General features: G+C 31.2%; 9 protein-coding genes and 1 pseudogene across 13 annotated transcripts; 6 read left to right on the forward strand and 4 right to left on the reverse strand.

Annotated features, from left to right (window-relative positions):
- The first annotated feature begins 17,659 nt into the window (after positions 1-17,659).
- LOC130797568 (NAC domain-containing protein 100-like) lies at positions 17,660-19,916 on the forward strand. Its single transcript, XM_057660189.1, has 3 exons — positions 17,660-18,279; positions 18,430-18,707; positions 18,973-19,916. Exons 1-3 carry the CDS (start codon positions 18,093-18,095, stop codon positions 19,579-19,581), a joined length of 1,074 nt encoding a protein of 357 aa, XP_057516172.1. The 5' UTR covers positions 17,660-18,092; the 3' UTR covers positions 19,582-19,916.
- Positions 19,917-37,936: 18,020 nt separating this feature from the next.
- LOC130797569 (uncharacterized) lies at positions 37,937-61,041 on the forward strand. Its single transcript, XM_057660190.1, has 20 exons — positions 37,937-38,205; positions 38,300-38,369; positions 39,162-39,204; positions 43,060-43,137; positions 43,232-43,313; positions 43,397-43,479; positions 43,780-43,837; positions 45,463-45,573; positions 45,920-45,977; positions 46,128-46,224; positions 47,572-47,607; positions 53,156-53,292; positions 54,799-54,869; positions 54,962-55,015; positions 55,491-55,633; positions 56,465-56,593; positions 57,201-57,431; positions 57,562-57,621; positions 57,970-58,230; positions 60,552-61,041. Exons 1-20 carry the CDS (start codon positions 38,007-38,009, stop codon positions 60,675-60,677), a joined length of 2,127 nt encoding a protein of 708 aa, XP_057516173.1. The 5' UTR covers positions 37,937-38,006; the 3' UTR covers positions 60,678-61,041.
- A 401-nt stretch (positions 61,042-61,442) lies between these two features.
- On the forward strand, positions 61,443-67,399 carry LOC130797571 (ribulose-phosphate 3-epimerase, chloroplastic-like). 3 transcript variants are annotated; one of them, XR_009038893.1, is made up of 10 exons: positions 61,452-61,783; positions 63,719-63,833; positions 63,958-64,098; positions 64,352-64,465; positions 64,950-65,028; positions 65,349-65,458; positions 65,556-65,612; positions 66,071-66,140; positions 66,221-66,331; positions 67,194-67,399. XR_009038893.1 is itself a non-coding variant. In XM_057660192.1 (10 exons), the coding sequence occupies exons 1-9, from the start codon at positions 61,662-61,664 to the stop codon at positions 66,253-66,255; spliced, it is 843 nt and encodes a 280-aa protein (XP_057516175.1). In that variant the 5' UTR covers positions 61,452-61,661; the 3' UTR covers positions 66,256-66,303; positions 67,194-67,399. The 3 variants fall into 3 exon arrangements, 2 of the variants coding, with proteins under 2 accessions (XP_057516174.1, XP_057516175.1); XM_057660192.1 differs by having other exon boundaries at positions 66,221-66,303; XM_057660191.1 differs by having other exon boundaries at positions 61,443-61,783; positions 66,221-67,399.
- A 1,573-nt stretch (positions 67,400-68,972) lies between these two features.
- On the forward strand, positions 68,973-69,515 carry LOC130798741 (basic endochitinase-like). The gene has a single exon (XM_057661841.1). The coding sequence runs from the start codon at positions 68,973-68,975 to the stop codon at positions 69,477-69,479; it is 507 nt and encodes a 168-aa protein (XP_057517824.1). The 3' UTR covers positions 69,480-69,515.
- A 2,602-nt stretch (positions 69,516-72,117) lies between these two features.
- On the forward strand, positions 72,118-83,404 carry LOC130797480 (two-component response regulator-like APRR1). 2 transcript variants are annotated; one of them, XM_057660076.1, is made up of 6 exons: positions 72,118-72,699; positions 76,328-76,489; positions 76,570-76,703; positions 76,918-77,079; positions 79,114-79,198; positions 81,950-83,404. In XM_057660076.1, exons 1-6 carry the CDS (start codon positions 72,555-72,557, stop codon positions 82,879-82,881), a joined length of 1,620 nt encoding a protein of 539 aa, XP_057516059.1. In that variant the 5' UTR covers positions 72,118-72,554; the 3' UTR covers positions 82,882-83,404. The 2 variants fall into 2 exon arrangements, with proteins under 2 accessions (XP_057516059.1, XP_057516060.1); XM_057660077.1 differs by lacking the exon at positions 72,118-72,699 and adding an exon at positions 76,123-76,199.
- Positions 83,405-84,127: 723 nt separating this feature from the next.
- Positions 84,128-85,880, reverse strand: LOC130798282 (vesicle transport v-SNARE 13-like; annotated as a pseudogene).
- Positions 85,881-94,146: 8,266 nt separating this feature from the next.
- Positions 94,147-103,035, reverse strand: LOC130797986 (uncharacterized). 2 transcript variants are annotated; one of them, XM_057660803.1, is made up of 7 exons: positions 102,838-103,035; positions 102,602-102,679; positions 97,403-97,441; positions 96,772-97,320; positions 96,567-96,659; positions 95,001-95,180; positions 94,147-94,509 (listed from the first exon to the last, which is right to left on the reverse strand). In XM_057660803.1, the coding sequence occupies exons 1-7, from the start codon at positions 102,928-102,930 to the stop codon at positions 94,384-94,386; spliced, it is 1,158 nt and encodes a 385-aa protein (XP_057516786.1). In that variant the 5' UTR covers positions 102,931-103,035; the 3' UTR covers positions 94,147-94,383. The 2 variants fall into 2 exon arrangements, with proteins under 2 accessions (XP_057516786.1, XP_057516787.1); XM_057660804.1 differs by having other exon boundaries at positions 96,772-97,314; positions 102,838-103,028.
- Positions 103,036-104,831: 1,796 nt separating this feature from the next.
- LOC130797962 (probable xyloglucan 6-xylosyltransferase 3) lies at positions 104,832-106,640 on the reverse strand. The gene has a single exon (XM_057660768.1). It carries the CDS (start codon positions 106,501-106,503, stop codon positions 104,995-104,997), a length of 1,509 nt encoding a protein of 502 aa, XP_057516751.1. The 5' UTR covers positions 106,504-106,640; the 3' UTR covers positions 104,832-104,994.
- Positions 106,641-117,771: 11,131 nt separating this feature from the next.
- LOC130798343 (probable receptor-like protein kinase At5g61350) lies at positions 117,772-122,209 on the forward strand. The gene is made up of 2 exons (XM_057661281.1): positions 117,772-119,194; positions 120,406-122,209. Exons 1-2 carry the CDS (start codon positions 118,095-118,097, stop codon positions 121,916-121,918), a joined length of 2,613 nt encoding a protein of 870 aa, XP_057517264.1. The 5' UTR covers positions 117,772-118,094; the 3' UTR covers positions 121,919-122,209.
- An 11,424-nt stretch (positions 122,210-133,633) lies between these two features.
- Positions 133,634-135,460, reverse strand: LOC130798638 (uncharacterized). The gene has a single exon (XM_057661708.1). It carries the CDS (start codon positions 135,111-135,113, stop codon positions 133,938-133,940), a length of 1,176 nt encoding a protein of 391 aa, XP_057517691.1. The 5' UTR covers positions 135,114-135,460; the 3' UTR covers positions 133,634-133,937.
- Between the last annotated feature and the right edge of the window lie 2,158 nt (positions 135,461-137,618).

The raw sequence follows: 137,618 nt of genomic DNA on the forward strand, positions 1-137,618 counted from the left end.
TATTTCAATTAACGCTTAAAATTTTTTAGGTTCTTTGAAGTTTTTATGACAAATTCATAACTTATTAAATTAAGCCCTTAATTAGGAAAACTGGCTGAAATATGCTAATTTTCCTTGATCTGTTCAAGACTTCACCTGTTTTTTAATTTTGGTTTTATTTATTTTTAACTTATTAAATTAAGCCCTTAATTAGGAACGCTTAAAAGCCTGTTTTTCTTTTAATTTTGTTTTTTTTTTATTTTTAATAAATTGTTAATTTTCCTTGATCTGTTCAAGACTTCGCCTGTTTTCCTATAATGGAAAGCTGATAGTTGATACCAACCAGCTCATCTTATTCTTATATATCATAGAATTAAACATAAATATATTTAATTACGAAAAATAAGTTGATGAGAATGAATGATACGTAAATAATTTTTCTAAGTTTACTTTTTAGATTTTGATGATTTAATGTTAAACTTAATATTAGCCCTCAATAGTAAGGACTAAGGATGTATTCAAGCAAGTTAAACCATAATAAATTATCCTTCGTTTTCATGCTCAAATATATACTTTTTCTATCTTATTGAAATTGCATTATTTACTTAATTATATTAGAGGTTTTAGGCTTAAATGATGCTATTTTAATAGCACGTAGGGAGTAATCTTTATATGCATTGAATCATATGAAAATTGCTAAGAAATGATTATATTTCTTAATATCTACATGGAGTAATTTGAACAAGTATTCTAGAGAGAATCAAGTTTATCTTAGTTGCTTTTCAAAAAAAAAAAAAGTTTATTTTCTTTGGAGTAAGTACCATTTTTTTCACGTATAGCTCTGAATTTGATTCTTCAATAATTTTTTTTTTCTCATACTACCTAGTAAAAAAAAATTATTTCTAAATGCAAAATCACAGTAAGTAATGTATATTTTAATATGATCTTACTTTTTATTTTTTCAAAATATGCTACTTTTTGTCTATGTAGCGGTCTAGAGTCGTCTTGAAAAATTTAAAGGTCCTGTGCAAAATTTTTATTTTGCGCCTTATTAATAGTAAATATATTTATTTTATTAATAAACTTAATATAGTTCTTTTTTTATTAACTTTTTCATATATGGGAGAAAGAGAAGGTCCTCTGCAATCAATCACCTCGCAGTCTCGCACCCTCTCAAACACGCCTTTGTAGCAGTCAACATGACCATCCTTCTTTATCCTATTCAAAATACTACCTTAATATGATTTGTCTTACATTAAGAAATTTCACCATCTTACTCAACATAAAAACCGCACCGTTATTGATAAATTTTTTTATTCTAAAATTTTTAAAAGAATTAATTATATATAATATGGTGTCAACATTTTTGTCTTTTCTTGTTATCATAAGTCATGAAATCAAAATTGGATTTAGATAAATATTATGTAACACTATTAATAGTATCAGTATACTATGTCAATTTTGTTTTTGTGGGAAAACAACAAGACAATCATTTTCCTTATAGTTTTTTTTATATCAAAAAATTATTTTCCTTATAATTTTTTTATATCAAAAAATTATTTTCCTAGGAGCTGCTTCGAAATAACCCAGGAAAGGAAATTTTTTAATAAAATTTGAAAGACAGCACCTGCAGATAATACAAATTGATTAAATTAATTTTATTTTAATTCTTATATTCTTAATTTCTTAATTTTTTGTCAGCGCCCACACTTGGATGAGTACTAGGCATGAAAAGGATGCATAATTAAATTAAGTTAACTACGATTTATAATAATTACGATTTTTAATTGACCATTAGAGTTCAGAAATAGCCCACAAGAGCGCGTCATAACCTCATTAAATTGAAGAAATTTAATTAGTAGTAAGTTTTAAAATTTAATTATCTAGTAAAAAAGTGTTACTTTTTTACAGGGCGCTAGCTTTACTAAATTGTTATTAATCAAATTATTACTATTCACTTTTTATAAATAAATTAATTTTATCTAACTATGATAATACATATAGGAGTGAAAATAAATATTTGATGTTAATTTGTCATTAACAATAATAATTAAATATATACCATAAAACTACAATTTTGAAAGATAAAATTTTAGATTGCACTGGTGTGATATCTAGGGAATGTTTGGTTTCGGGTAAATGTTTTTTTCTAGAAAAATAGTTTTCTCAAAATTTATTGTTTATTTGATAAGCGATTTAAAATGAATCATATTTTTTGTGCAAAATATTTTCCTTTTGATGGATTAATCAGGCGACTAATAATTAAAAATAGGTGTCTAGTTTTTGGTCCATAATATCTCTCTTCATTTCATTCTTTATTAAAACATCATCCGTGAGAGAAGAAAAAGATTTAGAAGCACCAAATACCATTAACGACATAACAAAATAATCTATAGTATTCAATCACCGTAATTTAACGGTTGGAGGTAGTTTTCAATTTTCATACCGTTAAGTTTTCGCTTCATTATAACGGTGTTAATTAAATTTATAGATGTTTAGAATAATTTCATGTATTATATGGGCAAGCCTATCTACCTTTCATTGATTTGACCCACATACTTGTTTGAAAGATCAAAACCAAGAAATAGGCGTATAGAGTAATTCTAATATGTAAGAGTCAATCGCAAAGTTATATTGATTAAGTCAAGGCTAATTACTGTTTATTAATACAATAATAAAAATGACGACTTAATTAAAAAATAATGAAATAAATCAGAATTCTCTTGACTTCACGTAAATTTTATAAAATCAAAGCTGATCAATGTAATTACATGAATATTTTCCATAAACAATATTGTTGTGCACATCATGCCATAAAACATAATTGCGTAACTACAAAGTACATCCATATTTTGGACATTTATGTTATCAGGACTTAGAATCAGTCTAAACCTAATCAGGTTTAGATTTTAGGTGTTCGAAAGTGTAATGATATTTTATTTATGGCCCGTTTGTAGGTCGTATTAGATGGTAGTAATGAGAATAAAAACAAGCGTAATTTTAGTTGAAAAATCTCATAGCTATCTTGATGGTCATGTTTGTCTAACTTCAGTCATTTAATTTTCTTCAAAAAATTCATTTCAATCCATTACCATTGGGACATGTGGTATTAGGTGATAATGGAAATTTGTAAACGTAAAAACTTTTTTGTGATCAAAGTTTCATCATCATGGGAATGACATGAAATTTTTGATGAAATTTTACACTATAAATTATTCTCATCACTACCAATTACTACCATTAACCAAACAGGCTACTAGGCTTTCTAGGGATTATATATAAACTGCTAATAAACGTGACTAAGACATTATTAGTATTATACCACGTTAAACCTCTATGTATGATATATCTCTATTTTGCGTATATTTGTTTGTTGCATTTATTTGGTCATAAGAATGGCAAATAGGCAATAATTTGGGGTTATATTTGGTGCGTCAATTGTTATAATTCATCAAAATGAAATGAGTGACGTTTGTATAGTTGACTAATTACATAATTAGGGAAACAACTTGTATACAACCTTATTATCTCGTTTAGGGAAAAGCTTTTGTACGTACAACTGTACAAATACTCTTTAAGAGACTAATTCAACAACTCAACTCAAGATCAGTAATAAAGTACTTCTATTTGGATACTAATTGTTTATACTTTTAGAGTTTTTGTAATGTTAAAATTTTTAATTATGAATAAGATATTGAAAATTAAAAATATTTTTTACATATTTATTTTTAAAAAAACAACTGAATGAACAAGATACTTAAAAATAAAATTAAGTATATAAAGCTTGTACGTGTTTAAAGTAATAGGATTATTATTTTAATACAACAACTCACAACAATGCACAACATTTAAAGTTATCTCTAAGGAAATTTACTACTTTAGTTTGTTTCCCTAAATTTACTACTTTGCGGGTTTACACACAAAAAACTAAGAATTAAGGTTATAGGGTTTGCACTCAAAGGGTAGTTAATTGGGTATATCTCTCATTGAATGTTATCTCGCTTATCGAATGTTAGCCTGCTCATCAAATGTGAATACTATTCCGCTCATCAAATGCTATGATCAATCAACGTCAAGGAATGGTGAAAGATGGCAAAAAATATATTAGCAAAGGAGATTGGGACTAAGAAGACCTTCAACTTGAGAAAAATAGAAAAACAGAATATACCGTAGACAATACAAAGACAAGTCAAGACAATACAAGTATAATTTTAGACTAATAACAAACTCAAAAAATATAAAACAACCGTAAAGACACAAATAATAAGTATTCCTATGACACAAAAAATTACTATAGTTCTAAAATAAGAAATTTAATGTGTCCAACTAATTTTATGTCTAATAAAATTCACAAACAGGTGCAACAGGGTGATATTATCATATCCCCAAATTTTATGTCCAACTAATTTAATGAGAAAAACATTTGAAAATTAGGAGAGTACTATTTTCAGTTGATATTAATAGTGAAGAGTTTTAATAAGTGAGTTACCTCATCTCTTCCATATTTAAAATTTCAAATTGTCCAGACTCCTTTATTAAATTCTTAGATCAAATAAATGATAGGTTAAAGGAAAAAAAGAAAAATAGAGTGGTTATTTTAGTACAAGATAAATTAAAGGAAGGAAACACCTAAAGATAAGAGCAAGAAGAATTAAACTCAAACATTAAAGGGAGACAAAATCTAATTCTTAATATTTTATGATATTATGAGTTCAATAAATAGGGTTAAGTTGCACTAAATGTTGTACTTTGACTGCCGCCCACCTACGTTTATATAGGGTTTGGTAAAGAGCGTGTATGAAGTTATGATTAGTTGAACAAATGAACATAACAATAATGTTATTTTATGAATACATGTAGTAGTATTATATACAGTAAGGTTTATGTCCAAATTTATATTTTTTTTTTTTGAGAGAAAACATAGAGTAATTGATTGCTTCACATTATTGTTTAGATTAGACTTTATTACAATATACTTCTATAATAATAATTGTTGCTCGTATTTTTTTTTTTAATTTGCAATATTGAGTAGATAACAAATTTTAGATTTAATAATTTTTATTACACTATATAAAGGAATGTTTAATTGCAACGGACACTTAGCCATGGACAAAAAGTTGATCGCAACTTTTTAAAACTAATGATGTACTAAATGAACTTTAAATTAAAATTGAACTAAATCAACTTTAAATTAAATAAAATTATTAACTTGATAAAAGAATGGAAGTTTTATATTAAAATTAATTTAGGTTTAGAGTATGTTTATTTTAAATTCCTAATAATTCAACCAAAAGAATAAAAATTTACGGATTAAATTATTAAGGTCCTAACTTGATAATTAATCAAAAGTACAAAAGTTTGAAATTAATAAGATTCATTTTTGCAATACTAGGAGTACTCCAACTTTCCAAATTAATTTGGTTGTAGTATTCTTTGACAATCTATCTAATATTGTCTCATCCTAAAATACGTAGCTTGATTATGGATAGTACTTTTATGATCTTTTTCATGATCGAATCAATCATCTTTTCAATATCAATTTAAATTAGTAAAACTTTCAATTTGACATACCAAAAGAGACCTAACTTTTTGTCTGAGTCATATCTTATGATGACATCTAGCTTCATAAAAACATTTAAATTAATAACAGCTCATAAAGTTCTCAAAGTATGTCTGTTTTGATGCCAATATAATTGATATTATATACATGAACTTGCATGAATTTCTTAAAAGAAACAACTAAACAAAAGCAGATTACAAGACCAAGAGCGTTAGTAGAGTGTTTTGATGAGTTTTTAATACTATAATATAATTTAAAAAGTGCAAAAAACTCAAAAATTTGATGAGATTCACTTAATAAATACTACGTCCTCCTAAGTGGGGTAATTTCTCAAATTGATCAATCAAAAAATGAAGTTTAAATTTTGAAGAGGAAAAGTATTCACATCTTCTTATTTTGTTCAAAAGATCACATTCGTAAGTAGAGAAAGGATGAGGTATAGTCTAAGACTAGATAGGCAATGGATTGATCAAATATCATAGAATAGTTTTCATTTGAGGCTACACTTTGGGCATTATTACTATTGATCATGGTATATATAGTCTATTTATTTACCAAATATATACAAAACATAAAACTTAAAACTAAAATTGATACCAAAAATCTTTAAGATACTTCAAGTGAAAGGCCAAAGCTATAATTAAATTGTAAGTGAAAAAACTCTAGAAGTCAAAATCTTAAGAACAAAATAATTAAATTATTTGGTGTATAATCTTTGGTTTATCCATAAAAATGTAATCTTTCAAATGATTAATCGAGATTAGTGGGGACCTTATGTGATGCTCACTCATCCACGTAGCTTCATAAAGATTATTCTTTAAATTAAGTAAATCATAAATAATATTCTCTTTCCCTAATAATTAGGCCTATACTTTTTCAATTCATGAATTTACTAAATTTTTATTTTTTGACATGACTTACACTATTTTTTCAATTATTATTCTCACATTCAATTTATCTTTTCATATCATCCGCATATTTCTCCTACTTTTCTATTATATATGTTCTTTTAATTATTTTTATTTACATTTGTTGATTTTTATTCTATTTGTATTTAAAGCTATTTTTTTGAGACAGAGAAATATGTCCGATATGTTTAAATTATCTCATCATTAATTATGTTTAATAAAAAGCAACGATATTAATTCGTACTTTGTAGAAGAATCTTACATGTGGACATGGAAACCAAACTAGTTTCACATTACTTTTTCTAATTTTTTTTTCTTTGTTTAATGTAAATGACATTTGAAATAATGGATGGGATTAGTTGAAATCGTTGTTTCCCGGAAGGCAACATTGATAGTTTTGTTACATTTTGATTTATCTTTGTTTTTTTCAAAAGGAAAACCTTTGCTTTGATATAATCTGTGGATTAACTTGGTTTTTTTTCTTTGATTTATCCATTAAATGGAGAACACTACGTACTCCAAAGAAAGCTAGTGATTTTGGCATCAAGGATATATAAGTGTCATAGGGGTTTGATGGATACATGGAAGATACATAAAAGAATAAGAGTGGTGATCTTTCCAACTAGCTAGAGATTTTCATTCGGTTTATCGGATTGATTTTGAAATAGGTCAACATAAGATTAACTAAAATGCCTAAATACATATTCATTTGTTAGCTGGTTGCTCAAGAAAGGCTCTAAAATTGTTATATATATATATATATATATATATATATATATATATATATATATATATATATATATATATATATATATATATATATATATATATATATATATATATATATATATATATATATATATATATGAGACAATTTCATTTTGAGACAGATTTAATACGAAGATTGAATGACTCAATATACAAATTATAAGAACATAAATTTTTTGTTTTGAAATCATCTAAATGAAAAGAGTCTTTCACAAAAGTAGCTGAAAACTAAAATTATATTATATAATTATAATTAATATAATCTCAACCTAATCTCGTGGGTTCCTAGCCAATGGCAGTGTGCCACGATGGTGTCCCCATCAAGACTGCATGTTGGTACAGATGAGACATGTCCCACATCTTAGCCAACTCAGCTTAATTATCCTCAATTATAGTCAAATTAATATTTAAGCTAAAAAGTTAGATTAGACTAAACCTAAGCAATTATGTCATATTGATCGACTAAAATAATATGGGGAAACGTGGCTAACAAAATGCTCTATGATTGGTTAAAATGGTATTTTCACATTCCTAATTAGGGAGGATCTAGATTCTAGCTTTTGACTAATTCATTTTTATTATAATAATCTCTTTAATCAATGACAAATGGTGTTAATTAAAAGAACTAATTTATAGTTTTTGAGTTTTCCTAGACGATTGAAACTCCTACAAAGAATTTTATTTTAGCTAACTTAGGATTGACAAACGTTGAGTAAAATTTTTTTTCGTTTTCTAGAAATGGTATATATAAAAAAAAAATTGTTTACAATTAAATCTTTTTATAGACATTGTTATGGTAAATTCAATAATTAGAAGAGATAAAAACAAATTAACATTTAATACCGTTTCTTCTAGATTGGGAAGTTTAATAATAATATCATTTGTACCAAAAAGGTGTAAATTTTTTATAATAAGCTCCAATGCATAATATTTAATGGTTTACTTTAATCTTGAATTGACAAGCTAAGTTTTCCTAAATAGTATAATATCCATGCATCACCACATAAGAATTAACAATAAAATTATTGAGTTAGGATGGATCATGTAATTTTGTTAGATAATATGTAGTTTTGGTAGATAGTTTATAATTGAGTGTCATTTATATATGTGCAAGGTTTTTTTTTTTTTTTTTTTTCAATCCAATGATATTAATTTGTTGTATTGGTTGTAATAAGTACAATAACAAAATCCTTCAATTTAATCTCCTTTATGGGATCAATGAAATGATTAAAATCAATAACAAGAAGATTCTGAAGGATGAGATATTGCTATTTAAACGGAGAGTATTTATACGATTTAATTTGAAAATTTTTTATGAAATAGTATGCAGTTCACACCTTTTTCTCAACTCATACCACTATAGAGTACATTGATGAACTAAAGGTTCCAATAGAAACTTCCTCAAACTCCTATGTTCTACTCTAAAACACACTCTATTCTCTTTATTTGCTTTACTCAAAAGAACTATAACTCACTCTCTTCTTAGACTTGCTCAAAGTCTTCCAATCAATAAACTCTTATTAATTCCTTTATAAGCATTAATAAATTTTACATAAATCCTTGTACCCCATTTTAATCCATATACAATGATATTTCAATATGAAAATAATTTTACACGTTGCACTATAAAAAAAAATAGCGACATATATTATAATTTGATGTAATTGTTTAAAAATTGCGACGAAGTTGCATCGAAATAAAAAATCTTTGGTCATTCCAAATTTAAAAGTCGTGATAGACTGGTGACAATCTAAGAGTCTGTTGCCCTATTTTGAATTTGCAACGTAGTAATGACAGACTTAGTTTGTCGCCAGCCCATCACGCGTGCTATCACCAAAATGCAGCCGATGAATTTGGGTGGTTGCCATTTCTATTACGAACTTGTGATGGAATGCATTTTAGCAATAATCAAAATAACGTTGAATTATTTTCTGTCTCAAATTCGCCGCTAAATCCATTAAACATATTTAGTAAACCCGTTTACCATTGGTTTTGTTCCATCTAGAGTTATATAGGACCTCATCCTACATATCAAACTACTAATTACGATAATATGAAATAATAAATAAAGCTTATATAGACAATGGAGATTAATACTAAATTATATATATACATATATATATATATATATATATATATATATATATATATATATATATATATATATAATTTTTAATTGAAAGGATCTCAATGACATCCCACCCACTTGTTTGTATTCTTTGGTTAAACTTGGAACGAATGACATAAAGACCCATAATGCAAATTAGAGTATCCTAACAAAATCATGAATCCAAGTTTATCCAAATGTTGACAAAAGGGGAAAGTGAAGTCCATATAAGATGGGCAATGGAATAGTAATACCAATAAGGCAATACTATGTTGCTTTCTAAAAGATGGCTTCTCCCCCTCCTTTTCTTCTCTAATAATACAACAAACTTTAATTCATACACCAACCTAAGTAGCATAATCCATAATCTATAATAATAGTGTCAAATATAAGCTCCTAACCCATGCCAAAAATCAAGAATAATTTTGGATTCATTCATACACTTATAATTATACATCATCATTCAATGAATCTTTCATGCATATTATATTGTATGAAACCACACAAAGAATAAGACCAACTCTTTGACAGTTAATTTCCTACCACAAAACATTATATTGGTGATTGTTGGATGGAACATTTATCATGTTGGCTAGGCCATTACATATTTCAATGTTAGCTTTTATTTTATTTAGAGGAAAGCTTTTAGACGGCTTTCCATTTTTAGTAATGCTATTATTTACTTTAACCTGAGTCAAAGTTAGTAGAGAGGGACTATATGCATCAAAATGACTGAAAAGATTTATTTCCAACGACTTTGGCTTTTTATCCAAATGGGCTGTATTCAACTACTACTTCTATAACTTTAATATAACCAATCAAAGTTGTTTATAGTTAAAGAATTATTACTCTTTTCGACTCTCTTCTTTTGTACTTAGTAGTATAATCCACTTTGTCACAATTCATCAAACAAATTGACTATCATATTGTTGGTAATTCATAAGTTAAAATATAGTCATATTATATTTTGTTTGAAATGTCTCGATTCAACATTTATAATTTCTAGTTTTTTTTTTATTTTTTGATATGTATAATGAGATATATTAACGATTGAATTTATACATTAAAAAATGTAAAAGGGCAAATAGTGCAAATAAAAAGAACAGAGTAAGTATTTTAGTATTCATATGAGTTTAATATTGTTATTATTAATTTTTTAATACGAATAAGCTTAGAGATTTCTTATAGGTAATTAAGAGAAATAGAAAATTAGTTAATTCTTTCTATAAGTGGTGAGAATTAAAGCTATTGATTATAAAAAAGTTTTTTTTCATAATTTTTCATTTTCATCTATTTATATATTTTACCTTTTCAAAAGATAATGCGTTAAAATAAATTTTGTAAATAAAATATATTAAACATTACTATTAAACCCTCTTAATAAAAAAGAATTTTTTATCATCATTTATTTATTACCAAAAATACACAAACGCCCATAAATTAAATATGCACATTACTTTCAAATTTTCTCCTTTAGAGATTCTATCAAAATTTTGTATATGATAGGGCAATTTCACTACCAGTAGCCACAACACTCAATAGTAAAACCAATTAGGTATATATTCTACTCCTTGGCTCATGACTTCTATGATTAATGTATACTTAAATAATAAAATAATCCCTTTTTTTGGCTTGTTAGGCTATAGTACTGTGATAAAGTCCAACTGTTTTAAAGTAAAATAATACCTCCGTTTGCCAATGTTTTTCTCATTTGGAATATTCCACTTTAAGTTGAGAGAAATTTGATTAATATTTTGGACACATATTTAAAAAATAAAATATATTTATGTGAGATCTTGTTTGATTCGTTTTATTGTATACTTTTTTATTATGTATTTTTTATAATTTTTTATTATGTGTATTTATAGATATTGAAATTTAAAGTTTATTTTGAAAACTATACAAAAAGTAAATGAAAAGAGCAAAAAGAAACAGAAAGAATAATAATTAGTATAAAATATAAAAGATAAAACAGGAGTAATTAACTGTGAGATATATATATTAAAAACATAACGAGTTCTATTAAAAATCAAAATTGAATTCAAAAATTATAGATATAAAGATATTTAAATATCAATAATTAAACATATGGTGAAATAAATATAAAGACGGTAACAATGGACCCAAAAACATTTCTAACATGTTTATGGACAAGCAATTTGGGGAGTGATTAAAAATTTGCACTACTTGTGTCTGTGTAACGTATGGTTAGCCGCTAATGCACGGAAAGATATAGCAAACTTAAACTCTAATGGTTAAAAGAGATGAAGTATGTAAATAAAGGATCACGATTACATATCTATCAATAAAATTAAAAGCCTATTCTTAATTGTTAAGAACTTATAAGGTGGGAACACTCTAGGGTTAGTCACAATTATGACATACTACAAATTCATCACAATAGTTAGTTATTAATAACGACACTACTGAATTTGTATAAGATATCTGATCGTAAAAAGAATTAAATATAAGAGATCAATTCAAATATCAATTTACATTAATTTTACTTTACTTTAATTATTATTATTTTAAAATTTTTAAAAATATATAATATAGATGTAAAACCCCGGCCCCTCGGACCGCTGGTGACTACTCATGGAGACTGTAGATTGGCCTCACAAACCAACACAAGTCTTTTCAGCACACTTTGGTCTCACTCGTGCGCACCCGGGAACAACTTCCAGGAGGTCACCCATCCTAAGATTGCTCCCCACCAAGCACACTTAACTGTAGAGTTCTTAGCAAATGGGCTCTCTAGAAAAAAGATGCACCTTGTTGGTATGTGTAGTCTATCAATCCTTTTTCAAGCTAAATCTAGGATATTACAATAGGTTAATGAAAAAATCCTTTATGATATTATTATATATTTATTTCCAATGTTTGATACATTTTATAATATGAGTAGATTAACAGATTTATTGTGAAATGAATAAATAAGATAGTTAATCTTATACACTTAATGTATAGATTAACGCTCAAGTCTGAAGGCTGATACATTGTATGGTGGATAGGCTTAAGCTTCACTATCAGGCGGATTAATAAATGGACAAAAATATGTACGCTTAGTCTACGGGGAACTAAAAAGATGAAATTACAACTCATAATAAAATTATATAAATTGGAGAGGTAAAGGCGAAGGAGAAGATGTTATTTGTGGCTTTATTACAACTTTGGTCTTCAGTCTTCACTTAACTTAACTTATTGCCAAAGGTCAATTTTTGCTTTATAGCCCACAACGACCTTAACCTTTTTTTTAGTGGGTGAATTAGAATTTTTATTTTTAGAGTGATGTGAACAACTATGAGGAACTTAATCCACAAATTGTAAAAGAATTTTTATCTTTTCAATAAGCAATATACTTTTGGGGTATGCTCATGGTTTGAGTGTGAGTTTTTATCGGATTTTTTTATATATTAATTGACAGCTGATAAGATATTTGGGAAATAATATTGAAGAAAAAAGAAAGGTAGGGAAGGGGAATAAACCAGGGGAAGAAAAAAGATGAGAAGAGAAATGAAAAAAAGTAACTTTTATTTATTTAGGAGGGAAGAAAATGATGAAGGTCAATAAAAATTTTCCTTTTAAATCTTTCTAACTTTTGAGAGATTGAAATCTTAACAAAAATTATTCATCTAATTTTTCCCCTATAAATCTTTTTCCTCTCATTTTTTTATTTAAATAGAAAATCTTTCATCTGCCTAGTTCTCTCTCCTTCATTTCCTTCTATTTGTTTTCATCCAAATATACCCTTAAAATTCTTAATAGAAAAAGATATATTTGATCAGAACTTCTTTTGGGTCAAGACAATGCCCTAATTTGAGCATGATATTTTAATTCCAAGAAAGAAATCAATTTGTCCAGGTCTTTAAAACTAAAGACCTTATTAAGATGTGCATTAAGTTTATAAAGAGCATGAGCATCATCTCTAGTCAAAATCTATGTGGATTGCACTTTCTTTATTGAATGAGCAACATAGTTTAAGCTATGGTGACGGGCGAAGGTTAGATTGTGTTGGATTTTGCATATATTGATACAAAGTCTAAATCAAAATAGATAATAACTTGTCTTGTATGAGACCGTCATACTGTGAAATATCCTCAAAACATAAAACTCATAAGTTAAAAGTTTTTATTATTATTAGGCTATTTAACCCAGATAAGACATATCTTGCGGTGAGAGCATCTCATAGATAAATATAATTAGTTAAGTGTGGTTGACATTGTTTAGTTTCCCAACTGAATTTCTACATTAAAGTGGATAAAAAAGAAGAGGAAAATTGTTAGATTGAAGCTTGAAGTTGACTCACAAAGGATTTGTAACCTTTTTGAAATGAGTAAGGTCTAAATCTCTTAACATTCTTGGATGATTTATTTTGTGTTGAGACTATACCTTACTAAACATGATATTTTAATTCCAAAAAAGAAATTCAATCTTCCGAAGTACTTAATACTTATGATCTTCAAAAAAAAAAAAAAAAAAAAAAAAAACTTATGATCTTATTAAGATGTGCCTTAAATTTATGAATAACATAAACATCATCACCAACCAAAATAATATCATCAATATATAGATTGCAACCATGCACAATTGGACTGATCAATCCTCTTAATGAAGAAATAATCATTCATACATAGGCTGAACCAAGTCTGATCTAAATTGCAAATTAAACTGGACCATACAAAATTTTAGTATTTGGTCTGGTTTACGTCTAACGGTATGGTCTGATTATTTTTCAAAAAAAAAATTACGATTTACTTCAGTATGGTTCCCATTTTTTATTTTTCAGACTAGACCAAATTGCAAATCGTACAATGACCGAAGACCATAATTTTTTGTAAAAATAGGTTGCTTCCATGATATTTCGAGTTGTAGTTATTTTTATATAGTAATATGTACTTGAATGATGTTGATGCAATCAACTAATTAAAAATTATTATATTTGGTGTTTATAGGTGCGATATATATGAATAAACACAAATATTGATTTAGAAAAAATATAAATATAAAAAATCGTAAACCAGACCAGACCAGACCAGACTAGACCACATCGTTGTAGAGCGATTCGATCAAGTATGATTTGATGATTTAAACGATTTGTTTTATTTTTCTGATCGAAATTTTTTGTTTGATCTGATTTTGGTATGAGACCAAACTAAATTGTACCGTGTGGACCCTTATTAAATTTTTGGTGCAAAAGTTTAGTAGTTAATTGGCAAACTACTACCTTGAGGCTTGCATGTGACTAAACTTGCCTTATAACCATGCAAAAGCTCATCCATTAAAAAATGACCAAAACTATGGCCATTTCTTGTGAAAAATTATTTAACTATACAAAGAATAAATGTAAGGGGAAACCTCAACATATACATTAAAGCCTAAAATTCTTGCCAATAATTTTGATGCTCAAATCCCAATATTTTTTTATGAATATAATATGATTGTTCATAATGCTTCACTTAATCAATAAGGAAAATTGACTATATGCCCTTATATCAAGGGAACAAGAGTGACTTTTCAACCCCAAAAAATTCAAATGATCCAGTAAGGAAGCTATAGTCAAGCACTTCCTGAGTACCTTAACAGTAATATCTTCATGTGAATTGTGTGCTTGGACTAAAAGTCAACAATTATACGGTTCAACCCTTTTTATTATATGAGATCGTCTCACTATGAGATGAACCTATATAATTAGTTTATTATTTTTATTAATTACTTTAAAATTGTAAGTAATCGTTTTAAGGTTATAAGTAATCACTCTAAAACTATAAAAAGTAATTATATAAAAATTCTAAGTGAGCATTTATAGACAAAAAATATATATTGGGTCAACCCAATAGAGATGGTCTCATTGTGAGACTGTCTCATTTAAGAAATAAATATTATTATTAATTATTTTAATCCCTCTTGAATTTTAAATGCATAAATCATTAATTAATACTTATCAAATAAAGGAAAAGGCCCTCACAAATAATTAATATAATAAGTATTGTACTACTATTACTTGGAAACATCTATGAAAATGTACAATAGTTCAAGAAGATGATAATTTCATTCTTATTTTTCCAAATTAGTTTAAAGAACCCATTTGAAATTTTAAACATAATTTTGATAATTTTGACCTTTTCACTCTATTTCAATTTTTAATTAAGTAGAAGTATTTTTTTAATTTTTAGTTTTTTATTCTTTTTAGATTTCATGATAATTCTTCCACTAGCTACTCTAAGGAATTTTCTAACCTTACCTTTAATAAAAAAAAATTGATAGACAACTTAATTATTTTCTTTTTTTAAAAGATTATTTTTTGGCATTAAAAATCATTTTAAAATCTAATGGAATAATAGGACTAGGTCCCAATCTCAGCTAGTTGCTAAAGAAGTCGATAATCAACACTAACAGCTTGAAAGCACAGTACTATGCAAGATTTTTTTGAAGTACATCTACATTGAAGAAATCACATGGAAGGCCATATTTATCAATTAACCTTTAATTTTTAGAAATAATTTTAATCATATGTTGTGAAGAGTTCTTATTGTTAATTAATTAATAATAAATAATAGGGATTATGTACGGCAGATAGTTAATATGTGAGATTATTCAAGACGCTTTTTCTTAATTTCTAAACGATGCTACTTTATAGTTAAGAATCAAATTTTATTGCAAATATTACTTTTTCAAGTAAAATCCTTAATGCTATGTTTGGGAATGATGATTTCATTTGAAAATATAAATTTGACTCAAATTTAGTGTTTGGCAAATAAAGAATATTCAAATTTAGATTTGAGTCAAATACACTATGGTTATAAATACGATTAAACAATAAACATTTGAAAATGACTTCTCAAATCTTATCATTCTCAAATTCTTCAATAATAATTTATAATTAAAATCTACAATTTAAAATAAAATGCATGTTTTCAAACGCAACCTAATTTAATTCACACTTAATATTCCTTTTTTTCATCCTACTTTATAATCACAAAAGCTACTTTTATAAATTTTTAACTTTTAAATTTTTTATCACTAAAAGAGCTCATAAAATCTTCAATGAAAATACTTAAAGGGGTTTTTTTACTGATTATCTCATTAAAAATAAATTAAGGTTTGTTTGAATTATCCAATTTTGATGAGAAGAAATATTAGATGATTCTAGCTATTTATAAAGGTAAAACAACCAATAAAAGTACTTTAAAAGCCTTCGCCTTTTTGTCCTTATTCCTGCTGATGTTACCCTTTGTTATAATAAACTTAATCCTAAATTTACTAATTATTCTTTAATTTTTTTATTTTAAGAGAGTACATCAAAAGTCAACATTTTTAGAACTTATTAAATTCTACATCTAGGAATTTCTTTAAAGATTAGTTGGCTCTGGTCACTGGTCAGAAATTACAGAACTCTAATTTAATTAAATTTTTATTTAAATATGTAATTATCATTTAATCAAATATCCTTAATTTAATACTCCCTCCTATTCACCACAAGTGTCCTATTTATTTTTTAGACACTATTTATTTTTTACTCTTAATTTGTATTTTATTACTAATTTATAAGTTAAAACATAATCAAGTGAGATCTTGTTTGATTTGCCTCAATGTAGGATTATTTATATTAATTTTTCATGATTTTTAATCATACACAATTAGAGTTATTAAGAATTAAATAAATACATTAGATAAAGTACATAGAGCAAATGAGACACACTTGTAATGAATAGGAGGAAGTAATAAAAGGAATTAGAATTTGAGAATCAAGGGTCATCCTTATAGGTGAGGGATACCCTTTTCACCAATTTGCAGAAGTGGACCGATAATACAATTTCAAAATAATTGCACCATTATTAATTCAATGTTTATTTATTATTTTTAATTTGTAATTAGTTTTTAATTTATAAGTTAAAACATGTTAAGTGGAATCTTGTTTGATTCATCTCAATACAAAGATTATCAATATCATATTTTTTATAATTTTTTATTATGCATAATTAAAGATATAAAAAATTAAATTAATCATTGGACCGCATGAAAAGTCAAATACTACAAGTATTTTGGAATGGAGGAAGTATATACTAATTTGAAACGTCCTATTTATTTTATAGTTTTGCATATGAAGTCCTATGCAATTAGACACCTTTCACATACCCAAAACCACCTCTATTATTTTAATGGTAGTTCGATTGGAGCTAAAAAAAACTAATTAATTTTCTCTTCTTATCTACAGGGATTAAACTCTAACATATCCCAAAAATTACCTAAAATTTAATTTCACCTTAAAAAAATTTTCACCATCCCTCTTCAAATAAGATAGTTTCCTTGCAACCTACGTCTCTCCTCCTTAGACAACTGGAGTAGTATTTAGGTGCTTATTTTCCCATTCATACAAATTTTCATAGCACCCAATTCATTTCTCCAGTCCATAAAAAATTTCCCACCTTTGTTTTACTTCTTTAGTTCTTTTCTTTCTCTTTTAACTCATCTTCTTCATAAACCTTATATTAGTACTATAAATTCCCATCTCTCATCTAAATTCTATACTTTGGTGTACATAAACATACAATACAAATTAAATTTTAATTTTTCTGAATTATTTCCTCTTTGTTTACTCACCAATTAGAAGAATTTAGAATTCCAAAATACCCTTTTGATTTTTATTGTTTCCTTTGTCAAAAGGCTATCTGTGTATTGGAATTTGTAGGAATTATTGGTTGATCAAACACCCAATTGCTCAAAAAGAGCTAATTTAGAATTTTAATTTTCTGGTTTTTTTGGAGAATAAATGGAAAATATGGATGTTCTTGTTGATGAACAAGAATCAATGGATTTGCCACCTGGTTTTAGATTTCATCCTACTGATGAAGAGTTGATCACTCATTACCTTTCACAAAAGGTTATTGATATCAATTTTTCTGCTAAAGCTATTGGAGAAGTTGATTTGAATAAGTGTGAACCATGGGATTTACCAAGTATGTTATTTTTCATGAAACGAGTTTATAATCGAGTATATAACATATTCCGTACGTGTTATATATTCTATCAGTATTATTTTTTTATTAGTTAGGGGGTGTTTGGGTACGTTTTGCTAATGTTGTTTTTGTTTGTTTTGTTGATTATAGATAGAGCAAAAATGGGAGAAAAAGAATGGTATTTTTTTTGTATAAGGGACAGAAAATATCCAACTGGATTAAGAACAAACAGAGCAACTGAAGAAGGGTATTGGAAAGCTACTGGGAAAGATAAAGAAATTTTTAGGGGAAAATCTCTTGTGGGTATGAAGAAAACCTTAGTTTTCTACAAAGGCAGAGCTCCTAAAGGAGTAAAATCTAATTGGGTTATGCATGAATATAGACTTGAGGGTAAATCATCCCTCCAAAACCTCCCTTCTAATTCAAAAGTAAGAATTTTTTCTTTTTGTTCATCTAATTTTTGTAAATTTGCTAATAGACTTCAAGCTTCAGCTTAAACATACACCAATTTTATCTTTTAAAATGGAATATTTTAAGCAATTTATAAAGTGGGTTTATGTTAAATCCACACTTGGAATAAAAACCACTACCATCAGTTTAATTTTATTTTATTTTATTTAATTTTTTTTTCTGGGTTTGATTCATCATGATTAAGTACTTATAAGAATGATCATTTTGTTTATAATTTTGCAGAATGAATGGGTAATTTGCAGGGTATTCCATAAAAGTGGAGCAGGAAAGAAAATCCAATTTCCTGGTATGACAAGATCAGATTCATTTGGAAATGAATTCAACCCATCAAATAATTTACCACCATTAATGGATTCATCACCTTACAATACAAATTATGGATCCATAAACGTGTCCTGCTTCTCCAACCTCATGGAAACTGCTCAATCAAGCCATTACCCAAACACAAATCAACCCCCTTTTAATGGGTTAATCAACAATTCCTACAATCCCTCAATTCCCCCAAATTTTGTGCATAATAATTCTTATTTTCCTTCATTTGATGGTATCAATTCTTATTACCCATCAGAAACAGGCCAATATTCTGGGAATTACTCGGATCAGAGATTTCTCCAAGCAATTATTGAGAATAATAATGGGGCAAAATTGAAGCAGACAATGAAAACAGAGATGATTAATTACAGTCCATCGGAAGATACTGGTTTAAGCACTGATATCAATGCTGAAGTTATTTCGAATTATGATATGGGTCGGGGCCCGTTTCATGATCCTGATGGACCATCCACTTCTTCTGGCCCAGTAGATTTGGATTCTATTTGGAATAATTATTAATTAAAGAAATTAGCAGCAGAGATTATAGAAGAAATTAGGAGGAAACAAATGAAATTAAAAACACAAAAAAGATTTTATAAGTTTTTATTTATTCATATTAGATATTAGATTTTACCACGTTTATTTGTTGAATGTTTGAATTTCGACATGGATCATTCGTAGCTGGTGGGTCTAACAAGTTTATTATATAGACTGAATCCAATTAAGGAGGCAGATGAAATACAAAATACTTGTATGTATTATAGTAATGGTATAGTAGAGCATAAAATATATTATACAAATGTCTAGTTTTCTATTCTTAGTTTATAATTTATAATATATCTTGATTGATTTTACTCTTTTGAATATAATTTATTAAACTTGATCTGTTGAAGATTAGTGGTATAATGATTCAGATTAGTGCACTTGCAATAACAACAACAATTAATTAAAATACTTTTCTATATGGGTGTTTGGCAAATTTGTAATTGGTTGATTCAATTGTTTTGTTTGACCCGTTGATAGAATTATTTTTTATAAATATATTATGTAAAAATTAATTGTTAATTATTGACTGTTTATCATAAAAAAGTAAATATAAAAACTTAAAATAATAAATAATTTTCTAACATAAAAATCAATATATGTTACTCCCAAAAACTAATTTTATCACTTATAACAGTACTAACTAGTAGACCAACACTTGATGAAAGACCAATGCACAACTACTTGTGCAGGTGGAGGGTCAATTTCTTTGAGTTTCAGACTTACAAATTATTTGATCACGAGGCAGCTCGCTCGGTCATTTACAGTTATAAGAGTGTTTTAACTAGAATCAGTTGTGACTTGTGATTGTATTGATTTTGTTTTTGTTGAATTCCTGATTTGAGAAGCACAATATGAATGCTGTTGTTGAAGTGTATGTTTTAGGCTATGTAATGATATGAGGGTTCCTTTCAGATACTTTACATTTATTACAGCTTTTTTGGGGCTGCAAATTCATATGCTGTTACAATCTCACCAATCTCTTTCTTTCCCCTTTAGTAATTTTCGTCTTTTTGAGTTTGCTATTTTTTTATTGTTATCCACCTCATTAAATTTGTTATATTTTTTATTGTCTAAATTATCGTATTTTTATTCTTTCAACAATTTTCGAGCCTATGGTCTTCGACTATATTCTTTTTATTTTTTTTGATAAAGGTATAATCTATCATCATTCAAATCTTTTTAGACCTTAATTATAACTTAGAAAAATGTGAATCTCGATCTATAAATAAAAACGACTAATCTAAACAAGCAAAATTTTTTTAAAAAAAAATGTAACAAATTAAATAAGAAAAAAATAAAATACATAAATATATAGCTATCAAAGGATAAAGTTTGGTAAAAGGACCACTTCATTCCATGACCTGACTCATGGATTGCAACTCCCTTTTGTCTTTACTCTTGAAATTAATCACAAACTCTCAAATGAAAAAGTCTTAATACGACAATATTTTTATTGGACTAGCACAATGTATATTTATTATTTTAAAATAATTATTTATAAGTTAAAATCTTAAAGTATTTATTTATAATTTTAAAGTGCCTTGTAACAGTATAGTTTTAAAATAATCACTTATAACCTGAAAGTAAATACTAACAATCTTAATTAATATGATCACCTATAATTTTAAAGTAATCAAAAGAAAAATTGACTAATTATATGAACTCGAAAAATCAATCTTGCATTACTAAAACGCCTAGAAATTTCCAAGTGCCACAACTAAAGCGAGTTTGCCAAATTGTACTCATCTATTGGCTAAAGATTAATGATATGACTTTTGATCTTGATCAATATCTCAACCATTAAAATATCTTTGACTAGCATTTATTTATAGTTAAATTGAGTAAATTAAATAATAAAATATACTGCATAATATGTTGTTGACAATTATCAAAATCGCAGTTATTAATACATATAATTGTCAAAATTGAATACTTCTACTGCATAATATCTATAATTTTATTTTTTTAATATCATATGTTTATATATGAGAATGCTAAAAAAAAATTGAATATTGCATGGATTTTTATCTTATTAGGGCATAAAAAAAATTGAATAATAATGGTAGTAATAATAGAAGCGTTACTCTTAACTCTTAGAATTAATTGGGTTCTTATCTCATTGAATCCGTCCATAGTTTTCTCTTATCTTTTCTTTCCTATTTTGGTTAAAAGCGATGGTTAAAAGCTTTATTATCATATAATAAGAGATCAGTATATTACTTCATTAAGGAACTTATTTAATTACGATTTTTGGCCTAAACAATCAATCAATTAAGGTTTACTTTAATAATTCTATGATTTCAATATCTCTTTGATGTGAGATTCATTGCATTTATCCTCCATATTCTTCTGACTTCGTGCTTAAATCAGGCTTCTAATTAAGCTATTATTAACATATAAAACCAAAGTGCCCTAATTAAATCCATCAATTGAATCTTGTAATATGTTTATTATTGGGATTACACGTAGGCCGAGAAATGGGAGATATTAGTGAGAATCGAATTTAAATTTTTTTTGAAAAATGTAATTTATTTTTTTCTCATAATATATGTTAATGTTAGGATAATAAGAATATTGAAGTATATTCTTTGCACTCTTTTTATAAACAGTTGGTAACTTAACTTCAACTGCTGTTTACTTTTTTTTCTCTTTTTGCTCTCCTCTATTTTGCTTACTAGTCTCATTTGCTTTTAGGTACTATTTACATATTACTTTTAATTTGTATTTTATTTTTAATCTATAACTTATACATAGTTAAGTGGGAACTTGTTTGATTCATCTCAATACAAGTATTATTGATATAAATTTTTCATAGTTTTTAATTAGGCACAATAAGAAATATTAAAGATTAAAATATTGTCTCGACAGGTGTGAAAAAACTAATAAGTAAATAAAACTAGTAGGATGAAAAGGAGGGAATATTGAGTATATCTGTATATGGTAGGTTGAGAGGAGAGGGTTAGGGGCGGGGACGACGAGAATCGAATTTAAAACCTTATATAAAAAAGTGATACATGCTCTAATTGATACAACATCCAATTCTCACTGGGTAGCTTCTTTCATTCGTTTAATTCGTTAATTTGTTTTAGCCTAGTTAAAATTTCTTTATTTATTATTCATGTTTTTATAGTAGGAGTCAAATGTTACTTTAAGTCTTTAACATGATTAAGAGATGATTAGGATTAAGTAATGCAATTTTGGCATAACGTGACCTATCAAGGTGGTTTAGAACTCCGTATATGTTCTTGTCTAGAAGCTTGGCTTATGGAGAATTAAGGAAAGGCTAGCTAGCCTTAAAGGTGCGTGCATGTGACGTGGATCTAATCTCTTTCGATAATCATCCATATTCAATCTTATTTAGTAGATCGTGTTGTATTTGAGAATGATAATTTTATTTTAAAGTACAAATCTATGATACAAATATACAATGCAATTCAATTAAAAAATACACATTTTTACGTTATTTCTTAATATGGCATCTCCATGCATGTTAGTTTACTCACTCTGTTTTAGAGTGGTGATTTTATTTGGAATATTTCATACATAAAGAGAAGATTTAACAAGTATGATTTTTTATGGATATAAAGATGTAAAAATATATTCATGTGTGGTCTTATTAGTTATTAAATTTGTATCAATGTATATAATTTTAACACATATTTCTTATATTTTTTTTAAATGTACTTATAAACATTAAAGTAATTCAAATTATACGAAAAATATAATGTCAAGAAATTTAAAATATAATAATACAACTATTTTAAAACAAAGAGATTATATTTTTGATCACGGCCAAATGCGTGTCATATGAATTGATTCTCGACAAATTACATGTGTGTGGTAGTGTGGAACTCACGTTGAACATAAATTCTTGTGAGAGACGATCTCTTTGAGAGACTATTTCTAATTGGGCTAGCCTATTATATATTTTTTAAAATATTATAAGTAGACATTAAGAATGATATAAGTAGACATTTAAAATATTGAATGTAGGCATTAAGAATACGGTAACTAAGCATTAAGGATAATGAAAGTAGTCATTAAGAATACGTAAATGGACATTAATCTTTTAATGGGCTAGGGTTGAGATACGTCTCTCAAAGAGACGATATTTCAAGAGACTATGTGCACGTTCAATGCATGCTGCTCCCCTAAACTCTAAATTGCATGTTGTGCATGGTATACTGATTTCTTTTTCAAAATAATTTCTAATTGTTCTAAATTTGATTTCTTTTTAATATTCAAGATAATTTTAAATTATACTAAATTTGTAATATATTGTAATTGATGAATTAATTTTCAAGAGTAAATTAAATTTAATTAATTTTGTTTTTTTTTTCCTCCAATGATAGTCATTTATAAATTGGAATTTGAATTTATTAAAAATAACTTATTTTCACTAAAAATAATTGTTTTAAGGAACTGGCTAACAGATGACACCCTAGAGACGATTATTCAATTATTTTCACTAAATATAATTAATTTGGTCATTTATAAATCTTTTAAAACTAACTTATTTCCACTAAATGTAATTAATTTAATTATTTATAGATTGAGTTGATGACTTTAAATTAAATTACCGGTCACATACACACACCTAAGTATTTATTGGAGATTTGGAGTACCTCATCATAGCCAAATTTAAACGTGAGAATATTATGAACTAGCCAATTGAACTTGCTATAATATATTCTAATGAGGTAGGGTATAATGTTTAAATTGAATCAACTTAACTACTATTTTTTTATATGTTATAAACTATACGATTTAATATGTATACATTATTAATTAAATAATTCAGACTTTAACCTAGATATGACTAAACTTAGTTAGATTTTCCTTTAATTTTAGTATATTATTGTAATTATAGCGAGAATATAAACCGAAAACTCATTAAGAAAAAATATTATATAAAAAGAAAAATTGAGTCTTATTTCAGTTCGCGAATATAACATTTTAATTACCTATATAAGATATAAGTATGGATTCTTGTTGCACCCTCATCTTGCGCTACTCTTCCCTTAGCCTAGCTTGATAATAACAAAAATACAAATCAAATTAGTATCCCAAGGTAATTGACATTAACAAAAATAAAAATCAAATCAAACTCTACATTGATATAAGAAAAACAAATGTAATTGACAAATTATGGAAGCTTTTGTGAGTTTTAGTCCACTAATATCAGTCAGTGCGAAACTGTTTTGGGGTCAACCAGTTGTTTGCGTGCCATTTTCTTTACATTAAGAAATGTCATAATCGCTATAAATGGTTATGATATGTACGAGGCTACATTTTTGAGAGAAAAATTCATAGGAGTATATCCCAATTTTGATAGTATTACAAAAAAAATATATTAAAAATATATCACAATTCAAAGTTAATCATTATATTAAATTGGTAAAATATAAATTTGTGGAATTTTAACATTAAGTTAGAGATTATTGACAATTGCACAATTATTATATTTATTAATTTATGTTAGAATATGTACTTAATTAGTAAAAAAACATTTTAATTTGCAATTTTTTTTATTTTGAGAATTCATTCCTATTTTTAAAATATAAACTTTTACATTGTAGCAATTTGTTTTAAAAGTCAATCAGCGTAAAATCACCTTGAGTTATGAAATATGCAACATATTCTTTATGGAAGAAAAGATAAAAATATATGCTATTGAACCCCTCTCTCAAATAGATTAATAAAGTCTTTTATGAACTTAGTCCAGATAAAATAGTGTGCAACATTTCATTCAAAAAATAAAATTGAATTATCATCATCTTACCTAGTGTATCCCTCTCAAAGGAACTATGATCAGGATCTATGGGGGGAAGAAAGACGACAACTCATACCCATAAAAGAGAGCGCGACAAAAAATTCCCTTGACTCGAGATAGATCAACAGATGAAACTTCAGGAAAAATAAAATCAAATTGACTTAATTAAATAGAAAATATTAAGATTAATATAGACTATTTAGCGTGGACTTATTATTAATTATAATGTTTTGTTTATTATTGATATGTACTTTTTAGAACAATTTTTTCTTTCATTGCAATTATATATTAATTTTGAAGAAAATAAATTGTCTTTTTAAAAGTTTCCTGATGATAAGCAACGAACTATACATATTATGAACAAATATAGATATAACTCGATAGATTTTGTAATTTGTAAATTGTAACAAGTGAATTCCTAAATAAAACAAACAAGTTACGTATTTCTATACTCATAATTTTTATCTATGGGTATATTCACATAATCAGTATACGAGTATAAATACGTATTATGTGTCAAACGTATCGTATATTACGGAGATAATCTTGGATTAATCTTGCACTTATGTACAAATTAAATATACAAACCCACCCCTACAAGTAACTTGTAGACCTCAAAATCAAATACAACCGCAGATCACATATATACGTGTCTTCTTTTTGATTCAAACCTAGACAAGAATGCTTTTTCATGTTTCTCTTCAAATTTAGGTTATAGGATTTATTGATGGTTAGTTGAAGTTGTTAATTGGCTTCGATGAGTTGAATATATTGACTAAAAAGTCAATTGTTTAAAATAATTGATTAAAGTAGTAAAAACTGTTTGTTGGTTGTTAGATATTTGATTAAAGTAGTAAAACTTTTATGAGTAGTTTTTTATTTTGACTTAAAATATAGACTTTCACATTGTAGCAATTTATCAAATATTTTTTTAAATGTTACACCAATAAAAAAAAGCAAAAACTAAAAGTTAACCAAAAAATCAATAAAAAAGCTAATTGCCAAATATCAATAATGCCCATCTATTTGCTTGGACTTGTTGGTTCTAAATTTTTTTTTATCATTATTTTGCTTACATAATAAAATCATGGACTATTGCTAAGTTTTTTCTTTTTTGAATCTTTTCATTAAAATCATGGACTATATAGACTTTGACTTTCATTGAGACATTACAATAATCTTCTCCTTTTTCTTCTTAATTATTCTCTTTTATTTTTAGTTTTCTCATACAAATTGGTGTTTTGTATTTGTCTCCTATTATCAATACCCTTTGGCTACTTAATCATTGATGCATAATAGATCTTGGTTTGTTTTTTAAGGTATTTAAATATGTGGTAACTCTTCATATCATTGATACCTTAATTTCAATCAATAATGTATTTAATTTTTAATATATTTAAAATATTACAAACTCTTTGAAACAAACAAAACGATAAATATAACAGAATAGGCAAAAAAATAATAATTTTCAAGAGAGAAATAATTAACTTTTACAAGTTGAAATGTTAAATGGAACAATTTTATAGTATAGTAGGATTTTTTGTCTTATACAAAGGATCAATTAAAATGTGCAATATTTTCATCAATCAACGTACAATATTAATCCATTAGCTATTATTCCTCCTCATTTCTTCTCTAATTCATAATTGTAACAATATTTTCTTTCATGTCTTACTTAGGTGTCTTTAAAAAAGTTATTGTCCTAAAATTTTATGCAAACAATTATGATTTGACTTTTTTTCCTTCCTCACCTAAATTTCTAACTTCTCTACTATACTAATATTATGAATGGCATAGAAAATATTTATAGAAGTTTCTAAATTAGTATCCATAATAATAGTTACCTCATCTCAATAAAAAATAATTACCCTTAGATTGCATCAATTGAGTTTAGGTTGTTAATTTTTTTTATAATGTAATGTATAATATAAATATATATACAATAAATAAAGAGAATGATTGAATTATGTAGATAATATTAAAAGATATGTTAACTATGTGAATAATATTAAAAGTAGATGATAGAGTTCATTTGCAACTAAGGAAATGAAGCAAAAATTCATGCAAATTGAGAGACAGAGAGAGTATTGATTTACATAAAATATGGTTATAGTCATCAGCTAGTGTCTTGCTCAAAGTTACCCAATTTAATTACTTTATTTTGGAGTTTATATTATCTTGATATTTTCTTCAATAATTTTCATTTTCCTACAAAAATTTTCAGTTGCTACATAAACTTATGAAATTGAATATGATTATAAGTTTATCTTACACGTAAAAAGATGGAAGGGAAAATCAGTGTATGATGATAGATTAATCAAATTGCAAGTCCTCACCAAACAATGATGCAAGAAAACGTTGAAAATGGAATGAATAGGAGGTTATTCCATACTCCATAACTTATGGTATAGCTAGTAGGCTATCCGTTAAGCCGTTACCTGATTGTGATTGTTTTCATTCCTTTTTAAGACTTTAGTTTCTAATAAAATAATGAGGAAATTTGGGATAAGATATGTATATGTCAAGTTCGAGTTATTTGATTAAAAACTCTATTAATATTAACTTGAAGCATAATAAACGAGTTGGTTCATCACACTAATGTAAGAGTATACCGATATAGGTGGGTGTTCAATACATCCTATAGTATTATCATAAGTAGTTATAGTATATATCATATCCTGGGACCTTAATTATCAGCATAAACTTTTTGAGTTGGTTACTTGACATAGTATCAGAAACCAGCGTGATAAGAGGTCACGGGGTTGAATCGCAATCACCCCACATTCAAAGTGGATATTCAAAACCAGGTACAAGGAGAGGCATGTACTAAATCCACACTTCTGGCCCAAAGTGCTCTTATGTGAGGGTACGTATTAGAGTATATAACATATTCCAAAGTCTCAGCCGTCAACTTAAACTTGTGGTTGAGTTGATTACTTAACGTAAATTTACACCCACAAAAACAATATAATGATTTAATTCATGAATTAGTTTAAGTCATGTGCTCCAACTCTCTAATTTTCATTCTCTCAATTTGATACCTCTACGAAATAACCACACAATACATACTTCTTTTAAGTATTCTTGTATTCGACGCGTAATTGTATCATTCTATGTACTTTTTTTAGCTTTTCTTATTAATTTCCTTTACAACTTGCCTAAACCTAACGGTTTGCTATCCAAGTTGTTAACCGTTTTAGACTTATTTGTTCACGCCTCTTTCTTATCACGTGAAATCCTGTATTTTGGACATTATAATTTTGTGCATGTTGTAATTTTATACTAAACTTAATCATATTTTTCTCAAAAAATAAGGTTGTGATGTTGTACTAAAGTATTACTAACATCATTGTTTTATGATGATGTATGTAATATAAGCGCGTTAAAGTAGACTAATTTTAGAAACTAATAATTATATTCAACTTAATGAATTCAATGTACTTTTTTTTGGATTGTGAGTAGGCTATGAGAAGAGTAGATTTGATCCGGTTAGGACTTTGTCTGAAAAAAACAGCACTTACTCTAATAGAGACAAGATCCGATTCTTTACTACGTACCTTCTTAATAAAGTGATTACATGGTTAAACAAAACTTAAAAGTTTATAGTTCACATTATATTCTTCAATACTACTCGCTCTCTTCTTTTTTTTTCTTTTTATTTTCTTTTTGCACAGTTTTCAAAATAAAATTTTAAACCTTAATATTTCTAATAACGCATCATAAAAAATTATAAAAATATATGATAATAAAATATACATTAAATATTCCATGGATATATTATATCTTCTATGTATCTCTCAAAAATTATAGTCAAATTTTCTCTCTTTAAAATAAAATATTCTAAATGAGAAGAACATTAAAGAATAAAGAGAGTAAAATGCAAACTAATAAAAGAATCTAATCTTATTTTAATTAAAAATGTTATATTTTTATCAGATAAGGCCTGGTGGGTTCAATAATGCTTGTTATTAAGAATAAGATGATGATTGATTAATGAACATTTTATAGTTTAAACTTTACGCAAATTCTTGCAAGAGAAAAGAACATTTCTAATTAGACCGTTTTTTATATGTTTTTTAAAATATTGTAAGTAGACATTAAGAATTATATAAATAGATATTTAAGATATTACAAGTAGGCATTAAGGATATAGTACGTGAACATTAAGGATAATGTAAGTAGGCATTAAGAATGTGGGTATTAATCATATACCTCTGAGAGAGACCGCCTCTGTAAACTTTATACCGTTATTTCATTAATGATTCCTCAATGTATGTTATGAATATTAGGAGGACCTACTCTTATACTCTCAATTTATTTATTGCACTAATTAAACTTTCAAATTTGTTTTCTCATAACTTTTGATCTTTAATATAAAAAATTATATGCTCTCTTTATGTCAATTTACTTGCAACACTTTCTTTTTGTGTGTTATTCAATACATTATTTTTATTTGATATTCTTAAATTATATGACGTATAAATTAATATGGATTATTGAAAATTGCTATTATAACTCTATGTATTAACAGTATGAATCAAGCGAGAAAACAATAAAAAAATTGGCAGACAAATAGTACTTCATTTAAATTATGCAAATCTTGCAAGTAAATAAGAAAATGATAATTTTTTAATTCATTGGTATATATTCAAGGAGTTATACATAAAAAAATATATTAAACATTAGATACACATATTAACACGTAATTTTCATTTGATACATAAATGTGGTGTTACGATCACCCTGTTTATAGTCATGCATGTGAAACTATTTAGTTGGTTTTGATCATTTGATGGAATTATTGTCCTCCAAATATTGTGTTGTGCACTATCATTTTGTTGTTGGTTAATTGTTTTAGTACTTCTTGTTCACTTTGGTTGCTTTCAACATGTATTACAATTATAAAACAAGCAAAGTGTTCATATTTATTTATTGAAATGAACATCTCATGTGTACTCTTAGGAATACATGCATAGCTTTTTTAGATATTGGTTGAACTCCTCATGCAAATGTACGAAATATCATCAATTCAATATCCCACTCGAAAATAAGGTTTGGATGAGAAAATGTGACAAATAATTCATACTCGTACTCTATGCGAAAAGAGGACAAGAGAAATGTAGTAAAATATCATTGTTCTAACAATTACTATTCACTTCCTATAAATTAAACAAACTAAAATAATTTAATTACTATGGTATATATTTTATCAAAGATATATAATTAAATATTATTTTTGAATATTTATATATATATATATATATATATATATATATATATATATATATATATATATATATATATGATGTTGAATATCTTTATTATGTTGAAATATATCTTGATTAACATGAATTGAAACAATATTTGTTGAATATTTGTCAAATTCACACGTGATTTTAGCGAGTAAAAAATCCCAATCAATGGGATTGTGACTCGTGAGTATTAGTATAGATAGATTATGTCAATGTATTTCAAATATTTGCAAAGTTGCAAATTTATTTTTCGAAAAGGATTTATAATATAGGTAGTCTTAAAACTTTAATTTGGCATCAATAATTTATTTTCATAAACTAACTCATAAATTTTTAACCTTCAAACACAAAAAAAAAAAAAAAAAAAAAAAGATTTGCAAACTTCTATCTATGCTACTCTATTTATTCTTAAAACACATTCCAAATGTTTGAACATTTTGTGTATTTGGTTTTCTTCTCAAAAAAAATTCCAAAATTATAAAGTACTACAATTTTACACTATCCTTCAAGAATCAAGAGGCTTGAAATTCACACCCATCCAATAAAAAAATCCAAATTTCACACTATCAATTTCCTTACTAATCTTTTCTATCTTCGGATAGGTACTTGGCCTACTTGGTACCACTAGAGTCAAATAAAACCAATGATATTGACACAGACCTATATTATAATTAGGTCATTATTTTAATTGATTATTTGAAAATTGTAAGTGATCACTTTAATACTCTAACGACCGATTTAGTAAGTAGTAATAAATGGTGGTAATGGGAGTGAAAAACTAGTGTAATTTTAGTTGAAAAATCTTTTTGCTACGTTGATGATCATGCTTCTCCAACTCCAATCCTCTCATTTTCTTCATAAAATTCATTCCAATGTATTACCATTAGAAAATGTAGTATTAGGTGGTAATGGAAATTTATAAATAAAAAAAACTTATTTGTGATCAAAGTTTCATTACCATGGGAATGAAATAAAATTTTTGATGAAATTTTATACTATAATTCATTCCTATTATCACAATTTAGTACCACTAACCAAACGGATTTTTAAATGTAAGTGTGTTACTCTATAAAAATAATTCGGTCTCATTTAAGAATTTGTGTAATATTATAAGTGAAAAATAAAGAAAATACAAAGAATTTGAGGGGTAGATTTTTTGGCCCAAATAAATCCAAGAAATCCAAAAAGAAAAGATAAGATGCAATGCTGGACAATGTCGTTGGGAGGGTGATGTCAGGAAGATGGGCGTAGCCAATAAGAAGAGCAGATTTGACGTCATATTAGGTGTTTTCAAACGGTTATTGATGGGCCTAACGAATGGCACATTGGGCCGTGCTGTGTTTATTGGGCCATGTGCTCAAGAAGACTTTTTATATGTGGCCGATTCTTCGCTGAGTAACTGCCAACGTGGATTGACAAGGACTTTAACACACGCTTTGCTATTGTATTTGTAACTAAGAATATGCTTACGATTGGCTATTTGGGAATATTCTAAAGAATGTAAAGGATACAAATGGTAAACCCTTGATACATTTGGTTGTCCAAATACTAAACGATGGTAATGAGAAAAATTTGTAATGTAAATTTTTAAATAAAGTATTTTATTAGAAAAATCAATTAGAATAATCCAATCTATTTATGATTTTTTCTACAATAATTGCATCTATTGATTAATCATGAATAATCTCAATTTTAAGGGGTATTTTCCTAAAGTAAATCCAGTAACCGAATGACTTGCTATAACAAGTTTTATTTTTTATAAAAAGATAAATTGAAATAAAATGTCGAAAAAAATGGTAAAAAAAACGTTCAAAAAGATTTATGATTTTTTTATTATTTAGAATTTTTTATGTAAATTTTCAAAAATTTTCTATAATTTTAAATTATTTTCAGTTTACTTTTTTAGTGAATTACCTACTATAGCAGGTCATCGGGTTACCCAAGTTTACTTTAAGCAAACACCTCTTAAAGTTGAGATTATTCATGATTAATTAATAGGTGAGATTATTCTTGGTTAATCTATATAATAAAACTTTGAGTATAAAAAAAATAGTAATTTTCCATTACCAGCTTGTATCACATTTTCAAATGTTAATACATTTGAATGAATTTTTTGAAGAAATTAAGATGATTGGAGGATAACATTAACAAGTATGAATATTAAACTTGCTAATAGATTTTCATATCAGAATAGAACAAACTTTTCATTATCATTTCCGTCATTTTATTCTTACTACCCAATAGATCGTTTGTATACGTGGTGCAAAATGCAGCTTTATTACAAGGATAAACGAAAAAGCCCATAATTATTAGTTGGTGTCTAGTGCTTATGGAGAAGAACACACGGAGTATATACTTCCTCCGTTTCATTATACTTGCTACATTTGACTTTTTACGCAATCTAATATGTTATTTTGTTCATTTATATATTAAATTATACACATCTAAAAATTATAAAAAGTTAAAATAATAAAAATATGTGATTAGACGATTCAAACAAGATCCCACTTGACTATATTTTTGCTTACAAATTAGCCGCAATATATAAAATAAGATTGAACGATGAATAATGTCCATAACCGAAATGTAGCAAGTATTTTAGAACGGAGGAAGTATACACTAACATTATTGCTGCCGACTACTCCTTTCGTTTCTTTTTTTTCTTTTTTTTTATTTTTTGCACAATTTTCAAAGCAAATTTTAAACCTCAATATCTCTAAATATATATAATAAAAAATTAATAAAAATACATAATAAAAATTTATACATTAAGACGAATCAAACGAGATCTGACATAGATATATTTTATCTTTTAAACATGTGTCAAAAATATTAATCAAATTTCTCTCCTCTGGAATATATAAAATGAAACGAACATTAGAGAACCGAAAGAGTATTTGTTTAACTGTTTTTATTGGCTTGCTTTGTTAATAGTGACTCTAGAAATGACCCTCCAGATGCGTTCATAACTCATAAGCATGCATTTGATTATCCCAAGAATATGGGAACAGGGTATGACCTATATAATAATAATTCATTCCCTATCTCTGTTAATTTTTCTTCTTAAGCCTAGCTTATTATGAGCCAAAACATAAACTATTATTTATACAAGCGATTATTGTAAAAAATTATTTATACAATTCTCTTAAATAAAGAGATTTTTAGATTAATCGTCCTTGGATGTCTGATTGGGTATTGGTCTTATTTTTTTTATTTTACGTTCAATTTTCGTCCACAAATTTATTTTTTCCCTTTCTTTTAATTACCCCCACTTCCCATCCCATTTCTACTAAAAATACAACAAAAAGTTCTGTGTGTTAATTCATATAGATAAAGGAAGTATTATGTAGTGTTTGAATTTAAGAAATGGGTCTTGACAATCCAAATAAAGTAGAGATTAAAAGAGAATAAGTTACCCACTTAAAAGCTCAAAAAAGTTTCACCGTTAATACTTGAAATTTGCAAAGTCATAATGTTAGAATTATTTTCTTATTTCTTTCTTCTATGTGGCATAATTCACATATAGTTAATACTTTACAGTTTTCAATCTGGCTCAACCAAGAGATTACTCCTATTAATGTTAATTAATGATTAGAGCATAGTATTATCAGTAAATAAATGTATTAGTGATAAATTCAAACAACTTTATCTGTAATTTCATTTCAAATTAATGACTTTATTTTACGCTCATACTAATGTAGTGTAAATCTGTAATTGGGTTGAAATCTTGCAAAATTTGACTTAATTTGATTTTGTGTGACATTGCAACTACTTCAAACAATGCTAGAAATTGTTCAGAGTTTGTCAGTTTCACTAAAAACGGCAAATTTTGAAAGAATATATGAAAAAATTAACGCTTATACTATTATCAACCATATTGAATTTTAGATACTAAATCAACTCGACTATTATTTCTTTATATAATATATCACGTAATTTAATATAAACTACGTTTATTATTAAATAGCCTAACTTATAGTGTACTAAATAGTTTTGAGCCTAAATTCTCTCATTGTGGAGGTAGCTCGTGTATAGGTTTTCTTAGTCAAACATATTGACAATGGATGCACACGTGCATTAAATTACCTAATTTCTCCTACTTATGTCTGCTAAGCACAGTCGAATTACAGAAGTAGCGTAAGACCTGCATTCCCCTGATCTGATTTTCAAACAAGAACCATAATGTTTATTTGTTCTAATAATTTAGCCTTATTTTATTTTGACGTTAAAATTTAAAAAAGTTTAATATAATAAATTAAAGTATCAGATAAAAGTGACATAATTATATCTAAAAATAAAAATTATACAAATTTATTTTGACGGAATAAAATAAAAATTTTGACAAATTAAATGGAATAGGAGAATAGTAGGTAAGTCAGTGAAGGTTTGAATTTCAAAATTAAGCCATGTCATTTGAATAAGTAACTTTTTTTTCGAGAGGAATTTTAGATAAATAACTTAGGTGAGACTAAAATAGGGGATTATGATTGATTTTCATCACAAATATAGACAAACTTTGATATCAAAATCAATAAATATAAATTACATAGTTTGGCAAATTACACGGTTATTAGGGTTTGATGCACACGTGTTCATTGATATAACCAGATAAATAATTTCACAACTACTAGTCTACTACAATTTTGGTTGAAAATGATGTTAATTCTACATTGTAATTAACAAGTCTTGAAATATCATTAATCAATGAAATTTTTTCATTTAAATAATCTTTATTAGAAATCACTGACATTTTTTTTAAAAGCGAAAACTAAATACATTTAAATATTATGTTTATTCAGATCATCTGGTTTGATTTCCACTTCAGCTTCTATATCTATTCTCTTCAACACTTTCCTTAGCCTAACCTATATCAAAAAACTATATGTGTCTTGCAAAATTAAAAATAAATAAAGAATAAATAATCTCCAAACAAAACTTATACTGTATTACATACTATACGTGTGATGCAATCAATAAGATTAATTATGATTGATTTAAAGTTTGATAATTAACATAAGTAGACAAAAATAAATATCATAATCATTAAATTTTAAGGGCATATCAAAAAAGTATAAATTTTAATACATGGTTCAGTAAAGTACACAACTTTAAAATTTCCAATGTACAAGTGTAAATAGAATTAACCAGATAATCTCCTACTAATAATACATTTTTGGTGGAAAATGATGTTACAAAAAATAAACTTTAATAAATTGATGACTAAAACAAAGATATATTATATAACAGCCAAAACCCACTAAAAAAAAGGTCAAAAAAATAGGTAAAAATGGGCTATCATAATCAATAAAAAGAATAGGGCAAGTATATTTCTGTAGCTACATATACCTGGAAAAGGATGGGACGAAGAAACCCAAGTGTCAATACCATAGAATTGGGATTTGGGACCATTGTTTTGTTTAGAAGACCATTGGGATTTTAAGAACAATGCAAAATTCATTGTATTTAACACATATTCATATCAAATATATCGTGAGTCATTAACAATCTGATTAGTATGTATTATGTAATTATGTATGTGTTTCTTTTTCTGAGGTTGCTTTATGGAACTTGATCTTAATTGATTTTATTGGATAGGGATGCTTTTATTTGTGTGAGCAATGGATCTCAACTTCATCAACTTTGCCCTTTGGTGGTGAATGGTGATGTAGTTTAAGACTTATAACTCATTTTTTTGGTCAAAACTCAAAAGCTATACTATGGATGATATAGTGGATTACTCCGGGCATGATGACTCGATATTAACTCGATTTTGTAATTTAATTCGATTTTGACTAGACATAAAATAAATAAAGCTGAAGTTGAATAAAGCTGAAGTTGCAAGCCTATATCATATAATATAAGCTTCACCCTTTATCTTTGTTTGTTTTGTTAGAAACATGCAAATTTGCAGTGTAAGTAGCGTCTCGAATGTATAAAGTACTCCATTGTGTAATTTATCTGCTTATAATTTATCTAACATTTATTCACATACATAAACATTTATTCACATATATACACCTTACAACACTATATAATCTAAAAGTATTCATCAAGTTACCTTTGTGGTTATGCATATGAAGCTACTTATAGTGTAACATCTGCAAAGTTAAAACCAAAAGTCCGATTTTTTATTCATTCACAAAACCCTATTTGTAAGTGTGCTAAATTTTGTCGTATTGTAAAATATTACATCCAATAATTCAGAACATAGTAGTGGTTCAATATGACTCAAAAGAACAAATATGATGATCATCTTTACATTTAAATGATGTGTACTCATCATTGGTGAAGTTGAATTGGACTGTTGCGTGTAGAAAAGATCTTCAATTTCCAATTTCATATGTATTTTGCTGCTTATTTTTATCTTCAACACAACGTGCTCTATGCTTCATCAAATTCATCCCGTTAGGAGCATATTGGAAATTCTAAGGCTTTTCAGTAAAAAAAGAAATTAAAATAAAATTATTCTTGCTTAATTCTGTTTGTGTATATAATATATTTTGAAGTCTCGACCATAGAACAAAGCATTTTTGACATCCAATTGATAAATTGGCCATGCTTTGGACAAAGATAGATTTAGAATATTTCAGAATTCAGATCGTAGCCGATTTGATCAATGTACTGAATGTCTCACCACAATCAATTCCAATATGCTATGTTTTTCCATTACCTATAAGACATACTTTATGCTTCTCAAAAACTCCACTAGATTTGACTTTATGAGTAAAAATCCATATAGACCGACATTCACATTAGGTGGACGGGGCACTAACTCCCACGTCTTATTTTTAATAAGAGCATCATATTCATCATCCATGACCATTTTCCAATTTAGATCACGGAGAACCAATAACCAAAATAACTATCCTACTTAAATTTTCCAGTTTGATAAAATTAAGCCATAAATCACTGACAAAATATCAAAAGAAATGATTTTATGGGAGAATTTCTATTGGGTTAATCCAATATACACTTATTGTCTTAAACTGATCACTTATAATCTTTTATACTTATAGTCTTAAAGTAATTAATCATTTATAGTTATAAAGTAATAGCTTTTTATAGTGATTATTTATAAACTTAAAGTGAATTACTTACATTCTTAAAAGGATCAATTAAAAAATTAAGCTAATTATAAAAGTTCATCTCATGATGATACGGTCTCGATTTTGATGTTCAAAGAAATTGGCCACAACTTCAATTGGGTTGGCCCATTCGAATTGGGCTTTCGAAATATATATTTTGAAGCCCATATCGAGCAACAGTCAACAGTCAATGGTACAAATAACAGTTACTGGTACTACAAAACCCCTCGTTGACGCAACGAATCTAGTTTCGCAGTACACTGAACTTCCACTTCTGAAGCTTCGACAATGGCGGACAAAAACCCTTCTTCTTCTCCTTCTCCCCAATCTACCGCCAATAATTCATCTTCGCCACCAAAAAAACTTTCTGATTCTCAAATTACGTCGTTAATTAAAGCCTATTGGATTCCGGCGACGCTTTTCTCTCTCTTCATGCTCTTTCATCTTGTCTTTATACCGAAGGCTTTCCCCGTTTCTCATTACGACGGTATTCATTTTCTTTCTCCCATACTATTTTTTGTTGGTTATGCTTAGGAATTTTGAATTTTCGGCTGATTAGTTAGAATTTGTGAATTTTGCAGTTCTTGGCGTCAGTAGACGGAGTTCTATTGAAGAAGTAAAAGAAGCTTATGATAATTTTGTTTCCAAGTGGTATGTTTTTCCTTCTTTGTCTCCGGAATTTGAGTGCATGATATGATATCATATGATTGAAGAAAAGTAGTTCCAATTTCTTACATTTGAATTGCATTAATTAGGTTTTCTAAAGTTAGCTTCTTTTTGCTAATTGGTGTTAGAACTTAGAACTCTACTGAGAGTTGTAAAGAGTACATCTTGAATGCCGAATTACTTATTTATTATTGTTAAATTCTGATTGGTTCATTAGTGTGTAAATGTGTTGGGATTGGGGTTGACATTGACAATTAGGCATACTATTCGAGTTTGTTGTATAAATTTAGGTATTGATAAGAATGACAGTCATTACGCTAATTCACTGGTTGACAATTAGGCATACTTAGTTTGTTTCATGAGTCTATGCTATTAATAAATTTCTTAAATTCTGTTGATATTCTAAATATAACATGTGTAATTTAAAATCTGGGCAGTTTTGGCAAACATGAGTTTGGTTGCTATGAAGAATGGACAATATATCCTAATACTATGGCCTAGTTTGATGAAAATTGTTATGCATATTGCATCTCATTGCACATGTTCGTAGATTAATACATGCTAATCTATAAAATAAATGTAGAGGCTAATTATTACTACTAAATACTACTTAAGTATGAGTTATAGATTGGTTTTTCTGGAGGATAGCTATTTGCTTGACTTTGGAATTGCCTAGTTCAATTCATTTTTTGACTGACATTTTTATTTGTTTTTTAGTTTCCATGACCTGCTTCTTTTTAGATATAGATTTTAATTTTTGTATTTTCTATATTTCAGGAATTCAGGTGTTGAACTTCCGACAACTAATAACTTTATTAAGGTGATCTTCTCATTAACTGTCTTGCTTTTATGTCATTCTTTGATTTGTACTTCCACATCTAACTGGTGTATGATAACAATTGAAGTATAGTGGAATTTTGAATGACTACTGTCCTATTATTTTCGACTTCTTGGTGTACTTATCAGAATTTATTAGTGTGGAAAACTGAACTTATATTTGGTTAAATTTAAGAGTATAAGTGGCAGGGAGTGCTCAAATGAACATATTTGAAGCTATTAGTGCTGAATCGAACTTATTGTCGCTTAAGTGAATTCATGAACTAACTTGTGTGGAATTATACTCTTCAATCTAAGCTGGATTTATTTTATTTTTGATGAAAACAAGTTCTCATTAGTCGTCTAGTCAATAGAACATGCATGATATGGAATTCATAAATTGAGTCATTAACAACTTTAAAGGTTGACTTCTCCCTCATTTCTTAAAATCCTTGACACTTTACATTTAGTTATTCCATAAAGAATTTTTTACCCATATGCAATACTTCTCTTTTAGTAAAGTCTATCTTCAACCCTCTCTCTACTTTTAAGTATTTCGTATCCCCTCTTGCTCCTTTGTCACTCATTGTCAGTCCCGAGTCCGATTACATAATTAAAATTTTCCTTTAGTCTTCCCCTACTCTGGGATATGCTACACGTTCTAGACTTGGGTGTAGTGGAATATATGCAAATGTTATTAAACCGTTGCCTGAGAGCAGTGAACCACATTACTCGATTGTGGTGTCAAATGAGCTAGGGCACATAGTTTTTTAACCAATGTTACCTAAAACGAAATTTGATTTGATATGAGAAACGAAAACGAAAATGAGAAACATTAATTTTAGAGTTTCGAAAACGTAGGTACAAAATTATATTACAACAAAAAATAAAATGAGTAAAAAAAAGTAAGAAAAGAAAATGACGAAGAAATAATAATAAGGAAAGAAAATAAGGGCTTTAGTATTAATAATATTATATATTTTTGCGCTTTAGAAAAATCATTTGGGAAATGTAGGTTCAAAAACGTTAATCTAGAGTATCGAAAACAGAGGTTTCGAAACAAGATTCGGTGGGAAGTTTTTGATTCCTAGTAACTATGTTTTGAACATAAAAGGTTATGGAAAACCAAAGGTAATAATATGAGATTGGAGCTTGGGAACATTGGTAGCATGATTGGTAAAGTTGTTTATAAGAGTTGAAGTGGCTTAGTAGGGAAAGACATGACTATAAATTGTTGTGTCGAGGTAGGAGATGGAATTAAGTTGGTGTTATTTTAGATGAATGAACAACTAAGGATGTAGTATAAGTGTGTAGGAAGAATGATAGGATTATAAGATTGTAGTTCATATTTTGCAAAGTGATTTTGAATCTTAAGTGCCTATGCACCACAAATAGTAATTGAGATTCAAAAGTTGATTTGGGGAGGATCTAGATGATTTGAGCATTGCAATGACCGAGTTGTATGTCAGAGGTTATTTGGATGGACACGTAGGTGTTGCCATGCAAGTCATACAAAGCTTTTAGCTATGGAACTAGGACTATGGGAGGAGGGTTTATTTTGGATTTTGTACTCTCATGCAATTTGTTAGTTGCTAGCACATGATTTAGGAAGGGAGATAGTCATTTGTTGACTCTTAGATAAGATTAAATGCATCCCAAATCGATTACTTTTTTACAAGGAAGATAGGTGTAAGTTTATTCCAAGGGAGTTCATGGTCAACTAGCACAAACTTGTTTTGAATATTTGCTTGACTAACTAATTCATTCAACATAATTTAAAGGACAAACAAGATGCTCCACAAGATGTCCCGTACCATCCATTTTCAAGAACAAGGAGACATCCTTTGCTAGTTATAGGAAGATGAGAATGGAGAGACAAAGCAATAGTAATAGAATGTTGGATTATAATGTTGGTCTTTTTTTTTTTTTAAAGAATCATTGTAGAAGACGAGAGTAGCAAAAGCACATATGTTTCGATGAATGAGTGACATACTTTTAGGGATAAAATTCAAAACAAATACATAAGAAAAGGTTAGCATTGCAGATATTGAGGATTACATGAAAAAGAATCGTTCAAGGTTATTTGGGCATATGCAACTACAAAGTATTGATGAACAAGAAGATAGAAATTCGGAATTTGGTTATCCAAAAAGAGAGCAAGGTCGAAGATGACATAGAGGGTAGTAGTGAAAAGGTACATTATTTATATTTGTGGGTTGAGATGATAGAAAATTTAAATGAATGGAGAATGAGCATTTATGTAAACGACCACTAGGACTATTCTATTGATGCATGTAGTCAACTACAATCTTATGAATTTAATATAGTCGAATCCAATCTTATGAAATTAAGGCTTTTGCATTCTTCTTGTTGATGATGCGATTACTTTACATACAAAATTTTGGCCATGTACTAGCCTAGTAGTTTATGAGTACATAAGAGATATCATCATAGTGCAAAAACAAGGCCATGTCTTGTCGTATCAGCTGTATCGTAAAGGTTTTCAAATTTACTGAACCGATATTATCTATATTGTAAAGGTGTGAAATCCCACGTTTTAGGCCGTTTTAAGTGATATTACATGTTTTAGGCCGAAATTTGGCGATATGATAACTGCATCACCCTGTTACCGTATTACAGTATCCGTTACCGTAACTGTTACCGTATTTTTACACCATGGATATCATGATCTCGCCTATAACAAATTATAACCATTTATTTTGGCAACATTTCTTTGATACTACCTCGGTCCCACCTAATTTTAGGGTATTGGGAGAAATGTTTGGATGAGATGAAAAAGTAATTTAAATGCTGAATGGAAATTAAAGAAAGAATGTGGGTTATGGTCAAAAATAGAATGCGGCAAATTTGGTGGAGCAGACTCAAAAGGAAAGTGGGGCAAATTTCTTGGGGTAGAGTGAGTATATATCTTGTCTACATGGTTTCTAAATAATACGTCAATGTTATATCTATGCCTTATTTCATTGCACATATTTTTGTTCTCATATCATACCTTTATTCATAAATTTGCCTTATTTGATAATGCCTTTAGACCAAATAAGGTGAGAAGGTGAGATATTAAGTAACTATAATACATGAGATACATTGAGATCACGACATTACCATGTTGTTGTCTCTTTGTATATATCTTTGTTTGTGTCATTTGTCATATGCATTTGAAATACTTGACTCGATTGAAATTTGGAAATGCCTTTCTTTCATGGTTTTAAAGCAAATTGAGGTTCGGTTGCTGGAATATATCAAATATTTTCCCTGACTGCAAAATTTTTAGAACTTGGATATAAATCTTCTTATGACAACTTTACTTTGCTAATTGCTATCTTTAGAATCAACAATAGCCCACTGCTTTTAGAAAATTTCTCCTTAGATTGGGGGTGTGGGACCTTAGTGTATGCAGCTTTACTTCTTCGGCAACTAGAAGCATAGTACAAAAATACGGTGGTGCACACAATAATTTGCACTATATTTACAAGATTTCTTACTAGAAATAGAAACTTAAGAAGTTATTTTTGAATTCTATTGTCTACACTTATAGAGGCGGCTTAGATTATTTGGCTCATCTTGCTATGCCTTTAATATTTAAATTCCTTATATATAACATCTGTTTACATGGTGACCTATAACTAGTTTTTAATGGTTCTAAAATTCTAAAAAATATAATGAGAAACTAACAATATATCCAGCTAAATTTTTTTGTTGGTCAAAAGGTATTCACTTGCTTGAAACAATACCCTAGATGTTTATGTGCAGAGTGGAATATGAAGTACTAGAATATTGAATTTTTAAACCCCTTTCCCCTCTCACTCTCTAGCTCTCTAAATATGTGTTTTTCTTTCAGATTCGATATGCATATGAGTTGCTGACCGATCCTTTATGGAAGAGAGACTATGATCTATTTGGCATTGATGAGCACCAAGTGAGTATCTCTGTCCAGTATTGTGTATATTTAACCTTTGGATTAAAATATTTGATGCATTTTTCATCGAATCTGATTCTACCTCTGGCTGTAGGGTGTTCTGGAAAACATTTTACAGCTCAATTCTGGAAAGGAATACTCTTCAGTGAACCTTCCTTTGCTAGTTGATCCTGCTGGTTAGTATTGTATCTCTTTTTGCATTCCAATTGTTCTTGAAATTATGTGAGTTTCGAATGCCGACTCCTGTATATGTGTGCAGACTCTCAAGAGGTCGATTTAGATTTCATTTCCGGTGGTGATATCCAGTCAATTGTTGGAGGTCAGAAGCCATGGTTGATTCAGGTCTGTGATTGAATGCGGTTGCCTGGCATGTTAATGACTAATATGATGAGACCAAAATTTCACTGGCATCAGTCTTTTATCCTTCTGTATCGTGTTAACTGAGGGCATTCTATCAAAATGTCTGCATTTTAGTATAAATATATGCAGATTTATTGATATTAATTAGCACCCCAGTGCCCAGTTGATGTTCCTGCCCATGTTGTGTATGGTGATTAGATTATACCCAGTAATCGCTTGTGTATATGTACAAGTGGTGATATCTCATTGTTTTACAACGCCTACTATTTAATTTTTGCTCAGGTATATTCGAACGGAAGCAATCTATGCAAACATTTTTCAAGCAAATGGAAGAAAATTGGTACACTTTCCATCTTAGACTTATACATTAGAATAGGTTCACTTTTCACTTTGATGTTAGTTGAAATTGCTCTGAACAAACGTTGACTAGATTTTGTTATTCAAATACACTTAAGTGGCTCCAACCTAAGTATCTTTTAGGGGTTTGATGTATGTAATCTTACCCTTCTAATAACAAAAAGGTTGTTTCCGATTGGCCTTTAATGACAAACATTATGTGTAACTTCAAAAAAATATGTACACATGATTTAATGAGTCATTTTAGTGTATTCACTTATAATATGGATTCTTAATTGTGTTCTAGACAATTCGCGTTTTGGATGAGATGTTACTTGCCAGTTTTTTCTTTTATGAAAAATTACAATGCGAGCTATCTGCCAGGTGTTTCTTTAACTTCGGCTAGTAAATGGGCATCTTCCTTCTATAAGGAAGATTACTAAATCAAGTTTCTTGATTTCCATGTCAAGTTAGTTAAGGGCTTACTTCGAAGAAACTAATAGCTAGTCCCTATAAGATTGAGGTGTTGACCAAAATGGATTTATTGTAAATTTCAAAGAGGGGTTAGATTCATGGGGCTCATATTATTGAATACTTTCGTTTCTAGGTGAACCATTTTCTCTTGTGGGAAATGATTAAATAAATGCATGATTTCTTACTTGGTTTGTCTTTTGGAGTATGTTAACAACCATGTTCATTAGTGGGACCAGTTTTTTCTGTTCTCTAACAACCCGTTTGGTTATTGGAATAAATAATGGGAATGCTCATGAAATTTTAATGTAATCTAGCAAGGAAACTTACTTAAGAAGGTTTATATGATGCTTACCCTAGTCTAATCTTTCTTTTTTTTGTTCACAAAATTCCTTCCCGCCCATTACTCTTAGGAAAGGGGATTTAGGTGGTAATGAAAAATTCTGAGGAACTACATGCTTAAGGATAAGATCTTCATTACGATGCAATGACATTACGCATTTCGTGAAGATTAAAATTACAATCCATTCTCATTACCACCTTTCAATATCAACAACCTAACATGCGATAAATGCATGGGCATGTTGGCCCATTTTCCACCTCTCCTTTTCCTTATCTTGCTTTCCACCGTGGATTATGCTTAAAAACACCTGATGAGGTAAAGTCTCAATTGCTTTGAAGAGAAAAAGATGATTTCAGAAGATCATAACTTCCTTGAGGCTTTTATGCTATGTAGTCAACACTTATAAACTGTTAAAAATTTAATAACAAATGAATGAATACGCTGGTGTGCATAAAAACACATTCGGATTTTCTCTTCATATACTCATATAGCAAATCATTTTTCTGATTATTATTTTGGTTTCGCAAAGCAGCCAATTTGATGTTACTTCAAATGTTGGTGGTGGTTAATTTGTTTTTTCATGTCTACAATGGCTTTTGTTGCTGAGGAATCATGTCCAGAATAAGTTTCTGCTTTGTTTAACTTTATAAGTTTGAAAGTCATTTTTTGGATGATTGTGTAGCTTTTTCTGTTTTATATGTCTAATATAATTAAAACTACTATCTAATTGTTTGGCATTGATGCAATACATTATTGTTTTCATGCATTTGAAACCGTTAGATTGTTTATCTGTTGACTTGATGTATTATGCGCAGCCACTTTGCTGGGTGAGGTTGCTGATACTGGTGTAGTGGAGCTTGGGAATTCCAAGCTTGCTTATCTCCTTGCAGAAAAGAAAACAACTGGGCAACTTTTCTTCCGAAACGGTAAACATTGATTAATTTAATTGTCATTCATATTTGTTTTATTGGAACGTGTGAGATAGCTGGTGATTCAACTTTAAACTGATGGTGGTTGTGCTTGTGCCTGTGCTTGTGATTAGCTTCTATCCCATTATTTTTGATCATTCTTTTTTATTTTATCCGCCATTAATGTTATGTTCCAGTTTATTTGTTCAATATTGATCTGTTTTATGTTTTTGCATTTTATTAGACTTGTCTAAAGCAATAGTTTCTAGTTCTCCCATTTTAATCTTCAATCATACTTTCTTGAGAACCTCCATATATAATCTATCTCGTGTTTCTTCTGGTGCTTACCTTGTTATGTTTGCAGGCCTTCCTTCTCTGATTGCAGTTCCTCAAGGGTGTAGATCTTCAAACTGTTTTGTTAGGTAATATTTGAGTTCTTATATTTGACAAATATGTGGAGTTGCCTTTTAATTTATAAAGCTTCAATATTTAAGCTCTGTACTCTTCTGTAAGCTTTTTATTCATAGCATATACATTAGGCTGTTGATGTTATGAGTTTTATGATAGTACAGGTATGGTGGCGATCTCTCTGTTGATGCAGTAACAGATTGGTTTTCGATAACGATACTGAAGTTGCCTCGGATTCCTTACTACACAAAGGACTCATTGGTATGCTTATCTTCATAAACATAATATAAAAATGAGGTTGTTCCGTTACATAGTGGCCGCTTTATAACAAAATTTATGATTGACGCACCGCAAAACCCTGTTGCATAACCTGTGATTTATAAGTTGTTATTCTAACTATAAGGCATTATAATTGTCAAGTCAACAATTCACAGTGGTGATGTTTACAAAATGGGTCATGATTCGTGACATCGTGAGGTGCCGTGTCGACGACATCGCAACCGTCCTTGTAAATGCAACGACATTTGCGATTTTTTTCTATGTTTATAAATGTAGAAAAATGTTTGACAATCAGCTAGCTTCTCTTATTAGAGACTTTTTATCATGAAACCACCCTTGTTTCTATTACACTTGTTTCAATTATGATTATTGGTGTATGACTGATTTATGTGTGTTTGTGTTTTTTGTATCAAAGTGTTTGGACATTTAGGATCCAAAATAGGTTTACACACTTTAGTTATATGTTGTATAGCATGAATACATAATTGATGACATGGATAAATATTTTATACTCAGAAGTTTGTAACTTAATTTCTTTTTTGTTATTGAACCCTTCTCCCCAGACCCCAAGGACTTGTTGAGGTGAAAGCCTTTGTTGAAGTTATTGGTGCACAAGACCCATGATATGACATTGGTACATCACTAGGAAAGGTTTGATGTAAAAGTGACATCAAAAGGCTTGCTTAAAAGAAGGATAAAAATTCGACTTGGGCTTTTCGCGGAATAGAAAGTCAAGTTGGCTTTTGCTGATGGCCACTGGAAAGCCGACTCAGCTTTAGGAAGCTTCCCCTAGTTTAGGACTATTTTTGTTGTAAATAATTGTGTGATTATGTACTATAAATAATCACAAATTACATTAATTAGGTATTATATATGCATTCCTAAACTCTCTTTAGCTTAATTAATTCAATCTCTCTATACTCTCTCTTCTTCTCCAAAATCCATAACACCATTGTAACACATTGAAAGCATGCTTAATCAATAGAACATCTAGGCTAATAGTGGACGTCCATTTTGGGTGAACCACTGAAATTGTCTTTTGTTGTTTTATTGTTGTTAGATTTGCACTATTTGTTTATTAAAGAATTAGGGTTTATTTTCTTCTTGTTTTCCCAATTCAATTAGGGTCTCTAATCATTGATCCTTGGTAAAATTGAGTGTCCTAATACTCAAATTTCACACTTAATGGAATTGGGGTTTGGGGTAATGGAATGTAACGTAATAGAAGTTTGTAAGTGTCAATTTTACGATCTACTAGTATATGCTTGTAATGTTATTACACTGATTTGGTGTTTCATCCATCATAACTAGTTTTTTTCTCATTTCCAGGGGCCAAGATTCCTTGCTAAAAGTAGTTATCATAAGGTATGCTTCTCATTTGGATAATTCTCTTTTGTCTTTGAAAAATGTGTGTTACGTGGTGTTACTTTTTTTCATAATGTATAACCACTCATATGTGCTTAATTTTAGCCCTCCTGTGATGAAAGCCATTTTGTTGACTGAAATTTTGTGGATCATATTATTGCCCCAATGCCACTGAAGTGGTTGATTTAATTTTATCCTACCCTCCTTTTTTTCTAACCTGAGTGATCACCACACCATTGGAAGTAGGATGTTATGTAGTAAATACCTTTGTCTTTTTTATTATCATTGAAATTGAATTTATCATGGACTCATGGTTGTTTTTGGACTCAGACATGTGTAATTTATATGGCTTTTTTTTTTAATGACTTTATCATAACTTTTATTGTTTAGTGATGATGCTTGGACTTGTGTATCGATGTCTAGACTTGGTTACAGATCTGATGGTCAGACATGGGATCTTCTTAATTTAAGGACACGTGAATATGTTTTAAAATTGAAACGTGCAATTTAATAATTTAAACCATACGACATGGAAATTTATTTATTATTTTAATGTTTTTTGAAGATTGAGAAAACAATGAAATATAAGTACTCAACTGCTGTGAAATCGTAAAAATGCAAGGTTTCTTTCATAAAACAAATCTTGCTAGCTTTTAAATTGATACAGTTAAAGCTTACATTGACCAACCGCATAGTGCTTTGACCATTCATGCTCTCATTGTCTCTTCCACCGCAACATGCAAATATATCACAGTCAAGTGAGCACAATCTGCACTTCTTATTCTGCAATTCCTTGATTTAGGGTTTTCAAAATCTTAACAAAAACCTTCCTTTCTCTTTAGAAGTGTTCATTTGGATGTTCGGTTGGTTTTATAGTATTAAGTTTGGTTGATTTTGTGTGTGCTTGATCAACATGTCTGTGCTTAATAAACATGTCAGTTTGGTTCGATTTGATGTATTTCTACTCTAGATTGGTGTTTGATTTTCGTTTTTACTTACACTGATTTGTTTTAGTAAAGATTGTTTGGAGAATTTGGGTTAGTGTTGAACAAGGCTTTTGGTACATAACAAGTGTCCGATGACATGCATTAAGTGAAGCTTTTTTAATGTTTAGTGTTGAAAGGAATCTTTTTGTTTTCTTTCATTTAATATTTTTTTTTTCTTTTTTTACCTTTTATTTATTTTTATTTTTATTTTTATTTTTAATTTAATCTTTTTGTTTTTTTGTGTTGATCTCTGTTAGTGATCAGATTGTAACCTTTACCTTAGTAGCTGAATATAGAGTTAGGAAGCAATTATGGTCACCTGAGGTCAAGTCCAAGGAGAGGAGGTCGGGGGGGAGCAACGTAAGCAGGATCTAGAACTAAAAGTGGAGACTTGGAACATAGATACCCTAGAAGCCAACTCGTTCGAGCTGGCCAATGAGCTTTCTAAATATAGGATTCATGTAGCATGTGTTCAAGGGACTAGGTGGAAGGGGCAAAAAGCAAAAGGTATAAAGGGATATAAGTTGTGGTATGCAGGTTTGGACGGCAGACGTAACGGGGTTGGCATCCTAGTGTCTAATGATATCCTAAAGCAACTAGTTGAAGTAAGGAGGTGTAATGACAGGATTATGCTAGTTAGGATACTAGTAGGGGAAGAGATCATATTCATTGTTAATGCGTACGGGCCCCAAGTTGGGCTCGATGAGCAGGTGAAATGCGAGTTCTGGGATAACCTAGGAGAACCTCATGAGAACTATCCCGGAAGATGAGAAAGTTTTCTTAGGAGGAGACTTTAACGGACATATAGGTAGAGATGCAGGTAACTATAACTCGGTACATGGAGGGTTCGGTTTTGGGGTAAGGAATGAGAGTGGGGAGAATTTGCTGGAGTTTGCTTTAGCAAAAGATTTGGTTATAGAAAACTTGATCTTTAGAAAGAAAGATGAGCATCTGACCACATATAAGAGCAACGGGCACGCAACCCAAGTTTACTATTTCTTAGTGCGCAAAGGAGATTGGGCCTCATGCTTGGATTGTAAGGTGGTGTTGGGTACAAAAATGCCCACCCAACACAGGCTTTTAGTATTAGTTTTCAGGATGAGGAAGAAGGTCGAGTCCAGGGGAAAGATCATGTGGGGAAGACTCAAAGGGGATATGATCACAACCTTGTCAAGTAAGATAAGTTTATAGGACTTCCCAAGTTAGTCAGAGGATGCAAATGAAATGTGGTTGAACATAGAAAAAACCATTAGAAAAGTGGCAAAAGAAACCTTGGGGGTGCCGTCGGGTAAACCAAAAGTGTTCAAAGAGTCATGGTGGTGGAACGATGAGGTGGGAAAGAAGATAAAAGATAAAAACAAGAGATTTAAGGAACTTATGGCATGCACGGAAAAGAAGGATATGATTGAAAAGAGAGTGATCTATAAAGAAGCAAAGCGGGCGACAAAGAAAGCAGTATCGGAGGCAAAAAAACGTGGTTATGAGGACTTGTATTGGAAGCTTGATACCAAAGAGGGGGAGAAGCAGATTTTTAAGTTGGCGAGGACTAGGGCCAAACAGCGGCAAGACTTAGAGGCAGTGAGATACATCAAGGTTGAGGGGGGGATAAGTTCTCCTGAGACAAGAGGAGATCAAAACCAGATGGCTCAAGTGCTTCTCCTAGCTACTCAATAAGTCTAGGGGGCCAAAGGAAGTGGATAATCAATTTTTTAACGTCCAAAGACCACTGGAATATGGGTCAACGAGTGATATTACCACAGGAGAAGTACGAGAAGCTCTCAAAAAGACGAGGAGAACAAAGGCAGTCGTGCCAGATGACATCCCGATTAAGGTGTGGAGGGGTTTAGGAGAAGAGGGCATTCGTTGGCTGACTAACCTCTTTAATATTATTTTGAGGACACATAAGATGCCAGAAGAATGAAGGAATAGCACACTAGTACCTCTATTTAAGAACAAAGGCGATGCGCAAGTATGCGACAACTATTGAGGTATCAAACTTCTAAGCCACACAATGAAATTGTGGGAAAGAGTGATAGAGGGGAGAATTAGACAGGAAACGGTGATTGGAGAGAACCAATTCGGTTTTATGTCAGGAAGGTCAACCATTGAGGCAATTCATGTTTTGAGGAGACTGATGGAGAAATATAAGGCGCGAAAGAAGGATCTGCATATGGTGTTCATTGACTTGGAGAAAGTGTATGATAGCATACCACAACGTGTCATCTGGGATAGCCTCAAGGCTAGAGGTATTTCTTCAGTGTACATTGAGGCTATATGGGACATGTATGACAGAGTTTCGACTAACCTTCAAATACCGGTGGGGATAATAGAGCCTTTTCCGGTTAAAGTGGGACTGCACCAGGAATCGGCTCTAAACCCTTTCATTTTTACTGTCATTATGGAAGAGATTTCTAAATCTATTTGGGAGATGGTACCGTGGTGCATGCTATTCGCTCACGATATAGTGCTGGTAGCAGAAACTAGAGAGGAGGTTAGTATAAATTGGATGAGTGGAGGGAAGCTTTAGAAGGTAAAGGGTTACGCATTAGTCGTACGAAGACCGAGTATCTACGCTGTGACTTTAGTGGGACATCACAGGTAGGAGAACCATAGGTGTCCATTGATGAAGCAGTTGTAAAAAGTACGACAAAGTACAAGTATTTGGGATCGATCATTCAAAGGGATGGGGAGATTGACGGAGATGTAAATCATCGTATATAAGCGGGTTGGCTTAAGTGGCGAGCAGCCACCGCGGTGCTATGTGATAGGAAAGTCCCAAGCAAGTTAAAAGGAAAATTTTACCGGGCGGCAATCAGACCTGCCCTACTATATGGTAGCGAATGTTGGCCTGTAAAGAAGATTTTTGAACATAAGATGGAAGTTATAGAAATGCGTATGCTGAGGTGGATGTGTGGTCACACATTGATGGATCGTATTAGCAACCAAGAATTTAGGGACAGACTAGGGGTAGCCCCTATTTCTGGAAAAATGCGCGAAAATAGATTGAGGTGGTTTGGACATGTGCAGATAAAGACTTTCGCAGCCCCTGTGAGGAGGGTAGAAAACATTATAGTGGAGGGTAAGAGGGGTCGAGGAAGACCTAGGAGAACCTGGGATGAGCAAATAAAAGTTGACTTACATGAGTTAAACCTCTCTGAGGGCCTGACTAGGGTTAGGGGTAGTTGGAGGCGCCATATCCATGTTTTAGACTACTGATTGTCCTCTTAGATTACCTTTTGGTGTTCTTGTCATCTTGCTTCTCTCGTTTCTTTTATTATTAGTTTTTGTTCTCTTTTTGTAGTTGGTTCTAATTATTTATTTACTTATATGTATTTTTATTGTTTTATCTTTTATTTATTTATTTATTTGTTTTTTTTATCTTTCCCACTATGTCTCCTGTCTTTCTCGAGCCCGGGGACTCCTTTGGCCGCGCTCTCCTTTATGGGTATGAGTTGCCGCCGTCCTTTCCTCCCCAAACCCTGTCTATAGCTCTTCTATGAGTGGGATACACTGGGTAGGATGATGATGATGATAATCATTTTGGAGTCACATCATGTCATGTTTAGATTCAAAGATGAACAACTTTTCCTCTTTATTGGGTGCGATCTTTGTTTTATCTCCCATGTCCATAATCCATACTTGGGTCATGTCGTGTTGGTACGAGGATGGCCAAGGTGGTATTCAAATGTAAGCACCACATTAATTTGACACTTTCATGTATACATTAAAGAAAAACTGACAGAAAATGCTCCAACCCAGAAAACCAGTCAAACTCGGATCGTAATCCAATCCCATCTATTTTGGTTTTGGCTCGATTTTTGATTTTGGTCAAATCTTTTTAACCCCACGTCACTTTTGAGTCAGCAATTAATTTTTGTGTTTTGGGCCAATATTTCTCACTACTAAAGTCTTAAAAAACGATTTATATCGGTTCTTTATAATAAGAAAATGTAAGTTACGAAAAAATTATATTTTGTAGATTTTTGGGAGAACATTAATGATTAAATTGTTTTAAACCTTATCTATTGTGTCAACTCAAAATCGGTCAAACCAAAATTAGCTTGACTAACTAACTCAATCAAGGACAACCCCATTTGAGACTGTCTGCTTGTACAAGTTTATGTTTTTTTATTTTTATTTTTATTTTTATTTTTATCGAAATAAGGTCACAAGGTCATATATTGCTCTCAAAAATGAAAATAGAAATGGCATATTAAAGTTACTTAACTTTTTGGGTCGTTCAAAATCCTTAGGTCTTGAATCTTTTTGAGAATGACCTTGAAATAAAATACAACTCGAATTCTGATTGACCCTGTTTGGCACGTCTAATTTTTTCAGGAAACTAATGGGTTTATGTCTTTAGTTTATACTCTGTAGCTATCATTTAATGTATAACCAATATAACTCCATACATTTTCTATGTCTATACTTTGATCCTTGTGCGTATTCGTCCTTGAACCTGATGCACTGACTTTGGTGATTTTTCTCATCTTTTATGTCTTACTAACTTATTCATCCTTAGATACTTAAAACTTATAATGCGCTTTGTTTTTAACTCAAAGGTAAAGGTCATGTTCTTCTCAGACACAGGGATGCGTGCAACACCATTTATGCGTCAGCTTGCAAAGAACTATCAGGATTATGCTTCATTTGCATGCGTTCTTTGGAGGGAGGAAGAATATTCCTACTGGTGGTCAGTGTATGTGTTCTTTTCTCCTCAAACCAAGTTTGGGCTAGTTGCTTATTCCTCAAAGTTCAATATGATCTGTATAACATAATTCGCATTTAGCTCAAATTTGCCCAAGAATAGCCCAAAATCGACCATAATTCGCTTTTTTCGATTCGTGATTCGCGAGGAGATTAGCAAATCATATAACAATGAATATGATAGATGCCTATATATTGTGGGGTTTTGCTTCTTAATTACTTTTTTGGTCAGTGTTCAGTTCTAAACGTTGTAGATTTAGAGAGATAGAAGAAAAAAGCTGTTAGGAAAATATACAAGGGGAACTAAAGACAAATGAGCAATAGTTTTCTTATATGCTTGTTTCCCCGCCTTGAAGGTTTTTGTCCATGGCTTTAAGTCCAATATTACGATGGCTGACTTGACGCTAGTAAAATGTAATGGCATAGTGATGTACCATTTCATATCGGAGATGCATATTTTGTTGTCTAGTTGTTCCATGCAGTTTCAACTTGCAGATGCGTGAGGATCTCAGGGTTCAAAGTAGAAATAGAACTTCTGTGTATTTTCTAATTGATTGACTAGGTTGATGGAAAATTGAAGTACTACTATAGAGATGTTATACTTGCTAATGATCTAATCAAACTTACATTCAGCAAAAAATGCTCTCTTACAAACCTTCACCTTAAAGTGTAAGTAACTTTTGCTTGTACAGTTGGTAACTTGGTATTCAAAGTACATATGCACCACTGAAAAGTGCCTATTTAAGTTTTACTGAGATAGAAAACAATGGAAAAAATTACTAATACTTAATAAAGTGTATGTTTATCTTTGGAAAGTTGGTCTTGACAACATTATTATTAGTCTAACTCAAAAGAGCTGATAATAACAAATGTAAACTTGTGTCATTATTCTCAGCATCATGGACTTAGTGTTTGTGATGCATGAATTTCCATTCTTATTTACATACACTCTGTTTCTTTCTTTAGCTTTATATTTTCTAGGCCTAATTTCTTGAAAATTGAATTTCTTAACTATTTCCATGAGGAACTCCTTGAAATTGCTAACCTTAAATGTAAGTTATCCATTACCTAGAGATTGGAAACAAACAAAAAAACCTGATTCTTAAGTACAATCTAAAATATTCCTACATTTCTAAATCATTCTAGAGAATAATGTGAGAATTGTCTACTAATTGACAATCCAAAAATTAGCACTTGATAAAAGTTGGAAAACAGGTAATTCTTATAAAACCTATTGGAAAAGGTGTTTAGTAGACAGAGTAGTTGGGAATGATTGCCATTATTTTACCTAGGGGTGGTTTGTGGAACAATGGCCTATGTAAACGACCTTATGTAACAGAATGACGGAGTATATGAGACATTGCATTGTAGTTCATAAATGTATTGATCTGATGCTGCGGCTGTTTTACCTTTTGTCTGTTAGAGTCTTGTTGTTAACTTGGTCAAAGGTAATTTTCTGTAGGGATCATTGTCCTTGACTTTTTTTTGGTGTTTACAGATATGAAGTGGAATCAGCACCCGCGACTGTATTCTTGAGAGATCCCGGCGCTAAACCATTAGTTTATTATGGTACACATGGATTTTTCTTCTTTTCCATAATCCATAATTATTAGTTTCAGAGCAGCTTCATGGTATACCATCTCTTTATTTCACGTATGCAGGTCCTGTAAACAGCTCATGGTTTATGAATGTCATGGAAGATAATAAATTGCATGGTATTGCTATCTTCATTCTTCAGTGATATAATATTTTTTTCTTTCCTCAAGGTGGCATTTTCTTCTTGAGTACCTAAAAACCTAAGGATTGTGAGTAGCTCATAAACTACTTAGCCATAGTATTCAACATTTTTAAGTAGGTGCTACTGGTGTTGCTAGGAGTTCTATTTTCCTTTGTGACATGTTTCAGTCCAAATCTGTTAGGGTTTTAATCTGTCACTTAGTTTATGTGCCACTCGGTGAAGATTTAAACTGCATAAGATCTAAAAATCGCATGATATATGTCCAATAGCTCTCTGTTGATGTACCTGGTATGCAGACCATCTGCAAGTTTCATGATATATCTGGGTAATTTTTTTTTGATTGCTTTTGTTTATGATATATGCTTTGAATTTGGGAATTGGGATAATTCCAAGAATTTTCTTTTAGGCTGCTGTTTTTAGGTATCTTGATGATGAATCTTTTGTCTTTTTAGAGCTTCCACAGTTGAGGACACTGACATCTTTGGAGTTGGGTTGCGATTCACGTGGCTATTCCCGTGCTGGGACCGGTACTAAGATCTGGTATTGTGTCATCGCTATTGGAAGGCCAAGCCCAGAATTGAACGAAATGCGTGAGGTGAGCTTTGTAATGAATATATATTTCTGTACATTGAAAAGTTTGTAATTACGGATATGATTCTTCTCTGCACATGTAGGGGAAACTGTCCAACTCAGGCTTTATTTCTTTCTTAAGAATTCTTCTCATCTGAACTTTTGACCCTAAAATTGGAGCTTAGCTAAGCTATCTAGACTCATTTGAAGTTTTTGAACTTATCCAAAGTTAACTAATGTGAACTTATTTTCAGTTGTAAATTAAGCTTAGTCCTCCGTTGCCCTTTTGTAAATCATCTTAATTGATTCTTGGAACTTACCTTTTCATGGAATAGAACAAGCCCTTAATATGATCATTCAGATATGGCGACTTCCTAATTATAATACTCAATTTTGTCAACTGAGAGGATGAGATTCACAGCTCCCCCCTCGCCCCTCTCTGCTTTTTTAAGCCCTATTATAGCGGAGCCCCTTGGCATGGTGTTTGTTTTGTCTCAGAAACATTACCGGTGTACCTCGAGCTATTGGAGCTATTACCTTTCTTGTAGTCATCTCATTTTAACCTTTTTTATTAGTTTCAACATCTTCCATGAACCTTAACATGAATCACGATGCTTTTATCCCTTTTCTATCGATATAATTGTGATTTTGTACATATGAAAGATGCCTTTATACCTTTAATTATCGTTGTTACCTGAATCTTATGGGCTCTTGAATAAATTTGTCCGTACCTTTGTGTGTGTTATGGACCCTTAACTCTGGCGAGCTCATCTTTTAAAAAAAATTGAGCAAACATTTTATATTGTTCTCAACTGATTGCTTGTTTATCATATCTTTAATTATCTTGAGGCTTTAGGTTATGCGCAAGATCCAACATACTTTATCAGAGAATTATCAAGATGTACCATATACCAATGAGTTGGCAGCTACTGCATTGAAAGACAAGCGATTAACTTTGACTTGGATGGATGGGGAGGTGCAAAAGGTTAGTATGTTTTTCTCCACCCCTGCTATGGTTGCTGCTTCCACAATTTTTAGGTGGTGAAATCCAGTAATACTTGATATATAATATCAAAACCTTCTGCGTTTAGCTTTTGAAGATGCCACTGCATACACCACCAATGTAACTGTCGGGATTTCTTGAGCATGTGAATTTTATTCATTTTATTTTTGATTCATTGTTTCTCATTTGGGAGGGGTGGGCTGCTGACCATGCAGTAGGTACATTTTACTCTTTCATTTGCATTAGGAGGTTATTGATGTGTTGATCTATTATATCTGATAGGTCTTATGCGATTATGAAAGCGCTATGGTCTATCATTTATAATCCAAGTGATAGCTTATGAGTTACTTTTGTGGGCCAATTCTAGTTTACAATCCTCTGCTACTGGCTAGAACCTAGAGCCTAGAGGGGAACTTTCTGTAGTTTACTATGATGAACAGTGTATATTGCCATCAGAACTTGAAAGTTTTTTCCCTTGTGTAAGAAAAATTGCAAATACCAATTTAGGTTTTTACTACATAATTTTTATGGTCATTGCATGACATGAAAAACAATATAGTAATGATTAACATGATTTTTTTTATCTCAGAACTTGTGCATGTTTTACATTGTTGGCGAGCTTAGCTTGGAAAGTTGTGGTCCAAGAAGAGGTATTGAAGATACGCCACAAGTGGTTATGGCGCGTTACATGAGAAATGATTCCTTTGATGATCTTAGTGAGAAGAAATCCTCCAATAGTTTAATGGACATGCTGAAAGAAGATGTGGATCCTGTATCTCTACTGGTAGCACGGTACAATGGCTCTGCTGAACCATTGCAGGTTCACTTTACTGGTTTAAAATTGTTTAGTTTCATCATTTTTGTTTATCCTGGGACTGTTCTAAGGGCCCCACCAATTTTATTGTGGAAAGTAACTATTTATTTTCTTCATATGTTTGAATATGGCACAGATTATTGAATGGATTTCAAATAATATCAAAGATGGTGACTCTTCAAAACTTCCTTTCTATGTAAGTAACTGATTAAGTCTGCATTAATGTGTATACTGTTGCATGTAGCAAGTTATGGAGAACGGACTCGTGTGTGAATCTGCACAAGTTGGCATCTCTATAAATTTTGATGGTCTTAGAAACATGGGAGTTTCCCCGCACTTCCATGTGATGCAATTGTTTTACTTTGGGCGAGGTTTACCATTTATTTCATCCTGGATTTGTGTCACTTATAACCTTCTCATGTCATGCTTAGTGTTTATAAAAAAAATCCACGTCTTATAATCTATCTTCCAATTTTGATAGCTAATTGAAATAAGTACTTTCCAATCTTTTGGGATTAAGAATTAGAATATTTCATTTTTGCAGAGAACAAGAACACCTGAGCTTGTCTTTGAGAACCCAGATCCTCTCTGGTTTGTTAGTAGGGAGAAGTTAATTTCCACTAGACATGGAGTAAAACATAAACTTTCGAGAGCTATATCTGTTTGTCATGATCTTTCTGGTGATCCAAGGATTGGTTCGATGTTACTTCTTGGAGCATTGATTTCGTTTGGGGGAATCTGGCTTCGTCGCAGTCATGTAACTCCTTTTAAAGACTCTAATGAATCAGAGCAAACCCATGCCAAGGTGAGAGTTCTTTTGGTATGATACCAAAGTTAATGTTCTGATATTACCATATGGTACTTGTTCTAGATCTAATGCTATTTTTGAGCCTCTAGTGATATATATTGTTATGGGAAGAATCACCCTTTGGTGTTTTTATTTAGATATCAAACGGCCATTAGACCAACGCTATTATATGGATTAGAATGTTGGACTTTTAAAAGGATAATAGTAGAAAGATGGGAGTAGCGGAAATACAAATACTTTGATGGACAAATGGACTTACCTTGAGGGAAAAATTCTATACGAATAAATAAGAAAGGGTTTAGGAGTTGCTAATATTGAGGAAAACATGAAATAGAATTTTTTTAAGATGGTTTGGGCATGTGTAAAGACGGGGTATTAGCCAACTGGAAAGAAAAATAGAAAATTGGAGCTCACGAGGTTTAAAAGGAGGACGAAGAATATCTAAAGATGACTTGGGGAACAAGAGTGGAAAAAGATATGAAAGATCTAGACTTACAGATTGATATGGTAGAAAATTGGAATAATAGAGAAGAGTCTATGTGAACGACCATTGACAAAGATATATTGGTTCATGTAGCCAACCCTGATCTTTTGGGATTTCGGCTTAGGCATTGTTGCTGTTGTTGTTACAGTGACTGTAATTTACTTTTCAATAAACTGTAACGTGTGTGCATCCACCTTTAGGTTAAATGGAAATATTCCTATCTGTACAGATAAGAACGTTAGCATCATAAATCAAACTCAACAACCTGATTTGGGAATACAAGTTTCTGTTGTAAGAGTTATGTGGTTCTTGGATTACTGATATAAATCTTCCTTTGAGCTTTGTAAATCAAATGGGTTGTATAGTATAGAGCCAAAAGGTGCATGCAATGAGTACCACAGATAAAGCCAAGCTAAAGCAGCTGGCCACCATTATTGTCAAAGATGTTAAAAAATAAGGGCATTTTAAATTTATACAGGTCCTTTTTGTGTGGAGTTGGCTACCTAAAAAGATTTATCCGAATGTTGGGTTTGGCCCTACCCCTATCTCTAACCATTTCCTTTTGGCTATAATGCACACTTCCTGTAACAATTAAGTGCAGTAACTGTGTCCCAATTGGGCTCCATTAACTCCTTGAAGCTAGGATCAGCTTCCAAGCCCAACTTGGCTTAATTTGAAATTTGCAATGTACGCACACTGCCTATGTCCAATTACAGCCATATTAATTTTATTATGATGACAGAGTTTTGCGTTATAAGTAGTAATTTGATTATCAACGATTTTATTACTTCCTCTGTTTTTAGTTGCAATGTTTGACCAATAAAGCTCTCATATAAAGTGGTTAAACATTGCAGCAAAAACTTTGGAAGAAGCTTTTTAGTGAGTTAGGGCATGTTGCTGGATCTTTAAGGGGTAAGTATTTGATGTGGGCCTTAGATGTAGTCTTGACCAGTGTCCAAGGAGAAATTAAAAGTATACAACAGGTAGGACCATGCCAAAATAGATACGGAGAACTCATCAATGACTAATTGGGAGAAAAGAGAAAGCAAAAGTTAATTTTGGACAATGGGTTATTGATGTAATTAATATGAACATGAGATTTAATATGAAAAAGTGTTTAAAATTTTGCTTAAAAGCTATATCAAGCGTATTGGAGTAGAGAAGAGTTGAGTATTACTGAGCTTGGGCTTGAACTCGATTTTTTCAGATGCCCTCTTAACCTCAGATTGACAGTCCGCCAATCGAGCTCTAGTGGAGCTTTGAGCAGCTAGTTTGGACATCGGAGCTATTATGTTAAATCAAGATATCTAAAATAATGTCTAACTGGTTTTGTGGTGATGGGGAAAGTGCTCACTTTGACTTAAGTTTTAACATCATTACAAGCGCTCTTTACTAAAGTTCTTGTAAATACATCATACTCTCGAGTAAGTTTATTTTTTGAGGAAGTCCCAGAATCAGTTGTGCTACCAAAATCCAACCCCTAGACTTAAAAGCATCTTTTCTGAATCCTATCTAGAACAATACCACTTGGTAAATTAACATCTGATAGACCTGTGATTTTGCATTTGTCATAAAATCTACGCATCCTAAGCGGCTAAGCCTAACATATGAACCACCGATTTTCATTAAATTTTCGGTCGACTGTTTGAAATTATTTACCTGTACTCAAATTATTTACCTTTTCTTACCTGCTATTGTGACTATGTTGCAACAATTTTATAGGTGTGAAGTATCATAGTAATGTGCATTTGGTTTCTCTTTTTATTCCTGAATCCTTTGCCATATCTTTCTTGGTTATGAGTAATTATCTTACGAACTTTCATTCTTTTGACAGAAGGATATCCCAAAAGCGTGGAGAAATCGAAGAAAGCATGCCCGACCTGATGTTCCACCTTCAATTACCGACATGGAACCCAAAAATGCTTATCAAATGGAATTCTCAGATTCGGACGCAGATTAAGAAGCGTTATGTCTTTTGAGATCAATATACTGCAATGAGGATTACTCGGTGTCAACTCTCAAGAGCACAAGCATATGCGAAAGTGAAGATAGTAGGAATATAACTGTTTATAAACATTCAGAAATTTATTTTGGTCCTTCAGCTGCCAAAGAAATGACAAAAAATTTACTTGGAACAGGAGACTAACAAACAGATTAGTAATTTTTGTTTATATATATTTCCTTTAGATAACAGTGGTGTATTTATTTTGAAATTTTAAAAGATATGGTTGATGTAATTTTATTTAATTTGATTAGAGGTGTTTATTTGAGTCAGATTTTGTATTAGTTGTTTTAAATAAGTATAAAATCGGGTTATGTGTTTACATTGGTTTTTACATAAATTAAAATTCATTTTAAAGTCGAATTAAATTTCGGTTATAAGGTTGGGTAAATATAGGATTGTTGACTTTAAATTTGACTTTATCTTGCCTTATTTGAATCATTTTGGTCTATTTTGATATGATTTGGTTTAATTCCAATAACTTTTACATTTATTATAATTTAGAATCATTTATAAATTTTAGCCACATAACTTACTTAGTTCATTAATTATTATAACCGCAAAGTTTATTTTTAGGAGTTATCGTCATTATAAATTAAAAAATACATTAATTGCAACTGTATAATCAAAATTTGATAATCGAACATTTTAATATTTGGCTAAATAGATTTATTAATTCATATAATTTAATTTTAATGGAACGACGAATATTTATTTCAAAATTTCCATGATCACCTGGGCCTTTTTCTTGCTGGCCTCAGTCAGCAACAGAGTACCAACTACCAACCATTTTCCATTTCAAACTCACACGAGTCAACCCCTATCTTTCTCCTTTGGAGTTGTATTTCTCTGATTCGTATTTTCCCCTCCTTTCTCCAAAGTTGGAAGAACAAGAAAACCGTCTTTTGTGTATCAGCAATCAAAAGAGAAGTAATACAGAAAATGAGTTCATCTTCTTTGTGTCAATCAACTCTTCGGTCTCAGATCAATGGGGTTTCTGGGGATTTTACTCTCCGCAACCTTCAGCCATTTTTTTCTAAACCCAATTCTTTAAGTTTTACAAGGTATGGATTCCACATGGGGTTATCTTTTGAGCATATTTACTTCGTGGGTTTTGCTATTTATTATTGACGTAATTATTATTTTGGGGCGGGTAAGTTTACTTTGAATGATAATTAAGATTTGAGAGGATTTTTAGATACCCATCACCTTTTAGTTGAATTACTTTAAAATGGATTGTTGGGGAGAAAATGAATGAATACATTTGGCGATGTTGCTTCTTACTCTGATAGTTACATTAAATGGTATATGTTGTTGATTATCTTCTCTAATAGTTAAATCAAATGGTCATGACTTGAACTGATTATATGATCTGCTCTGATGCATATTTTTTCATTAGTGGATCTTGATTTTTGATGGAGTGATTACTGAGAATTAAGTTAAGAAGAAAAGAAATTTAGAAACTTAGGAATTGAAATCAAGAAGACACAAGATTTGAGAGGTAGGAAAGTTCTTTGATTAATTTATGCAAAGACTAAGCCACCCAAGAAATTTGGAAATTAAGAAATTAATGCAAAGACACAATGGATGAATTCTCACACTAATTTAGCACCAACACTTTTCAAAGAGAATTCCTATCGCTAAAACCCTAAGTTTATATGGCGCAGTCTAAACTATCAAATTACACTTTACAATAGAAATAAAGAGCTAATGCTACTTATAGCCTAATACCAAGAAATAAGACTGAGTTTATTTCTCAAGAGAGCGTGCAGTGGTGCTTGCTCGTCCGAGTTATTGAGCTTGTACACAACGAGACTTGCATAAGAAGAGAGTTAACTCTCCATACAAGCCTGATGAGGTTCCATCCTAAAACAATTGGTAATGGAGTAGTTCATCAAGTTTATATGCTAATCAACCTCTCTAATTTTTCGATGTGGGACACATGTGAGTAAATTTTTTTCAACACGAACACATGCAAAGGGTTTTCAAACAAAGTGTGCTCACCCGAGTTTTAAGAGTGCTTGCTTGAGCAGTCCATGTGCTCTCTCGAGCTTCCAGGATGCTCACACAATGGTCCTGCTGCTCCCAGTAGCTTGCTTGTGTGATTTGGTGCTTGCCTGAGCGTTAGTATGCTCGCCCGAGCATATTACCTGCTGCAGCTCCAAGAGCTCCTGTGCGTGCTGCTCGCCCGAGCTGGGTATTTCTTGCCCAAGTAGTTTGCATCCCAAGTTCCCAACAGGTAGTGCACCATTGAGCAATGCTGCTCGTCCACTCTTTGCATAGCAGCCCACACACATACAATGCTCTTAGCTCATCAACCTTCCCAGAGCCAATGTCAAGCCATGAACAATGCAACTCATCAAACTCCTCCCCACACAATGCATCAACCTAAATTCACATCAACCATAATAACATCCAAGGTATTTGTGTCTATTATTGAAGAAGCAGCAGATGACAGTGATTCTGTGCTCTGACCTTTAAGAAGTGTAGCAAAAAAGTTATAAGGATCTGGTGGTTGAACAATGAAGTATTTGCTGTTGTGCTGAGTATATTGCAATTTTATGCTGATGTTACACTGTATTTTCTCTGCCGCATGTTTCCGATTAATCGGCAAGTTGCTTAATGAGCAAATACAGAAGAGAAAAGCAAAATAATTGTGCAATGTTTTGATGCAATGACATGAATAGCAACTTCCCACCATAAACAACATATGCTTTTCCGGCTATTAGATTATTTTTTTCATGCAATATATTGGCTTCCTTGAAGGTATATGTGTCTATATGAAAATAAATAACTGGTTCCAACGATACCTTATAAGCTTGGACGTATGAAGTTCATTACTGCTGTAAAACACAGATTTCACTTGAATTGTCTGCTCTCAATATCAGATGGACATTTCCGCCATATTTTGTCACTTTCCTCATCACTTATGTCATAGCAATATCTGTGTTGAAACAGTGGAACTATTACTCTTCTAATGTGCAGACTTGCCGTTACAGGAGAAAAGTTCAAACTGTTGTGAAGGCAACATCTCGGGTTGACAAGTTCTCAAAATCTGATATCATAGTTTCTCCTTCTATTCTCTCTGCTAACTTTTCACAGTTAGGTGAGCAGGTACATTATTTATTCTCCATGCAGCTTTGTAGAGCCTTTATCGACCAAATGTTATTATTCTAGCACTTAATACCTTGGGTAATCCTCAGGCAGACCAAAATATTATTACTTTTGATATTTCTAGGTAAAAGCTGTTGAATTGGCTGGTTGTGATTGGATCCATGTTGATGTAATGGACGGTCGTTTCGTTCCAAATATTACTATTGGACCTTTAGTGGTTGATGCCTTGCGGCCTGTGACAGACCTCCCACTTGATGTGCATCTGGTATCCTCTCCTTCTCAAATAGCACATACTTCTTAAGGAAAAAAAGTGCTAGAATGACTCAAATTATCTTCGGTTACCGCCTTATTTTACTTCTAAATCAGTTTATATGGTCACAAGATAGTGGATTATTTTATAATAATCTTTATCGGAATTAGAATGGGAAGACTGAGCATAAGTGGGATAATTCTTATAAAATTTCCTATTTTTAATTTTAGATATTAGATAAATTAGTAAATACTTGAAATATTTGTAGATGATTGTAGAACCAGAGCAGAGAGTCCCAGACTTCATCAAAGCTGGTGCTGATATAGTGAGTGTTCACTGTGAGCAATCATCCACCATTCATTTGCATCGGACTGTTAACCAAGTAAGTAGTTGATGAATTTTTCCGCATCTTAGCTTGTGTATCTTTTAGATATGATTCAATTATTTTGATAATAGCTATGTGCGTTAATCAAGCCCACTAGAAACAAGTTCTTTTTATAAAAGATAGGTTGATACTCGGTTTCTCTTTTTTCGTACCTCCTATATGCCAAAAGGTATAGAAGGCAAATGATTCTCAAGAATTCTGCATGGACATAGCAAAAGCAACGAAGGCATGGCTCATAAAACTATGTTTCATGTAGAAGTGTCTCATGATCCCTGCAAAAGAATAGTACAATTATGACTGTAGCTTCCAATCAAGGGTTTGACCCCAATGACCCTGTACTTTATAGTGAAAATGCTTCAAAAAGTTGTTAGCTTTCATAATCAATGTGGTACTGTCTTAGATGTTTCATGGATCACCATCTTTAATACATTTCTTATTATCTTTCTCTAATAATCACTCAAAATCATGTTTTTTGAATCAGATTAAGAGTCTGGGCGCTAAAGCTGGAGTTGTCTTAAATCCTGCAACCCCGCTAAGTGCGATCGAATACGTGCTTGATGGTAAGTCAGTTTTATCTCGGGTAATTGCAGAAGTTTCAAACTTTACTTTTGATTTGGTGTGCTGGATAAATTTATAAGATGAAGTGAAAATGGTCCACTGTGGCCTGACACGAACAATTAGTAGTTAGTCTCGCGACAATCTTGTTGTCCTCTTATGAAAATATGTTTCTAGCATAGGTTGATCTTCTTACAGCAATACCCATTGTCTTAGCTGTGATTTCAAATTTATTTTTAGTTCCTTTAGTAAAACTGTAAAACACAAATTAAGATTCTTGAGCAGTGCTACTAAACTGATAACTGATGATTTTTTCTATTACCAGTTGTCGATCTAGTCTTAATAATGTCAGTGAACCCTGGGTTTGGTGGACAAAGCTTCATTGAGAGCCAAGTCAATAAAATCTCTGACCTGAGAAGAATGTGTGCAGAAAAGGTAACTGAAGTGTCTTCTTTTTCCAATTGGAGTTAATATTTTGGACTGGTATTTTTATTTTCAATAATCTAAAGCAATTGTGGTAAAATATTGACAGGGAGTGAACCCATGGATTGAGGTTGATGGTGGAGTTGGTCCAGCAAATGCATACAAGGTACTGACTTCTAAAATTTTCATTTTATCCCATATTTCCTATAATCAAGTTGTCGTTTCTTGATGAGGCGGAAGATTTTTTGGTATTTTAGTTTCGGGTTATAATGGATTATAATAATAAGATGCCTCATTTGGGGATGTGCATTTCATTTATTATGTGAATTAGAAAATGATATTTGCTATAAAGGATTAATCAGAAACATTTTTCTTTGTCATATCACAAGGGTAAGATTGCATAGGACAAATCAAAAATGAATTTCGGTCTTCTTACTGTTAAAGCTGTGAATAATACATCTAAGAGACATGGTTGTCGCCTGTCGGCCATTACTAAATAGTTGTTTAACGCCTGTGCTAGACCACCTCTATCTTATCGACTTAAAACATTAGAATCCTATATGTACATCAATGTTATTTGTGTTAAATTTGTGAGAACTTAATGCCTTGTATTTCTTTCTGAAGGTTATTGAGGCTGGTGCCAATGCTTTAGTTGCTGGTTCTGCGGTCTTTGGAGCTAAAGATTATGCTGAAGGCATCTACTATACATTTTTATGTACACTTAGCCTTAAATGCTTTTCACTGGTTTCTAACTTTTAGTTGAATCTTATGCAGCTATCCAAGGGATCAAAACAAGCAAAAGGCCTTAAAATGTTGCGGTTTCAGGTTCTAAGTGTACAATTTTGTTGAAAATCAAGGTAATGAAGTCCATATACTTTTCCACTGGTATGTTCCTTCACTCTCGTCCTTCAAAAATTCTAACATGAGAATTGAGATCTTTGCGGTTGATGAAGTAATTTTCATTCCATTTCTCCATCTCAATGCCATCAAGAGACTTCCACCTAGGGTGGGGTTTGAGAGGTCAGATGTACGTAATGTTACCCTGTGATATGATCAAAGAATTAGATAGAAGTTGACTAACATGTAAGCTTGATGGGCTACTTCTCCTATTACCTATTAGTTTTAAGATAGAACTTCATTAATGATGTGTACATTGAAAATATGGCTGAAAACTTCGCAGATATTTTAGATGCTTTGATTAGCAAGTACCCTGAATTTAATGATCTTGAGTTCTTGACCACTCTCAGCAACAATGTGAAGAAGGTTCTGATCCTTATTATTAAGAAGGGGTTAGTAGAGATTTTCGACAACCTGTATATTTCCACTGCTACATGCTTTGTGAATTAGGTATGAACCATTTTCATCATTTGGGTAGGCTAAATATGGATACTTCTCTAAAAGATATGTAACACCGTCAAGAAACCTATTTGTGCAGCATATGATGATATCGTCCTTCCTTGTTCATCTATGGAATATCTAAATTCAGGGTACTTGCTAATCAAAGCATCTAAAATATCTGCGAAGTTTTCAGCCATATTTTCAATGTACACATCATTAATGAAGTTCTATCTTAAAACTAATAGGTAATAGGATAAGTAGCCCATCAAGTTTACATATTAGTCAACTTCTATTTAATTCTTTGATCATCTCCAACGTTGGACATTAATATACTTTACTGGTCAAATTCTTGAACTTATACTACTCCTATTATCTAATTTTCTTGATATTTTTTTGTCTTTTGTGTCAGATATACACCAGCAGCTGTTTGCAACCAGTTTTAAGACTTGAAGATGACATCCTGTATACAACTCTGTTAACACAAGCCTGATTCTGAATTACATATCTTTGTACATAATTGTTCATTATCTTCTGCACATATGTTTTGAATATTGATCAATCAATTTTATTCATGAAATTTGATCTTGGGTATATATAAAACGATCCCATTTCTTGTAATTTACTTTGTCATCATTTATGTAGGTGGTGAGAATCAAATCTCCATTATAAAAATGAAATCAAAAATCTTTAATCACTCGGTCAGTCCATGATTCCCTCTATATACTATAATTATTAAGGTCTAGTAAAAGGCGAAAGATTGAAATAAATAAGATTAATTAACATTTTAATTCCAAGTATAAGATTGGGATAAACTTATGTCCCAAAATAAGCTTCCGTACGTCCAAGCCTAGCCTCGGGTAAGTCGCTGTCAGTAACAGCGACTTAAGGAAAAAAAAAATAAAATAAAAAGTTGTTAGTAACAATTGATGGAAAAGAATAAGAATGATCTAGAATGGATAAAATGAAGTATAAGAAATGATGGACCTATTTATACAACAACATTACAACGGCTATTTTCACATTCTAACGGCTATTTTTCTAATTAACAACGGCTAGTTTAGTTTTTAAATTTAAAAAAAAAATAAAAATAAAGCTATAAGTCGCTGTTAGTAACAGCGACTTACAACTTTTTATTTATTTATTTTTTTTTCCCTTAAGTCGCTGTTACTAACAGCGACTTATCCGAAGCTAGGCTTGGACGTACGGAAGCTTATTTTGGGACATAAGTTTATCCCAATCTTATACTTGGAATTAAAATGCTAATTAATCTTATTTATTTCAATCTTCCGTAAAAGGCAAGAGTGATCCATGAAATGGGCTTACTTATAATACCGTACTAAAACTTACTATTTATTTTTCTTTCTTAGATTGAAATCTATAAATACTCCCCTAAAAAGATAACTCTATATATTTAGCATCAAAATACCTTCTTTTTTATTTTTTTCCTAAACTATCTACAAACGCGAGCTCAAAGGGACAAATTTTTTTTTCTTATTTTGAAATGTGTAGATAAGACGAAGAGATAAGTCAAATGTGGAGATGAGGATCAAGGAAAATAAATTTATGATCAAAAATAAAATAAAACAAATTTAATATAATAGATTAAAATAGAAAGTGAGATAAATTTGATAGGACATAGAGAGTATAGTGAAGACTAAATTAAAGCTTATAAAAAAGATCGTAAATTTCACTCTTTTATTATATGTTCGACGCAAATCACAACTTAGTATTGTTATGATAAATACTTTATATGGTTAACTCAACCCACAACTTAATATTTGTATAATTAAAAATGCATTTTTTTTTACAGTTTTGTATCGAAGTTCTTTAATTGTTACTTTACGTATGACATATACTCTTTCTTCCTTTGAGATTGCAATAAGAAAACTTTGCACAAAAATTAAAAGATAGTAAAATCATTTAAATTATCACTAATTTTTAAATAAGAAGATTTCACGGTGAAATCATCTCTATTGGGCTGATTCAATATATATTTTTTGTCTTTAAGTGTTATAATGTTAAAATGATCACTTTCAACTTTAAAATATTCACTTTTTATAGTCTTAGAGTGATTACTTACAACCTTAAAACGTGGAGATGATAATTTATAGTTAATCATAATATGAAAATAAAAAAAACTAAAAGTCTTTAACTTTATTGAATTAAAACATACATAAAATACGTACATATGTTGAAAAGTATTTTTGATGACTCAGGTGACGCTGTTTTGGATGGCATAGATTTCGATATTGAGAAAGGATCAACCCATTACTATGGTGTGCTAGCAAAGACACTAAATGAACTTGGCACAAGTTATGGAAGAAAAGTACATCTAAGTGCAGCACCTCAATGCCCTTATCCTGATACACGGCTAGATAGAGCTCTACACACTAATATTTTTGACTATGTTTGGATTCAATTTTACAACAACCGTTGTGAATTTAATGCCCAAAATCCTGAAGAGTTTAAGAAAGCATGGACAAAATGGACCTCCAACATCTCAGCTACCAAGTTCTTTGATGGTTTGCCAGCGTCGCATACTGCTGCTACCAGCGGGTTTGTCCATTCACGCACATTAGTTAGCCACGTTCTTCCTTTTGTTAAGAGTACCCGTAATTTTGGAGGAGTCATGTTGTGGGATAGGTTCCACGATATCCAATCTGGGTACAGTAGACGCATTAAGCATATGCTTTGATGTCATTGACTGCTACTATTTACCAACAACAATATCAAAGCCTTAAATTTAAAAGACTAAATTCTGCTATACTTAATCTACTTCTATTATGTAATTTGATTGTTCTTGTTTGATTGAAGAATGTTACCTCTATATTGTACTAGAATAAAGAGCTTGAGTTGTGTACTAGTAAGTATATGTCTATTTGGTTAGCTTCAATCTTTTGGTAATTTGAAAGATGGAAAAAATCAAGCTTGATTTATTCTACACTATATTTAATGTAAATTATTCAGTGGCAATTTTAGTATGCATGGATTCTGCTAAATTCGCACTAAAGTAAAAGAAATTAAAAGTTAAAAATGTTTTATACATTTTGCAAGTTTTCTAAACATGTAGCATGCACTATGCATCCCCAACCCAATTGCAAAACACATATTATGTTGTTTAATTAAATAGGTTATACTTATTAATTTTAAATTTTTGTTTCATTTTCTGATTTTTAGGATTTACTTAATCTAATTTTTTAGGCATTAATTTTAAACTTTTGTTTATTGTGTATTTACTATGAAAAATAGGAAAATATTATAAATTAAATTTATGTTATGCTTATTAATTTAACTCAGAATGAACTCATTTAATTAAATATATTATTTGACTTGAACCTAACCTATTAAATAAATAGATTAAGTCGGATTGACTTATTTAATTAATTGGGTGATAAGTCTCAATCTAAAGTCACTTATCTCAAGTTACGTTCAGATGAGAAAGAAAATGATTTACATGTACGATGGGATGGAAAATTGATATTACAGTAGGTAGTGAAAATCAAACATTCATCACAAGTGTAGAAAGGAAAACTTCAACCGCTAGAGATGGTTCTCATTTTTGCATATATATCCTTCTTTATCTTCTTACTTAGAATATATATATATATATATATATATATATATATATATATATATATATATATATATATATATATATATATATATATATATGTATATATATATATATATATATATATATATATGTATATGTATATATATATATATATATATATATATATATATATATGTATATATATATATATATATATATATGTATATGTATATATATATATATATATATATATATATATATATATATATATATATATATATATATATATATATATGTATATATATATATATATATATGTATATATATATATATATATGTATATATATATATATATATATATGTATATATATATATATATATGTATATATATATATATATATATATATATATATATATATATATATGTGTGTGTGTGTGTGTGTGTGTGTGTGTGTATATATATATATATATATATATATATATATATGTATATATATATATATATATGTATATATATATATATATATATGTATATATTATATGCAATAATTTACTATTACATATATTATATGCAATAATTTACTATTGGATCTAATTTGATATTCTACATGGTAGGCACGAATTTTTACGAAAGGCCAATGGTAACAAATTTTAAAAAAATTCCACAAAATAACATTGCACTTTTGGAATTTAAGCTGCTGTAACATTAAAACCCAAAAAACATTTAATTTTATGTTATGTTGGAAAATATCCTTTTTACCCTTGTCTTATTTCCTTAAAATATTATATATTTATCTTCGACCAAATTTGGTTCAAATTTGAGTTTACATATCACTTTTAAGAAAAATTGTTGAAGCAAGTGCAAATCCCCTAATTTTGGAGATGACTTTGATCATCTTATTGCATACTATATAGGTTGTATACTAGAGAGTGATGTTACGTGTGCAACGGGTAGAGGTGTTGAGATTTAGATCACTCCATAAAGTGATTAATAGAGATATTTTAATTTGGGCTGGCTTGAACAAGGTAAGAGACGCTTTGAATAAGACAAGAGAGTGCTCATAAAAGGCTTTGGATCAAGGATGCTCAATTGAGACACGAGTTCGCATCATGCAGTGAATGCCCAAGGAAGGTCGTTGGTTCATATACTCATGTGGCTCTTTCAAGCGGTATTGTGTAGGCCCAGCTTTGTGGGTTTTGCTTTGGGAACAAGTACAATTTGTTGTAGGTTTTCTCTAACGTAGTGTAGGGTATAGTTCGGTTAAAAATCGGTTCGGATTTATAATAGTTCGGTTAAAAATCAGTTTGGGTTTACAATAGTTCGATTAAAAATCGATTCGGGTTAAATTTTTTTTAGCCGGATCGAGTTCGATTTCGTGCATGATTCTGGTCGAATCTAACTCGGTTCAACCATTATTAGATTCGGGTAATCTTGATTAGTAGTTATATGTCGATTATAAAAATCAGTCGTAATTTGGGTTTAGATTTTTTCATTTTCGATTGTCAACCTGTTCTGAAGTAACTTCAGTTCGAGTAATATCGGTTCGATAAATTTAAAAAAACACATATTTCGAATCAGATAACTTTCAATTTCAATTTCAATTTTCGGATCGGATCACGATTGAAGAGTTGTTTTGTAGTACATCTCCCTAGTCCCTACTCTTAACCCTACTCCCCCACAACACTCCTCTTCCACGTACCATCCCTGCTTACGTTAGCACTACCCATTTTTTAGAATAAAATCCATGAGTAATTATCTAGAGGCCTAAAAAATTCATGTGCTATTACGATTTTTTTTTCTCTAGGAGCCAGAAAGAGTGTTTCCGCTAAAAGTGTCCTGCTAAAGCAAATATAGCCGATGATTTTATCCACGATCTTAAATCTAAACCGTTCAACTTTGCCGATTCTTAGATAGTATGATTGATATTTTCACCCATCTCTCTCTCTCTCTCTCTCTCTCTCTCTTTCAAAAACTCAGCTCAATTAGGTGATGATGAAAATGGCGTTTTAAATAAAATCTTCATTACCACACTTTCTCTCTCCTCCATTTAAACCAGTTCTGAGGACCTAATGGAGTTCTCTAGTGATATACAACTCTTTAATTAAATTCTTTTTCCGGAACTTCCTTTTTTCATCTTCAATTAATGGCGACAATATGAGGTAAAATTAGGGTTTTTTTTTGTGTTTGAGATAATTTCTGGATTGAAGTGGGAAAAAATGGATACTGATGAAGTGGGACCCAGCAATGGAAAGAGTAACGATCAGTTTATTGATCGGAGTAAAGTCAGAATTTTGCTGTGTGATAATGATTCCAAGAGTTCTCAAGAGGTTTTTTCCCTCCTTTGCAAGTGTTCTTATCAGGGTAATTTTAATCGTTTTCTCTCACTTCAGTTTAATTGGTTGTTTAATTGTACTTTTCATTTAATTTGATGCTCTTTTTGTAAATATCTTGTTATATTTACTGTAGTATGTGAGATATTTCATCTTGATATTTTTAGTATATGAGATATTTTCATCTTGATATTTTTAGTATGTGAGAATTGAGATATTTTCAACTTAATATTTTCCTTTTGACATAGTACAATCTATTTACTTCTGTTTATAGACATCTATTTCAATTGTTGCTGTTGATTAGAGAATTTGTGAAAAAGGTAATGCTCTAAATAAGGAAATATATCAACTTTATTAGGACAGACCAAAGAGGTAATGCTATCAAATTTATTGGGTGATAAAGAGTACACTTAAACTAAATGTTGCGGGTAAAAAATGTATGCTAAACATCCAATTGAAGATTTCTAGTTGTTATAATATTTTAGTTTTCCTCGATTTGATTTGGTTCATGTAGTTTACTTCCAACTGTTGGTTTGGCAATATTGTTGTTGAATAGGGGATGTTAAGAAATTTGGAAACAATATCTGTTTTCTAGCTTAGGAGATGTGATTGCAAAATATTATGGAGGGATTGTTTTTCATTGCATTTAGGATTTTGAGTGATTGAGTCTACGCATATGAAAATAATAGGAATAACTAATCAAGTTTATTTTTGCAGCCACAACTAACACCATTCTAGATTGGCTTGCTAACTAGGAGGTAGTATAAAGCTAATAAGATTTCTTTTCTTCAAAGTCCATTAGCTACAATTCATGAGGAAGTTGTCGGAGCAGCTACTCCATGCTTAGTTCATTTTTTCTTTTAATGATTTTTCTTTTTTAGACTTAATCCTTTTAGCGACCATTGGACTTAATATATTGGTTCATGTAAGCGACTCCATTCTTTTGGGACTAAGGCTTTGGCATTGTTGTTGTTGTGAAGTTTATGTTGCTTAAATAGATGTTGGCAAAAATGCATTTGAGGGATCAAGTTAGGTTTAGAAATTTGTTATATGTTTGTTTATGATTATTGATTTAGTGTGGACCGTTAATAATTCATCATCATCATACACATTATTGTTGATAATCAATGTTGAATATTGAAATTTGAGTTTGTGGAGTCGTGTTTGATTCATAAATGATGTAAATATATAAAAATAAAAGGGTACTTGTGGCTGATTAGCAATTAAAGCTGTTTTGCAATTGTTAATGTAAGTGTGATTGCATGACATTTTTCACTTTGTGTAGGAGAGACATCATTGAATTTTTCTTGAAGTTTTAGTATCATGTGACAACATTATTTTGTGATTCATTTTGCTATATTGGTTGATGTTGAATTCTAGTATGGTGATTTATGATAATGAATCAGATGATTGTGGTGACATATTAGAGGAATTTGATGTTGGCATTGTTAAATATTTGGCAATAATGTAAAGAAGCTAGTGATGTGTGGTACAAAGTCGACAAACATTGTTATGAAAAAGAAAAGGTATATTTAGATTCACGATTAATAGGGTTGTTTGATGGGGTTGATATTGGAATTGTTAGGAATTTGATTAATGGGGTTATGTGATGTTGTTGTCTCTTTGGTTGTGAAATGTGACTTCTATTTTTTAGATTGTTGTTTGAAAGCACATGCAGTATGTTTTATGTGAACTTAGGTTTGCTCAATGATGTAGATGTGATTGACTTGATATAGTCCCATTCAATCATTCAATGTATTTATTCTTTATCACTAAAATGTTCTTGTATATAACCTTTATAACTCTAGTAAATGCATTTTATTGTTTATGTGATGTTTCCATATGTTTTTTTTGCGTAATAATGTGGCATGTAAATAAATGTGCAACAAACTAATTGGACCTTGCTTGCCTATGTGTTAAGGACATGCAATTGCCGCTAGAGGGATTACATTACTAGTAAAAATGTTCTCAAGAAGTGGTGAAACTTCTCTCGTGCGCGAAGGGTGCATTGCCACCAGGGCTTTTTTTTCCTTAATATAATATAAAATATATTTAAAGAGAGCTTTTGCAAATTATATAATAAGCATAATAATAAAGTTAATGCTTTTATAACTAAGAGGTCAAGAGCTCAATTATCTAGCCCTTTATTTTTTACCCCAAGTTTAAGGTCCAAATCTTTGTCTCCTCTAAATGTTTACCAAAATTTCACTACTATTAGCAAGATTTATATTTAATGCGTAGTGTTATTAGATGTAATCTCAGCTTCTTGCATGGCAATTGTAGACACCAAGAATTTTCAGTATTTGGTAGATAAATATCATTCATATATAAATTCTAGTTCAATTTCATCATGGCGTAAGATGGAATTTTATCACATAATCAATACATCTCGAGTTTAGTTAAATTTCTAGGTGAAAGATTACTCTATACGCATAATTAAAGCAATTTAGTTGCAACATTGAAATTTAAATAAATGAAGAATAGAGAAGAAATTATTGAATAAAACTATGAATTATTGAAAGCTTTGAAGGACCCAATGGAGGCGAATCAATAAAATCTGAATAAAATCTGAATAAAATCTGAAGGACTCAAAATGCAGAATACTAAATCCAAGCTAACCTTAAGAGGCTTTTTTAATAAACTCGACTTGATATGAAAACTGAGACCTCTGTTTACACTTAGGGGGTCTCTTTGAAATATAAATATGAGAAAACAAAATAGAATATATTGGGTGTTTTTGCCAAGAATTTGGTTGTTGACCTCTGATGCTAGGAAACTGAATGCACCACCGACTCAGTAAATGCCTTTATCATCATAGATGGACATTGGGATCAAGAGTAGTTCTTGGAAAGATATTTTGTTGTATATCGTTTCTTGTTTCCAAATGTCATGTTGAAAATTTACAAATTTAGATTTAGAGTAGCACTCTATATTTTGTTGTATTTCTTTTCTTTTTTCCAAATGTCTGGTGTGTTGAAAATTTACAATTTAGAATCTAGAATAGAAAGCTTTGTTTTTACTTGCTCTATATTTATTTCTTCTTTGGAATTCCGAAATTGGGATTATAATGTTACCAAACCGCAAATGGAGCATTTTTAGTTCAGAGTTTGAACTTCATTTTCCATAATCGAAAGCTAAGATTTATGATCAAATTGGAGTTTCAAAAGCTTTGCAAAAGAGATGAATTTTTAAAGGGTTTTTAGTGAAATTAAGGAAGACAGCGGAATTTAAAAACTAAAGATAATGTGGAGGAGAATGTGGGAAGAAGGATGTGGGAAGAATTGAGGGGGTGGTTGTGGAGGTTGGAGAGGAGAAGATGATGGAAAGAGTAGGTAGCATACCACAAACTAACAAAATTAAAATGGTTTTTGTTTTCATTTTTTAAAATTTTATAAATGTGGATCAATGATTTCTTGCCACGTTGCCACATTGCTAATAAAGGACACTTTAGCAGCTTGATCGGATGTTGTAGGTTGAGTAATATGAGTATAAGAGACTCAAAGGTTGAGTCATAGACATTATAATATGAAGGTGAGAATTTTAAAATCTCTCTCTCTCGCTCCCCTTCCCCCTCCCCCCCTAAAAGTGGAATCTCTTTTTTAAATTTTCCAATGTTTTTTCAAATCTTGATATTCTTGTTACTGTATTTGTCTTTACAGTGACATCAGTAAGGTCGGCCAGGCAGGTCGTTGATGCACTGAATGCAGAGGGGTCTGACATTGATATTATACTTTCTGAGGTTGATCTTCCTTCAAAAAAGGGTTTAAAATTGTTGAAGTACTTGATGAGAGATAAAGAGTTGCAACGTATTCCTGTTATCAGTATGTTTGCCCGTAATTTATTTGTTTGCGTTAAATATTATAGACTTGATCTATATTTTGATTGCTCCTCTTCTTCGTAGTGATGTCAACTCAAGATGAAGTTTCTCTTGTGGTCAAGTGCTTGAGGCTGGGGGCAGCAGATTATCTTGTGAAGCCTTTGCGAACTAATGAGCTTTTAAACTTGTGGACTCACATGTGGCGTAGGCGGCGAATGGTTAGTTTTAAATATTTTGCATACCAATCTGACTCTTGGTGGCTTGGGTTTACCTACCTTCGACATCCTGCAATCTTTTCCAGATGTGCATGGAAAATGAAAACAAAACTTTCACTTTTTTATGATTTGCTTATGTTGTCTATTCACTCAAATTCAAATGAGAAATATGTTTATAAGAAACCTTAGGTTGTTGGCTTCGTTCTTAAATTGGCAGCTTGGGCTTCCAGAGAAGAATATTGTCAGTTATGACTTCGATCTAGCTCAATCGGATCCTAGTGATGCTAATACAAATAGCACCACACTGTTTTCTGATGACACGGATGATAAGTCCCGGAGAAATGCCAATCCAGAACTGAGCATTGCGGTGCAACAGGAGGTCAGTATTAAAGGAATCTTACATACAGCACTGAGCTTCTTATTCCCAGTGAGAAGCATTTTCACTAATACTCCTCGACCCTCCTTAGGTCATTGTGTGCAAGCTAAATTTATTGATTTATGCTTTCTCTCGTTATTCTAGTTTTTACTTCTCTATATATTTTGTTCCATTTGCTTTAATCGCCTTCCAAAAAATTGTTTTCTGGCATGAGATCTGGATCCATTTGTGCTGATGCTTAGAATTAAATTAGTTTTAAGATATTAATACAAAGTATGAATGAGAATCTATGTTGATTCCGTTTATATTGAATATAGACGATGTATTTGTATTTACTATTACAAGTAAGCAAGAATCATGATAGTTTTGAATTCCTTTTCCTTTAAATGGGAGTGTTGGCTGGGCCTGGGTAGGAACATTCTAGAACATGTATTGTGGGCTCTACTTCTCTATTATAAGAAAAAGATTGTTGCAATATCTGACAAATTTTTTTACAGTATTTTCCTTGCACATTGAGTTATTTTGAATTCTGGGTACATAATTGCCAAGCAAAAATCACTGCAACTCATAAGATGTTTCCCTTTGGAAGTGGCTTCTGTGCAATGTTTCTCCCTGACCTTTGAGACTAGTAGTGAGTGTCATTTGGCCAGTCTAGCTTTTCTCAGTCCTCACAACCCCACTTATGATCCAAAAAGATGTAATCCTCAATTTTACAAAATGGAATTGTTGTTATTGGTATGACGAGTTCAACAAACTCCCTATCAATTACCAAAATACCTCCTGTATTATTTTCAAGTACCGAAACATATGTTGTTTCTTGGTTACACAGATTTAGAAGTAGGTAAAAATAGATTCGATCATGGCTTAGGGTTGGGAGCTTGCTTGTAAACCTGAAAGGGGGGGGGGGGGGGGGGGGGGGTGGTTGTTTTGCGGGATTTGTTTCTAAAGCATTTTCTTGGCGATGAAATGTCTTTGGTTGTTCAAGTTGAAATCCTGTGTCTTGCTAGATTTTACTTGATGTTTAAGTTTTTTTGTTTGAGCAGAATGGATTGGATGCTTTTGGGTGAAATCATACTGTTAGTGCTAGCCTGATCTAGTCCTTCAAACTTGCACATATTTATTCTTTTTGTGGCTGATGTTAATGTGGGATAATTGGGTCTCAGCTATCAAATTTCTTGTTGTAGAAGTCTTGGTGACTAGACCTCCTGAAATACTAATATTGCTAGTTGTTTTCTTTGACCTCTACTCATTTGAGCTTAAAATTATATGACCATATTGGCACCGTCAGAAATTGGTCGTACCTCTTGAACATGAACTGAGAAGTAATGTTGTTAATCTTTTGTTATCCACTTAGGATTATTTACAGCAAACCAAATGTTACTTGAGTTGAACTGGCCAAAACTAAACCAGCTTGACGCCTTAACCCTAATCCCGAATATGATTTTTATTGGATAACTGTTTAGAAACCAAAAGGATGCTCCAATTTCAAGCCCATATGTAGCCATATTTTTTGTGTTTCATGTGTTTCGACTTTCAGTAGTGAGGAGGGTAAAGCAATCCTTTGTACAGTTATAGAAGTAGCACATTTCTCTTATTATATTCTTTTTGAGACGGAAGGAATGGAGATGGATGGTTGGATGCTATGTCTTATTCCTACTGTATTCATTTGACGGGCATAAGAGAACAGGAATCTTTTTGTTTTGCTTGTATGACTATTTTGGCAGATCTTATGATTGTACAAAAACCATATTATTTTTTCAAAAAGTTAGATCTTGATTAATGGTGCAATTTACTGCTCTTGAGTCTTAGTCTTACTGGTCTTTTATGGTATTGTCTGTTAACATTTTACATGATTGTTACACCGTTCTCTGTTAACGTAAATGTAGGAAAATTGTTCTCTTTGTGCAACTTTGTCAAAAGATGGAGTTCTGTTTTATAAAGTGTACATTTGTTATGTTATTGTTATCTTGAAGATCATATCTTGACTATCTTTTTGGAACTTACTGTTTCTCTTTTCTTCTTCCTCCCCTTTCCCAGTGTAACAAAGCCACTTCAGAAGCCGTGCCAGCAAATTCATTCAACTGTCGGTCTGGTGTGCCAGCATTGAGTGATATCCGTACAGGCAAGCTGCTTACTTATGAAATTTATTGCTCCAATTGTTTATTCTATTTTCGTTGATGATACTTTCAGTAAATAGGGAAATTCTAACCCCAAAAGTGAATCACCATAATAAATGAATAAAAATTACATTTGTTAAATTTTAGAATTATTTATAAATTATTGCCACCAAGTTTGATTCATTTATAAATTATAGCTGGAAAGTTCAATGTTCATGAGTTATAGCCATTGTAAATCAAAAAGTGTAACTATTGTAACCATATCACCAGGTTTTGATCATCAGCGTTATAAATGACCTTTGACTATTGCTGATCACCTTTGACCTTCACTCTTAACTATACCCGCTTAACACAAGACTAACCCAGTTACCCCCTCCATTAATTTGAAAACTAATTCACTCACTAACTCCTAATCCACATCTTCCTCCAGATTTGAACATTCTAAACATAAACCATCATCTTCAATCTTCCATTTCAACTCAAAATCCTGTCTGAGTTTTACAACCCGAAATGATTCAAAATTTGCATGTTTCAATTCCCAATTTGCAACGAGGTTAATAAACTAGTTAGACTACTCCAATCAAACCATCAAAACCTTATTTCTCATAACAATCTTGTATTTGATCCAAGAAAATTCTTCCTTTCTAGTTTCTAGTTTCTACAGTCAATTATATTCTACTATTCTGCTATATGCTGAAATGTTGACATGGATTTTCTGGGATTTGGAACTAATAACCATCAACCATTTTTAATTTGCAATTCGACGGTTGTATTCTTGTATTGTATGAGTGGGGATTTGAAAATGTGTGATCATGTTAAATGATAGAAGTATATGCCAAATTCTTGGTTCCATTTCTATTATAATTAATTGGGTTTTAATGGATTATTGTTCAATCTGTTGGTACTATAGTGCCCATGATTCTCTGGTCTGTATATTTGAAATCCCATAATCAAGTTAAAAACTTGCTCGTTAAAGGAGCTTAGTGCTGAGATGCTTGTTGAGCAGTTCCAGATGCTTCATTACATGGGCAAAAACGCCTTTGCTCTTCCCCTGCTCTTAGTGCAAAAATACGGTAACGATTGCAGTTGCAGTAACAAACACGGTAATACGATAACAGGGGTGATGAGGTTATCGTATCGCCAAGTTTCGGTCTAAACCATAAAATATGGTTTGAAACGGCCTAATATGCAGGCTTTTTACACCTTTATGATATGGGTATTACTATTACCGATTCGGTAATTTTGTTTATCTTTACAATACGGCCGATACGATACGATACGATACGATGTGGCCGTTTTTTGGGACTATGCTCCCGCTATTTCAAAATTATAGTGTTATTTAAGCAAATAGGAGTGGATATCAATCAATTAGTAAATATTTTAAATTGGACAACTTTTTATAGAGAGAGAGAGAATTGAATTGGAACAAAGAAAGAAGGAGGAACTTTTCAAACAAAACATATCTTCTATAATGTTTGGTTTGCAGAGAGAGAATGGCTGATGGAAAAAGATGAAGAGGAACAAAGAAACAGTTAGAGGATGGATTAACTTGGCTTAAAGGGGTATAGCTAAGATGGAGGTCAAAGGCAATTAACAAGAGTCAATTGTGATAAACTGAATTTAGCTGGTGAAAAGTTTAGGAAAGTTTAGACTTTAGAGAAGTGTTTAAAATGGTAGTTAATATTAATCATAACATTACGATGTATTTATACTATAAAAGAAATATCTAAAATATTACATAGAATATGAAGATTAGTAGATACATGTAATCTTATTACTTATTATCTATTGATAAATTATTTCAATATAATATCAAAATATTCTTAAGATAATTAATATCTCAATCAAGACTTATCTTGATTGATTCTATCTTATTTGTCTATTATTTTCCCTCCAGATGGACGATCAAATGGTCTAATAATATTGAATAGAAGGCAGTAGCCTTCTAGACTTACTTTGATTAATTTGTTGATCTTATTATCTTATAAGTAGGTCATTTATAACGTCGGTGACCGAATCCGGTGATGGGGTTACAATAGTTGCACTTAATTTATAGTGGCTATGACTCGTAAATATTGAACTTTGCGGCTATAATTCATAAATGATCCGGACGTTGAGGCTATAATTTATAAATATGCTTCTAAATTTTAATATTAAATTTGATATCATTTGTTATTACCTTTGAATGATTATTACTTTTTATTAAAATATAATTTTCATAGGTTATTTGCTATTTTCAGTAAATCTTTCCTATAGTTTGTTTATATAGTATAGACATTATCGATTGAGATATCGTGGAAATTAATCCGACGCTTTAAATTAAACAATTGTGGTGGTTGGCTCCAATACCCAAAAGAATCTCCCGAATAAATACCCTCATGGAAACATGAAATTTTCTGAATTCATTTTGTAAGTCTTGTATAGAGTTGGTCCACACTATTTTAGTGTGCACCAACCTAATAATAGCATGTATTTCTCTATGATTGTACTTTAGTACATTTAAAAGTTGGTGCACACTAAAATAGTGAGGACCAAGTCCATACAAGATTTTTCTCATTTATTTTATTTCATTATTTCTGTTTTTCCTTGCTCAGGAACTGCATTACCATTAAACTTTTACCGTTAAGTTTGAGCTTTTATATTTGCATTTTTCAAAACAATCAGTTTTGATTAGTGCTTTGTCAGAGAGAAAAGTTATGTATCTTTCATTTTTCAAGTGCTTATAGTAATCACATTAAGGGAGTCTTCTTGCGCAGGTCAATTTGCGCCTTTTCCGAAGAAAAGTGAGCTGAAGATTGGTGAATGTTCTGCATTCTTCACTTATGTCAAAGCAAGTACAGTGAAGAGCAATGGCCAAGCAGTTATTGATGTCGGATGTGATGCTACTCAACACCTCAGAACAGTTGATAAAATAGAAACCTGGAATGGACATGTAAACAATGGCAATATAGGATATGAAAATGGAGAAGCATGGGAAAATAACTCGCATGGTAAGGACTTCCCTAGCAGTACAAGTGTACCCGATTCCACTTCCATGGAAAGGACATGCACCCCTCCTGTTACTATGGATTTTATGCCAAATAAATCGAACGATGAAGGCTTATCTGAGGTGCACATGCAGCCAAGAAATGACACGAATTTTGATGTCTCAACTATGGCAGCACATGGTGCCTATCCTTACTTCATGTCAGGTATTATGAACCAGTTTATGATGTCGTCATCGGCACATATGCATCAGAAAGATCATCAGAACCATGGTGCGTCTACTATGATGCCTCACTACAACCATCTTCCTTATTGCGCATCTCATGTGCCTGGGATTACTCCTTTTCCTTACTACCCATCGGGTTTATGGGTTCCACAAGGTCAATCACCAGCTAACAACCAGATGACATCATTTGGCAATTCATCTTCTGGTGAACCTAAATTAAGCAAAGTTGACAGGAGAGAGGCTGCCTTGATGAAATTCAGGCAGAAAAGAAAAGAGAGGTGTTTTGATAAAAAAATTAGATACGTGAATCGCAAAAAACTTGCTGAGAGAAGGCCACGTGTTCGTGGACAGTTTATAAGGAAAGTGAATGGCGTGACTGTTGATCTAAATGGAGATCCATCTGCTGACCTTGATGAGGAAGATGAAGTTGAAGATGAAGATGCTACTAATTCATGTCCTGAAGATGACACTTCCTGACAACATTGTTGAGGAAACCAATTTTTCTGATGGATCACTGCTATTGCTGCCATAATTGTTTATTGCAAATCTGTGTTTAAGCTCCACCATTTTTCTGCTTAATCTACGAGAGATGAATGGCATGGGATTCGTGATTGCTCTCCAGAGCTTCCGAGCTTGTATCGTCGAAGTTGTAAGCATCTCTAATCTGAGCATGGAAAACCCCATCTCTGGCACCTGCTCTCCCACAAAGCTCCCTAGAGAGCTTGCTGTCTAATGCATTCATCTACAATGTAGGAGGGGGTTGGCTAGACTTGTATCTATGGATAATATATAATCTTCATCCACAAAGTGTTGTATGAAAGTTGGACAACCAACTATTGAATGAAAAAATTATTTTTCCTTCCATTATTTTGTTTTCTTTTTCCTATTATTGTAAAGGGGCGCATAGTGATCACTTGTATGATTGTACCTTTTTATGAAAGGTTGTAGACTTTTAATCATTCTTATAATGAAATTTGTGAAATCCATTTCTTCAAACTGATTCTGGGCATTACACTAGACTTTTTAAAGTGTCATATTATAACTTCAAGATTTCTCCATCATAGCTGATTGCTAAAAGGACTGAAACTTGAGGCTTAAGCTTGAGCTTAAAGTGAAATTTGATCGGCTTTACTTCTGTTTAAGTTCAACAAATCAGATTCAAGTATACTCAATTCAATTGGCTAGGGCTTACCCCATTGTCTTGTTCACTTTACTACATTTGTGTTTAGTTTTAGTTGAAGTAGGAGAACAAGACCAAAAAACAAGCAAGTGCAAGGAATGTGTTGATCTTTTTAGTATTTGGTTGACTACTTTAAGTATGGTTCTTTAAATGTTGCTATGATATGCTTGGGGATAAGAGTGCATCATTTTAGGAGAAATAGTAAGCATTTACTCCATGAACACAGAATAAATATCGAGTACGTATGGGTTTATTCTTTCTTATAACGGCTTAAAAATTTAAATGTTACATAGTTCTAATTAAACTATGGTTGAGAGAAAACAGAACTCACAAATATGGGGTTGATGTAACCTTATACACAAAAGAGTATTTTACACTTGACGGACATTACAAAAAAATACATGGTAAACCTTGACAGACCTGGCTATCTATCAAAAACTAGGCCAAAGAATGTGAAGTGCAAAAACATAAATCATAATACTATACATGAGTTGATGAACAAATGATTGGTTACTCCAAGGTCATGGACATGAAGAAGACAATTTAATGGCTCAACTTGAAGTAAAGGATCAAAATAACTGCAAAGACCAAAATTGCGATGATAGACCCAATTATCCATTTATTTCTGTTCATTCTCCTTGACATTCCAGTCAATATTTTCTTGCTTCTACGAATATTCTCATCAACCCCATGCAGCTGGTCACAAAAATAAGCACAACTCTGATTAGCAAACAGAACCATGAAACCCTAAAAAAACGCATCTATATATATCGGTCGCTGAAGAGCTTAGTAGTTCCCAAGAAAATCAAGAAAATCTGCATCGTTCAATTAGAAGGTGAAAAAGAAAGTCTCAAAGAGATTCAACAATGAAAAACAAATGAAAAATATAATGCAAAAGATGAACACAACTGTTTGTGAGGTATCTTGAATACCTCCCCCTCAAATGTAGTTTATTATAATGAATTCAACAATTACAAGTATAATAAACCTCCCTTATCTTGAGAACAATCTCTCAAGACCACAAATACTAAAGCAAAGTAAGAACACTCTCAAGTTTCTAACAATGCAATAGCCCTCTCAACAATATGTGTGTTTTGTGGTGAATGTTACTATGAGTGATGAATCCTATTTATAGGCAAGATATTCATCACTCTTAGTATTCCCTCATAAATCACCATAAACTCACATGTAACATCCCAATTAACAATTTAATTTACCATGACAATAAACATTACAATAAACAATAGAGTAATGCACCACATTATTGCATAGTCACTACAAATTCTGACCAAAAATCTCCTGGACTTCCGCTCGACCGAGCCACTACCTCGCTCGGTCGAGCGAGCTTCCAGTGAAGCTACTGACTTGTTCTGGACATCTTGCTCGACCGAGCCAACACCGCTCGACCGGTCGAGCAATACTTTACTCGATCGAGCGGTTGGTCGAGCCACTCACAGTCTGCTTCTTTATTTGTTGCTTTGACCAAGCAACTCTTATCAATCGTTTCAAACCTTAAATCACCCATATTTGACACATCTTTATTGACCCTCTCTAAAGTACAAGACAAAACATGTTCGATTATATGTTTAAAGTTAACGTCATCATTAAGATTATTGGCACTTGCTTGAACAGAAGGACAGGCAATGCTTACAGTATTATGAGCATGCAAAAGTGATTGACGTTGCTGATGCAAATCTTCAAGTATAGAGACCCCAATAGCTTCAGTTTCCTGCATGGTCATTCTGCTCTGCCGTACCCTGTCAGTGGACTGGTTCAATCGCTCTGTTGACATCAATAATCTCCCTTTTTGATCAGCAGAAGCCTGTTCATTGTATAGCGCAAACAATGAAATGACCGGTAAGATTCATAATCATGTTTGTTTGTTTATAATGAAATACAAGTATTTCACAATCATCACTTGAATAGTTTGCAATACAGTGATACAGATAAGTGGAGATATAAACACTTACCATCAATGCATCAGCCATACCAGACTCCAGCAATTCATCTCAAGCAGCGTGCCTGTCTGTAGTGGACAGTCTTTTGATCTCAGCTTTCAGATTGCTCAAGTCATTTTTGTACTCTCTAAGCATGGCAAGAACCATGGCCTTCACATTTGGCTGCAATGCTCTCGCCTCTTGGTCCATTTTCCGAATCTGGAGTCAAAGATAAGAGCATTAACTTGCTAAAGTTGACTTAAAGTAGTCAAAGAGAAAATAGCAGAAAAGAGGTTATACGATACCAGTGTTTCGGCTTCTTTCAAACCACTTTTGATTTCAGATGCTTTCTGCTTCTTCTGCTCTGCAAAGCGCAAAGCAACACTATATGAATAATTATGCAAAAATAGAGGGCATTACGGCATTACCACACTACAACAGCCAAAGCCTCCACACATTAAAACAATGTCAAATCTTTGATCTCTAAATCTTTATGATGTTTTTCTGCCCTTCAATTCTCTTCTCTCAATTTCCATCCCCTCCCCTTTTTGAATTCAAATGAAGAAAATGGTGTCCCTTACCCTCTCATTCATTTTCTTCCATTTCTTTATACCAAACATAGGAGTAATGAAAGTTTCATCTAGAGAGCCCATCAAGCAACATAATTAAGCTATGCGAGTCTGCAACTAATAAATTTGGACAAGAGGAATAACCAAGCTTTAGTTCAATGACCAAAATAAATGGCAGTGAAAAAAATATAAAAAGGTTCAATAATTAGGAAATACCATCTCCTGGATTGGAAAGGCAAAACTGCAAAAACAGAGTTTCTTTTCCATCAACCTCCATCAAGCCATGTTATGGATTATTTACTTGTGCTCACATGGAAGAATTTTAAAACGTATGACTAAACTTCCCTACTACTAATTGGTTTTGGCCCAACAATAAGTTAATCGCCGCATATCCTTTTTCAGTTCGATCCAGCCAACACACATACAAAATTAGAAAATTTGAAATACATGACAGAAAAAAAAAAATTAAGGTTTGGGGCTGTTCGTAGTTACTAACTGTGAACAGGTCAAAATAGACAAAATAGTTGTTCGCAGTTACTAACTGTGAACAACTATTTGACCTGTTTTGACCTATTCGCAGTTAGTAACTGCGAACAGCATATTGCACAAAAACAGGTCAAAATAGCTGTTTGCAGTTACTAACTGCGAACAACTATATTGTTTTTTATAGCTGTTTGCAGTTATTAACTGTAAACAACTTCAAATCATAGGCTTGAGATTTTCACGCTTACTTTTGAAAATAGTTTGATTTTTAGTTTATTTAATTAATTTTTTTTTAGCCTACAGATTTCAAATTTTCTTCTAAATTATAGTAGCAAAAATCATCAGGTAATGTTAGAAGTTAAGAAATGGGCCGGAGCAACCCAAATAAGGAGTAAGCCATTGAATTCGAAAGATTAAAAAAATAAGATAAATAAACAATTTAATTCCGAATATAAGATTCGGGAAAACTTATGTCCCAAAATAAGCTTCCGTACATCCAAGCCTAGCCTCGGGTAAGTCGCTGTTAGTAACAGCGAATGAGGAGAAAAAAAAAAATTAAAAGGCCCTAAGTCGCTGTTAGTAACAGCGACTTAAGGAGTTGACCAGTCAACCCCTTAAGTCGCTGTTACTAACAGCGACTTATAAAAAAAAAAAAAAAAAATTTTAAATTTTAATAGTACTGAACTTGAAGTAGCTGTATTTTTTTGTTTTTGGAGCAGCTTGTTTTTTAACATTCAAACAATTATTTAATAGCAGATGAACTAACTATATAAACTTGTTATTGTTTGTTTATTTTGTACATGTCCGTTTGAGTAACATACTAACCTGAAATGGATGATAAACAAGCGGTTAAATGTATCAAGTATCATATCATGCCTTCAACCAATTACACTCCCATAAGAATCTTGTATTCATGTCGAACCAATTTCACAACAAGAAAGCTAATATAGAACTTCTCAATTAATCATGTAATCAGAGTGTAGATATAATGTTTTAGGTGCTGGTTTCATATCATTTGTGCATATCCATTTCAAGTCTCAACATACGACTATATCTTATAGCATTGTACATAATTTTACCTGCTGTTTTTCAACACGGAGGGCCATGGTTTTGATACCTCGTAAACAAACCCAACCGTCAATAACTTAGTTATCAAATAGTGGTCTTCTTCAATGGTGAAGGTCTTCCTCTTCAATAACTTAGTCCCACATCGGTGCTCTATTCATGAGCTAATTTTTGATTTCATTTATTTTGATGTGTTCCAGAAAACAATCCCACATCGGAAGATTAATCAAACAATAACAAGTTTATATAGTTAGTTCATCTGCTATTAAATAATTGTTTAAATGTTAAAAAACAAGCTGCTCCAAAAACAAAAAAATACAGCTATTTTAAGTTCAGTACTATTAAAATTTAATTTTTTTTTTTTTTTTTTTTTTTTTTTTTTTTTAATAAGTCGCTGTTACTAACAGCGACTTAGGGCCTTTTAATTTTTTTTTTTTTCTCCTCATTCGCTGTTACTAACAGCAACTTACCCGAGGCTAGGTTTGGATGTACGGAAGCTTATTTTGGGACATAAGTTTTCCCGAATCTTATATTCGGAATTAAATTGTTTATTTATCTTATTTTTTTCGATCTTTCACTGAATTCTTGAATGTCCAGGACGACAATTGGGCTGCTAGTTAATCAAAGAAAAAGAAATTCCAGCTGATACAAATGGAGAAACCGCCCAAGAGAAATGGGTTAGCCTATTGCTGTTATGCAATAGAAGAAATGGTGTCATTAAAAGTCAATTAAAAATATTTTTAGGATTGAAAGACGTTTTGGATAAAGTATAAAAAATAAATAACATATTTGTTCTAACTTGGATGGAGTAGGTAAAGTTCAATTAATATATGATAGATATACCGAACATTTTTTATGTTTGTTCAAACTTTTTAGAGTTTAATTATAAATTAAACCGATAAATTAATAACAAAAGCCTTTTGATTAATATTGAGTCAATTAATTTAATATTTTATTTTATTTCTTTCACAGAAAGGATGTCATTTTTTTCTCAAAAACAAATGACAAAGTATTTGATACATATATAGAAAACACGTAAAATTATAATCAATTATAGTATGGGCAACACTTTTTAAGTATCGGCACTTGTTTTTAGTCACCCAAAATTTTTTTAAAGTTTGTAAAAGCTCTCGTTTATATTATTATTCGTTTTCCAAATTTCATAACTTTGATTATATATTGGTTTACATTGATTAAAGTCTTTGAAAATAAAAAATGTAAATATTATATCTAGTTAATAAAATATAGTATAATTAAAGTTCACAATCCTAAACTTTGAACCATAAAAGAGGTATCTATTTTGGGTCCAAAGCCTAATTATAAATGAGTTTCATAATTTAGTCTAAGAAATTTTATGAACTTGGTTAAATTCAAGTCTAGTTAATAAAATATTTAAGCTCAATTTTAAGTTATGTATTATTCCGTTTTATTAATTATCAATTTAAAGCAGATTTGATTCAGTTTCAAAATCACTATAGAGTCAACAACTATTAATACTAACAATAATCTTAAATGAAGTAAGTTTTCCCAAATTCTCTCTAAGCAGTTTTATTTTCATATTCGTATATCCAATCATTATCTGACTCGAGCAACGGAGAGACTTTACGGGTGCCGCAGTGCCACCTCCGGCTTAGTAATAAGTTTGTTCGTTTTCTTGGTTAATTTGAAGATCTTCAAACACCTTTAACCATATTCAACTACATTCAACCTCAATAAATTGAATTGAACAAGTGGACGCTTCTACTTAGACATACAATAAATGTTACTCTTCTCTCACTAAATACAAATGGTAACTAAGTTTTACATGAAACAATATCCATTTGCGTCTATAGTTAGGTCTCTTTAAAGTTGTTAATTTATTAATTAACTCTAAAAACACCTAAACTTCATAATCCAGATAGAATCCGCAAAATATTAGGTTATGAACAATTAATATTTCTATATAATCAAAATAATCCTTTAAATATTTTTTTGATACTAAACCTAAAATAGAAAACCAAATAATCATTCCAATAACTTATACTTTGATAAATCATACACTTAATCATGATATCTTTGAATACTAAACGTGGTATGGTAGTAGACAATATTAACAATTGAGACAAGTATTAAGGAATTAGCTTGAAAGGACATTAAATTGTATGAGTAAAAGTGTGAGAAAATAAAAAATGAGTAAAAATTAAATAAAATAAAAAAAATAAAAAATTATAATGGTCATCGGAAAAATCACTAGATCCTTAATTAGAAGTTTCAATTCGATCGACTGTTTGGGCGAATAGAGGTGATAAATTTAAAGGGTTTATTTTGGCTGTTTGGGCGAATTTTAGGTGTAATATCTCGAATTAGTTCAATTGAATATTATAAAATATCTTGAAAATATAATTTTGATTTTTTATATACAGGCTATTTTAAATAAGATCGGATCATACTCGATTTTACTTAATCGCATAAATTTTGGATATTTAACCTATTAAAAAAGAGTACGTAGGGCATAGTTTTGGTTAAATCATTCTTTCATTTGATTAAGATTCAACCTAAATTATTAACAATGTCAAAACATTTGTTAAAGTGGATCGTCATCATTCATTCAATTATTCAATATAAATAATCTCATTTGGCCCTTGGCTATGGTGAAGCATCAATAAACCGAAAAATAATGCTAAATTAAATATTACCTTGAAAGATAAAATAAACTAGGAGTACACGTAATATTACCTTGGTTTTTTATGTGATAGATAATTTTTCAATTTGAAAAAAACGTCAAGCGTAAAGTTAACAATAAAACTTCTTTTTTATCTACCACGTAAAAAAGTTAGGTATGTACTAGATATATTAGTATATCCATATAGTGCACAATTTTGAGAATAAATAATAAATTTTGTAATCTAAATTTTTATATTATTGTTTGTTTTAATATTAATCTATAAATTAAAAAATAATATGTAATATTTTTTTAGTTAATCATTGAATTTTATGTGTGTATAATGTACTCCCATGCATGTGATGCTATATTTTGTATTTGTCTAAATTAATTTGATATATATTGATTTTTTTTTATCATGATCAACATATTTTTTTCTCTCTTTTAAGATTATCCAAATAATTTAAACCAAATTACTATAGCAAATTCTCCGAGACATGAAATATATAACAAAGACTAATATGATAAAATTAAAGTATCAAATTGTATGAATAGTAAAATAAATTATACTATGTCATTAATGCAATATTATTCAACGGACAAAATATTTATAATTGTGATTGACTTAAATATTTCACTATTACTACCTAAAATATTTTACTAACACAGTAAATGTAGAATAATGCAATATTAACTAAACAATTTCAATGACATTAAACATTGAATACGTTAGTCTTAATTAAAAGTAATTGATGATCTTAAACTTTTTCATAACTTTATTTATATTAATTTTTAATGACAATTATAAAAATATAACCGTATTCCGCATATCACGCTACGTATTTCGTCGCTAAGATCCACAATTCGTCACCAACGTTCTGTTCATTCAGAAAACTAATTAGAGTGTTGTTTTCGTTTTGTTTTCAATTTTTAAGAATAAAGCGACGACTTGTTATTTCTTTCTGATTTTAGGGTTGTTTTTATTTTGTTTTCAATTTTTATGAAAGTTGGTACCTAGAAAAATAAATGTCTTTCGGACGTAATGATAACCTCGAAATTCGTGTTTGAATTACGTAGGATGATGAAACACATTGTTTAAGCTAAACGTTCGTTTGTTGTTCATGTACGATGGAGTTTGCGATTGAATATTTGTGACTTATCTGGATTGGTAAACATGGATGTTATGTGTATTATAAACATGTTCTAATATGTGGCTTTGGTGTAATTGTTGTTAATTAGGGACTTGATTCATAAGGGGCTAGTGACTTATAGGTGTGTGGGTTGCTTTGAGATTGGGCGAACGTGCCACTAAGATATACGCTTAAAATTATACATTATGTAAGTGGTTATGTTAAGTGATGTTATATTCATTATATTACGTGATGTTGTATATCACTCAAAGGTTAGACATCTTAAATAATTTAAAAGAGTTTAACTTATAACTTGAGGATAAATGCGTTAGTACCTAATAATAGGTTTGTTATAAAGTCATTTGGGTACCCTTATAAGATTGGAATTATATATATTATTTTGTTTCTATAGTCGGGGTTCTAATAGAAGCCACCATGGGGTATGCATACTTTACGTATGACGATCCTGACAGAACAGACAACGTCTTAGGTCGAAGGTGCTTGGGATTAGCTATATAATACTTTAGCGACTCAAACTGGATAGACAACGACATGACTTGAAAATTAGAAGTCAAATATTACATATACGTATTTGAGCCTTGGTATGATAGGATGAACTCATAGCTTGTTACACGACCTTTAGCTTGCTCTTGTATTATGTCTCATATGTGCTATTGTAATTTATTTTTGAAACTTACAATAATGTTGTCATATTGATGATTAATAGTTTGACTACAGGTGGGCAAGGCGTGAGAAATGGACCTTTAGGAATCCATTACTATGTTATACCTGTTCAGTTTTAACGTTTTATTCATTTCGTATAAGTATTTTTTGTTGTTCGGGATTCGGGATTCTTTCAGTTTTGTTTTGTTCAATTGGTTCTCAATATGTAACTCTACATTTTCGCTAACTTTATATTTTCATTGATATTTTATTAGTTTTATTTTTTATCACTAGAATATCAACAATCTTATAACCAGTTTGACTTAAATGTTCAAATTTTTATTCAAAATTTATATTTACTTTGTGAATATCCGATTTGTCTTTAACTTGGACTATTACATTCCCATAAACGAAAAAGAATTAAAATCATCTTTCTCAAATCCACATAAATCACTAAAGTAGATGAAAAGAGAGAAAACCAGTTATGAAAAATGATAAGTTGAAAAATAGCTACGGACTTGCGACGGAATTGAGTTTGGACATACCAAATTCCATCGCTAGTCAGTCAGTCACTTGCTAATTTTTTCTTTTTTTTTTTAAAAGCAGTGTATATTAATTTTGTCTTGTTTGGTCGTTAACTCATTATTTGGTGGAGGAGTCGTCCTTGAAAAATTTGAGTGAAAAATTTGAGTGTTTGTGCAAAATTTTTATTTTGCGTCTTATATATATATATATATATATATATATATATATATATATTATTAATAAACTTAACATATTTCTTTTTTTATTAACTTTTTCATATACGAGAGAAATAGAAAGTCTTATACAATTGATCATCTCGCACGCGCTTAAAAACCCCTATTTGGTGGCTATTTGCTATCGAAGGATTGAGAAGTCATAAATTCTTAAAGATAAGTCATGGTATTATATTTAATAATTTTGTATGAGTATTCATAAATAGGGTCAAATTATAAATGAGCCATTTAGCAAAAAAATGTGGAAATATTATTAATTTAACACAATAATATATCCTAAGCTATTTTTTATTCAAGCCATATGAAAATTCATTGCACCATAGAATTCAAATATTGGGAAAACAATTTAACAAACATGTGATTGATATATATATATATATAGATTACATAAACAAAATACAAAGATAAAGAAAGGAAGCAAAAGAAGGTGGCAACACAACACCAATTTATACTCCTTCAAAGCCTCAACTTTCAAAGATGGAAATTATTTCCTTACTTATTTAATTATAGTCTTAAAAGATGCATATATATTGCATCAATATATTCCTTCCTGCAGAGGGAGTATTATTTTACTGACATTGACCTCCAACAACAGGTTTAGAACACCAATAAGGATCACAACATTGGTAAAGAATCCCATCACAAAAATCAAAAAGCTTTTGGCAACCAAGAGGTTTTTTAAGCTTGAGAACTTCATTTATGTTTTTAGATGTAAGAAGTTTATTATAAACGACAGAAACTGTGTATGGGACCTCAATTTTTCTCCCCAGAATTATGTTGTGTTGCTCATCAACTTCTTGATCAGGAATGGTGATTTCAGATCCAGATGTAGCAAATATCATGTATGATAAGATGCTCAAAATCACCACTACCTTCATCATTTTTGATAATTTTATGTTTTTTGCTTAACTTTTGTTTTATATTTAAAGTTGCATGCTTCATAAATGTTACTCCTATGAGCTATTTATAGTAGTAAGGGAGAGATGGGAATAGACCCTACCCCCTAGGGTTTTTTTTTTTTTTTAAAAAAAAATAGCTAGGTTACGTTTTAGGGGTTACATAATTTGATTTAATTATTGTTAGAGTTGCTCTCTAGATTTTGTCCTTAGTGTGTGGAAGTATAGGGTTCATTTGGTATTTTGGATTGATTTCAAGCAATGGGTATCTGTTTAAAATTGAATTTTATATACACATTGTTTTTTATATGAATTTAAATTTATTTTGAAGTTGGATTAAAGTTAAATTCAATTACAAAGTCAAGTAATAAATATTGTGCTGTCGAGTCTATTTTGAACATCAGTAGACTATAGTAGGAATTAAAAATTAAAAGAAGCTCAATGATAAGTTATTTATTATGCATAATATTTTCAAAAGTAAAAAAAGTGGACAAAGATCAAAGGGAGTAAAAGTTGGACAAATTCTTAAGACATTAAGGATAAAAGATGAAGGCCTGGTGAAGAAATTCTACAAGTGAGCAATTTAAAAAGACAAAGTTGAATGAAATGCATATAAGGAGAGAGTAGAGTAGCCGTCGATTTAGTCGAATGTAAACATCACTGGCGAAGCATTTGCTGCAACTGATGGACTTGATGCCTCTGCTCTGGAGGCAACAGATTTATCTGCTCAGGTGTCAGACTCATCACTTGCTGAAGCAATTGCTGTTCTACTTCCGGGGTTAACTGAATGATCCAACAAAATGCATAAATTAAAATTCTTAAGACCAGTATAGGTCAGACGGATTTCGGGTTGAGTAAGTACAAGTTGCTTCAGGTCGGGTTTGGAATTTCAATTGACCCAATGGATCAAGGATTTAACAATTTTATTTTTATCATTAAATAATTTTTTATAGAAAAGGACTAGTTTACCGATTTTACAAAAAAAAATGTGACTCAAACTATCAAAAATTGACTAAAAGTGCGTCCAGATTAAGAATGATGACATGAAACTGAAAGGTTTAACGAAATTAAGAAAATATGTCAAAACAGTTAGGTTAGGTTTACGGTCGGATTTAACCCAGTTTTAGTTGTATTTTAGGGTGGAGTCATTTTTTACAGGTCAAAATTTTCGGGTTATGATCCACCAAATTGTGGTTGGATTCCGGGTCGATTTCGAGTCTAGTCAAGATTTTAGAGGTCTAAGTAGAAAAGCATCAGTCAAAAATATGACTTACAGGAGGGGGGCGAGGAGGTTGATTTCCAATAGGTTGTCCTGCACCTATCGATGATTGTACAGAAGACTGTATCCCAGCCGTGTTTTCTCGAGAACCAGGTGGCCAAGGGGATCCCCTCCCTACTTGCATATTGCCTGTATTCTGGTTATTAAAATCTAAATTCAAATGTGGTCCTCCTCCCTGTAGAGAAACAATAATTGAAGTGAGAGATCTACAAAACAGAGCAAATTGCAAACGAAGTAGGTGCTGGAATGATTATTAAACATAGAATATGCCTCTATGAATAAAGCCTCCATGGAAGTATTCCACTAAAGATGCATACATAAAAGTACACCACCCCTCAAAAAAAGAAAAATAAAAATGAAACATATAAAGTCCTCTTAGACTCTTAGTGCAAACAACTCGATTAGAACAAAATATACTTCCTGAAGAGCCAGAATATTCATTCATATTCAAGAATGGTAAACTAATTTTCAATTAACAGTTTTGAAATCTTAATTTGATGATGGTTAGCTTGTTATATTATAGGAAGCATTACTGTTCTTTTCCAAAAAGGTCATAATTACAGATTACTAGAAACTCTGAAAGAAAACACAGATTATCATCACAAAAAGCACGAATAAAGGTACTATGTCCTCTGTTCTTATTGGCTTAGAGTCTGCGTTACCTCTTCGCTTCTAAAAATAGTTCAAAAACTCCTTGTTCACAGTCTATATCATACAATGTTTCACTTGTTTTTAAACAATAGAAATATGTCTCCTAAATTCTCTAGATTGTGGTTTGGAGTGGGTAGGGGCTTAATTGGTTTAAGGAAAAAGAAAAAATTGAGGGGGATCATTGTGTGATAATCTATCATGTACTTGTGCACCTTTCACCTCATCAACCCGAAAATGCTTGTTCCTTTCATGATTTGGTAAACATGTTCGACATGTAATAGGTGCTATTGTACCCGGTGTCAAATGATTCGTTAATCTCCGTACGAATTGTGAATTGAAAAAAGCGAATTGTTGTCGGTTTGGGGCTATTTTAGGTCATTTTGAGCGAATCACGAATATAAAAGGCGAATTAGCTAGTAAATTACATTACACTGATCAGAAATATATATCCAGCTTTGTTTTTCCCATGACCCCACAAACTCAGTGAGAAAAGGAGGAAGGGACAAGGTGAAACCATGGAGTATACACCATAGTGCAAACTAGCAAATTTGGTCATAGTAACCGTTGCCAAAAGACTTTTGCGGTCAATGTGGACGGTTTTGTGCGTATCTCTGCCTATATTTTGGTCCACGTAAGCTCAAATCCATTACAATAAGGTGATGCAAGTTACATCTTCCACTATGAGACATTGGAGAACTAGAGATTAAACAAGCCCCAGACGGTACAGCCGAAGATGTTACATAAAAGGTTATGACATAATATTCAGATTGAAATGTAATAAATGAATGCCATCACAGATAATAAAGTAACATAAAAAGAATGTCAACAAAATTAAGCATACCACATGGCAAAACAACTATTATCGCTGGACCAATATTTAGCAAGGTTACCCCATGGCCCTAATTAATACCTGATACATGGGCTGATGAGGTCGCTGATGGGAAAGTGGCGGCTGCACTTGAGGAAATGGTTTCATTCCACCAGGAGGAGGCCTACCACTGGCCTAGAAATGTCAAACAAAAAACAATAAGAATATAGTAGATTCATAAAAGCTTTGAAAGGTACTAAAATATAATAGAATATAAACAAATTTATTGCTTTCAACTAAATCATACATGGAACATAGGTTGACTATGGTGCATTTGAGGGATGCCAGCATTCTGAAAGTTCATATTCACACCCATTGGTGGTTGGTGCTGCATCTGTATTGGAGGCCTGAGAAGCGGAGGTAATTGAGGTTGTAGCAAGTGATGAGAATCAGCAGTTGTTTGCATCGGTGGCTGTGAATGGTCAGGAACAGGTAGCATAGGAGGTTGATGAACAAGAGGCTGCTGTGGTCCAGCATGAATTGGAAGTGCAGGCATATTGGAAACCTGTGAAGACTGTGGATGTGCCATTTGGCTTGCCTGGAAATTAAAGGAAACTCTAGACTGCTCAACAGCTTGTGGCGGTAAGGATTGAGGATGAAATCCCTGCACTGGATTTGATGAAATCGGTTGGGTAGGTTTGTGCTGTTGCTGCTTTGTAACAGTCTCTTGAACCTGTGGTACATTGGCTTGGTCTGGCAAATTAACTTGATTTGGTGTTGACTGAGCCTCATGCAACTTTGTCTGCTGAACAGAAGGTAAAGGTTGGGACGATGCCTGAGGCGGAATGCTCTGAACCTGACGTATGTCTATCATTAATACTAGATCAACTATTAAAATGTGGAAGAGATTACTACTTTCTAATAATATAAAATACTACCGCTTGTGGGGCCTGAACCATGCCGAGCATAATTTGTGCCTGTTGGAAGATGATTTAAGAGAATCAGTAGCCAAAACAAGTTTTATGAAATATCTGCTAAAAGTATATTTTATGCAATTCTTAAAATCGTCAGGTTCCCTTGAGAAATAAAACCCTGCTACTACAAGTCTACAAGTATTATATAGGTGTCAAAAGCAAAAAAAATCATTTCTTATTGAAGCAAGTAACAATGTAGAAAACTAGTCAACTGCGCAAAAATGGAAAGTCACTCAAGAGTTGGAGTTTATACCAACACAAATACAAAACCGGCAGCCACACATTATGAAGACCATACATCATCAGTAGCTTGCTGCAAAGTTTTCTTAAAGCGCCGCGATAAGTGAAACTTCAGAATCCATCCTTGATAAATTCAAATATTTGAAGTTTTTTAGTCTTGAATTATAATAGAACATTAAGAAATGGCTTATCAAATCATGTGCACTTATTATTCATATAATGCTATAGATGATGTTTGATATCAAAAGTTACAAGGGTAACAAAAATACATTTGGCCCTCTAAACCAATTTAGATGGAAGCCAAGGTGAAAACCACTAATGGCGTGGGATAGTGCAATGTTGTACAATACTGAATTTTCAAGCATAAATAATATATAATGTAGAAATGAAACAAGTAATATACACACGTAAAAGGAAAATATTATATCTAACAAGTTATTAGATCACCATATAAATAATTTTTAAAAAAATCTCTCAACACTACAAGGTCAAGAAGCATCACATACCAATATAAAAAGGGATTAGTGCCATATTGGAGTATAGAACTTCTTACAACATAAGATTCGTTTTGCAAATTGGTTTTCATAACTTTGAGTAGAAAAAACAATGCAGAACTTGGCTTACGCATAAGGGTAATTGTAATTTCAAAAAAATAATCTTCTATTTCCTATTTTTCCTAATTTTTATGTCAGAAAAAACAAACTTCATTAATCAGAAAGATAATCGCACATAGTATGGTGAGCGCCTGAGCGGTGACGCAAAATAAACCAAGACAAAAGTAAAGCGTTGCTATCACACACTACATCACACAGCAACGCATTAAGGGATGCCCATGGGAGTAGCTTGAAAGGCCCAAACTGAAGGTAGACAAACTACACATTTCCATAGACAAACAAAAGTAGGTTTCAGATTCAAAAGAAGAGAAATGAATAAGGAGAGAAATTTAAGAACAAAAAAGAAGAGAAGATGAACATATCCGGTGGGTGCGCACATCAAATGGGCTTCTACTGAGGCTAACATCAAAACGTTGGAAGGCGATAGCCGCTCTTTTAAGAAGTCGCCTCGCCTAATCCTATTAAGGTATCCAACCATCACCTGCCCAAGGTGCTCGCCTTAGGCGAGCTAAGTTGGCTTTTTAAAACTAAGCAGCAAGCATTCTTTTGATACTATAAATCACCAGTTAACAGAACCACTTTGTACAGATTGGGAATAAAAACCTTAATTCAAAAGAAGCAATGCGCATCTAGGCGCAAGGCGAAAACGAGAGCTACAATAGGCAAGATGCACACTTGGGCTCAAAAGCTACAATTCTAGAACATATTTTAATGCTTGAAACAATATTCTATCCATATGATAATTTCTTCATACAAATATAGCGCAAAATGACACATAAGGGAATCTAAACCTATATCTACAACAATTGTCTCACTTTTTATCAAACAAGGAAAAATTAAGAAGCAAGAGGAGAAATAAAAAATGATGGATCAAGATGAAAGAAGACAGTCGAAGAAGAGGAAAACTAAAAGACGAAAAAAAGACAAAAATGAAAAGAGACTTTTTTGAAATGAAAAGACTTATATTGAAGAAAAAGAAAGTTGAAATAAAAAATTACTGGAAGAAAAAAGAAGCTAGAAAATTGAAGCCATAGAATGAGAATAAACAAAAATAAAATCCTTACATAAGAAGATAAGATAGAAGAGAGAAAAAAAACAAAAATAAGATACCTAGTGAATAGTGATGGTGGAGGCAGAAGAGAAGTCAGCTAAATTATAGAAATTCTTATTTTTGCTCTTTTCTCTTTTCCCCTTAGAAAAACAATAGCAAATCATGTCTCTTTTACCGACTCTTCAAAGAACACAACTTTTATGTCTAATTACTCAATGATTGATCATCAAACAATGTTTTCTTCCATAAAAAACGAAAGCACATAAAGAGCAAAAGGCACAAAAGCACACAAAACTGTGCACCTTTTGTAAAAAAAAAAAGTGATTTTTCTCGAACCTACCTTTGAGGTGTGCTTATTAAATCTAAAATTGCAGCAAAGATCGTAATGGACTTTCTCTTTATCTCTCTAATATAACCCATTCCTCTTTATTCCAGACTCAAGAAGCTCTACAAGTTGTCACATCATCCGCAAGTCAAACCAATCTCAACTAGCAAATTGTTCCACAATCAATTCTTGATACTCATTGTGTTATTATCCCCTAAAGGAGGTAATGCGAGTGTTTGTATCTCATTAAAAGAAAACCAATTTCTTGGATTTTACACTTCTACCTAGGGCTGGCAAAAGTTAACCCGACCTGAACCTAATATGAAATAAGTGGGTTTGGTTTGAGACTTTTGACCCAATTAATTAAATGGGTCGACCTGACCTGATCTGTTTATTAAATAGGTTAGGTTCAGATCAAAATTTTAAACCTGAAAAAAACCTGTATAACCCATTAAATTAAATGTGTTAATTTCGAGTTAAATCAATAAGTATAAGCTAAACTTAGTTTATTTAATATTTTCTTATTTTTCATAGTAAATACAAAATAAACAACAAAAAATATAAAGTTAAAATTAAATCCTAAAAAATTAGATTTAATCAATGTTAAAAACCTTAAAACAAACCAAAAAATTATAAACGGGTTAAATGGGTCGAAATCAAGTCAACTTGATCTATTGCAGGTCGGGTCAAGGTTGTGATTTTCAACCCAATTAACTAAATGGGTTGGGTTTGGGTCAAGGGATTTCTGACCTGTTTATATATGACCCGAAACCGAAACCGAAACCGAACCCGAACTCGACCCAACCTGATCTGTTTGACAAGCCTACTTCTACCAAAATTTACAAGTGCACACATGGAACACGATTCATCTTGAGGTATTCACTAGTCTTTTTAGTAGTCATATGTGACAACAAAGAACTACCTAGTTACGCAAGATAAAGATAAAAGTACGTACATTTGAAAACTCCTATTTCCTAAGCCCAGCAAAAGAGTTGTATTCGTATAAGATACTTGCTATTGTTGGCAAGTAAGCATTTGTTAATATTTTCATGAAGGCTCCTCATTATTCCTCCAATACTCAAATCACTCTCAATTATTGGTCATCCACATTTTCAGTTTGCATTTAATTTGGAAATCCAGAGATCCTATCACTGGATGCTCATTTCCGTTATTCTTGAGCGAACGATTAAAACAAATGTCGTACATGGGTATTGAACGGTAAAACCTTTCTACTTGCTTTATATTGGGGGAGCTACGGTATGAAAAAAATTATATTTAGATTCTGTTCCACACAAGATTGAATGTTGATATACCACACAGTAAGTCCTTCCATTCCTCTGATAAACATAAAATAATTTTGCCCCATTCTTCAATTAGCCAGATAGTCACTTGTCAAAATTTTTAGTTCACGGCTTCACCAAACATATACCTCTAAAGATTAGAAATTTGATGCACCAATCTTAATAATCTTATTCATTGTACAATCACACAATGTTTCATCACCCCACTACTATTAAGTGGCTACCCCATAGGCTTCATCCTAAGCGGAGTTTGGGAGAGTACTCAATGTTTGTTTCTTATAATGATTCAGTTGAGTTTGAAAAAAGACAATTGATTACTAAGTGTTCAATTTCTCATCATAAATCAATAAGGTATCATGGAATTATACGATGCTCAAGAAAATGATAACACAATCTGCATAAGGTGTATTTTCCACTTACTTGCGCGCACACCTTTTTCCACCGCATCATGAAGATTAAATTATTATAATAGTTATCCTAATTTCCAATGGAAAACCTCTTGTGGGTTTCGGATTACATAAAAACTCTACATAAGGAAATTTATGTATGATTGATTAATTCTACTCATACTTCATAAAGTATATATACATCAATACATAATACATAATTCTACTCATACTTCATAAAGTATATATACATCAATACATAATACTATTTGGTATATCAAAGGTTAGCTAATTTTTCATAAGCAAAGAAAGAAAATAAGCCATAAACTTTTTGAAACAAAATAAAGTCAATGTTGAAGAAAACGTTAAGGGGTTATTTTCATCATTAATAAAAACAACTCTCTCTTCATTTTGCCTCATGTTTTTACTCTCCTAAAAAATCACTCAGTCAGTCCTCTTTGACAAAAACCTATAATCATAGTGACTTCATTGTATCATTAATACATTCGAGAGAAGAACCATTCAATCAAATATAAGTTTCATTGTTTCAATTCATTCAAATAATACACATTCAATCGCAATTTCTTGGATATTCTCTCTGTTCAGAATGTTCCCCTCAGCTTTTCCATATTAATGCTCACCAAGAGATTGGTCCTCCTTGCAATCAAAAAGGAAAACATATCCATGAAAAACCATTTTTAAGTTTTATGAGAACTCCACATATAACCTTCCCATTGATCCTCAATAATCTACCAAAAAGAATTCCGGGTAAGATAACCTAGACTGTAGTTTAACATTCGGGGAGACCAATTCAGCAACCATATATGAGATCACATGATTAAGCATCTTCAAGAAAAACCCATATAACAATAACTACGCACTACCGAAGACATTAACTCATTTAAATGTTCCACATATCATAAAACCTCCAAACAAACAAGGGCCGGATCTTCCTTATGGCCGCCCAGGGCCAGGTCCCTGAAATTTTACTAAGGTTTAAAATTCTTACTCAACAACCCACCCCCCACCCCACCCAGCCACAAACACAACCACACACACACACACAGATTATTTGGTTTTACATTCAAGCTGACTACCCAACATAAATTGTTCAAGATTAGCTACTTAATGAAACGTTGATCCAAATACGTTCCAGAAACTACAAAAGGGTGCACATAGTTCATATTTATGCAAATGAATTGGAAAAATTAACTCAATAGATGATAATTATAGCAAAAAGTCGAACCTGAAAAAGGGCCCTTGTTAAAGGAGGATTCTGAATAAGAATATTTCTGGCTTGCTGCTGGTTCTGCTGGATGAGTGACTGTAAAACAACATAAATTAAGCCAAGATAAGTAAAATTGTAGCAGAAAAATAGCAATGGATGCAGATAATTACAAAAAAGGAGAGTTAATTAACAACAATCAAAAGGAAAAACAAGAACCCAAAAAAGGGGGAAGGAATTGGAAAGAAAGAAAAAACCTTCATTTGAAACATGATATCGTAGAGTTGACTCTTAGACATGGTGGCCATGTTTGCCGACAAAGCGTCGCCGGATATTTGTTTCCCGGCCATTTGCCCAAGCTGTGAGACTTTGGGAGGGAAGAATGACGGCAAAAACAATTGGTTAAGTAAACCCCCGAGGCACTACCTCCGTCCCAAAAATAAGTCTTTCTTCGTAAAATCAACTTTATTTTTATTTTGATTATAAATACACTTTAATTGTTGTATTGATTTGCATTATAATTTTATTCACAAATAAAATTATATTTTTCTCCTTTAGTCTAACATAAAAACATAAATTTGTGTAATTTTATATCTCTAAATCTCTAAATATTTATTAAAGAACACAATAACTAAAAAAACTATGTTATTTTAACTCTTCCTGTATAAAGATTTGAGATTTTAATATTTTGTTTGTTAATGACTTATTAAATAGTCATTGTGCAAAACGAATTTGAAACTAGAGGGTTATTATAAGGATTTACAAAAACTTTGTCTATTGAAATTTCAAAATTTGAAAGTAATCATAAAATTTTCTATATTTAAGTAAAGTTTTAATTTCATTCTCAAACTTCTCCAATTTTCCTATATAAATCTCTTTCATTACTTTTAATCACTTTTCTTGATTTTCACCCTATTTATACTTAAGACTATTTCTTTAGAAAACGAAATACTCCCCATAATCCTTTTTAATTGTGATAGACATGTAGGTTGTAGGCTTGTAGTCATGTCTTTCAACTTAAATTTTGAATTTGTGCATACTATTTGAGGTTGTTCGGCAATGGACATTAATTATTGGTCTTTAACTTCGAGACATCAATGTTTGTGTACGTGATGTATCGATCACCCTCAAACAATGACTTGTGGCATAGCACAAGCACGTGGATCATGTCGGATTGTGTCAAATGATCATTTATCATGTAATATATATCCAATCAATTTTGTACATAAATTCGATAAAAGATTTTGGAACATTCGTTCATTTGCTTCAAAAGATGACCATATTTGAGGTTTAAATTAGAGGTATATTTTAATACTTTTTCATTGAACAAATCGTTGATTTACAATAGTTTTATAGCATTTACATTTACATCTGAAGTAATTGCGTTCTTGAACAATCTTGCCATACTCTATGGTTGAACATATAAAATCTTCAATATGTTTTCATGCCTTAGTCTACTACTACTTATACAACTCTAGCCTTTGCATCTCTTACAATCTAATATTTTCATTTGTATATTGTTTATAGAAGTGTAAAATATTGCATTAAGAAATGCGATAGTGTAAATGTTATTAATATAGCACTATTCATTCATCACTTTTTATTTATGATTAATTTTTAATCTTTAAGTTAAAAAAATACTCAAGTGGGATCTTGTTTGATTCGTCTCAATGTAAAGGTTATTAATATCAAATTTTTATAACTTTTTTGTTATATATAATTAGAGATATTAAGGATTGAATTAGTGTATTAAACTGTTTAAAAAGTCAAACGTTATAAGTATTTTAGAATAGAAAAAATAGCAATACTAGCTAAGAAAAAGTTGACAATTAGAAACTAAATATTAATATGAATCTTATTATTAAATATTTGTTTGTTAATAAGATTTCAATTTATTTTTTTATGGCGTAATAACATTTTCAGGTAAAACTCTCTATAGTAATTTTTTTTTTTTATAATTGGTTGTTGATTGATTGTTATTGTTGGTTGCTGACTATTGACTTTTCAGTTAGTTTATTTGACTAGTTGAAAGTATTGACTATTTTTAGTGATTTTTAAAGATAGCTGAATAACAAAATGTTTAGATAGATATTCGATAAAGTTATGTATTAGTTGTTAATTATTTATTAGATAAAAATAAAACAGCAAGCCAAAAGTCCATTTAGAAAGCTAATCAAAACAACTCTATATTTTTAACTTAAAAGTCAAAAGCATTTTTCAAACATTTTTTTTTTCTTTTATCAATCCACAAACTCAAAGTCAACTACAAAAATCAACTTAAAATAATTTAGCATACACCCCACCACTATCATACCAATACATTTTAGTTGGTTAAGCATAAATACTAGAGATTCTACAATACACCATTGAAAGAACAAGAATGATGAACCAAAACCTATATAACTACTAACTAACTACCTCTTTGTTGAACCAACAACAATATGCCTTCTAATATCAAGTTCATCAACAAACATAAGAGGTTTATGAGTCTCATTCCTAAACCTCTTGATATTAGGATTCAATAAAGAACTATGTTTAAACCCATAAAGCTGAATCACTTGATTATCAGCAAAATTAAAGGCTCTTTCCATACTTTTAAAACATTTCTCAAATGGGTAATCCCTAAAACTATTACAAGTCTTACACCCAACAAAATGAGTAACAAAAGGCCACCTTTCATCACCTAAACCTGGATTATATTTCTCACTTAATTCCTCATAATTATCCACTAAACCCAACCAAAACCCATGTAAATAATAAGAATTTTCAATAAATACCTTATTCATCCATTTATCCTTTTCATATATCAACAAATATATCAATGCTGATTGATCATCTGCCTCAAAAACGGGTCTTCCTTTCAATTTTGATGCTAGAAGTTTCCCTGCCTCGTCCCGGACCCGACCCTTTGGACCCATTGGGGCCCAAGCATCAAGCAAATCTAATGACCATTGACAATTTCTTAGAAAGAAACTTCCTGTGTTGAGTGCAATCCATGATTTTTCCTTGAATAATAAATCTGGGTATCCATGGATTACAAGGTTGAAATCTTGGTATCTACTTAATGGGACTTCAAATACCATATCCGTGAAAAATGCATCACTATCCATCCACCAGATCCATTCAAATTCTGGATGAGATACCATTAATTTTCTAATTAAGGGTAGTTTTGACCAAAACCCTGTCATTACCTTGTCTAAATAGGCCATATTGTACATAATCTCAATCCCATGTAACCTACAATAATCAATCTTGTTTTTTAGCCCTTTTACTAAATAGTGATCCCCAAATGGGTTTTCACATGGGTTTGGTGGTGAACCAGTCACAAGCAAAACCCGGGTTTTCCTACGGATTATAGTAGGAAAACTCGGGTTTTGCTCTAGCCATTTTCGGCGCCGGGTATCCCAGTCTCCGATTTTGGGCCCCAACGTGTAGGTCAAGGTGGAGTCGTACAATATTTCAATTTTATCCACATCATTCACATCTGATGGGTTTTTGTTGGATTCAATGTTGGTTAAATTAACCGGATTAGTGTTGTTTGGTTGGGTTTTATAGTTGAGTCGAAACAGGTTCCTGCTCGACTCGACTATAGAAAGATTGACCGGATTAGTGTCCGTGTCATTGTTAGGAAGGGTTATATGGTCGAGTCGAGACAGGTTCTTGCTCGACTCGACATTAAAAACAATGACCGGACTAGCGTCATTGTTAGGAAGGGCGATATTGTCGATTCGAGACTTGTTCTTGTTGGACACAATATTAGGAAAGATGACCGGATTGGAGCCAATGTTAAGGGCTTGGTGCTGAAATTGTGAGGATGAGCTGGTGAAATTATCAATTCCAATGGTATTTCTGAGAATGATAATGGTTATAAACCCACATAATATGAGGATCTTTATGGTAGTAGGAGTGCTCAAATGACCCATTTAAGGAACAAATATAAATGAATGTTGTAATATGAATGTATGATTTTTTTTCACTTTCAGTAAGAGAAATGAAGTGGGAAGAACGTGGAATATCAGATCTGTCAAGTGAGAAACATTGCTACCTTCCCTTCACCCAATAAGTCTCATGTGATTTAGAAATGAGGCCGACTCAGTTAGAGTATATATCAAAATTAGAATATGTACCAAATTCTCCATAAAAGAACCTTTTGTTCGATTTTCGTTACCTCACTTCTTAAGTCTCATTTGTTTTGAGAATTGAGTTTTGTTTTGGCTAGAGTATGTACCACAGTTTCCAAGCAAGGTAGTCCTCATTTTGATTTTCGTTGCGAACTTTTCTAGCTCTCTCTTTCCCTATGCCTACCCTATAACCCAAATCTCATTTATTTACCAGCTATCTGTCACTCGTAATTTATATTATATTTATAACCCATAAGTTAAAACATAGTCAAACGTAAACTAATTTGATTCATTTATTAATATCAGTTTCTCATAATTATTAATTATAGATAGTTATTTTATTATAAATTAAATTACAACTAGAAAACTATAGTTTATTTTAATTAAATAGTACGGTGAGGAGAGGTAAAAAACTAGATAAAATTTTTTAAAAAAATCTTATTTAAAAATTGATACTTTACTCTCCAATTAAAACAATATCTGAATTTCAATATAGTCAGATTGTATTTTCAATGTGATTGAAGGGCAGAGTATATTTTATTTACGTTTGGCTTCCGCCTCAGGGGTGTATCTAAATCCGGGCTGGTATGGGCCATGATCCGGGTTATGAAAAATAAAGTAGTGTGTTAAACTAATGTTCAGTGTTCGAATCCATGACTTCTATGTGTTTTGACAAAGGCGTTTCCAGCTTATTACACCATGCTAATAAAAGGTATATAATATTGACCCAAATAATAAATTTTTCTAAATTTGCCCCAGTTCCGCCTTCAAGGTTTAGTCTAACTTTGTGAAAAGAATAAAGTCCATAGATTTATTATGTTGGGGCATGTTAAAATGTCGGAAAATTAGAAAAGGATTAAAATATTGCCAGATGCCATAAATCGATGTAAACGAGAAACTAAAAACTAAAAACTAAAAAGGCTGTATCTACGTGTATAAAGTATAGTAGTGGTCTAAACACAATGCAATGAAATAGAGACAGCAGTACAAGATTGTCAAATTAAATTAAATAAACAAAAGTATTATATTAGAGAATCAGGTCTTCTTGCACTTGGAATAAATACTGCCTTTTAATTTTTAGATAAGTTTATAAACTTGAATCAATCTAGTTTTTTTTATCTCTCAAAATACCCTAGGAAAATTCCATACCATCGAATTTTCGTGAAACGCCAGTGGTAATACTTTTGTAAGATTTTTTCACATGTTAGAATCTAGTTTATGTCTTATCTGACTGTCATAGCGTTTTCTGTTTAATTTAATTCATCATTTTGACGTTTTTACCCTTATTAAGTGTTGATTGTTGTCTTTATAATTTTTCCTAAACCATTTTTATGCTCTCAAATGTTTAATTCACCATTTTGACGTTTAATTCATCAAAGCTCTCAAATGTTGTAACAATTTTGTTTTCATTCATATTGTTCTCTTTATAATTTATCCTAGTTAAGTACATATGTTTTAGTGCTTGAAATGCACCTTTTTAACTTTATAATCCTAGTTAAGTATATTAAGTAAACATCATGACTTATGTAATTAGTGCTTAAGACACCTTTCGTCAAAAATGCCAACAACTTGAATGAAAGCAAAATTGCTGTAACATTTGAGATCGTTGATGAATTAAACGGTAAATTTAACCTCAACATGGTGAATTAAACATTTGAGAACATAAAAATAGTTTAAGCCAAATTATAAAGACAACAACCAAAACTTAATAAGAGTAGAAACTTCAAAACGGTGAATTAAATGAAAATTGACAAGAATTTAACGAAAAATATTATGACAATTAAATAAGACATAAACTGAATGTTACCATGTGAAAAAATCTTAAAAAAAATACTACCCCTAACATTTCAAGTTCTATGTTACTACTTACTAGGTAGAATTTCAAGAAAAAAATAATAGTTAATAAGTTTGACTTTTCTCGGAATAAGCAAAATTGCCACATGCATACATGAAGTATGATCCCCTATTTATAAGCAAAACTTATAAATGCAAAAATGGACTGAAATGTTGAACTATGCTTAATTATATGAATCCACAACTTCGGATCCAAGAGGCAAGAGGTATTTGAGGCGCATAAATCTAAAAGATAACTAAAGTTGTTTTTATAGGTGTTAATAATTTTTTTTTAAAAAATAAGGCGTTGTAATCATCTTTAAATTGTATGTAATTTAAAATTAAATCGAAATGAGTATTTGTTTATCTACCTTGTTAATTGCATTGAAAAGAGAAGGTCATCATTGAGATGAAAAATTGTATGAGTTTAGTGATTGTATGTTGTTAATTGTTATTGCTTATGGCAAGAATATTTAAGGATTAAGTATGGACATACAATTTATTTAGTTTATACCTTCTCTTGAGTGCATAAATTGTACGCCAATTGATTTACCTTCGAATATTCATCAGTTAAACATGAGTAGAAACATAAGAGGAATGTATGACACCATCTTGAATAGCACCACTAATGAGATGATCACTGTCAGTCTATATGTAATATGTGCGTCCATAAAACACAAGATTACGAACAAGTAAAGTAGACTTGCCATCACAACAAACTTAGACGGCTATAGAATGGCATACACCCAAACAGTGAAGCAACCCTTTCACCATTTTTACTCACATGTAATATTAGCCATATACCGATACTCTGCCTATGCTGAAGATAGCGATACCGAAGAAAAAGAAGAGCATATACCACTTTGAAAATTTGAAGAGTATCTCTCACTACTACTAAATGGTTTTTGTATGAACATTCTTTGGGCTTATTATAAGTTGATTACTTCCTCTCTTAGTTGTTTGGGCTGCCCATACCCATTTTTTAAAATTCTATCACGTATAGTTGTTGTGCTAAATTGTTGTAAAAATAGAATGATTTTTCGTTTAAAATTCCATGAAATGTACCATGTCATTCTATGGTAATGAAACTTTGTTCATAAAATTTTTTTATTACAATTTTCGAACATCACATAATACCTCATCTCCAAAATGATAATGCTTTAGAATGAATTTTGTGAAGAAAATGAAATAATTGAAATAAAACAAGCATGACCATTGAAGAAATTAATATTGCGGAAGAGTTTTTGGGTCAGTGAATACTGATTTTTTGTATATCATTTGATATGATTTACAACCTACATTTATACACAAGATTAGCTACTAAACTAGGAAAGAATAATTAAAGTAATATTATCATTTATTAGAATATTTGATTTTATTCTACTTTCCTACACTCCCCCTCAAGTTAGGTCGTAGGGTTCCCTGAGACCTAACTTGCATACTGCATCATCAAATGCTTACAGCCTTGGTGAGAATATCTGCTAGCTGATCCTTTGACCGGACAAACGGAAGGCTAATGATCCCCTTTTTGAGTTTTTCCTTGATGAAGTGTCAGTCAATTTCAACATGTTTAGTGCGATCATGTTGAACTGGATTTCCCGAGATGCTAATAGCTGCTTTGTTATCGCATTAAAGGTCACGCCCCTTTCTGTAGGAAGTTTAGTTCCACTAGTAGTTTCCTGATCCACAAGACTTTAGTGACTCCTTTGGCAATTCTCCGAAATTCAGCCTTAGCACTCGAAAGAGCTACTGCCTTTTGTTTCTTGCTTTTCCAAGTGACAAGATTTCCCCCTACCGGAGTAAAATATCCTGAAGTCGATTTTCTATCATCTCTATCACCTGTCCAATCTGCATCTGTGTAGGCTAGGAGATCGAGATTGTCATTTTTTTCCAAAAAGAAGTCCTCTACTGCTAGTACCCTTGAGGTACCTTAGGTATCCGCATCACAACTGTCATGTGTTGTATCTGGGGTATGTGCATGAATCTGCTTACCACACTAATTGCGTAGGCAGTATCGGGTCTTGTGTCTAAGAGGTAAATTAGTTTCCCTACCATCCTCCTATAGCGATCGTTATCTGCCAATTTTTCCCCCTCAATTATTTGAAGTCCGTGATTTGCTGCGATAGGTGTCTCTGCTGGCTTACAATTAAGCATGTTGGTCTCTGCTAGGAGATCTAGGATGTACTTTCAATGACTAATGAAGATCTTCTTCTGTGATCGTAGAACTTCAATGCCAAAAAAGTACTTTAGGTTTCTCAAATCTTTCATCTCAAACTCACAGGATAATTTTCTTTTCAAATCTCGAATCTCCTCTGCATCATTACCAATAATAACCATATCATCTACACATATAATTAAACAAGTGATCTGATCCTTTTTCTTCCTGAGGAACAGAGTGTGATCGGAGTTACTCTGTTTATACCCGAATTTCTTCATAGCTGTAGTGAACCTTCCAAACCATGCCCGGGGAGTCTGTTTTAGACCATACAAAGCCTTTTTGAGTCTGCATCCTTCTTTTGGAGTGTAGTTTTCTGAGAATCCTGGGAGAACTTTCATATAAATCTCCTCTTCGAGTTCACCATGCAAGAAGACATTTTTCACATCAAATTGGTGGAGCGGCCAATCTTTATTTGCTGCTATTGAGAACAGAACCTGAATGGTATAGATCTTAGCCACTAGAAAGAAAGTTTCAGAATAATCTACCCCATATGTCTGAGTGTATCCTTTAGCTACTAGTCGAGCCTTGTAACGTCTAATGGTTTAATCTGCATGATACTTGATCGAGCATACCCATTTGCACCCTATTGTTTTCTTTCCTTTAGGGAGTTGACACTTTTCCCATGTCTCATTTTTCTTGAGGACCGATATTTCTTCCTCCAATGCCTTTTTTCACTTCGGGTCCCTGAAAGCCTCTTCAACATTTTTAGGCACAATGTTAGAGTAAAGAGAAGTATTAAAGGCCATAGTTGTCTGTGAAAGAGTTTTATTACTTTCTCTACTCACTGGATATCTTGATCTTTGTGCCTCAAACTCTGGGTCATATCTCTTTGATTGTATTCCCCTTGTGCTTCTAGGTGGTAACTCATACTTGTTTTGTATCTCAACATTGGGCATATCATTATCAGACAATAGCACAACATTATTTGGCATTGTACCAGACATATCCTCAAAAAATAGTTCAGTTTCAGGTGTTACCTTTGGCTCATTAGGATGCTCATCAGATAGGACTAGAGTGATATGAGGAGAAGATACTATGTGGTCAGTAGCAGTATCGGTGGTGTTACCTACTTGCTCTGGAGGGTCTATCCTTACTGGATATGTCAGTCATCTTAGGTCATCACCAACACTCTCCCCCTGAGTACCAAGCTGGGAAAATAGTAGGATTCTTCAAAGAATTCATTGTCCATGGTGTTATATAGCTTATTATGAACTGGGTCAAAGCACCGATACCCTTTCTGAGTAACCCTATAACCCACAAAGACACATTTGAGAGCACGAGGTTCAAATTTGTTCCTATCCCACTTGGAGAGATGAATATAGACAATCCACCTAAAAACACGAGGAGGTAAAGAGTAGGAGGAAGGAATAGGGGTATGAGTTTGGAGGGTATGTAGAGGGGTTTGGAATTAAGTTCAGAGTTTTTGTGGGAAGACGATTAGTCAAGTAAGTGGCAGTAGCAATGGCTTCTGGCCAAAAATGAGAGGGAACATGTGATTCAAACAGAAGGGTTCGGATTATTTCTAGAAGGATATGATTTTTCCGTTCAGCTACCCCATTTTGTTGGGGGGTATCGGGGCAGGTGATTTGGTGAATTAGGCCATGGTCGGAAATAAATTTTTTCATGTTTAAGTTAACATATTAACCCCATTGTCAGACCGAAGTATTTGCGGTTGAGTTTGAAATTAAGTGAGAATCATATGATAAAATTTGACAAAAACATCAAAGACTTCAGACTTGTGTTTCATAAAATAAACCCAACTAATTCGAGTACAATCATCTACAAACATGATATAGTATGAGAAACCATGTGTATCGCAAGTGGAAGCAGGACCCCAAACATCAGAATGTATTAAAACAAAAGGTTTAATACTATGAGTTAAACTAGGGGTATATGAGTGTTTATGACTTTTGGCTAAAACACACGATTCACAATTCAAGGGTGTATTGCATTAGAAAGAGAAGGAAATAGACGTTTTAAGTACCCTAAGGAAGGATGACCTAGACATCGGTGCCACATCCATAATTGAGGATTAGGAGAACCATGAGCAAGCGAAGTGTGACCTTTTTGAACCGCCTCGTCCACATAGTATAAGCCTCCTTTCTCAGTACCACGCCCAATAATTGTCCCGGTTTGAGCATCCTGTACAATACACCCATCCGAGGTCATGAGAACCGTACAATTAAAGTCTTTAGTCAGCTGACTAACAGATAACAATTTATGAGATAGACTAGGGATTAAAAGACAATTATTTAATGCTATGTTTGAGAACAATGATTTCATTTGAAAATTTGGAATTGGCTCAAATCTATTGTTTGGCAAATTAAAAATTTTTAAATTTGGATTAGAATCAAATTCCATCATTGTTTTCAAAGTAGTTAAAATTAAGGATTTGAAAATGACTACCCAAACCTTGTCATTCTCAAATTCTTCATTTATGATTTCATAATTAAAATTCATAATTTGAAATGAAATACTTGTTTCCAAACACTATATAAGTGAATTGAAGGAGAAATATCAACACTTCCATTTAAAGCTAAAATAAAAAATGTGCTTCAATTTTTTTAGGGGTCTTTTTTCTATACCTAATTAGTAATTGCTACTCTATTTGATAGTTTTATTCTACGGTGTCTTCCTTTATTTTTATTTTTCATTTATGTCATGGAAATGATTTATATATCGTGTGCTACTGCCTATGTGTTTATTCGTGGGTTTATTGACGGCTGAAGATGCCAGAACTGCCGGCCATCTATACCAAATTTTAAGGGACCTGCAACCATTAAGATGGTATAGAAAAGGCCGCACTAATTGTAGATAGGCTTTTTTTAATACTTCTACTTTGGCTTTTCAATCACTAATAATATTTATTTATTTATTTACATAATTGAATTGCAAATTTAGTAAATATTTTGACTCTAAGAGGATTAGTATATAATGATGATTGATGATGTTATTTTCTCTGTTCTTTTGAGTTTAACACAAGAAAATTAGTATATTTTAGTAGTTAAATACCTGTATAATGTATAAATGTGTTAATTTATTAGTGAATATTTAGAATATTTTATTTATCACATTATTAGTAACTTAAATACAATAATTAAGCATATAATTATTTATGAATAAGTAAGATTACTAAGCAAAAACATCCAAGATTGAGTTGATTGTACTTAGCTTGGCAGAAATTAATATGGTCCTTTGAATATAGGGAATGTGTTTTATTGATTAAGATTGGTTAGTTTCATTTTGACATTATGGCCATTTATATATTAAGTATATATTTGTTTCATTATCAATGGATTCTAAAAAAATATAGAATAACAAATTTCAGTGTTTTAATTCCTACAAATTAGAATTAAATGTAGTTATATACCTCCTTGGTTTTATAATACTTCACTTTTTAGCAAAAATAATTTCATTTAAGTCTATGACTTCGCCTTTACTCTTGAATTCTTTTATTTATTCACTTAAATCCATCTCATTACTGGTTATTTTAGTTTTTTTCTCAATAACATTCTCTTTTCTTATTTCACGTGCACAATCAAAATATAACAAGAAATAACATTCTTGTGGAATTTGTCTCACTTTCTTAGCTTTTTAGTCTGTTCCATTAAATTTGTATCTTTTTTATATTTAGCTATGACCTACACCATTTTTTTAATTTTCATACATGCTTTTAATTTATATTTTCATCTTATTCAAAAATTCTTCTCAATTTTCCACAATATATCAATTTATCCACTTTGTTGATTTTGTTAAAATATATAATATATCTTAGGGCATCAACCATCAACTTAAGTTTTTTTTTTGAGTTGGTTCCTTGAGATAATAGCAGAAGACGTGACAAGAAGTCATGGATTTAAATTTCAAACACCTATCATTTAAAGTAGAAAATTCAGCGTTGGATATGAGGAAAGTCTGTGCTTTATCCACACCTTTTTATAATATATTTTGTAAACAATCACTTTAAGTTTTTGGTTGAGTTAAATATTGAAAATTCAAACAATAACTATTTCCCCATCAAATATCTTCATCATCATACCCAATGTATTCTATTCATAGGAATATTATAGTTAGGGTCTTGAGAGATAAAAAATATAATAATCCATACTCATAAAAAGAGAATGTGGCTAAAGAATTCCCACTAAATATCTAATGATCAAATTTAGCCAGACTACCGGATATCATTTCGGGAAACGCGGTTTTACGATCATCCTCTCATATGGCAATGCAAATATCTATATTTATTGCTCTTATTTGCTACCCATCTTAGGTTAAGAAATGTTTGGGTGGGGTTGAACTTGTATATTATATATTTATTTTCCTTAAATTCTGCAAAAATAAAATAGAAAGAAATAAATATAAATGGGGGAGACCACTGAAAAAAAAATCTAATTCAGCTAATCTCAAAAAAAAAAAAAAAAAAAAATCTAATTCTGCATAAAACATTATTTTGCATGTCAATATGGAAGTGGGATGCAACTAATAGAAGTTGACATTTTAATATGGCTTGATTGATACAAATATCCCTATTTCCGTGTCAACAAATCATGAAACTACATCAGCGGCAAGACAACATAAAAAACAATATTTTTCATTATAAGAATTAAATATAATATTGAAAAATACAAAAATAATAAAAAAAAATTCCGGAATATCATTTCAAGCTTTCGTAGACCTTTTCTATTGATTTAATTGAGTTATTGTACAAATATAAATAATAATAGGTGGATATACCTTTGTGAATTTTGTATATTTTTTTAGTTTTAATATTGAATAATGAGAATGGATATATGAATAAGTTTTGTAAATAGTGATCATGAATTTAAATATAAAAGTTATACGATTTAGAGATAGCTTCTTATCGGCATTCTTCGTATGATTTCTGCTCTCTTTGCTAAACAATTTTTCTATAGCAATTAGGGCGATAATATTTTGTATTTATAGAGATACTATGAGAGTTTTTTTAAATGTCTTTTCTGCTTAATTAGTTGTAGGTCACAATTTGTTGGGGTCTTAAAATGACTATATATTATACAGGCTTTAAGCTTATTCGAAATTAAATAAGTTGAAACTTAAATAGATTGGTCTTAAAAATTAAATTGACTATAAAAAGAACTTATTATTTGGATGAGCAATTTATTAAAAACGACAATAAGGTTTTGATCCAAGACAACAATAAATATTAAGGTGAATTTTATCTACTTATATTGTAATTTTAAAAATTATAATATTAGTTCAAAGTTACTTTATTTAGGGGTGAAGCAAAAATCAATAAATTTTTTAAAGGTCTTGTGCATAGGGATGCAAACGGGGCGGAGCGGGGCGGGTATTGGAATTCCCATCCCCATCCCCATCTGTTAATGCAATACACATCTCCGTCCCCATCCCCGCGGCCGGTATAATTTTTTTTCCCGTCCCCGCCTCGATGAGTTTGTACCTAAAACCATCCCCGCCCCACCACCCATCCAAAGTCTCAAACAAACATATAACCAAAGTCTCAAACAAAAATACATGTCTAAAACAAAAGTATTTCAACATCAACTCAAAATCATCCAAAGTAAATCAATTCAGAATAATCTCATCACTATCCAATTTCATTTCGCATTCCCATCCCCATTCCCGCGGGTATCACCTAAAACTCATCCCCATCCCCATCCCCGCGGTGGGTATGAATTTTATACCCGTACCCGCCCCATGACCCATCAAACCGGGACCCATCCCCGCTCCGATGGGACAGGGATGGGGCAAGTCTCCTATTAGACCCCCGCCTGCATCCCTACCTGTGCACATTCATATTTTTCCAAAAAGTTTATATCTTTAAACACTTAACATATATTACATAATTTAATATTGAAACCCTTAATTTTTCAGGATTATATGCAGTCGAATATGTTGAACATGCTCAGAAACTCTTGAGACTCTATTATTTTTCATAATTAATCGTTGATAATCATAAGGAATAATAGTGTTATCACAGTATTTTGTTTCCAACAAATAATAATATTAAACGATCTTCTTCGAATTTTCTGACCTAGCAAAAATAATCATAAATAAGCAAATGCCAAATCATAAATGACATGGTGATAGTGGTTTTGAACCCTACAAAACTTGGCTCACATTCATAACTTGCACAGAGGAAACGGATAGCTTATATTTACGCGCTTTTGAACTTTTATAAGTTAGTTGGTAGTTTAAATACTCCCTTCATGACACTTCTTTATTATCATTTTCTATTTCCGTATATCTTTTTTATTTTACATTATTTCTATAATTAATAATAGACCTGCTATATTATATTTCATAACTGTATTTTCTTTTTAATTTCATCAACATAATTTTAATTTTTTTTCTCATTTATTGCCAAATATTCATATTTTTTTAAAAATACTTTATTTTTTCTTTGATGCTAATTCAAAGTAAAAGAGGAATAGTATATATATATATATATATATATATATATATATATATATATATATATATATATATATATATATATATATATATATATATATATATATATATATATATATATATATATATATATATATATATATATATATATATATATATATATAGGGTCGCGTTCAGGTGCAAACCACAGTTCTATGCAAACCGTAAGAACAAAAAAATGTGTTACCTTTTTAAACAAAATCTGCTACTTTTACACAAAAACTGTGTTACTTTTGTTTTTAAAAAAATCTGGTACTTTTTACCAAAAAACAGTAATTGTCAGAAAAAAATATAAATCTAAAGTAACACGTTTTTCTTGAAAAAGTAACACCTTTTTATATAAAAAGTAACACCTTTTTATGGTTCTCACAATTCTCATATAAGGATGATTTTCACTTGAACTTCTCCATATATATATATATATATATATATATATATATATAGCTAAACATCAAAAACCTTAAGGGTCCCACACAACATAATATAGAACAATTTCTAAGTATGTTTTACTAGGTCTTTTATTTGTCCCCATTTCAGCATATAATATATGTATAACAAGCAAACACTAAAGCCAGGAAACATAATTCTAACATTCATAAAAACTGATAGTACAATGAGGCACGTTCTTCAAGTCCTTTTCCTTATTCTTACACTTAGAGTTGTTGCTACCCACAACTTGTATTTTCTCCTCCTCTACTTGTCTTCCACAATTTCCATTCTGTACACCCATCCATAACTCCATTACATATCAAGATATACCCAAAAACACCAATTTCCCTTTCTTTCCTTTAGTCTAGTCTTTTTTCCATTTAGTTCAACGACCAAAATCATGACTACATGCATTTCGGCCATGTAACAACATCATTCGCATTCAAGTACCTAAAATTTCATCATGTATTCCAAAGGAGAAAAACCCTTTTACATTTTCTTCCTTCTCATGCTCCTTGCATCCACCATTTTAGCACAAGCTCCACCAACACCTAAATACACCCCTAAAGACATAATCCGAATCGCCTGTGGCGCAGAGCAAGACGTCTCAATCCCAGATGGTAGATCATTTAAATCCGACCCATCAACCGTCAGCTTCCTAAGTAGCGACGAGGATGTCAAGGCCACCATTGCAAAACTCCCCCCACCACCAAAATCAGATGTCTCGCCTCTTCGTCTACCACCACCTCCACCATTACCACTCTACAAATCAGCTAGAATCTTCCCTTCAGCAGCATCATACAAATTCCCCATCTCTTCCCCTGGTTTTCACTTGATCAGACTCTACTTTTTCCCCCTTGATCACCCATCATACAATCTCACAAACTCTGTTTTTCGAGTAACAACCGATAATTTTGTACTCCTACATGACTTCACAATCCCCGATCCTACCCAAATCTTTAAGGAATACATCCTTAACATCACTACAAACACCCTTACACTCAAATTCTCTCCCAAGAAAAACTCTTATGCATTCATTAATGCAATCGAAATCATCTCCGTACCTAATGATCTTATCTCCGATACAGCCTCCACAATCCCATCAACAGGCAACATAGAAGGAGTAGCCCTCCATGCCTTAGAAATGTACCTAAGATTGAACATTGGTGGGCCCCTTGTGAGTCCAAAAAATGATACCTTATGGAGGACATGGTACCCTGACGGGAAGTTCAATGCTTTCCCACAAGGAACCGCGAATGCTGGGATCGAACCATCTAAGATAGACTACCCTTCTGGGGGCGCTACAAGGTATATTGCACCTCCATGGGTGTATGCAACAGCAGCTGAAATGGGGGATGCTGATACTATTGATGCTAATTTTAATCTTACTTGGAAAATGCCAGTTGATCCTTCTTATGATTATCTTATTAGGCTTCATTTTTGTGATGTTGTGAGTACTACTTTGAATGATTTGTACTTCAATGTTTATGTTAATGGTATGATGGGTGCTCCAAATGTTGACTTGTCTTCCCTTACTTCAGCTTTAGCTACTGCATATTACAGGTAATTCTATGACTTTTCATGGACTTTCTTTTTTTTTTAGACCATTTGGTTTTATGTATATACTATATAGGTTAATCAACCAGGTGGAGCAAAATAACACAATAATTTTTAAGGTTTCGTTTGTTTTACATCTTTCACAACTTTGGAATCTGTGCATCAACATTTAAACTAAAATATAAATAATGTAATGTAAACTGATATTTGAGGTACTTTCAAATTAAGCAAAATTGTACGGTCATGTACAATTTTAACATGCTTAGAATCACCCATGCGCATCAAAAGTTATAATATCCACATTTTTGTGCCGCTATATAAAGTTGTTGATGTCGTGTTAGTGTATTACTCTAGGAGAATTCACCAAAAAAGGTTGAGAAAAATTAGCAAGAATAATACAATCTTTTGCTTATTTCCCTATAATAATATCAACTTTTCGTTAACCATAAATAATACTACCTAAAATACCCCTAACATGTTAAAAATCAAACTATAGAAGATTATATGACAAAAAATTGGTAAATTACCTAATAAACTACAGTTTGTATTATTCTAGGAAAAAACCCCTTTCAGTTGGTGTTATTCAATCAAAAATTGGTATTATTGTAGGTAAATTAACAAAAGATTGTATTGTTCACGGTAATTTTTCTAAAAAGTTATCTATTAGTGTTTTTGTGTAATATATATATATATATATATATATATATATATATATATATATATATATATATATATATATATATATATATATATATATATATATATATATATATATATATATATATATATATATATATATATATATATATATATATATATATATATATATATCGAGTCAAATATAATCTTCGTTACAATGACTCACTTTGATATGTTTTGCTTCATTTAAGTGATCGCACATGTTCAGATTAAGGGTTTAACATTGGTATTGTTGTGTGATTCAGTGGTGTTAGCTTCTTAGGATCTATAGCAATACTTAGGATGAGAATTAACTCCAACTTTGGCAATTAGTATAGAATTATTTTGTAATGTATGTTGTATTATAATATTTACTTCCAAGAATTAATCGGAATCAATCTGATCTTTGTTATAACTAATAAGGAGTTAGATTGCATACATCTAACCATCCAAACCTGGTTTAGGTAGGAGCCACTTAATAGTATTGGGGTGATGAAATGTTGTTCTATTATGAATCTTGACTCAAACTTCATTGACAGGGACTTCGTAATCAACTCCACAGAAATCACAAATGGACTAATCACAGTCCAAGTAGGGCCAACCCCAAACAGTCCATCAAGCGATCCAAACGCAATTCTTAATGGGGTGGAATTGATCAAAATGAGCAATTCCGCAGGCAGTCTAAGTGGTCTATTTGATGTAAACGGGAACTACATGGGTGCTGCCACAAGAACTAAAACCATGAGAATCTTAGCAGTGGTTGGACTAGTTATAGGTGTGGTGGCTCTACTATTAGTACTAACCATGTTTGTAAGGTGGCACAAACGACCTCAAGATTGGGAGAGAAACAATAGCTTCTCTTCATGGCTTCTTCCCTTAACATCTTCACACACCAGTTTCCTTTCTAGTAAAAGCTCTATGACTTCCTCTAAGAAGAGCACATTTTTTGGGTCTCGAAAAAGCAGCATGTTTCCCTCTACTAATCAAGGTGTAGGGAAATTTTTCGGGTTTAGTGAATTGCAAGATGCTACCAACAATTTTGATGAGAATGCTGTGATTGGAGTGGGTGGATTCGGTAAGGTGTACATGGGACAATTAGATGATGGCACGAAAGTTGCAATTAAGAGAGGCAATCCGCAATCTGAACAAGGTATAAATGAGTTTCAGACGGAGATTCAGATGTTGTCACAACTTAGACACCGGCATCTTGTGTCTCTTATTGGGTATTGTGATGAGCAATCGGAGATGTGTTTAGTGTATGAATACATGTCTAATGGTGTTCTCCGCGAGCATCTTTATGGGGCGAAGCTTAAGACCCCATTGCCGTGGAAACAAAGGCTTGAGATATGTATTGGTGCAGCTCGCGGGTTGCATTATCTTCACACCGGAGCGGCTCATTGTATTATACATCGAGATGTTAAAACAACAAATATTCTCCTAGACGAGAATTTTGTGGCCAAAGTCAGTGACTTTGGCTTGTCTAAAGCGGCTTGTCTAATGGAGCAAACTCATGTGAGCACAGCCGTAAAGGGTAGTTTTGGATACCTTGATCCAGAGTATTTCCGAAGACAACAGCTTACTGAGAAATCGGATGTGTATTCTTTTGGAGTAGTTCTTCTCGAAGTCTTAACAGCACGACCTGCTATTAACCCAGCATTGCCTAGGGATCAAGTGAATTTGGCGGAGTGGGCTATGTCGAACTACAGAAAGGGACTTCTTGAGAAAATAGTCGATCCCAATTTGCAAGGAACGATAAATTCTAGCTCGTTGAAGAAGTACATTGAAGCAGCCGAGAAATGCTTGGCAGAGTACGGTGTTGATAGGCCTTCGATGGGAGATGTGTTGTGGAATTTAGAGTACGCGTTGCAGCTCCAAGACACGAGCTCTAGGACCGATGCACATGAAGATAAGAGCTCGCTGTTGATCCCGTTAGAAACGATACCAATAATGGGTGTAAATGTAGGAGATATTAGTAATGTTCCTACAAGTGATGATCATACAGAAGTTGGTGCATCTGCCTTCTCACAAATTGCAAACTTTCAAGGGAGGTAAAATATGCATTACGTACATGGGATTTATATATCCATGACATGTTAACATTTCATTTCGATCAAAATTGGGTGCATTTATGTATTTCTTAGGTTGACTTTGAAACATAAAGGATGGTATAGAGGAACTTTTTTCTGATATTCAAAGATTGGGATGAATAGCTTACATTTATAGCAACACATTTGTGTAGTGTGAAACTTTTTAATTTGTTTGTAATTTTTTTGTTTTTTGTCATTTTTTTTTAATGTAATTTGGGCAAATCTTCATAGAGTAAAATCATCTCTATTCCTACTCCTTTTCTTGCATTTTGTTTCTACAAGTGTAAATGCTTATGTTAAATAAACATGAAATAATTCACAGGCTATTTTTGTCCTTTTTAATACGGGTTGGTTAAGAAATCTTTATAGAAATAGAATTAATTCTTTCTATAAGTGGTGATAATCGAGCCATATCACAACTTATAAGTTTCTCGACCACTAAGCTGTCTGTTTATTATTATGTTTTTTCATATATATTGTTACTCATAGAATAAATGAACTCAGTAAACGCAGGATACCATACATTAAATCACAAATCATTAGTCTTGCAATCAAAATTTAAGACACCAGATACATTGGATTCTGTTAGAGTATATAACATATCCTGGGGCTTCAACCATAATATTGAGCACCATGTATGAGGAGAACATGTGTTGCATCCACACTTCTATCCCAAAGGGCTCTCGTGTGAGGGGGCGTGTTAGAGTATATAACATATCCTAGGGCTTCAACCATCAGCTTAAGCTTTTGGTTGAGTTGGTTCCTTGACAGATTCTAATGAGACTATAATAAAAGGCTGTAAAATCAATCTTGAATTACATCTGTCCAATCTTTGTATCCTCATTATCATCAAATATAATTAAAAAACAATTGACCGAACATCTCCATCTAGAGGTGTTCATTCGATTCATCGGGTCGATTTCAGATCACGTTTTTTGGGTCGATTTAAAATGGGTTCTTGTGTTGTGTCCATATTGATTTTTATATTGTTTTAAAAAAATCATTTTAAATTCGGATCAAGTCAAATTCGATTACCAAGTCAAATAAATTTTAAATTATCAGCTCTGTTTTAAACACTCCTACCTCCCCTTCCCCCTCCACATGTGTAAGTCACATGCACATCTCCATAAGCCTTCCAAGTAGCAAATAAAGTTGGTGGTTGAGTTGCACAACACTATTGCCATCCGGCCCATCCCTATTTCACTTCAGATAGGCCCATCCCCTACTTTATTGTTTTTGCAAATTCTCATTTAAAAGCGTGAAAAAGCTTTAAATTGGAGTAAATAATCCGGCTCAATTAATTAAAAATATTATTTTTATACATAAAATACCTCATACCCAAAATTGCTCCTAGTTTTGATATCCAAGTCTTCAAGCTCCTTTTGTATACATAGAAGTGCTTATGACCATCTAGTCAATCTTAATTATAACCATATATATTAACGCAAATTTTTATTTAAGACGGTCTCACCGTAAGATAACAAATCGAATTAAAAAGTCCAATTAAATTAAATTAAACATCCATTTTCGCATCTAAAATACTCATTCTAATTATTTATATTTAACAATTACTTTATATCATGTTTAGAAACGATGATTTCATTTGAAAATTTGAAATTGGCTCAAAATTTTTGTTTGGCAGATTAAAAATTTTTAAATTTGGATTTGAATCAAATTCCATCATTGTTATTAAAGTAGTTAAAGTTGAGAATAACTACCTAAACCTTGTTATTCTCAAATTTTTCATTTATAATTTCATAATTAAAATTTATAATTTGAAATTAAATACTTATTTCCAAACACTACATAATTCATTAATTTTTCCTCATTCTCTCAAATCCAATTCCTGATTTTAAAACCTTCAAAATTTGGAGCATATGAGGCAACCCATTATGCGTCTTTGCGGATTTACCTTCTTAATAATATTAGTCTATCCTTGCACTCAAAAAAATTGTTTTAAATTTACATTATAAAATTCAAAAAACTCTCACATATTTTAATTTTACAGTACACAACACTCAAACATCTTACCCTAATATATAAATATTCTTACTTTGATATATTATTATTGATAATAAGATGGGTCATAAATTACCATATTATAGAGTATCCAATGATTTGTCCTTCGGAAAATTGAATAGAAAAAGCCCAAGACTTTAGGGAAATATCGTTAAATATTTGTCTTATCCCAATAAAATATGCAACAAAAATCTCAAAAAAAACTTACATATTAAACTAAAATGTTAAAAAATCCTTAATCAATTACCGTAATTTAAAATATCACAAAAAGGTAATACTATGATATTAAAATAAATAAAATCAAAAAAAGTAAATTAAAATCACAAAACTCTCATCTTATCAATTCTACCATACACGGATAATTTTTTATTGTATATATTATCGTGATTTACTAAGATTTCATTCTAAATATTATGTGTTTGATGGATAGTGAAAATAATAATGTAAAATGACCACTAAAGCCTAATAATTAGGAGGCAATTGCTATTAAATTAGGTTGTACTTATTGTGAATGTTAGCAATTATCGGAAAAAACACGAGGTGCACACACTTCACAAGCTAAAGAGTATATACCATCCCAAAACCATATAACAATGGGAAGAAGGTCTTCAATAACTTATAAAGTGTGCACACCATCTTTAATTTGTCAATGTGGGATAAACTATCCCAACAAAAAGAATGGCATATGGTTTTGGGATGGTATATATCTCATTGGCTTATGAAGTGTGTGCACCTCGTGTCTCGCCGGTAATATGCTGACATTCACAATAAATCCAGCTTAATTTAACATGGTATTCGAGCCGATGGTTCGATCAAAATTAAAAATGGTAGGTCTGAAATGAATGGCGTTCCTACCCTAATTGATTACTCCCACATGCGAACTTGACGGGGGTTCGCATATGAGGGGGGTGTTGGGATGGTTTATCCCAAATCGACAAATTAAAGATGATATGCACACTTTATAAGCTATTGGAGACCTTCTTTCCGTTGTCATATGGTTTTGGGATGGTATATATATCTTTAGCTTATGAAGTGTGTACTGTTTTCCGTTAATATACTGACATTTACAATAAGTCCAACTTAATAATTACACCTTCCAGAAACTCTTAATTTGGTGTTAAATGAAAAGCCAACACCTTTATCCGCTTCCTAATTTTCTAGTAATCAACATATTATCAGTGCTGATTCTGATTAATGTTGCCGACAAATCGTCGGTCTGAAGCTGTTGCTTATCATTGCTAAAATAACCAAATCTCACTTTGAAATTTAGAACGAAGTTAAATCGTGAATTTAAATAAGCAACAGTAAATATTATACGAGTAAATACAATACATATACTTAAATGACCACATCATTATAACATTTTAAAGAAAAAAAATTAAATAAAATAGTAATGCCTGTGAGGTTAAGAAAATATATATTATTAGTAATTTATTCTATAGTTTTCTGTGATTGGTGACCTAGGTTCACCTATGGACTTAACTTATTTTAGCTAAATATTGACTTATTTTTGTAAACCGATATCCAAATATTCACTTTTGTAAATGTTTCAAAAATCGGATAAATTATTTAATTTTTAAAATTAGATATCATATGTTACGTATCGGATAGTTCGGATTGAATATTTTTGCACACCTTTGACTGATGGAATCTTTTTCCACACTTTTTCTTTGCGGCCTTAATTAAATTGTTTTATTTCCCTATAAATACCCTATTTTATTCTCCATGTATTTTCAAGGTTGAGGCCCTTATTATTCAAAAAGAAAATTTTACTTAAACTAAAATAAAAACTCAATACAATTCTAAAATAAAACATTAAAACTTTCTATTGGAGAGAGATAATGAAAGAGGAAGAGAAAAAATAGCATGAGAAGATGAGAGATTTTCACTTTAGTTTTATGTTTTACCATAAATGTAATCAAGAAATTTAATCCTATTATCTTCAATATGCTAATTAAGTAAAACTCCAATCAGGTGCTCTACCTATTATTTTTTTATTCTAATATGATTTTTATATATGAGCTTGAGACCCTTTAATTTTGAAGGCTTTGTGCGGTCAGGCATCTACATACTTTCAAAACCGCTTATGTGAGCTTCCCAAACTTGTTTTATATTGTGCCTCGCCCCTTCTCTATACACCATTAATTGTAATACTTGATGTGCAAATTTTATTTAACCGCAAGCGCACGGTGTACGTGTAGTCGCGGGTCGAACACAAAGAAGTTAGGACAAGAAACTTGCTAATTTCGATTAATTATATTGCTCAAAGAAAAAATGTTTATTTGGTTGTTTAACTATCAAACTACAAATACAATAAAAATATGGATTAAACTATATGATGAAGAGATCTAGGGTGTCGGGAATCCCCTAAAGTCTTGTATGATCAAATTATCATTAGTGTCTATGAAATGTCGGATAAATTACGTGGTTAAACATGATCTTGTTAATCTCAAACTTTCGCTCTATTGATTAACTAATAGATTTAGACCCTACTAATTCAATTCTCACACGCTAGTTTTATTGAAAGAATTAATAAGAATTTAACAAAAATTTACCCTAAAGCAAAGTCGATCCTAATCTCACACGCTAGTTCTATTGACTAGTCCGACTAAGCATGTTTAATTTAGGGTCATTAGAACAATTCAACCACTTTGATCCTAGTTTCATAGACACTTTCAATAATCAAATCATACTTGCTTATAGGTTCAAACCCTAACCCTAGAAAATGGATCTACTCACTAATCATGCTGAAAGCAATAACACAAACCCTAAGATGATACTAGACATGGATGAATATGATAATAATGACAAATTCAAGAGAAGCAATAATTAAATATCAAAGAACACAACAATTAATTCAAAGAACAATAAATGAAGAACAAAACTAATTTTTATTAAAAGAAGATTGATGACAATAATTAAGGTTCACTAATGAACGATTAAAACTAATACAAGAAATTAAAATGCAAAGGAAATTAAAAAACTAAAAGAAACTTAAAATCCTTGTAGGAAGATTAATGGCAAACTTCATGAAGCTAAAACTAAAGGAAGAATTAAAGAGCAAAAACTAGTAAAATTAGTCTAAAAGAGATGGAAGAGGAGAGGAGAAGGACAAGAAGGAACACTAGTTAGTTTTTTAGGGCCTATTTATACTAATAAGGACTTAACCCTAAAAGTTATTTCAAAGATTCAAGTAAAAATGTAGTGCAGCAAAACAATGGCCCAAAGCCGAGTCGCCATTTCTTGTTTGGTTTAGGAATCAGACATATAATATACCATTTCTTACATTAATGCGCTCTTCCTATCAAAAGTTATGGCTAAAAGAGTAGACATTATCAAATTTTACCTCAAAACTTTTGCATTATAAACACTCTTCTACTCTTTTGCTTATTTTCTTTGTAGAACATCTTCACCCGGGCTAAAATCTCCTTAGTGAACTCTGTCATCATTAAAACCATAAAAATTTTGCTTAAAACAATGAAAACCACTAAAAATCAACATGAATAATCAAAATGGGTAATATAGCATAAATCTTCAAAATAAGTACGAAATTACTAGCAACGACCATCATTAAAGAGTATAAAATAATATAAATAAGTATAAATAATTGCCCTTATCAATATTTAAGTTCGTGAGTCTTAAAATTTAATTATCCTTGTGAAACACTAAGTGAGAACTTAGCTGTAATCGCACATTTGTGTTAATCTATTTTGTGTATCAAGCACTTCATTCCTCCATGTTCCTAAACAATTATATGCTCTGAGTTAACATAAAATATAATGCTTATTAATATGTTATATGGAGATTTGTTAAAAGTACATTATTTTTGTGACTAAATAAAAACACAAAAAAATTATTTTAAAATATATTATTTTGAAATTAGTTTATATTTTTGTACGTGTTTCTTAGGTTTTTAAAATAAGTTCACAAAAACTACTTTTTGTGCATTTGTGATTTTAGAAATTAAAAGGTCAAAATTAATCATTTTTTTCAAAAATCTTAAAAAAAAAAAAAATCAAAAAAACGATTCTCCTATTTAGTGAAAAGAAGTTTGGGGTGATGGCTCTATTATTCCATGTATAATTAAGCATGGACAAATAATGGGCCTCTTTAAAGTCAGTTGAGCATGTGTCAAAACTCAAGAACGCAGACATTTTATATGCCGATTAGCTACATTTTTTTGTTTTTTCAGAACATTATACCTGGCTCTACTTCATCGGAATGTTTGTCAATATGAACAGGGATTTATAGGCTTTTCTTATGGACCAAAGCAAAACACATCACTTTTCCATCTCATTCCATTAACAACATTATTATTCAGATTATCAGGTCGTTGTGTCGATTTAAAATTGGATCTTACACACTACAAAAAAACAGCAAATCTTTCGACGTGGCGAAACGGTCAGAATTTAGTCGGTATAGAGCTATACCGACTAATTTCCGACTAACTCCATCCCGTCGGCTCAGAATGGTCGGAAATTGTGGTTGGTCGGTGTAGTAGTCGGAATTCCTACTAAAAAGCTGGTGGTAGGAAGCTAGTCGGAGTTACGACCAAATGAGCTGGTAGGCGTTTTGTCGAAAATTTCCGACTAATCACCTACTAAGTATCAGTCGCTATATTCCGGCACGATTTTGGTCTGAAATTGGTCGGAATATAAGAAAATCAAAACTCTATTTATTTTTTAGAAAATTGGATATTAAAATATTCATATAATTTGCCGACTAACTTCCGACTAATAAATAGTAGGAATTTAGTTGGAAAAGTCAATCCTCAAAATCAACTTAATCTTTCCAGAAAAAGGCGACTGTGGATTCCGACTAAATTGCTATTATATATTAGTCGGCAAATGGTCGGAAAAGTCAAACATGAATTTTACTGTATTAAACCAAGAAAAGGCGGCTAGTTTTTCCGATTAAATTCCTACTATTATTAGTTTGGAAAATAGTCGAAAAATATTATTATTAAAATAATTAATCTGGTCAAATGTGGTCAATGATTGACCACATTTAACCAGAATTATTATTTTATCGATAAAATAAATTATTGATCAAACAAAACAATAAAACGATAAAAATAAGCTCGAACACGGACGAAACAAAATTTATATACAAATTAACAAAAACATAAGTATCTGCCAAATAAATTATACAATTTCAAATTGTTCCGAACACAATTCAACTTTAAGAAACTTAAAAACAATGGTTTAGGATGGTGGAGGCGGATCAGGTTATTGAAAAGCCGGGTTTAGCTGGAATAGCGTGCGCACAAAGGATAGCAAATGGTTCACCTCTTTCCTCGTTTTGCGTTGCACCTCCACAAGGGTCATATGCTATTCCCTAGAAATGGCATTATTGAGGCGATCATCTATTTGATTCAAGACATCCTGAAGATGATCCAGCCTCTCGTTAACCATTTGGGCCAGAGGAGAAGAGGCTTGGTGTTGGGATAGCGGCGTCACAAACTCAGCATAATAATGTTGTGCCGCGTTACAACACCAAAGACAGCCTTAGAGGGCTTCTTCTTCCTTGGCGCCTATGATTTGATGGTTTTAACGGCCTGAAAATTGGTGTCGTTCAAACGCTCGACAGGCACATCTACGGGGAGAGGTGCAATGAGGCGCTTGTATTCATCCTATAATTTGAATTTATAATCATTTAAATAATGGATTTGTAAATATTTCGGCAGAGTTTCCTTTGTAAATTAACAAAAATCAAAACTTAAGTAACCCCTGAAATATAAACCAATAAAGACATACTATGTATTTAATTCGAAAACGGCTAAAAATCCAGCATTTCCTCAACATCAAACATCAGCTATTCTAAAGAATGTTCTAAAATATATGTATATATAATATAATCCACAAAAGCTAACCTACCAAAAGCTAATCTAATTTTTTATGTTAAGCAAATATGCTAACAAAAAATAAGGTAGATAAGAAGTTAAACTTACACTTATAGCCTCGGACTTCTCGTTGATCCATTGCAAACCATATCTGGTTCGCACTTTATGAGTGAAGAAATAACTCATAAGAAGAAGGCGTCCTTTTTTGCTCTTGCTCCTGAAATTAATTTCAGGATTGGTTATTGAATCTCTCTCTCTCTCTCTCTATATATATATATATATATATATATATATATATATATATATATATATATATATATATATATATATAAAGTAAATAAATAAACTTAAAAAGATTAAAACTTATACTAAAATGAGCAACGTCCTGCGCGCAGAATTCGAACCGTCGGTATGGGTGACTTCAGCCGCACCCTCTTCTTCCCCCCGACGGCGGTTCCTCCTACCTCTGGACCGATGAGATTCAAACTCTTCGGACTTTCAAAAACTGACCCACCTTTCCCAAATCTCTTTCGCCACCCAGCTCGGCTTGTAGTCATTATTTTTCTCATAAGTTTTCTTATGAGTAAAAATAACGTCCTTGTATCGAATCTTAGTCTTCTTCTCCCACTCCCTATACACTAAGGGAGTAATTGGACGATCCCAAGGTCAATGCTTCTGAAACGACAAGTTCAATTAGTATATTTATAAGAAGTTACAATGAAGTCAAATAGATAAATGATAAAGTAGTTTTCCTTACTTGAAACTATTGCCAATAGAACTCGATTATTAGTCTGTCTAGGTGCCTCCATGCCCATCCATTAGGATCTTGGTAAGCCTCAAAGGACCTACTGATGGAGGTGGCTAATTGGTTGCTACCGTCTGTGGCAAACCTTCAAAACTCAACAAGTTTTATTTAGTTTATTGACTAAATATAACTATCAAAAAGGAACAAATAATAAAACGTACCCAGAATTATCAGGCATCCATGGGAAGGGTGATTGTGGGTGCTCCACCGCAGGGAAAGAATCTTGGCGTGACGGTCCCTGTGGAGTGGCAGGCTCCGGTGTCCTAGACGGACGTCGCAAACCACGCGACGTCACCGAAGAGGGAGTGACCTCCTCCCTCATAAATTCACTCCTCAGAAAATGCTTCTTTAAACCCGAAGTAGGTTAAGAATAAGTTAAAGCTAGAGGTTGAGGTCGGGTAGGTCTAGGTTGAGGATCAGAATGGGTACGATGTTGATGTCGAGGTTGAGGATCAACGACGCAACTATTTCCTCTGAAACATCTTCATTTACCACAAAATCTGGTGATTTCTCTTCCAGTTGGAAAGCACTTTCCTCGAAATACTTCGATCTGACTTTGCAAACAGCTCACCAATCTTTCATGTTTTGATTTAAACTCGGATAAGGTAGATAATAAACTTGGGAAGCTTGACTTGCTAGCACAAAAGGATCGTACTTTCTATACGATCAACCAATATGAACGTCAATCAGCTTGTACCGTGAATAAATTCTTGTACCATTGACCAATATGAACGACATCATCACATTGATGTAGAAAATTATGATGTTTACCGGGAAAATTACTAGTTGTTGCATCGTACACTATTTGTGCATACGGATTTTGAATTGTGTTCTGCTGCTACATTACCGGAGCCAACACATTAATTGGTGCACCTTCAGAACATTTATGCAGGTATCAATTGTAGTAGTTTTCAACAGCCCTTCTTTAACAAATGATCTCTAACGACTTCTAGAGCAAATAGTCTACGGTTATCACGCCGTTTACACAGACATCTAACCTCATCTGGATTTTTTTTCTTTGCAAATTGTATAAATTCTTCGACCCCTTATAAATATCTAATATTATAAACTCCTTTACAACTTCGCTTATACATCCAACTTCTTTCACTTCGTAAGTCCATTACTCTGCGAAATAAGTAGCACGTATAATATTAAAACCAAAAAAAAATTACAAGTGTTGCAGCAGCTTTTCAGAATACCAAATAATCAGCGACTAAAAGCTGGTCGGTACCTGAAAAGTTGATCCCCATAATGAAGCATGTCAGAGCATTTTTGACTGAATTTCAAATTTTGAAATTCAAAATTTCAACTGATTCGCGACTAAATGCTGGTCGAAATCGAGTCGGTATATCCTTAAAAAAAAATTTAATAAGCTTTTAGGACGGCCATTTTTTCGTAAAAATTAAAAGTACTAAATAGAAATAGTAGTTTTTCTTAAATATATCCTCGTATGTACTATAAAAAAGTAAAAATGTTAGATATATGTTTCTCAAATTTAACGAAATTCAGCATTGTAAATTTTACTTATTAGTTTTGTTGCAACATCATATTTAACTAAGAATAATTTGTGAATCAGAGCTTCGAAACTGCACACTTTTACAAATTATAGCCTTAAAAATAAACATACAGGCCATAGTTAACATAAGTGCGCAGTTTGAAGCTCCAAGTCACAAATTATGCTATTACTAATTTTACTAAGATTTAATTATTACAACTTAATATAAGTAAATAATACGATGTTGAATTTCATTAAATTTGAGGAAGATATTTCCCTCATTTTTAACACATTTTTATAGTACATACAAGAATATAATTAAGAAAAACTAAAAGTACTTATAATTATTTAAAAAAATGACGGCACCTAAGAATTTGCATAACCTATACTAAACCAACACTAGTTCTCTAGTTTTAACAAGCACATGATATAAAATGCATGGATACACTTGATCTTCTTCACTCTTTTTGGCAACATTGAGAAGAACATATTTATCCTTTATGCTAATTTCTAATGGCCAACATAAATCATTTAATTTCTAGATCTTCTTAATCCGTCTTAAGTCTTAGAAAATGATAGTCCCTCTCCTCTTTTAATTTGCATTTTTTTTTCCATTTTAGTTTAAATTACTAATTTTGCGTTTTTTTTTGGCAATGGTCTCACTCTTTTTCTAATCTCATTTACAAATTTATTATCTCTCTATCTTAACTACTTATTCCCATCATTAATTAATTTTGACCCAAAAATAATGGACCCTAATTAAATGAGAGGGACATAGTGAATATAACTTTGATAGTGGCTTTGTTACACGTTTTGAAAATGTTATACACAATTCTTATTAATTCCATCCATCTCACTCAATTAGTACCGCTTTTTTATTTGTCCCATTGATTTTACTCTATTCTCTTTTTTGACAATAGTCTCACACTCTTCTTATTAATCTCATTCAGAAACTTATATTCTTTTTCTATCTTAATCACTTTTTTTTATTATTCAATTTAATTATTATTTTCACTGAATTTCACTTATTTTAAAATTTCGCAAAATAAAAGTGATAGAGGAAGTAGTTTCTTTTAAGTTAAGGTACACTAATTTTAAGTACCTACAAGCTACATAGCCAAGTTAACTATGCCTTGCAAATACAACATGAAGCCACAAGTTTGATTTGAAGTGTAAATACAAAAGTAGGCAAGTAAAAAATTCTTTTAAATCACTCAATCACCTACCATCTTTTTATGTTATAAGACAAAAGTTTGAATGTAACTTAAAAAAAAAGACAAAGAGAAAGATTTACATCAAACTACAATATTGAATTTCTTCAATTATATGAAGCATCATATATAATTTTAATTTAAGCATCACACACATGACATGTTAAAATGGGAGTTTCATGACAAAATCTCTCACCAACATCTTCTTCTCCTTCAACTACCTACCCAATTAGTTTCCTTTTTTAAAACTTATTAAAAAAATCATAACAACATCATGTATGTACAAAATTCAAAAACTTAATTTTTAAGCAAGTCAAAGCAAAAATGATAGTACCCTTGAACTCCTATAAAACTTTTATATGCATATAAAAAATTATTCTTAATTATAGACGTTATTACAATGGTAACTTAACTTGAAACATAAAAATATAATTCCATTAAAATTGAATTAATGATTTTTCAATTTTTGCACTCTTTTTGTATGATCATATCTCTTTTTTTTTTTTTTCCCTTTAATATCTCTATACAAAATGTTCCTCTTTTCCTATGGAGATCAATACTTTAAAAATTTTAAATAAAAATTGTAACATCTAATCTTAATTCATACCTCAATTACACAAATTCTTCTACCACATTCAATTTCGTTACATTATAATCATAATAACAATAATTTTCAACCTCCATAACACAACCATGATCAAGATCATGATCATTTTTACCATGATGATATCCTTCCTTGCAACTTTGATAAAACATACAACTCATTATAACATCAAGAACCAAGATCATAGCATAAATATAAGCAATAAGCATGCCTTCTAGTGCCACAAGCCAAAGTGTGTAGCTATTCTGTTTCATTGAATTTGCTACAATTCTGTAATGAAACAAGGCCTCAACAGCAGCGAGGCCTAGATTTACCGGAACAGCTAAAGCCAATGCAGTTGAAGTTTTACCTCTAATCAACACACAAGCTTGAACAATAGATAAAAGTCCACCTTTTCTTTCAATTCCTGAAGAAACTAGAGCTAAATTGCACACAACTAGAGCATTTGCAAGGATTATTGAATAGAAAATGGCACCAATGCATGAAAAGAAAAGGACCCATTTAGGAGAATCAAGATAGAATCCTTCTAAAAAGTTAAATGCTAAGAAAAGAAGTGAAAAACATGTTGCATTAGCTCCAAAAATGATGAAAGTATTGCAAATATGGGTTGAAAGAATTGGGCTATAATGATTGATAAAAGAAGATGATTTATGATTATGATTATGATCAATCTTTTGTGTGTTCTCTTGACTGTGCCCATTTTTCTTGCTCTCTCTTTCGAGAGAGTTTGAGTATGATCTGTCTGTTACCTCTTCTTTTTGGATTCTGACATTGTGCGAGATACTGGACTGATGACCATTGTGATCAATCTTTTGGGTAAAAAAATGGATGATGGATGATTTAGCTAAGAGAAGAAAAGATAGAGAAAAGGGGAGAGTAACAATGGAGGATAAGATGGTTTGAGATAGTTTAAGGCTAATAAGAGAAAAGAAATGAGAAGAAGGAAAACCAGCAGCAAAAAAGAGGGAAAGAAGATGGTTATAGATACTAGGAAGAAGATTAAAGGAAGAAGAGATTATTGATTGAGAAATTAAAACTGATATAGAAAATGGTAGCATTATCAATGTTGCAATTGTTGTAAAATATTGATAGTATTGAAGAAATGTATGAACTGATTTTCTTGTTATTTTTCCAGCTTTTCCCATTGAAATTGCTGGATTTTCTTCCATTGATACCGAAAACATTGAAAGGTTTGATCAAGATTTATAATAAGTTTGGTGGTAATAATCTTGAGAAAGTGATGTACAAACTAAGCCAAAATGATGTGAAAATAAAGAGCTTTTTATTAACAGAGGTTCGATTAACTCGGATTTTTAAGGGATTTTTTGTAGCCCTTATTTTCAAATTTAATGATAAAAAGTAAAGATGAAGGATTAAGCAAAGGGGGATTGATATTAATTTGGATTATGTAGTAATAATGGAAAAAATGGAAAAAATATCTTTCCTAATTGTTGGTGGTAGTTTGGAAGGATTGTTTGGAAAATAGTGGTTTAGATGATGAATGGATAGACATAGGCCAACAACTAGAGATTATGCCTTATAGACTTACTTTGAGTTGAGTTGGAGTTGTTTTAAATAGTGGGAGAGGTAAGAAGAGGTTTAAAGATTCTCTACTATATTTTTATTTTTATTTTTATTTTTTTAAAATTATATATCAATTTTGGGTATTATTTATTCTTATATGATTTCATATAAGATACAAAATTTTATGTCTTTTCTTTTCTTACAAATCATAGCTGTCCTTTTCTAAAAAAAATAAAAATAAATAAATTACTTATCCAAAAAAGCTATCCTATTCTTTCTTTTGAAGAATAGATAAGTTGAAGATGAATGGGATAATTAAATATTACCACTAGTCATATTATTATTATTAAGTTAATAAAAAGGGTATAGATTTTATAAATTTTTGTTAAAGATTTAAATATGAAATAATTACAAAGAAAAATAAATAGAGATAAAAGTCATCTCTATGAAGTATAAGTATGAGTGTAGAAAATTTATTTAAATTAAAGCATAAACGAGTTTTTATATAATTTATATGCAAATTTGTATTTAAAAAGATTGAACTAATCAAAGTAGATAAAAGTTAATTGGTTAAAAATAAAAAAGTTCAATTAATCTCATTAACGAATATACATTATATATAATAAAAATATATATATTCGAAGCAGATAATTTATAATTTTTTTTGTAACTAATTAAACCGTCTCTTTGTGAAATAGCCTCAAAATAAGGAAACTATATACTAATAATTATATTAAATTGACATATTAGCTCATACTTTCTCCGTTCCATAATACCCGCTACATTTTCTATTTTTGGCAATTTCATATTACTTGCTACATTTCCCTTTTTAGTAATAAAGTAATCATTTAAATTTCTACCTACCGCTATTTTTATCATACTCTATACTCTATACTTTATAATAAAATATTATACTATACTCTATAAAGTAACTTAACAACCTATTTTTCCCTTTTCTTTTTTAATTAAGAATAATAAAATACTATACTCTAAAAAGTAAACAATCAGCTACAGTGTAGGTCAATCACTTTTCTTAATCCCCATGCCCATGTAAATGTAGCGACTAAAACGAAACAAAGAGCATTTCACGAAAAGACCGAGAAAGAATTTGTCAATTAATTATGTCAATTCAATTAACATAAAGTACACTTTTGATACAAGTTAGTGTGTGTTATAAATTTCAGTTTATGGTAGTTACAGTTTTTACAGTTTAATAGATAAAAAATTGTTATTTATGTGTATTGACTTTGTAGACACTCAAATTAATTTTTTGCTAATAATATGAAGGCGTGACCTGTTCGTGAGCTCGTGTTACTATTATTATTAATCTGTATAATATGCCCTTATCATGACATCCCAACTTCAACTGTAAGCATGGTTAATCAATGTTTCCTTTATCATTGAGACTTTTTTTTCTTTTCTTAAAACATTTTGGAGTCATTTTTATTTTCTATACAAATTTTGATTTTTGAGATTTAATTTATTTATATTTATAATTTTGAAATACTGACTAAATATAATTGACAAAATTGCAACTACCTGTAAAATAATATTTTAATGTCTGAATTTTTTCCGAATGCTTACATTATAGTCAGAAATTCAATCAAAAAATTTCTGACTATTTTAGTAAATGGTAGGAGTAGGAAATGGTCAGAATTTCTGATTAACAACTCTTTAGTCGTCGGAAATTCCGACTAATGCAAAATAGTAGGTGGTTCAGTCGGAAAATTCGGACTGTTTAATATTAGTTGGAATATGTACCAACCTCTTTTTAGTGTATTAAAATGAGAAATAATGTGCACTTCTTTTTAATGTAAAATTGTTGATACTTGTACTAATAATCAATAAAAAACAATCTATTTGTTATCATTGACAATGGTAATTATGAAATATTTACCCGATTTCACAGACCCCACATAAGTGGGAGCTATTTTATGAGGATAGAAAATGGATTTTTGTCCTAAAAAAAGAGATAATGTAATAGAAGTATTAAAAAACAAACAACTACAATATGATATCTCTGTGTTGTTTGTAAGCTATTCTGCATATATGGCCTACCATGTTGATAATGGAAGCTCCTTCAGGCTTTACGTACAAGAAAAATCAAAATAATGCTAGCTCATTAAAAGAGGAATAAATTTTTATTTAATTTAATAATTAAAATT

This window comes from Amaranthus tricolor, chromosome 13, assembly GCF_026212465.1.
Source record: "Amaranthus tricolor cultivar Red isolate AtriRed21 chromosome 13, ASM2621246v1, whole genome shotgun sequence".
Taxonomy (NCBI): Eukaryota; Viridiplantae; Streptophyta; class Magnoliopsida; order Caryophyllales; family Amaranthaceae; genus Amaranthus; species Amaranthus tricolor.

Coding starts and splice junctions, on each gene's coding strand:
- LOC130797571 (XM_057660191.1), top strand. CDS start 61,662: ATGAGTTCATCTTCTTTGTGTCAATCAACTCTTCGGTCTCAGATCAAT. Junction 61,784..63,718: donor AATTCTTTAAGTTTTACAAG/GTATGGATTCCA, acceptor TTGCCGTTACAG/GAGAAAAGTTCAAACTGTTG. Junction 63,834..63,957: donor TTTCACAGTTAGGTGAGCAG/GTACATTATTTA, acceptor TGATATTTCTAG/GTAAAAGCTGTTGAATTGGC.
- LOC130798741 (XM_057661841.1), top strand. CDS start 68,973: ATGTTGAAAAGTATTTTTGATGACTCAGGTGACGCTGTTTTGGATGGC.
- LOC130797962 (XM_057660768.1), bottom strand. CDS start 106,503: ATGGGTCATTTGAGCACTCCTACTACCATAAAGATCCTCATATTATGT.
- LOC130797986 (XM_057660803.1), bottom strand. CDS start 102,930: ATGGCCGGGAAACAAATATCCGGCGACGCTTTGTCGGCAAACATGGCC. Junction 96,660..96,771: donor ATAGTCAACCTATGTTCCAT/GTATGATTTAGT, acceptor TGACATTTCTAG/GCCAGTGGTAGGCCTCCTCC. Junction 95,181..96,566: donor CTCATCAGCCCATGTATCAG/GTATTAATTAGG, acceptor GTTTCTCTACAG/GGAGGAGGACCACATTTGAA.
- LOC130797480 (XM_057660076.1), top strand. CDS start 72,555: ATGGATACTGATGAAGTGGGACCCAGCAATGGAAAGAGTAACGATCAG. Junction 72,700..76,327: donor TTGCAAGTGTTCTTATCAGG/GTAATTTTAATC, acceptor TTGTCTTTACAG/TGACATCAGTAAGGTCGGCC. Junction 79,199..81,949: donor ATTGAGTGATATCCGTACAG/GCAAGCTGCTTA, acceptor CTTCTTGCGCAG/GTCAATTTGCGCCTTTTCCG.
- LOC130798343 (XM_057661281.1), top strand. CDS start 118,095: ATGTATTCCAAAGGAGAAAAACCCTTTTACATTTTCTTCCTTCTCATG. Junction 119,195..120,405: donor TTAGCTACTGCATATTACAG/GTAATTCTATGA, acceptor CTTCATTGACAG/GGACTTCGTAATCAACTCCA.
- LOC130797569 (XM_057660190.1), top strand. CDS start 38,007: ATGGCGGACAAAAACCCTTCTTCTTCTCCTTCTCCCCAATCTACCGCC. Junction 45,574..45,919: donor GCAACTTTTCTTCCGAAACG/GTAAACATTGAT, acceptor TTATGTTTGCAG/GCCTTCCTTCTCTGATTGCA. Junction 46,225..47,571: donor ACTACACAAAGGACTCATTG/GTATGCTTATCT, acceptor TCTCATTTCCAG/GGGCCAAGATTCCTTGCTAA.
- LOC130797568 (XM_057660189.1), top strand. CDS start 18,093: ATGGAAAATATGGATGTTCTTGTTGATGAACAAGAATCAATGGATTTG. Junction 18,280..18,429: donor TGAACCATGGGATTTACCAA/GTATGTTATTTT, acceptor TGTTGATTATAG/ATAGAGCAAAAATGGGAGAA. Junction 18,708..18,972: donor ACCTCCCTTCTAATTCAAAA/GTAAGAATTTTT, acceptor ATAATTTTGCAG/AATGAATGGGTAATTTGCAG.
- LOC130798638 (XM_057661708.1), bottom strand. CDS start 135,113: ATGTTTTCGGTATCAATGGAAGAAAATCCAGCAATTTCAATGGGAAAA.